The sequence below is a fragment of the Pararge aegeria genome, chromosome 3 (genome assembly GCF_905163445.1).
Source record: "Pararge aegeria chromosome 3, ilParAegt1.1, whole genome shotgun sequence".
Taxonomy (NCBI): domain Eukaryota; kingdom Metazoa; phylum Arthropoda; class Insecta; order Lepidoptera; family Nymphalidae; genus Pararge; species Pararge aegeria.
In genome coordinates this window covers 1323468-1432971 of record NC_053182.1, presented here as the reverse complement: position 1 = coordinate 1432971, position 109504 = coordinate 1323468, and the positions used below count along the sequence as shown (strand labels likewise).

The 109504-nt window shown below is 35.1% G+C and overlaps 1 protein-coding gene across 2 annotated transcripts; it reads right to left on the bottom strand.

The window, feature by feature from the left end:
* Positions 1-7190: 7190 nt before the first annotated feature.
* On the bottom strand, positions 7191-109279 carry LOC120637266. Of its 2 annotated transcripts, XM_039909019.1 has the most exons (5): positions 109082-109279; positions 64607-64756; positions 16821-17077; positions 10906-11083; positions 7191-9118 (listed from the first exon to the last, which is right to left on the bottom strand). In XM_039909019.1, exons 2-5 carry the CDS (start codon positions 64739-64741, stop codon positions 8792-8794), a joined length of 897 nt encoding a protein of 298 aa, XP_039764953.1. In that variant the 5' UTR covers positions 64742-64756; positions 109082-109279; the 3' UTR covers positions 7191-8791. The 2 variants fall into 2 exon arrangements, with proteins under 2 accessions (XP_039764953.1, XP_039764954.1); XM_039909020.1 differs by lacking the exons at positions 64607-64756; positions 109082-109279 and adding an exon at positions 21072-21162.
* Between the last annotated feature and the right edge of the window lie 225 nt (positions 109280-109504).

The following is a 109504-nucleotide window of genomic DNA, read 5'->3' as shown; positions in this document are numbered from 1 at the left end:
GAAAATAATTATTGTTGTTTATGTGTACGCTACATACGTTTTCGGACACACTGTCGAGCATTTCTATTAGCTTTTAGTATTTATTTTCTGTCAGATATTAAGATCTGTTTGCCTGCTCTTGAAAGCGATTCGTATGTTCAAAATCTATCGGATGTATTTATTTGGACGAATACTTATTTGGTTAAGAACATTTTACAACAGGCGTGACTATGTTTGTAGAAACTGTGTCTTTAAAATATGGTCAACCAATCACTGTTGATTTAAAAAATTTCCAACGACATCGGTTGTAGCATGGTCAGCTTAGTTGAAATCAGACTGAGAATTCAACAATATACAATCGGGTCTTTATATAATAATAGCCCAACTATCGGCCTATTGCATTTCCGGGCCTATCACTTGTGATTGGGGTAAGATATTAAAGCCATAAATTACATGGAATCGCTTTCAAGAAGTTTGGTGATACGAATTAAATACTTGTACGTAAACCATGTAAAATGCACATTGTACATACGATGTGGATATGCGGTCGTATATCGGTGGGATACAGTGCGGACAGCTACGCACTTGGTGCTTCAGTGACGGATTGTTTTGCGTTTTTTCGTGTATCTTAAACTCAGACTACACATAAAGCGGTAATGTTCCGGCCCGGATTCGAAAATGTTATATTTATTTTATGTTGTATTTCATGTTCACACTACAGCCAATTCATCATTTTCATCATCGTCATCAAATCCCATACAGAGGCCTTTAGTCCAGCATTATATTGATGAAATTGCAGTTCATCGGGAATCATTACAGTCATTGTATTTAATACAAAGCGAAGTGAAAGTGTGGAAGCGAGTGGGTTCACTGTCGGGGGCGAGTTCGAAACCCAGAGACCCGTGCCCTGTAGTGGGCTGGTAATGGGTTGATGTGATGATGATGATGATGATAATATGACTACAAATACTTCTCATATCTAATAATGACAAGATGAAATAAAACTAATAAAATCCAGCACCAACTCGAAGTGACTTGACTGACAACATGCTTCAGTAGACACGAACATTGCAATGCAAATAAATGATTGATAAGAATGTTAAACGGACCGGAGCGCAACCGGCGCGTGTAGACTGAGGATTATCGGTTGCGAGCGACGCGACATGATCGCGGATGCTGGTTCGATTTGCTGAGCTTTAGTGGCACGCTTGCGCGGAAGAGCAGTATCCTTACTACAAGATTTTCTCGCACTTAATCGAGGAGTTAGGAGAAATATCTGAACTACAGGAGTTGCGACTGTACGAGTGACATAAGGCGCATTTTTATTTAGTTTGATATGCGAAAACGAATCCTCGATTGCGAGCGAGCGAATCGTGAACTAAGGCTGCAGTGTATAAACTATTGTATATGATGGTCTGCTTGTGTTTCCTTTATATTAGGATAGTAAAAATTAATAAATGTCTCTATTCCGATCGATCTGTTGATGTTTACCCGCTGTACTACTCCAACACGTTTATGGAACTTTGTTGGGAAAATAATCTAATCTTTTAGAACCACTTTTATTGCACACTAAACACGAGTGTGTCGAAAAATGTATTTAAGTAATGCAATACATTCTGGTATTATAAATTAAGAGGTTATTACAGAATGTTAATGGAAAGGGAGGTTAAGATTAAGAATTCTAAATCTTGAACTTCTTTTTGTGAATGGACACACCACACAGGAGAAAAAACTAGTATTTTTATTTTAAACTTTGTAATAACATACCTACTTAGTTTAAGGGTCGTTAACTCAGTCGGAATGATAATCCATTTTTCTAAAAGCACCATAGTCTATAGAGAATTTCACTTTCCGCTTTTGCCTCAATCACGTATATCGTTCGAAATAAAACTCCACTGTGGTGTATCCATGCCTTTATGGGGATTCTGTCGAAAGATCCAAACAAACGTGTTTTGACATTTTCCGAAAACGGAGTTCTATATCGAATTCTTCTTTACATATAATTCAGCGCCCCTAGCGAAAATATTTTGTATTAAAAATTGGTAGTAGGCACCAGAGTGTTAACAGATTAACAGCTCACGATAATAACGAGATATTTAAATTGTACTAGAAATGGTCATGAACTAACTTAAATTTGCCATAATCTATGGCGGACCAAACGTCAACATTTGACAACTCGATACAGATTTATCAGGTTAACGGTACTAGACTGTTAAGTTTGTTAACATAACGTGTTGGCAAACTTAACTGAGGATTAAACTAGTTACACACTAGTAAGACACAAGGCGCTCTGAGTGCCAAGTGTGAGATTTTATACTTATATAGTGGTGTCGAAGGAGTGGCGCTATTTCGATTGTATATAAATCATAGTTAACTTTCACGCGAACGAATATATTCGTTCGATCGATCAACTATAATATAGCGCTATAGCGCTATATTATAGTTGATCGATCGAGCGCGTAGAGAATCTCACGATCCATCCACTCTGATGATATGAACTTGGCAGTACCTTTATGAAGAGCTGTATTAAGAAACGCCACAAAATACATTTTTGTTCATGCATAGAGATTCAGGGCGCAGATACCAAAATAAGAAAGTATTTTTACTATATTAATGCCTTACTCTGTGTGATTTTTAATTTTATTCGCAACTTTCCACTACATTCGAAAAAGACGTTTTTTATTTACCTACTTGTTACTTGTTAGTTAATGGAGGGTTATAAACATGAGGCGTCATGCAATATTGCTTTTGACGTTTTCGCATCATGATTTGCGATTGTGTGTGCTGTCAAGTATCTTGAGTATTATGAACCACCTTCGCTACACCCGGTCAATAAAGTCAAAAGTCAAAAATATCTTTATTCAATATAGGGTTTACTGTGTTGGATTTCTTTTTATCCATTTTCTTTTCATTAAGAGATATAGTTTAGTTATGCGTTGACAACCCTGACATCTGTGTTTACTTTTAAGCTCAAATGGGGTCAACAGAAAAACAGGGACCTACCCTTCTTTTGCTTAAATAAATAATATTTTAATATTGTTTATATTCTGATTTAAAATTGTAGTCCTTACAGTTGAGACGTGAAGTCATGCCAAATAAGCTGGCATATCGAGATGATACTGTTTTAAACGATGGTAGTAGGTAATGCCCGTAGTCCTAGATAATATTGAAACAATAAAACACTCAATTCTTCACACGAAAGGACATAACAGTATGAATGTGAATGTCATTACAATAGTATAGGGTTGTCAACTATTTCATTTTATTATTTTATGAAAACTGAAATATATGTTACTTTATATTGACATTTCTCTAAATTGAGTATAATAGGTATCTTGGTACCCTCTTTCCGAATGACCTTGATACACTGAGGGTCCTAATACAATCGTGTAAGGTTGATCATGGCTTGACAAGTTTAGTGAGGTGATCTTGAACTCTACAGCTGGGCTGGGAGTATAAAGCCTTTATTTAGTTTTCATATCTTTATATAGGTGGTGGATGAAACGTGGTACGTGTGATGCAATCGATCCCCGAAATGTGACTTAGTAATCGAAACTCGTTTACTTGTTTACGTTTAATTTTATAGCAAACTATGAAGAATCGATTTAGATTGTAATTCTAATTGTAAACATTGCGTGATGCATGCTAGGGTCAGTTTAAGAGTTTTTTTTTAATTCCACTACAAGTCAGCCCTTGACTACAATCTCAACTGGTGATAAGTGATGATGCAGTCCAAGATGGAAACGTTCTAACTTGTTAGGGGTACGGCAGTTATGTTAAGCCGACACCTCTCATAGATTTCTACGCGACATCGTATATGAACGCGAAATCGCTTGGCGGCACGTTTTTGTCGGCAGGGTGCCCTTACCAGTCCAGAGCCATTCCTAAATTTTCCCCGTCAGGGATCGAACATCTGCTTATAAATCTACCTCGCTCACCGCTGCTCCACGGAGGTACTCGGTCTATATTATAGATATATTCCCATTTAACAGTGTCTGGCATTTTTTGCATTGCCTTATTTGTAAGAAATCATTGCAGGCATGAATAAAACAATAGCTGGTTTTTGTTCAGTATACCTGAAAGCCAAAATTTATAGAGACAGTTTATTATACGGGACAAAGGATCTACCTACATTTTTCTTTTCTGTGAGCATGAAATTACTTCCCGAGTTTTCTGGGTAGCGGAGGTTTGGTTGATGCTTATTCATCGAGAAGCTTCAGCACCCCCAAAAAAGCCAGAATTGAGCTCTTTGAACCGCCCTTCTGTTTTCTTCATCATTTTTATCATGATAATATAAAAGTTACCTATATTAAAAAATATTGTTGAACCAATTGAATTATGAGATATTATGAAAATTAAGCTTAATCTTCATAATATATCATAGATTTCCGCAAAGTAACGCCAGCTTCTATCCAATATTTGAATCATGAGAAATTTCCCAAATACCTTCTCTCAGTAATAAGTCTATTACAAATATACTTAGTATTATTAACAGACTGAGATCATTAGAAAAAAAATTGCACGTTTTGACAAACGAAACAAAAGCGATATGCGTGAGGTATGCGACTCTTATACAAGGTTTCTGTTGTTCTTATTGAAGGTTTGCATGAAATGTGAACGCAAACTCTAGTGAATGCGTTTGGTTCACGAAAAAAGTTCACGCTAGGGGTATAGATAGCTCGTCACACGATGTGTAAGCTCGCGAGGAAAATGTATAATTTAATTTAATAATATTGTAATTTAAACGCCGTTAGATATTATGATCAGTTCCCCATTCTTCGGAATTACATACTCTTGTAATTATAATGCATCGTCTGTACTACTTCATTGTTGCAATCATTTGTAAATAATAAAAAAAAATACTTTATATATCTACTCAACAGTTTTATTTATATCCAAAGCTCATATACCTTTCTATATTTAGACATACGATTGGCGCAGTGGGCAGCGACCCTGCTTTCTGAGTCCATTGCTGTGGGTTGGATTCCCACAACTGGAAAATGTTTGTGTGATGAACATGAATGTTTGTCAATGTCTGGTTTTTTATCTATTTTTATGTATATTATTCAAAAAATATTCATCAGCCATCTAAGAACCCATAACACAACTTACTTTGGGGCTAGATGGCGATGTGTGTATTGTTGTAGTATATTTATTTATTTATATAAAAAAAGCAGTTTCTACACAATTCAGGAATCTTCACTCACACCATCTCAAAGAATTGAAACTTGGTTAAGTATTTCTTTTATTAATTACCTATTTACCTAAATTAAAAAAGAACATTATTATTAAAATGTTTTTTTTTATATTTTTTATTTACACCATTGTGTAATGCTAAATTCTTAAGAAATTTATCACATACCACAGTACTTTTGAGAACAGGCACTAAGGCTGTAACCACTAAAGAAATATTATCTAATAATAGTTGAATAAAAGCGGTGATAGCGTATAAGGTAAAAGCCCTACTTCACATTCGGGGGGCCGAGTTCGAATCCCAGCACCCACCTCTTACTTTTCTAAGTTATGTGCGTTTTAAGTAATTAAAATATCACTTGCTTCAACGGTGAAGGAAAACATCATGAGGAAACTTGCATGCCTGAGAGTTCTACATAATGTTCTCAAAGGTTTGCGGAGTCCACCAATACACACTGGGCCAGCGTGGTGGACTATGGCCTTAACCCCTTCTCACTGTGGGAGGAGACCCGTGTTCTGTAATGGGTTAACGATGATGAATTTTTTTAACCTTTTACTGGGCATAGTTACCTTACGGGCTTGTTTTACCACCTGACAAGTGTCGGATAGCCGAAACGTTAATTACATAATTCCGTCCTACAACAGTTTAATTTAACTGTGTCACATCATAAGCGTAATGCATGACCGTTATAGGTTAATTCACGCAGTTAAGCGCAACTTAACTGATTCACGTGTGACGGTTATAATTACATTGCGTTTTTATTTTAATGTTAATGTTTAAAATGGTAATTGAACTTGTTATATAAATGGCTACATATAAAAACCGGCCAAGTGCGAGTCGATCTATTTATTATTATTTATTAGTTTCCCATCTGACGGCCGATTAGTGCAGTGGGCAGCGGGCAACAGATTTATTTTGTTGCACTCTGAGTGAACTGATAAATATAGCGATTTCGATTCAATCTTATACATTATAGTTACATATTTTACTAAATTTACATAACATGCTTCATTGTCGCATTAAGATAACTTTGGCCGACAATGTCAAAAATGTAAGATAAATATAAACATACTACGACGACACACACACCGCTATCTAGCCCCAAAGTAAGCGTAGCTTGTTTTATGGGTACTAAAGATGACTGATGAATATTTTTTTTAATGATTAATATACATAAATATTTATTATATACATATAAACACCCAGACACTGAAAAACATTCATGCTCATAACACAAACATTTTCCGGCTGTTGTGGGAATCGAACCCACGGCCCTAGACCCAGAAAGCAGGGTCGCTACCCACTGAGCCAATAAGCAGGTAATTAGTTGTAAATAGTTCGTCCAAAAAGACTATAATTTTTATTTATTAAGACAGGTTAGTTTACGGGAACGGTGAGGTGCTCTTTTCCGCGTTAAAAAGTATACTATTTCCGCTTCCAGTAGGGCTAACATGTCCGCCACGAGATAATTTTGTCTACGAATTTCCTTATCTTGACTCATAGAAATGGAACGAGAAAATGGTAGGTCTATTTCCCTCGCGGCCTGTATATAGCACTACAGACAGCAATCTATCTCTGTAGCACATCCACAAGATTGAACATCGTTAGTTGGGCTGACCATAATGGATTGATGTGATGATGGTGATTATTTATCAAATGCTAGTAACCGATAGTAACCGAGAACTATGGCTCTAAGTGCTTTGCGAGCCATGTATTTAATGATTTTCCACTTCTTCTGAATCTACGTAACTATATGGTTTCGTTCCTACAAACTAATTACGAAGCATTTGATAAATAACAATGGGGGCGAAATCTCTCCCGGATTCTAAGCCTCTTAAACTCTCCGATGGCTACCGTCAACACATATTGGGAAGCTTCTGGATCTTCTAAGAACACATGGTACTACCCTGAGCGTTGGATGTCTACACTCTCTGTCTTTCTGCCCAATAAGCGAAGAGGCCTGGGTCCAGCGGCGACATATCTACCAATAGGATCTATCCAATTAAAACAACAGTAGTTACAAGGAAACGTCATATATTTCATTACAGGCGTGATAAAGTATCTGAGTCGCACACTGCGCGGGCAATGGGCGACGTCCATAAATAAATAAACATCACATTACATAACAGATAAATAAATCTATAACCCGCTACAATATACCATGTTCTATTTGACAGTTACAAACACAACTATCTATTGATACGTTACTATACCTGCTTATTCACACTTCTCAGTTAAATCGCGCCATTATCAACGCGTCAGTATTAAAATATTCGTATAAGTACAAATTTAACGTGAAAATTTCACTCTACTAATTTGCCGGGTAACTTTCAACAGAACAATGAGCGCGCGAATTGAAAGTCTCTCTTTCTCTGCTCACACAACCAGACTAAGTAAAATCTTTCGAACTATTGTTGTCGACCACAATATAATATGTTTATTGAACTTTACATTTTGGTAGACAAAAAAGTTGTAGACCAGCAATTTTTCGCTAACAATAAAAAATTCTTCGTTCTGCAGTCTGCAGAATTTGTAAAGATTTCCGTACACATAAATTGAAACTCGAATCTGAAACCCGATTGCAAATCATTCTAAAAAATATCACTAGGAAGATAAGTCACACATGACGCCAATCTGTCAAATAGAAAATAGTTTATAGCACTATGTATAATTTCATTATAACTCGCTTGCCTCTTTGGTGTCTACTAGCTAAATTAAAATTAATCTATGTACATTATTTTTGCTGTTCATACCCTCAAAGTACACAAATAACCTTCCTTATAATAATAGCAATACTGTCTAAAATACCGTGCACTTTTTAAGTATGGTTTAGGGCTTCGGATTAAAAAAAAATTACAGGCGCTGGTATTACAAATGACACCTTACCGTAAATATATTATAACGTTTGTAGTGAACACAGACGTAAATCAGTAATCGTTTGAAAATCATATGTAGGTGCAGATTTGAGAAGACTAGATTAAAATAAGAAAAATACAAAAAGGATTATTTAACTTCACAATCATAATAAAAATATATAAGTAATTTCAATAACTTGAAACTATTTAAACTGCTACAATGCATTTGATTTTTATTTTAATATAACGTGTTCGGAATAAAATTCTTTCAAATTATCCGCAAGAAAACATAATCGGTTACTGTACCTACAGTAGATCTAATTTAATAATGCCAGAGTTCGCATATTACAATACAAAATCTAGAGCGGATAAGGTAAATAAATATTTTTATGATATCATTTTCACTAAAAACTTTTTACAAAAAATGTTTCTTACAAAAAAATTAGCGCTTTATTTATAACTTGGTATTCATATATATGATTATGTATTATAATTTCAAAAGCTCTTTGGCTTTATTATTAAATTAGACCAACTTTTATTTACTTACATATTGAAAAAGTTTCACAAAATACCTTCAATTATATCAAGCCCTGAACAAGGCTATATTTCATACTCCTACACATAAACCTCTTTGGTTTGACCGCACCAATCCCTATTTACACTTTACACGAAACTGTACTTTATTTACACATCACAAGAGTATCTTCTTCACTGTTCTTTTCCGATACATAAGACCTTTTATCCTGATCAGATTGATTGCTAGTCAAATGTATAGATAGTCGTTTTTGGTTTCCCTGCAATAGCTTATGCTGGGGAATTTGTATACTGGGCTGTATCTTTTGTCGTCTGCTTCTAAGGATAAGGCTGATAGGGCTCTAGACGGTTCGTCCTCTTCTTGGGAGTCCGTTGGTGAGGGAAGGGGAGGAGGTAGAGAAAGGGGGGGAAGGTTCGTCCTTGGAGGGAGTGGAGGAGCTCTCGGGTTTCGTCTGACGCGGAAATGGCAATCAGTATCTTGGGGCCAGGAGCGCTGCACCAATAATGGCAAGTCATCCGGGTGGAGTTTGCGCTCGTACTCTTGGGATGGGCATACCTGCAATAATACAACGCAATCTTTAAAAAAATCGCAATGTTGAATGAATGAATGAATACACTTTTATTGTACACCACATAAACATATAGAAAAATTTTAAATTAAAAATTAAAAAAAAGTATACAATTTAGCAGCCTTATCGATACATAGCGATCTCTTCTAGGCAACCAAAGGCGTACAACACAGCTCAAGAAGAGAGGCATATAAATAAACATATATATTCTTGGAAGGTCACTTCTGTGGGATGCAACTTGTGTTGATACCCTAGCTGCATCACACATCCAGGCCACTTCGTCAATGGTAGGTGCGGCTGCTTCCAGTGCCGAGCAGGCCAAGAGGCGTAAATATGAAAACCTGGATAGCAGCTTCATTTTTGTGCCTTTTGGAGTAGAGACTTTGGGACCGTGGGGTCCGGAGGCAAGAGCCCTTTTCAAAGAATTATCGAAAAGGGTTATCGAGTCTACCGGTGATCCTAGAGCGGGCAGTTACCTTGGCCAACGAATTAGTTTGGCCATCCAAAGGGGCAATGCTGCCAGCATCTTAGGAACTGTGCCTCGCTGCGGTAGTTTCGAGGACGTTTTAGATTTTATTTAGTTTTTAAATAGTTTATTTTAGGTTATAGTTATGTATTAATAAAAATTATATTTTATGCAATTAAATAAAAAAATAAAAAAACATATATATACATAATACATATATAATATATACATATAATAAACTTACAATAATAATGTTTTACGCATACCGCCTACCCCAAACACAAAATGCATTTTATGCAATGCATTTTGTGTTTGGGGTAGGGAAGTCAATATTTTGAAAACTATGCCAAGAGTAGTTATGGTCGAGTGAAATTCGAACTCTCTTCATAGTACTTCTCCAAAATGATAATAAAGAAAGAGTTTTATAATGAAGGCAATCAATTCAATTTCAATGCAGCTTTTTTTCTCCGAAACTGTGACACGATTATCCATACCACTAAAATAAAAAATAAGATAATCTCACAGAGTTAAGAACTTACAGAAACCGCGTACACGACTACTTCACTATACTCCAAATTATTTTACCTCTAATGTTCTAAACGTTTACCATAAAATGGGCACAATGGAAAAAGTTTTTGAGCTAGTAACATTACGCAGTGTGAAGTCAGATGTGATGTCAGTGCGCGGGACGTTTTCACTGTTATTGAACGCAATGCACTGCATGCAATAATGGCTGAATTATGTATGTTCTCAAGTCTGTGTATAATCTATAGATGAAAAGTAACACGATTTTTTATCGAACGAAAACCGAAATTATAATTTTTTTTGTATTGCTTGAATACTTTGTGGTACAACTGGCTTTGCGGTCATTTTTAAAGCGTTCTATTATTTGTCTCCGAAACTTTTCACTTTTGTTTATTTATTGTATGGAAAAGTGGCGTTTGACAGCAGTGATTGCAAGATTTACGCCTGTCGCATTGCTGTCGCGAGATACGTAATCACCCTGCCGGAGTGATACCCGGTGATGAAGCGGTATAGCGCATTGGGTAAGAGCTCTACTTCGCTTTCGGGGGGCCGAGTTCGAATTGCTTGCACCTCTAACGATTCTAAATTTCATTCAACAGTAAAGGAAAACATCGTGAGGAAATCTGTATGTCTGAGAGTTCTACATAATGTTCTCAAAGGTGTGTGGATTCCACCAATCCGCACTGAGCCAGCGTGGTAGACTTCTGACTGTAGGAGGAGACCCCTGTAGTGGGCCGGTAATGCGTCTTACAATTTACAGGGCAAAATGAATATCTTCATTACCTCATACAGCGAGAACCGCTCGACGCCCTCCGTGGAGTCATAGCAGTGGAGCAATATCGCCAGCAGCTCGTCAGCAGTGGTCCGTTCACTGGTCAGCAGGCACTTGTACTGGGACGAGGACATGAGAGCGGAGTCGTAGATTTTGACGAGGCCGCCTGGGCGCATTTGTAGGGAGAACCTGGAATTAAAGAAATCTATCGTCACACGAAATACTTGACAATGCAATACCGTCGTTAATGTTCGTCGTTAGTGAAAACGGGCATAAGTCTACAAAACTAGTCTAAAAAACTTTTTATTTTGATAAAATTTAACACTTATATAGGTAGGTTGAACAAAAGCACAAATTTGGAAACAGGATAACTTTTATCTCGGAGAAGCGATCGATTCCCGCAAAAAACCGAAACGAACGCGGACAAAAAAGCTACGAAAATATGAACAAAGATTATTATTATTATTTAACTCTTTATTTGTACATCACTATGAAGTTAGGAAAATAAAAGAACAATAGAAATACAAAGACAGAAGTAGAATACAAAACACGGCCTTATCGATTAGTAGCGATCTCTGCCAGGCAACCTTTGGATTAGGACAAGATGAGCGAGAGCGGATAGGTGGTGTAAAATTATTATAAACCTACATTCAAATAGCTAAATACAAATACATAAACAAAATTGCACAAATAAGAAAATTATAATAAATAATAAGATTAAACAGTACATGAAAAGTTATTTATGGTGAACAAATATTTTGAAGCCCTAATACCTAATGATGTATTTCAAAAGCTTGTTATGATAAAATAAGTATTTGTTCGCAACTTGTTTTGACTCGTAAATCCGTAATGGATTACACCAGATTGCCGATTAGAACTCGGAGCTTACTTTTATAGATGTTTTGTGGTTTTACATCACCTTTTATAATTATATGGTGACAATTTGAAACTCTTTTCAAATTATACAAGGTTTTTAAACCTTGTATAATTTGAAAAGAGTTTTGCCTGCCCCTTGTCTGACTTAGTGTAGTATTTTAAAATGTTTTCAGTTTTATTTCAAAAGAAATATTTCAGTTTATACAACGTTATTCACTTACCTACTTATATATATTTTTCATAATGGTAAACATAATATTATTAGTTAGTAAATGGAAACACGAAGAGAACAATTTAAAATTTAACAATGTTTGCAAATACTAAATCTGCATAATATTCTTTGACTTATCTTAACTACTACGTATTTTATTTATTAGGTGCTATAAATGTTAGCTTTTATGACGCGAAACGTTCAAAGGCATTATATAAGTCTAATTAAATCATTATAAAATATTATTTACTTATACGATAAATGATGGGAAACATTTCAATCATTTTTTTTATCTGACATTCCGTTCTACGAATAACAATACCTTCCGACGCCAATATAAAGTCATAACTTCATTTAATGCTAATTAGATACGTCACAAAAAATTGACGCGTCAAAATGTAGTCCTGTTACATGTTAAGGTTTTTTTGAGCTTAGATTAATCGCTTCGTTTTAATTAAATCCGAATATTAATACCCAGAGACCATCAGTTCAGGAAGTTGACTTCCACAAAAACCCGTTTGCCGTTTGGGAATGCAAAAAATAACTGTAAAGAGACCAAAATATTTTGTTAAGTGGTGAATATAAATATCATATCGATTTTAATGTAGGTGTAATAATTTTATTTGTTTTTCTATTTTTTTAAAGAATCTCGGACCGTTTAAAGTAATATAAATGAAATAGGTATGTCTAGTTTTTAAGTGTCTGATGTAATATCTTAGAGGTGTTCTGCGAATGAGTTGAAACAAATCGCCTAAGCTACTGTAGTTTATACATACTTTTCCTGCATGTACTTATGTATGTATAAATCTACGTGTGTAGAAAAATTATGATTTAAATTAAAATAAGGCAAAAATACTTTTAGCGTTAGTCTATCTAAATATGAGAACTAAAAATTATTCAGTTGACACATTTTAATGATTGCTTTAGTTATTGTTCAAATAAATGTGTGTAAATTTTTTTATTTATTTTTTTTATACACTTTATTTGTACACCACAAATAGTAAAAAAAACAATGGACACAACAAAAACAAACTTAAAAAGTAGGATACAAAGGGCGGCCTTATCGCTTAGTAGCGATCTCTTCCAGGCAACCTTAGGATTAGGAAAACCAAGGGAAACCGATTGGTGGGGTGTATTATTATTATATACATACTTACGAACAATTAAACTCTAATACTTATCAAGATTACACACATAAAATACTAATAATAATAAATATAAAAAATAATAAACTAATATATACTAAAACGTACTTAAATATGAGTAAGAGTTAATCATGTTTTGCAGGTCATAGATTTTGACAAAACATGTATAGATAGGTACCTACAATGTTTGATGCAAATTGAAAAATTGAATTTAATTGAAAATTAGACAACGGGTTAGCGCAGTAAGCAGAGACCCTGCTTTCTAAGACCAAAACCGTGGGTTCGATTCCCTCAACTGGATAATGTTTGTATGATGAACATGTTTATCTCATGGTGGATTGTGGGTTGTGGATGATGGTGTTTTTCTGTATGAGATACCGTACCCAAGAAACAAGCTACGCTTACTTTGGGGCCAAATGGCGATGTGTGTATTGAGGTTTAAACGAAGTTACATCTTTCATTGATACCTATGTTTGAACCTGCGAGCTTCACTCTTCAAACCGTTAATTTAGTTTAGTATATTATTATTGAGAACAAATATTATAATATTAGTTAAACCTTCTGCTTCTAGCGTATTATTTAGATTTAGTGCATCCTCACCTATGTGATTTAGAAAATTTGCTATCTTCTTCCCCTCAGCAGCTTCCGATAAACCAAATATTTATTTATTTAAGAAAACCAACCGCTAATACATTTTTTCTTGTCCAAGTTTTTACGTTGTGAGCTAAGTGTTAAATATATTCCATACATATTCCAATGTCTAGAGAAATATTTTTTTTTAAAGTTTTCACTTTACAAGCTACGCTTACTTTGGGGCTAGGTTGCGATGTGTTTATTGTCGTAGTATATTTATTTATCTTAATATATATAAATCTCCTGTCACGATGTTTGTCCGCGATGGACTCCTAAACTACTTAACCGATTTTAAATTAAATTGGCACACCGTGAGCAGTCTGGTCCAACTTAAGAGATAGGATAGCTTAGGTCTTTAATTATAGTCGCAATTTTATTTTATTGCAAATTATTTGTCTTTAATTAATTGACAGTCACATGTTATACATATATATACTACTATACTCATTTAAGGCTTAACGATACTGAATACTTTAAAAACAAAATCAAACGCAGACGAAGTCGCGGGCCACAGCTAGTTTATTATAAAAATGTTAGAGGAGCTCGGCTCCTTCGAAAGAGAAGCCGAAGTTTTAACCACTAGGCTATCACCGCCGTACAAAATGTAACTTAGAAGAACGTAAACAAGCCTAAGTCGTATCGCAGTACGTCATTTGGTCGTAACGTGATCCATTTGGTCAATAAAGAGCCCCGGAGTTTTAGAAGAGTTTTTTTATGACTCGTAGGCGCGTGTTGCTCGAACTGGGAGACGAGAATAGACGCCGGAAAGGGGACGGAAAAAGGGACAAAAGCGCGTCTTTTTTCAGAACACCGGCCGGTGGTCCCGTTGGCACTGAGTTAACGGGTTTCGGACGCTTTGTTGTTGTCTTGTGATATATGCGTTTTGTTTTGATAAATCGTGTGTGGATGGAGCCTGATCATCTGCAATCTACGAATGAATGACGGTCGTTGACCCATCTATTATGTTTGACCTACTGAAACGGGGATAGCACATTGGCTAGGAGCTCGACTTCACTTACGGGGGCCCGAGTTTGAATCCCACGCACGCACCTCTAACTTTTCAAAGATATGCGTTTTTAAGTCATCAAAATATCACTTGCTTTAACAGTGACGGAAAAAATGAATGAATTTGAGATCTAGATAATGTTCTAAATGGTGTGTGGTGACCAACAATCCGCACTGGGCCAGCGTGGTGGACCGGACCGGCCTTAACCCCTTCTCATTGTGGGAGATGACGCTAGCGATAACTGTAGCGTGTAAAAGGTTTTAGATCAGGGTGGGCATAACGCAGGACGACGGGATAAAATGTAAAACGGGATAAAATTTTAGGTTAAGGGATGCTTTTGAGCATCTATGGAGTGCAAGCTGCTGACTTACTATCGTAACTTTTATGGACTAGACTTATTTGCTTAAATGCCAAGCAATATCAACGTGGCGTTTTGCTCAAGTCAAATAAACCACTAACTCGGAAAAGCTTTGGGGGTGTAATCTCTCAATCTACTAGGGTTACAGTTCATATAAGATGAATAAATCGTATTGGAACCTGCATATGTGTGTGTATGTAACCTCGTGATTCCCATAAGCAACTAATAGGGGCACTATAATATAACAGCAAGTCGCTAGAAGCCGCTGGAAACAAGCGATCCAGTACCGTGGATTTTGGAACTGTTTACAAAATGTCCAGCAGTGGACGTCCATCGGTTGAAGTGGTAATGATGACATGATATAATAAAAACTGCCAGCGAATCTTGTATTATGATGAAGCACAATAATATGAGTAGTTCAATCAACTTGGAACACGCCAACTACATCAAGGTCGCAAGTCAGAACCTCCAATAAACATGATTCAATTGTTCATTAATTAGGACACCGATAATGTATAGGTAGTTAATAACGATTAGAGCACAGCTATTCGATAGTCGATAGTATTAAAATTCAATATTCAACTAGTTTCAAACTCAGTTTGCTGTTTTTTATTACCTATCATTACGTATTTGCTATTATGATTTGTTCTTGTAGGTACAACACAGGCGTGCCACCTCAAAAGCGACAACAAAATAAAGTCTGTCTGCGTCAGTCGACTGTAACTATCTGCGATTAGTGTCAACGTAAGTTATCGTATAATTTTACTTCACAAAATGCATTTCACTCTGAATCAAGCTTTAATATGTCCATAAAAATATAACAAAATTAAAAAAGAAAATGGCCTGTAACAATATGATTATAAGAAATAAAAAAAACTCGTTGTGCAGTTTACTAGGCTACATAAAATTGCTAATTCATTAGAGGGCATTTGTGTATTATTTTATAACAAAATACCGAATGAAATCTTTGAGATGCCTCTCAATAAGTTTATGTAAAAAGTAAGCTTACAGAAAAATCCTATTATAATGTAAAGGATTACTTAAAAGATAAAAAAAGATTGCCTAGATTAGCTTAATATTAATTGCCTGTGAGATGTTTATACCAACAAAAAATACCCGGCTAAGTTTGATGTGGGCTCTTCTTAGACCAGGGCGCGTTCAAAACCCACATAGCTTTAGGTTTAAGTTGGCGAACAAAGTTATCACCATCCCCTTACAATTATATAAACATATATGTATGAACGCTTCATAAGTGCCTGTGATAGGCCTACATGAATTAAGAATTTTAGAATTTGAATTCCAATAATAATAGCTCTATTAAAAATCGGATAACTTAAGAAGCCATCAAGTGTTCTGGGTTGGGTTGTTAATCCCGTAAATAACCTCCAAGCCTAACACGATGAATAAACGTAAAGAAGAGACCGTGTGAGTCAGGAATTGTTAATTTGTATAAATTAAATTAATATTCAATTAATTAGATATTAGCGGTGGAAAAACAAGCGCACTTATATAGGCCACTCAACTGCATCTATTACCAAAATTGGCATACAACGTGTTGGCGCAGACAGACAGATCAACAGAGTAAAACTTATTGCACTTTGTAATTATTATTTGTATTTGTTTAATTTCTCTGTAACTTCTATAAATGGTTGACACTCGCTGACAGTAGGTCAAAGAGAAATGCATCTGATACTTACTTAGAGTATCCCTTTGGGTGGCACGCCTGCAACGCTGCTGGTCTGGCATCATCATCAAGGACAAGAGCTGTCCGTAAACCTGCAGCTCGAACCCTCACTTCCATGCTCAGGTAGAACAGCCGAGGATCTCGATGTCTCATGCGGAACTTCCCCAGGAGTGTAGCCACCACTTCCTTGGCTCTGGTGCCCCACGTAACTGACAGGGTTTTGTATTCGATGTCAGGTCGGAGACAACGCGCAAACACCTTTATCGTGGTCTGTAAAGAAGGAAAATTGCGAGATAAGAAAAGTGATAAAGTAGATTTGTACAATAATCTTATGGGTCAATATCAATAATCAAATTAAGTATTGATAAGCGTAAAATCTAACAGGTTAAACTCAAACTCAAATTCTAAAATTCTTGATTCATGTAGGCCTATGAAGCATTCATGCATATATGTTTACGTAATTGTAAAGGGATGGTGATAACTGCGCTCGCTAACTTAAATTTAAAGCTACGAGGTTTCCAAACGCGCGCTGGTCAAAGAAAAGCTCACAACCAACTTAGGATTTTTTTGTGATCACCATCTCACAGGACATTAAGCTATGAAGCTTAATTATTTAGCATACTGTAATTTAATGAAATGGATAAGAACTAAAAAAACTAATTATGTTGTAACTAATGCAAGCTACCGTAATAATATGGCGTAATATTTTCTCTGCGCACGAAATGCATCTCGAGACGTTAATTTTGAAGTGTAGAAGCAACGTAGTGTCAGTTTTTATTGAAGAACTGTGTTTTCACTTAAAAGCATTAACAACTAGAATGAACTGTAAGAGTTTAACTGAAAGATATGCTTAAATTTTGAACAAAACTTTGACAACTCTTCATCAAATACATTGAGGTAAAAAATGTAAGTTTCAAGTATTAAGGTTTTATAAAATTTATTATTATAAATTAAATAACAAAAAACCAGAATTAGCTTATTATAAATGTTTTCTTAAAAGTTCTTGAAATTGTAGATTAAACTGAAAGATATGCTTAAGTTTTGGACGAAACTTTGACCACTCTTCATTAAATACTTTAACATTGAGTAATAAATATAAGTTTCAAGTATTAAGGTTTTATAAAATTAATTATTATAAATTAAAACACAAAAAAAAGAATTTGCTTATTATAAAAATGGTTTCGTAAAGCTCCTTGAAGATACAACCAAAAAATAAAACAAAAATACTAAAAAAGGTTTTAAAGGAAACAGGATTCAATTTATAAGCATACAATGGAAAGAAAGACAACAGCTGTGTGCCACAAGAATTCTGATGCTCCTATAGAGTGAAAGCACAAAATAATTAAAGAGAAAAAGAAGATTTAACAGTAAACGTAACGCGAATAAATCCGGTTTCCCGTGGATTCATATGGAACAAAGGTAAAAGGCAAATACTTATTATTTACATTTGTCCGCCAAGTTGTAAGTAAGCCATCTGCTGCGGAAAACGCGTAATCGATTAACGAGCTATAACAATGATTACGGTGATAGCTATACCGTTTCAAATAAGCATGAATAATATAATGGAAAATGAATATACAACTCATGGTAAACACAAAGACATTCCAAGAATGAAAATGTAGAGAACACTAGTTTACACTTTGTGCATGTGTAATTTTAGTTTTGCTGAATTCAAACATTCATTCAAGTTAAATTTATTCATTTTCCTAATCCACGTCATATCGAAACAACTTCACACACTTTAGGTTTTTAATATAAGTTTGTTAAGATTTTCTTTACTTGTAAGAATTTTTAACATACATAACTGTGGACAACAATACCATTTAATTTATAAATAATGAAGATATCTAACGTAGACATCGAGAAACTATCTGTATAAATAATAATAAATTAAAAAAAAATATTTTTTTTGACTTTTAATAAATAAATTTGAATTTGAATTCACACATGGTTCATTAAGTTAACTGATGAATATTTTTAAAAATATAAATAAAATTATGTTTCTATAATAACATACAAATAAGCAGTCAGACACCGAAAATCATTCATGTTCAACATAATAACATTTTCCAGTCGTGGGAATCGAACCCACTCGAAGCAGGGCGCTGCGCACTGCGCTAATCGGCTGTCAAACAGTGGTGTTTTTTGGGAATTTCTCATAATGTGAAGAAGCCCTGAATTCAGTCAAGCTGCAAAATAATATCTACTCTGAGTTTGAAACACACAACAGGTAACCTATTGTTCTGCAAATGAAAATGATCCTGATGAAATTATAGATTACTTTGTTATAACTCAGAGTCACTTCAAAGTTCAAGAGTTTTGACTTCAGAATTAATTATTTTCTAATCACTAATTCGTAAATTACTAAGGGCAATTAAAAGGCGCTTTCGCATACCCAAGATTTTAATTTTCTATTAGTTATACGCACAGATATACCTATTTACTTAGTTTAGGGACTTGGTACTCCATGGAATAATTTGTAATGTCGTTTCACTTTTATTATTTCACTACACGCTATTCACTTACATCCGATCTCAAAACACTTTCGACAAAACATTTTACGCAAAAGTTGAAGACTTGGATTGCAAGGTAAAATTTTCTACTCCTTAGCTGTTTTTTTCCAATGGCAAAAAACACTCGAATTTTTAATTTAATATTTCTATTTTTTTTTTTTATAATTTTTTACTCTAATTATTACTAAGGTTATTGCATTGTATTGAAATTGCATGTTTTTAATTTATTCTTTGTGTTAATTGCAATCAATGGTTTATGCTAGCCAGCTAATTGCAATACACTGTGGCTTCGTAATTGATATATAAATGACATCGTGGACATCTATGTAAACGTGTGTATTATGCAAGTAAAGATCTATCTATCTTTCTATCTATCTATCAATTGTATCTCAATATCTAAAGCTAGTTCAATTTAAATTGTGTAAGTACTATTGGTGTAAGTTCGTCCTCACCTGTGAGTGTAAGCGTAAGGCTTCATTGATAGAGTCATGTTCAATGACTCACAACTACTATAAGTAAACGACTATTCAGCAAATAAGAGTTTAGGTTATTTAACCGGAAAATCATAAAGAATTTCCCTATGCTGATGTTTGTATTAAAGGTAATTCGGATTCTCTTATCGATAATTTTATTAAAATCAGTATCCAATGGGCATAAGTTACTCAAGTACCTATCCGGTTGCAGACGGCTTCCTGTGCAAGCAGGATTGACCAACCGCAAACTAACCAACATAGCACTTCACCCCAGGAAATCAATATCGAGAAACCAGATTCAAAACAAAGGCCTTTAACAACTTGCAGTACAAGAACCGTCTTCAAACTCTAGATACATATTCTTAGTGATGTTTTTACGGGAGAAATTAAAAAAAAGAAAATAAACGATGAGTGACAAAACCCGTAAAGATAAACAACCCTTAGTGCGTCTAGTGTCATATACAAATATAGCTAGGAACTCCCTTTAAGATAATACCTATCTAATACGCAAAAATGCATTTAAATTGATCAACCCATCAAAAACGTTAAGAAAATCATGACGTTTCACAGGTCTATCGCTTTAAAACAGGTCTCTTAGACGAAAATAAAAATTATAATTTTGACGAATTTAACAGAATTTATAACCCGTTTGTTTTATTCACTAACCAAAATCAGTTACCAGTTAGTTAGTGATTTAGTTAACGCTAATCAAGCAGCGCAACCAACTGTTTTGGGCTTTATCAATTGTCAAATGTCAGTGTATCGAGAGTAAAAGGTAGGTTCTAATCATTTAAGTGAGAATATTTTTAATTTTTGTTTATAAAATGGTAAGTTAATTTAATATGGTACATAGGTTAAGAAGAACCTTTCTGAAGCAATATATTTGGATAATGAATGAATATCATTGCAATAATTATAGCAGACCACAAAACGTACATAAACAAATATAAAGGTAACATAGGCGCAACAAAAATTCTTAACCCTTAATTAACTGTAAATTCCAGCCGGAAACTCATTCAAAATTCCGCAACACAGATTCAAAATCACCACTCCGCCATAGCCATTTCATTTATAAAGCCATTATTACTCAACGTATCAGAATGCAATGCAGAAAATCAGGTTCCCACGCGCCGCGTTTGCGAACTTGAAAAAACTTACCTTTTCTTAATGCAAAGAATTAAAATACCCATACAGGAGGTTATAAATTGAACTAAATTTATCACGCAGGTTAGATAGAGTGTTGAAAATAGTTAGTTTTAGTGATAAACACGAACTTACGTGGATGTTATGAGGATGGAAAGCTAAACGCATCCGCGGAGCCGGTACCGGCGCAGCCATGACACGTGCGGTTCAAACGCGCGATCAACACTGACTACGGCTTTACGTGTTGATGCAAACATTCTATGGGTTGCATGGGAACTACGGGTGCTGGGCACGGAAGTAAGCCCTATTCAGGGGTAAGGGCCCACCTGTTGTCTTTCACAGGAAACATGCGATTGTTATTCAATCGAAGAACGATCGATGGCAAAAAGTGATTTTCTGTGCAACTTGGCACGAGATTTAGATGATAGCAAAAAGACACACACATTCCAGGATATCCCGGACATGTGCAGAATAAAATGATTTCTCATCAATCCGATTTTATAAAGCTTCTTCTTGAAAAAGTAAAAAAGGAAGTTAAAGTAATAATTATTTTTAAAGTAATAAGGTATTTCTCATACTTATTTATGATAATGGAGGTAACGCGATTTATTTTAAATGGAATTAATAAGCCTAAGCTAGGTTAAATTTACAATTCGCTATAACCTATAACCCTTACATAAGAATTATCGAATACAACAATAATCAATCTTAGAATTAGACATACCACATAAAAATCGGGATTTTCTATAACAATTTATATGAATTTACACCTTTGCAAATTTTATTACTACCTAACGACTTTAAAACAATCGGATGTAATACCACATAAAAATCGGGATTTTCTATAACAATTTATATGAATTTACACCTTTGCAAATTTTATTACTACCTAACGACTTTAAAACAATCGGATGTATTCATATCCATGTTACAATATAGTAATAGAATTTTTAAATTGACCAAGTAGGTAGTAATTTTTTTTAAACTTAGTTTTAGCAATTTTAACTACTTTTTCGCAGTGAAGGCTGACTGCCTTACCGTGAGAAAGACTCATATTGATATTTCTGTTTTTTAAATGTTTATGATAAACTGCTATTTATATTAGGCCAAGCTGATTTCAAGAAAACTTTTCATAAAAGAAAGGCTTATATCTCAAATATACGAGTATATCTTAGGTCTGTTGATTTCTGAGTTGAGCAAAACGGCACTGCAGACTGATAGTCATAGAGCAAAGTTATTGCCATTTTGTTCATAAAAGAACAAAGTCTGTAAATTATTAGTTGCACGCATCTTTTGGTTAAGAATGTTTTTCAAACACGTTGTTTCGAATGCAACAAAGAATGAGCTGTCCAATTCAGAAGCTTTGCTATACTTTGCCAACAGGTTGTATTTTGCTTTCTTGGATTATTGACTTTTTTCATGCGCACACGTCTTAGTACCATTTACTTCATCAATGTCACTTAACTGATCATTTTCATTTCATTTTATCTTTTTTTTTCGTGTGATGCATTTCAATGAAGACCTTAACAGTGACAGTTACATTATTATTATAATCATCACATAAACCCATTGCCGGCCCACTACAGAGCACGGGTCTCCCAAACGAGAACGGCGCTGGCCCAGTGCGGATTGGTGAAGTCCACACACCTTTGAGAATATTATGCAGAAATGTTATTTCGGGCATGCAGGTTAAATTTTAAGTACTTAAAACGCACATAACTTAGAAATGTTATAGGTGCGTGCTGGGAATTATAACTTCAACCCAGAAAGAGAAGACGAGCTTGTAACCAATGCGCTATCACCGCTTCATATTATCACATATACTCACTGCAAATATGGTATAAATATGACAGGTAGCCTGAAGTTTGAAACTTTCAGAAAAGTTACTGAATAAGAGACAAGGAAGCATGCCTTGGTGTTAACATTCAACTGTTTAATTTTCATCGGTTTTTTTTAATAACTAACCAATCAGAGACATTACAATACCCTGCATAGAAAAACCTACAGAACTTAGATTGAAACCCATTTTAAGGCAAAGGAATATTTAACCACAGTTGAAGTTAAACGAAAGAAAGTGCCGGTAAAAGTGCCCACCGGTTGCCCCAGTGAAGGTTGCAGACTCGTCTTGGAGGAAGTAGAAAAAGTTCTAGCGGATGACAACGGTAGGTATGCATCTCTTATCGTGCAACTGGTTTACATCTTGCTTACGAATTTATGTAAATTGTTGAGGTAAATAATATTTATAATAAATTAACTATTGGGGATGGAGCAGAAAAATGAGCCGCTATGGAAAAACCAATCTTACAGAACCAAGCTTTTTTGTGTGTTGTAGGGATAGTACTAACTACAGTCTACGAACGTCTACTTTTCAAATACTAAGATGATAAAACTCCCTATATTTTTGAAACTTCCTTTCGGACTTTCCCTTCCTTCCTTTAGGGCTGATATCACGAAGTATAAAGTGTTGATTTGGCACACCTCAAAGCCAAAAAGCAACAGAAAAAAAAAAGAAATAAATAAATTTTATAATTTTAAGTTTAAGTGAAAAATATAAACCTTAATTTTAAAATGTCTACTAAACTACTATCTTATTGTAAGTTGTCTACTGCCCTTCATGTAGAAAATCTACCTCCTATCTGGAAATAGTTTAATGGGAATAAATACATACCGATAAGCCCTAAGTATAATTATAAATAATCGGAAGCAGTTGAAATCGCAGAGATCACAATATTATACCGTCAAAAATCATTAATAATTCATAACCATCTTAATTTTAAAATCTCGTACAGTCAGTGAAGACATGAAAGCTTAAAAATCTTGTAACAAAAAATCTAAGACCGTTAACATACGGTATTAAGATGATTTCAGTAATTGCAAAAAATGTTATACTTGGGTGACTTCGGTGTATACCTAGTTTTCAACCGACTTACAAAAACGGTAGTATCTCAATTTGACTGTAGGTTTTTTTTTTCATTCGTTTATTTTCGCGATATAACACAGCAAATTATAAAACTTAGACATGGTTCCATTTTAATTTGGGAATGATCCATAGGAGTGATCCTGGAAAAATCGTGAGAACTCTTTAAATATAACAGGCATGGCACACCTATAACGATTTGAGATTTTTTTTATTTAACTAAAGGTCAGGTGAATATCTGATGAGAAACTCACTGCATGTGCAATGCAATAAATACTTAAAAAACCTCATTATTTAAAAAAAAACAAAATTCAAAATTCGTTTATTTTAAGTAGGCCTAATATTAGCACTTTTGAAACGTCAAGTAGGTATGTCTGTCTGTAGTGACTTTATCGGCGGTTCGGAAGATACTCAGCAGTTGCTCTTTTTACAATTTAACAATCTTTGTTCTATCTTATGTGAGATGAAAGTGGAGCGGCTTGATTCCAGGCAACCTTGTCATTAAGAAATTCATCAATAGTATAGTAACCTCGATGTATAAGTGTCTTTTATACATTCTTTAAGCTTATGTAATGGTAAATCTAATATTATCTTCGGTATCATTTTGTAAAAGCATATACTCAACCCTCAACTTAAAGTTAAAGACTCTACACCACTTCTTCTCCTGATAAGTAGATAATTACATCATAATCTGCATAATCACTTACCATTAACTAATCGGTTAAAAGTAGATCAAGTGCAGACAGTTAAAATAACAAAGCCTTAAACGAATTATTGTTAATAAATGCTCTAACTGGACCAAAGCCCTTAATACCTCATGCTAATTGCCTTTGTGAGCGCTCCGTGACCGCATGATGCACTCGTGCGCACACACCTTTGACCTTTTCTCGAGCTAGTTCACCGTGTATGGCATAGATGGCGCTACCATGCATTACTCTGTCGATTAATATGTATGAATATTCTAATCAATCCTAACGAGAATCGTAAAGTTTATAAAGCGATAATAAGTAGTTAGTAATATTAATAAGCAAATAAATACTGGAACAAGGCTTGCCTGCGTGAAAATCTAAAAAAAGCGACGAAACAGCAAAGATATATTTTCTTATCAAAATAAATGCAATGCAATGATGCAATGTTATTTATTGATTAAGTAAATAGATAGATACCCACGTAGTCAACTTTGGATAGTGAAGCTATCTTAAACTGATCTTTAACCGTCCTCGACCTATTTGAACTAAATACGATAGCCTGCTCTTAAATATAGACTTAATGTTCCAAAATATCATAACTCAGGCATGGATCAGACTCTAATCTGACCCATAAACTTTGGCCATGCTAGATCAATTAGCGCTAATCGAATCCAATAAATTACATGCGCCAGCGCATCTACACGAACTCTATTTCGAATTCTTAATTCAACGTAATAGAAACTGTTATAGTGTTGATTGGTAATTTAATTTTGCTTAAATATTTTGATTTAAAGGGTTTAATTGCAGTTAAATACTACAATTTATAGACGATAATATATTGGATAGTGGGCCAGTAACAATGTATTAATTATTCAGTAAATTGAATCGATAAAATTGGGAAGTTGTATGGATCTAATTTGTAAATTATAATTAAAAGTTTTTTAAGTAGTTTTAATACCCGTTTCATACAATTAGCGTTGGTTTTATTTATAAAAATCTAAAACTCAACAGGACAGGACGCCCTAAATTGGGCGAATGAGGTGTGACGGCAAACGGCTATAGGAAATTAGGAAATGGGAAGTAAAAATAACAACAATTCCGAACCTTACGCCTATATTTATAAGGGCTGTAATTCGATAAAGATTGTTTTTTTAATAGAACGCAGCCGAAAGAGTTTTGACTTAATTTGTACATCCGGACACGATCTGTGTACAATCATTTGTGATTAGTAGCAAAAGAAAAACCAAGAAATCGGATTTCCTATAGAATCCTTTTCATCTACGCTTTAAAGGAAATAATCTATGGAAATAATATTATAAATATTAACTGCGCTTGATACGAATTTTCGAGAACTTTTTGTTTCATAACTACATAATAAAAGAAAATACAGAAACATTATATTATCAGTACGTTTTTATATTAGCAGAAAGCAGAACTCATATAGACATAAAAGCATGTATCAGGCACATGACGCTAATTAATAATCTTTGGTGGGAACAAAACGAACGATATTTTGACAACTACACAAATACAGAGTCCTTTGTTATGTTCTTAATTTCTATGATTATAGTTCATAACTGGACAATTTTAATATATAAATGAAAGCAAGCAAATATAGAAGCAAAATAAATGACGATACAAATGGATTATCTTAAGTAAAGTACAATATACCATACCATACTTTCAGCAATTCCTTCGCAGGCATTATTTTGTAGCATCAGTATTTTCCAATAAATATGTTTGATAGCCTAGTGCGTGAGGCATCGGCTTTCCTTTCGTAGAGACCGTGTTCGAGCCCCGGCACGCACGAATGAGTTCAATAATTGAATGTGCGGAAACCTGTCTGCTAAAGGACTACAAAAACAAAACTATTTATATCCATTCGGATATAAACATCGTCATCATCATCATCAACTTATCTCCAGGGCACGGGTCTTCTCTCAGAATGAGAAGGATTTAGGCCGTAGTCTACCACGCTGGCAAAGTGCTGATTGGTAGACTTCACACGCCGTTGAGAACATTATGGAGAACTCTCAGGCATGCTGGTTTCCTCACGAATTTTTCCATCATAATAAAAGAAAGTGAATTTTTCATTGCATAAAAAGCACATAACTTAGTAAAGTTATTCTGGTGCGTGCTAGGATTCGAATTCGCCCCCCCAGAAGTGAGGCCGAAGTCCTAACTATCTATCTATCACTGCTTCAAGATTGCTTTTTCCGTCACTAAAAAGGTACAATATAATACTATAAAAAGACAGTAACTTTCATCGCAATGAGTAACAATTATATAAGTTAGAATTGGTGCAAATAAGGAAACCGGAAAACTGAGGCCGGCGCGGATACACGCATCGCGGTCGACTAATTTAGTAATTAATTTCGTATCAACATATATTTACTACTCAGTATACTTAACATATATATTAATAAATTAAAAATACGAAAGTGAATATGTTGGGTCACGTTATCGTTGTTATTTGATGATCGCCGATTGGCGCAGTGACCCTGCTTTCTGAGTCCACAACGAGAAAATGTTTGTGTGTTGAACATTAATGTTTTTCAGTGTCTGGGTACTTATCTGTCTATATTATAAGTATTTACGAATATTATCCATAAAAATGATCATCAGTTATCTTAGTACCCATAACACAAACTACGCTTACTTTGTGGCTAGATGGCGATCTGTGTTGTCGTAAAATATTCATTTATTGACTTCAAACAATGTGTTAAAACGCAATCATTATTACAGCGATGTATTTGTATCTTTTTTTTATGTTTATAGACGAGCGCTTGACTGCAATCACACCTGATGGTAAGCGATGATTGCAGCCTAAGGTAGAGCGCGCTTGCCTAGAAGATGCCTATTCACTCTTGATTTGAAGGTAGGCATATTGTAGGCACTGGGTAAAATGGTAGCTGGAAGGGCATTCCAGATCCTAGCGGTGCGGATCAGAAACGAAGATGCGAAGCGCTTCGTACGCGTCCGCGTTATATGACCACGTAGGGATGCAGATCCTTACGGTGCCTCGCGGTTCGATGGTAAAAAGGCGAGGGGGGAACTAGATCAAATAGTTCTTGAGCCCACTCTCTATCTCATCTAGTTACAAATAGTGAAATTCTTATTGATAAGGTATCTTGGATGCAGCCAGCTTTGATCTTATGTCCCGCAAGATAGAAAAATTATTGTAATGTTGATGTTGGAATAAACAACTGCTGAGTTTCTTGCCGGCTCTTCTCTGTAGAACCTGCTTTCCGAACCACTACAAACACTCATACTTGACGTTTCAAAGTACAGTTTATAAAGTAGACCTACTTGAAATAAATTAATAATAAGTTTTTGAATTTTTTTTTTTACCTATGATAGCGTAACAGCTAAACCGATTTTGATAAGATTTGGCTCATTCTGCATCTTACATCTTGAAGATGGACAGAAGATACTTTGATCCCTCTAAAGCACCAGTGTAATATTCCCGGAGATTCACATCATAGCCTTAGTTATATGAACACGGAATCTCAGTTAACTAAGATTTGCGAAATTTTGCATAAAGATGAGTTTATGAAAAATCGAAAAATAATATAGAAGTAGTCGTATTTCCTTTCTAATTTCCCTTCCCCTACGAAAATTCCCTACCTACCTCAATCCCTCCCCTCCTTAAAACAGTTAATCTATTATAGTTCCGAATATAAGGCTACTAACCCCTATTTAACGATGACCACCAACGTTTGGTAGTACCATCTGATATTTAACCAGTTGTAGCCAGTTGTAACGGTAATAAAACATTTTAAAAATACTCATAAGTCCTTCTAAAGTTAGTTAATTGCTCAGTTTTATGGTTTTCTAAGTATTCTATTCCCAAAGATTGTAATCCTGGTACAGAGGACTCTCAGGCATGCAGGTTTCCTCACGATGTTTTCCTTCACCGTTTAAATTTGAGTACACTAGGTCTAGGTAATTTTTAACTAGGCCACCTGAATACATGCTGCATAGAGTTTTTTCACAAATAGAGTTTTTATTAAGACTATGAATAGTGCTTACAATTAGTGTAGTTAGAACAAATAAACCTTAATTATTCAGCTGTCACTAACACCTGGTAAAACTCGGGTAAAGCAGTAAGTTGCATGTACGCGTATGTAGACAGGGGTTCTAAACAGTTCAGTTGTTAAGTAAATATCAAAAACCTTTCCATACGCACTCAAAGTTTTGTAATTTTGTGAAATAGGTACCCGAGAAATACAAACACGCTCTTGTCATTTTCGTAAATGCTAAAAATGCAATGCATGTTTGTTTGTATTTCAAGGAAAAATGTTGTTTTTACGCCTAGAGATAGTTTATGAGCCGGAGAATGTCATAGTCGAAAATTATAATGCAAATTCATTAATTTGCATTATAATTGTTATTATCTTTAGTTACGTACATAACCCGCAAATAACACACATATACTTACACACCCGCAATAGTTAAATGTTAGTTTTATTTTCATAAGAATATAGTATGTTTAGAAACATTAATTGTTGAGCACTGAGCTAATTTATGGTTAAATTCCTGGAAGGGACTACCCTCTGCAACACGGGACTAACTACGGCAGAAATCTGTGTTACCAACACTTCCAAATAACTATCATTATTAATATAGTTAAGAGCATAAGCCACTACCACTCAATGCTAAAAATGTCTAAAGGATTTTAATTATAAAAGATTAACTAATATTATACATGCGAAAGTTAGTTTGTTAGTATTGTACTTGTATCACGTAGTCACTATAAAGCATTCGTAAGGAAAAAGAAATACAGGGCATGCGAATAGTACCCGCTGCTGAAGAATATACCTTGCATATTGTATTTTGGCCAATTTATTTATTTCCTCCTTAAAATGCCTTACACGTTACGTTATATAAATAACAAATAAACTATAAACACGCTTGATCTGAATTCCGAATATTTATAAATAAAGTTAATTCTGTCAGTCCCAAATTTATTGATTTTCCCTAATCATTTAAATTTGTTCTGATACTAGCCTTCACTATTTTCTGTCGGCGTCTATATATTTTGTCAATTACGCCTAAATCACTCCACCGCATTTTAGAGTTGATGTGTATATAATATATCTCTTTGTGGTTTCATATGTCCTCATTAGTAAGCGTAATGTATAATCGCATTTATATGTAAATATAATATTATCCTGAAATAATATATGAAGTACTTAAGTATGTAAAACTATGCTAATAATTTTGTCAAAACTTTATACGTAGCTTTTTTACTTCCATTGTTTTCACATCGCCTTCGAGGAGAAAAATTTTGAAAGCTATAATTTAAACAAAACAAAATCCTTATAAAAGAAAAGTTAATAAAAATTGAAATTTTGAACCTAATGTTGCGAACCCCTGCGAGAGCTAGGAGCAGCACATGCTCCACAAATACCACGCACTCGACACTCCAGCAAAAAACTTTTAACCACAGGGTCGAAGCACGTGCTCCCGGCCGCCAGGTGCCAGGAAGCTGGGTTCATTTAGAAGATCCTTTAAGTGTTTTATGTAATTATATACGGTTTAAACCTGTTTGTGTCTAGTTGTTGTGGAGATAAGTAATAATGCTTTTTTTATTCCAGTACAAGTTAGCCCTCGACTGAAATTGCACCTGGTTATACCTAATCGAGCGAGCTAATCTATTAGGCGTAAGGTAGTTATACTCCTTATTGGTTTCCCGGTATCGTACAGTCGCTTAGCGGCACGTTTTATAGTAGGGTTGCTAGCCACGGCCGAAGCCTGCCAGCAGACCGGCAGGGTGATTACGTATCTCGCGACAGCAATGCGACAGGCGTAAATCTTGTAATCACTGCTGTCAAACGTCACTTTTGTTTAATTATTGTATGGAAAAGTGGCGTTACACCCTGCGGACCAGACAAAATTCTAATCGCTCGCTTTATCGCTAAAAAGCGATCTCTGCCAGGCAACAAAGCAAAGGAAAAGAAACAAATCCTCTAGGATTATATCAAACAAAAACTCTTTTTTACTAACTTTCGCTTGTCTAAGCAATCCGGACTTACTATCATCTTTTAAAGCAGAACTATTTTAATATTGACACGTTCTTGTTTCAGAAATTAAAATCCTTATTTTAAGTACGTCAAGCCTGAAGCTATTTCATATAAAACTGTAAAGTTTAAATTTAAATAAGTATGTGATGTGATGTAACTTCTTAAAACGCTGTCATTTTGACGACCGATTGGCGCAGTGGGCAGCGACCCTTTTTGAGACCAAGGCTGTGGGTTCGATTCCCACAACTGGAAAAATGTTCGTGTGATGAAAATGAATGTAGGTATATTATAATTATTTGTGTTTACATATAAATTATTCATTATTTATCCTAATATCCTAGTAATACAAGCTACGCTTACTTTGGGGCTAGATGGCGATTTAAGCAATAAAAATATAAAAAAAACTGCTGTACTTATCTACTCTGTGGCTCAGTACCTGGAATACTATGCGGTAATTAATGGTCGAATGGTTATTACGCAAAGGTGTAAACATGATGCTGTTCAGTGAAACTGAATAGGCTTTGTAACCGGAGATAACTCGAAGAATACGTAATTACGTTCAATTAAATTAATCGGTGCGCAAGCGGCGATAACCCGGTAGGGACATCGACTTAACTTTTGGGGGGCGAGTTCGCATCCCAGAGAGGAAACCTGCATGCCTGAGATTTCTCCATAATGTTCTCAAAGGTGTGTGGATTCCACCAATACTCGGCCAGCGTGGTAGACTACGGTTTTATTTTAATCTAATTCTTCATGTAGGTTCCTCATGATGTTTTCTTGCACCGATCAATTGCCTGCAGTTCTTAGGGCCGATTGGCGCAGTGGGCAGCGACTCTGCTTTCGGAGTCCAAAGCTGTGGGTTCAATTCCAGGTACAATTTAAGCTTCTATTGTCAAAGACTATAATCTTTAATCACAGATTTCGCCAAGGCTACAATGTCAATATCTCTAATTTTTTCAAAACTACAACACAAATTATATTCCAAAAATATACGTGTAATGTGTTTTTATTAATTTAATTAAAGTTTTATGCATAACTTTCAAAGATATGAGCATTCTGCACACCTTCTTTAAATAAACCGTAAGTGTGGGAAATTTCATACTCCTGCGTAAACGAAATTTTCGTAAAAAGGGGTACAAAGTTTTTATTAGAAGATATATTTATATAATCTTGCAATTTGGGGAATATAAAAGTAAACCCAATGATTTATGACATAGAAATAATATCCATTTCACTGGCCCAATGAACATTTAGTGGTCACAGTCAAGTGGGAGCCGCGGAGGTAATTTATTGACTTTTAACCGGATTTATGGGTCGGTCGATCCGTTACGCTTTGTTACGAAACATTGTGCGGGCTCGCACCGTGCAACGATGATATATATTATATTTATGTTAATAAAAATACCTACGCACTTCCATGCTTAATTATGCATTTTTATGCTTTCATCAATATAACTATCAAAATCATGTAACACTCCACTGCTGGACTAAAGGCCTTTCACAATGGGAGGGTTTGCCCATCCTTCTTCTAAGTTTTATTGAATTTGCATGTCGTAGGTTAAATGCTAAACATAAACCTCCCTTTGCGTGGGCTAGATAGTATTCGGCAAATAACTTTTTATCTCGTGCGTGCAATGCTTTCAACAGCAAATACAGTGAGACGGACATTTTTCGCGTCAAAATTGGCACTCTTAGGAAGATAAGCTTTTTAAAGTTATTGTTTTTTTTTTAATTTAATTAAATTTTGTTGTATTATTTTCACTTGTTACTTAATGCCGAAGCGATGATAGCCCATTGGTAGGAGCTCGACTTCACTTTCGGGGGCCGAGTTCGAATCTTTTATAAGTTTTTTTAAGTTATGTGCGTTTTAAGGAATTAAAATATCACATGTTCATGAAGGAAATCATCGTGAGGAACCCTGCATGCCTGAGAGTTCTACATAATGTTCTCAAAGGTGTGTGGAGTCCACCAATCTGCACTGGGCCAGCGTGGTGGTCTATGACCTAAACATTTTTCTCATTGTGGGAGGAGACCCGTGCCCTGTAGTGTGCCGGTAATGGGTTGATACGATGATGATGACTTAATGCCTAAGCAATTTATGGTTAATGTTATCGTTTATGTATGTAAGTTGTATAAACTTCATTGGTTTAAGTAATATAGAAATACGGCATTACTCTTATGTGTAATAGTACTGTTTGTTTCCCTTGAAAAGCTACTTAATAAAGTAAAATAATCTCCGCGCTGGGCGGGCGGGTTGGTGATCGCAGTAGATAATAGTAGCAGCACTGACAACGGTGCTACTTGTTCTCTGTTATATTCCCTTAGTCGCCTCGTACGACAACCGCGGGTAGAGAAGAGTTGGTAACAACTTTAGTCTGATCTGCCATCGCCACACGGCATCCATCATATCAAACGATAGACGTCCGCTGCTGGACATAGCTCTGTTGTAGGGAGTTCCAAATTCCACGGTTTTGTACCGCTTGTGTCCAGCGGCTCACTGCGACTTGCTTGATGTCTACTGCCCACCTCGTTGGGCGTCAACGCTGTGCTTACCAGTGCGCGGCTGGCATTCCCCCTTGGGACCCCAACGTCCATCTGTTCTCCGAGCTATATGCCACGCCCATACATACACAAATTTGTCTTTGCTTCCAACGAGTCCCACACATTTCTTTCCGAACTGCTCGCCTTCACAGCTGGATTTGATGATTGTCTCTATTTGTCATTATAATTTTGTTGTTCGTATATGTGTACTTATGTATCTATAGTAAATATATATAAATATTTGTTATTGTATATATATATATATATATATATATATATATATATATATTTATTTGTATATATACAATAAATATACAAATAAATATATATATATATATATATTTATTTGTATCTTATTTTATTTATCTCTTTTAATAATTTATTATATTAGTTATTAGTAGTATGTACTTAAGTGTGTAAATTTATGTATTGTTTATTTTAATTGCGATTTCCCGTCTCTCATGTTTTATTGTGTACTATCGTTAAGGTTACCTGGCAGAGATCACTTTTAGTGATAAGGTCACCTTTTGCTTTTAATTTTTTGTTTAACTATATTTGTAATTTCTCCTTTATTACACAATAAAGATGTTTAAATAAATAAATTTACGTTACTGCAGCTTAGCGACTCTTTGAGCAATATTGGTAACTCTGGACTCTGCCACACGGCATTATATTGTATTTATTATCAATCCATTACTGTCCTACTACAGGGGACAAGTGAAGTCTTAACTTAGAATGAGAACGGTTTAAGCGGTAACCTGGTGGACTGTCTGTCTGACTCAGGAGTCTCGCTGGCCTTCATTGGATTGGTAGACTTCACAACCCTTAGAGAAGATTCACAAAGTAGGTTTCCTTACGATATTATTCTCCGACGTAATAGCAAGTTATATTTAATTGTGAACGTGGCTCCGAGAAACTTTAGAAAGCGAAACCAAAGTCCTTCCTACTGCTACGCATAGAAAGGGGAGAATTAAAATGAGAAAATAAAAGCAAGTGAATTATTCTCCTTGCCATCCAATCCGCTACGTAGATTGATTGAAACTGTAAATCTCTCTTATTAACGCAGGCTCCTGCTCAGAAGTGGGATAGTTAAAGGCTATGGATGACGTTGTGTGACAAATTACGCTGATGAAAACTATTATCGCGAATTAATGGAGGTAGTTAATCGAAAAGAATCTAACCTAAAAATTGTTATGAGGATCAAAAGAAAGGTTTTGACACATTGACCTTTCAAATTTCAGAGCGTGACGAAATACTGCGTAACTATTGCACATTTGTTCGTAAGGCCCTAAACTACCTCAATGCTTGGATACATGTCATTTAACTACGTCCAATCATATGTCATTACCATCTACTCGAATATACATAGCTATACCTAATATGATAAACTCGGGTTGATCCCGTTTCCTGTCCTAATACAGCAAATATTATAAAAAGTGACATCAGTGTTTTATATCGAGCTTCCGTTTGGCAACGTTATCACGACGGATGGACTATCAGTGTCCTTAACATTGGCATAAACTGTCACTGTTTATTTATCTTGATGTGTTGAAAAGGCGATATGGATAAAAAAAGTATAAACTGTTAAAAAAGTATAAACGGTATACTGTCATTAAAAGGCACGTAATTTACCGTTGATAACGATTTTCTTTGAATTGAAATGGATAGTCACAACCCAAGTTATAAATAAATAATAATATATATCTACTTATAAGATATTATAATGAAGTGTTATATAGATGTACCTACTAAAAATAACTTACAATTAAAAATACTAAACAAAATTTATGATAACGACAAAGACAGCTGGAGGTATCTTTGCATCGTTTGAGTTTCATACAAAACCTGAAGTGGCTCGATCGATTATTTTTAGTATACTTATTACTTATATTATACCCGTAGAGACAGGGGATATAATTAACGTTATAAATTAGCTAAAGCGCGGGAATATCGATTAGAAGAAGTTTACCCCCCTTATTAATACAGATAATTATATTATTTCCCCTTGTGTGCCAATGCTCTGAGTGTTGATAAAGCTGTGGGAGAAGATAATTTTTTAACCTTTTACCGGGGAGAAAATTATCTCCTGCCCATGCTAGCCGTGCAGTAAATGTTCAAACTGATATAAGAAAGTACTGCGGAATCCAAAAACTGGGCCTTTGCTCAAATAACGCTCTATCCTATGAAGCAGGAGGGCCGTGCCCAACAGTGGGATGTTAATAGGTATCAAATAAATCACGAGTAGTACGAACAGTTGGCTCATTTTGCAGTAAGTCAACAGAGTCAAGGCGGCTTGCAAAAAGGTCTGGTGCAATCTGACACTAAGATGTTATTAATATTTGAATTTCGAAGCTCAAAGGTCGAGATGGCGGGAAACCCGAGAGCTGTCTTTTACAACACCAGAGACAAGATCATTGAGTTTTTAATAAGTAGGGTTGGCAAAGTTTATGAATTTAACAAAACTAACTGTTTAGGAATCAGAATTCTTTTGGCTATCATGTTAAAACAATAATATTCTAAATTATATTTTTTTTTTTCAAGTAGTTTTTTATAGATATCACACCGAAGCAACATAAACTCAAACGTTCCTTTTTATATTGTCTTATTTAAGTACTATTACTATGTATTTCATAAAAATACTTCCTAAATCCGTCTATAAAAATAAATGCGAATTCTTCCTACAAATGGTTTTAAAACTCGGATATAAAAATTGCGGTCTACCATATCAATTTGTTCTTTTGATGTTTTACTCTAATTGAGCAATTCAGAACCACTTTAGTAACTCAAAACCACGAGCATTAACTTTTTTTAATAAATGCATTTTTATTTATAACTAATATGTTTTTTTGTCCAAACAATATACCTCATTCTTGTTATCGAAAGTGCCAACCCTAGCAACACAAAGACGCCGCAGAGTAGGTATACCCAGAACAAGAGATACAAACCGCGTGGACACTCGATTTACTCTTCCGAGAACCCATCAGAAGTTATTATGAGTTTAACTTCTACCTTTTTTTATTTATTTTAGTGGACTGCCAAATGTCTACTTTATATATTTTTTTACAGCTACACATATTCTTACTTATCTCGTCAGTTATGAACTTTACAGAGTTCTACTTTGTAGTGTAGAGCTGACGATAACCTTCCAATGATTCCAGTCGTTGGTGACCAGGGTTTCATGATGCAGCAGAAATGTGGTCTCATTAAACGTAAACTCTCTGAGTAATGAGTATATGTATTTACAAATAATTATCTTGATATATCTTAAATTCAGCATTGAAACCTGCTGCTCAAACTCGTACCTTCAGTTTCTTTGCACTCGTGTCAAAGAGTAAAGACCTTTTGTGCAATAAACGGGTTATAGTTTAAGGGCAAGTAGAAGGTGCTAAAATACGCGAATAATCAGAGAGCCACGACGCCTAGGTTAAGACCACGACAAGACTGATAATATTTTAAAGACTTAGAACAGACACTCGGTAATCGTAGGCTACTTTTAACATGGAAAAGTTTATTCCGCACAAAATCAGAGCCTAATGATAACTAGTGGTCGTCGACTAGTCGAAATTAATCCACAGTTAATTTAATTTTAATTATAAGTTTGAACATTGTTAACATGCTATTGAATCACAAATTTCGCCATAGCTACACTGTCAATTTACCTACTTTTTCCAAACAAACTATAAACGAAAAACGACGTATTCATATATAGAAGACTAGCTGTGTTGCCCGCGACTTTGTCTGCGTTTGATTTTGTTTTTAAAGTATTCAGTATCGCTAAGCCTTAAATGTGAGGTTTGCTGCTGTCCGATGATGAGTTCTGTCCTTTATCTCCAAACACATTTATCAGATCTAAACAAAGTTTGGGCAAAATTAAACACATATTATAACCTCTATAGTTCAAAATTTGTCAGAGTTATGGTGTAAATCGTCAAACGCTTTTATCCCCTCTCCCAAAGGAACCGAGCTTAATGTTGGAATAGAAAGTATTCTATATTACTTCTAACACTTCCAAGACTTTTGTACAAAGTTTCATGAGGATCGGTTAAGTAGTTTTTGCGTGAAAGCGTAACAAACAAACTTACATTGACATTTATAATATTAGTAGGGATAATAAACCCGTATAGCCAAACTCTTTTGCTAGTAAGTACAAGTTCCGTTAACTAAATAATAACAACTCCATGATAAAGTAATATGGTAAATGGCCGCAATACCTTATACTCGGCATCAGCAACAAAACTCAGCGCTGATTTTCAGTTCACTCTAGAATCGATCTAAGCAAACAACGTAAGCTTAGTTGCGAAAATTAGCTAGCCCTAATCTCAAATTATTTATCTATGTTAACTACCAAGGATTACAGCTATTTATATAAAATGCCTCTATAATCTTTGGCAATGCGTTTAAGATAAACTCTAAGGTATAAACTGTAAGCACGTTCAGACAGTTAAGATCTTACGTCGGCGTGGTGGTGGGCGGGGCGGTAGCGACCTACTCGTATTTCAAGTAAACGTAACGTGTAATATGTATACTCTTGCAGGTGAGACTAGATTTATGAAATGCTTATCCGATGTTGAGGTAGGTTTTACGTCTATGAGAATTATAGCTATGTCTATAAGACTAAATCATTGAGTATTATCTATTAAGCAGTAATAGCGAAATAGGTAGGAGCTCGACTTCACTTCCGGGGGGCCGAGTTCGAATCTCAGCATCATCATTATATATATATATATATATATTGATATAAGTATTTATGTTATATATTTTTATATATATATATTATAGTTATATATTTTATTTATATATTTCTATAATTTTTAAATCTTATTTATTGCACCATCTACCTCTTTTCTGTCTTTTCCTTTTACGCCTTTGGTTGCCTGGAAGAAATCGCTTTGTAGCGATAAGGCCACCAAATTGTACTCTCTTGCTCTGTATTTATATCTCTGTAACTACTTTTTTCTTTCGTGTACAATAATAAAAGTTTATTCATTCATTGATCCTTCATTCATCGCTCAAACTTTTCTAAGTTATGTGCGTTTTAGGTAATTAAAATATAAGGTTAGGAAATGTGTATGCCTGAGAGTTATACATAATGTTCTCAAAGGTGTGTGGAGTCCACCAATCCGCACTGGGCCAGCGTGGTGGACTACGGCCTTAACCCCTTATCGATGAGGGAGGAGACACGTGCTCTGTTGTGGGCTGGGTAATGGGTCGATGATGATTGTGTATTAAAAGGCGATTACTGTTTTTTATCCTTAGGACTGTATATAAGCATCCTAAACCGTAATATTTCATCACGCTAGTCCTAATGCGCATGCATTTATGTACGTTCAATATTTACAGTTTGAGTGTGTGTGTGTGTGTGAGAGAGTGTGTGTGTGTGTGGGTGTAAAAAATAGACCTAGGTAGTAGGATGGTACTGTAAATTAATATTTACATAATTGATGCCGTATTTTGGTACTCCTATTAAAACTTACTGGAACACAATTAATGAACATAAAGAATTTGAACTCTTACAGACGTTCAAATTCTTCGATACTGTATACTAAGTATAGACACTAAGGCGTTGTCTGTCACGGTCGACCGACTCGGCATTCCGGGGATCTCCCCGAGCGTGACTGTTCCTTGTAATTTGTAACCAAACCCGAATACGATACGTCTTGAGGCAAAAACTGGGATATAATCGTTCTAAAAAGTCCATTCTTGGTCCTTATATAAAGGGATCACAACAGTGACACCTGTAACAATTTCTTCAAATAACTTACAATTCTTAAAGGTCATCAAGACAGTTTTTTTTATAGTAAGCCATTCACTGCATTCCCATCTGATGGTAATTAATGATGCAGTATAAGATTGTAATGGGTTAACCTGTGTATGGCAGTTATATTAAAGCCATACTCCTAATCGGTTACGCAACACTGTACCGGAACGCTAAATCGCTTATCGGCACGTCTTTGTCGGTAGGGTGGTAATTAGCCAGGGCCGAAGCGTCCCAGACCAAACCAGAAAAATTCTTAAATTATAAATTCCCAAACTGTCCAGGCCGGGGATCGAAGCTGGTGCTTCCCAGTTAAACTAAATCGCTTACAGCTGCGCCAAGGAGCTCGTCAGTTAAAAAAAACTACTTCGTCGTAGGTTTGATAACATTGGTGTACGGAAAGTTTTCGAACATGTAGGTATAAAGCTTAGGATAGTATAAAATAAACAAATCCACCTTCTATAATAGTTATAAAAAAAAACTAGAGAAGGCAGTGCATTTATCACGTATGAAGTGCATGCTGCTTTTAACTATTTCAGAACATCCTCTTCTGGCTCAATGGTGTAGAGTTCTGAACCTGCAACTATTTCGGAATATTTAATAATCAATAATAATATAATATTTCACTACTACTATGTATTCGTCACGGTTTTAACCCTAGAGACGGGCCATTCTGGCAATCCCGCCAACCGTGACACTTTCACATTCAACTGCATATAACCTCTGAGATGTTTTTTAATAGTCACGATCGACCAAGACCAAAATATGGCCTACCTGGATACTTCAAAAACCTTGGCTATAAACAGAGCATCATTTCGCAGGGCATGCAAGAAACGCGTCCTGTAAAAAGTCGCCCTGTGTCCAATAACGTAAAATAGGTGTTAAGCCTCACAAACACAACCTTCAATAAAAAGCAATAAAAAAATAAATAAATAAATATACTACGACAATACACACATCGCCATCTAGCCCCAACGTAAGCGTATTGGGTACTTCGATGACTGATGAATATTTTTATGAATAACTAGCGTACCCAGCCCGCTTCGCCGGTCTAGATTTTGCTTCATTTTATTTAAACAATAAACTTACATCATTAAATTTTTAATTTATGTCTCATAATATATTTTAAATCATTTATTTCTCTCCGTATTTATTCTCTTCTCGAGCGGGTAAAGATCAATATCTACGCCCATGTACACCCAACAATAGATTATCATCACAGTAAATAAAAGCTGTATTTGACAGTTTGACAGTTCAAAAATAGGAGTGCTCTGATCGTCACCAAACTTCACAGGATTACTCGCCAGTTCAATCCGGAGATTCTCTGAAAGTTTCATTGTAATCGGTCCAGCCGTTTCGGAGCCCACACACTTTCTCTTTTATATACATAAAATAATTATAATATACAGATAAACACACAGACCAGCAATACTGCTTGGCGGCAGAAATAAGCATGTCGGTTGTCATTCCCCGGACGAGCTCTGTCTCAAAAAGCTGTACTAAATAATAAAATCTCTAAAATCCCTGAAATTCCTACGTAGCGATAATTCCACAAAACTGTACCCACCTTCTAACTGCTATATCTTTTTCTGTGGTGTACATGTTCTTTTAATAGAATATATTTACTTTTATTTTAGTATTTATTGTATGTTATATTATTGAAATATATATTTGTTTATTTTTATATTTATATTAATCATATTATGTATGATGTTTTTGTGTAAATAACCTTATGTTTTAGTTTGTAGTTATTATCATGTACCCAAATATGTATTATAAAACTTTTCTACAAACTGCAGTCTATTCTCCTCTTTTTTCCCCGTTCTTTGAGTGCCTAGTATCGCTTTACAGCTTAACCTAACTTTTTCTTGTATACGTTCTTGATGTGGATTACAAATAAAGCGTTATAATAATATCTCACCATGCCATTCGACTCGTTATCCTAGTGTTTGTGTGAGCGCCGTGTGATCATGGCACACACTCACACACACACACACACACGCACACACGCACACACACACACACACACACATCTCTCTCCTCATGAAGAGATTCAATTGAGAAGAGCCAGTAAGAAACTCAGCAGATTGCTCTTTTCCAACATCATTTTAAAGTTTAACAATCTGTAGAACTTAACAAACTTAGAAGAGAAATTAAGTGCAACATTTTGATGCAGTAGTGGCTTGGATAGATCACAAAAAACACCAATGGCATTCTGCAAACTTTCCCACGTTGTGCGACATGTTTTATAAGTTTAGCACCCGTTTAGTCCAATAGTGGACTATTACAGGCGTTTAGTGACGATCCTGTATATAAGATCGATTTTTTCCCAATATTTTCGCAGTCATAGGTAGAAGTCTACATCCGCATTGCGATCGACTTTGCAATATTCCAAGAAGTGAACGTGTCGCAAAGCTTTCAACTTTGATTCACGGTGAATGGTTTCTTAATAACTGTATCGGGAAAAATGTTCAATTATTTTACTCTTAGCTTTAGCCATGGCCTTTAGAAACGAATCATAGAGAATAAAAAAAAAACGAAATTCAAAGGCACTTAAAAAAAATTAAAATTAATATTTTGAAATTTGAAAATCCTTGATTAATGATTTTCTGAGTTTGTTTTTGCCCTGAATCGGAGGTAGAAGAACCAAGAACCGAACAAAATAAAAAAATATTCCACTACAAGTTAGCCCTTGAGTGCAATCTCATCTGTTGTTAAATGGCGGGCTAGCGTCTTGGTGGTATGGCAGTTATATAATTAGGTTTCTAAGCGAAATCGTATCGAATCGTTAAATCGTGTAGCGGCACGTCTTTGACTGTAGAGTGGTACCTAACCGCAGCAGAAGCCTCCCACCAGACCAGACAAAATTCAGAAATTATAAATTCTCATATTTCCTCACCCGGGATCGTACCTGGGACCTCCCGATTAAATCCACAGCGCTCACCAGGGGAATCGTCAAACTATAATTTAATATTGTCATATGGGCCAAAAAATAACTAAATTAAAAGGCAACTAAGTAACTTTATTATATAGGATTTTTTTATAAATTTGTTAGATAGCTATGCTATAACTTCAAACATAACACCTTCTAAACAAGCGAAATTCCCCGCAATGTCGCAGCTAAACCCACAAATTGTGCAATATGCCCGGACTGGATATTTCCCAGAACGCCGAGGTTACCGCGGACACGTGCCACGGCTGCCACTGTGCAGGCATAAAGGTCCCCATTCACGTGAAATCCGCCGAAGCGATCGATTGAGATATCAAAGCTATCGCTCGCTTCAAACCGCCTTTAAAACACGTGCAATCGGTTTCTGCGATCAATCACTGTTTCATTTGCCAATGCAATGCAATACAATGCCCTAGTAACTTGTGCTAATAAGTGCAGTAAATAAGTGCTTGTCGCTCCAGTACTGTCAAAAAAATTTAACGGTTGATATTATTATCTAAACGGTATAAGTGCTACTTTATAAGTAGGCCTTTTTGAAATAGATGAATTGGGATTTTTTTACAGCAAAAACGGTATTAGTAGATCCATATGTGACAGAACTCGTCCGTTGAAGCACTACCATGTTTATTTCTGCCATCAAGCAGTATTGTTGTATTCTTTCTATTTGACGGCCGATTGGCGCAGTACGCAGCGTTCATACATTTATGTTTACATAATTGTTAGGGGATGGTGATAACTTCGTATGCCAGCTTAAACCTAAAGCTACGAGGGTCTAAGAAGAGCCCACAACAAACTTAGCCGGGTAATTTTTTTTTTCGTTATCACCATCTCACCACAGTTTATTTATATTAAGCTATGAAGCTAGAGTAATATTTATGTATATTATTCATAAATAAATATAGGAACAACGCCATATTAAGCGTAGCTTGTGTTATGGGTACTAAGATGACTGATGAATATTTTTATGAATAATTTACGAAATTACTTATAATATACAGATAAACACCCAGACGCTGAAAAACATTAAAAATTAAATTAAATTATTACTATATAAAACTCGTTTAAGATTTGCGTGAGTGTGATTGCACGTTCAACACCCTAGATTGCAAGCAATTCCCTAAGCGGTGTAGGTTTATGAACTCACACGTGCAATCACTCTTGTTTTATAACTTACGACGGATTGCTTCGTGTATGCATACCTTTATTCCGCATTACGTTGGTTGAATAATAAACAGGTACTAACTGTCCTTAGGCTAGTGGTTAGGACTTCGGCCTCACTTTCGGGCAGCCTTTTTCGAATCCCAGCACCTCTAACTTTCTAAGTTATGTGCGTTTTAAGCTATTAAAATATTACTTTCTTCAACATCGTTAGGAAACCTGCATGTCTGAGAGTTCTCTATAATGTTCTCAAAAGCGTGTGGAGTCCACCAACACGCCCAGTGCGTGTTGGTGGACTACCGCCTACACCCTTCTCATTGTGGGAAGAGACTCGTGCCCTATAGTTGTCCGGTATTAGGTTGGTATGATGATGATGATGATGAATAAAATATGGCCAAGTTAATTGGTTAACTAAATATGGCTAATTATCAATATTAGACCGGATCTCGACCGGACCGACTTGCAGTAAGTTCTCCGCTATGACAGTAACTTGATGTGGAATAAAATATAATAAAAAACGCTTAACAGTCCTAAATGAACGAATAAATTTACGTTTAAACACACATCCTCCTCCTAGATCATAGCTTCTTCATTACCATCGCAGAGAAAGGGAAATATTCGGTAATCTACTCAGTCTTTGAGTCGATATCACACAGCCAGCAAAAGAGGTTTGCGGTACTTAAGTTTATGCTATCAAGGAAATATGTAGTTTATTATTTAAATGGAATGGAATTTGACCCTTTTGCCAAAATGTTAAACGTAAAAAAGCCCCCTTTGTACATTAAAAGGTAACGAAAAAAAAATTATAATGTCGAAAAAGTATGCCTACTTTATTAAATAACTTTGAGAGGTAACTCTATCTACGACCGGCTTGGAAGCCTGATTCTGCCGAGAAAAAGTTGAAACTCAGCAATTAGCAAAGACAAAGCACTCTTACGTTTCCTCTTTATCGTGAGGGGGGGTATTATAAAACCTTTGGTAGACCTAGAGTACCGTCTGACAGTACAATGAAAGTGCAGTAAGCGTAACCGAAGCAAGGTCAATCGTACGATACAATCTTGACATCTCATTCGAAATACCTACGCATACGTACGTACTGTTTTGCGAACAATGTCTTGTTTATATTATATCCGGATTATTTTTACGTTGTTACTACCTATAATGGAATGGAAATCTAATATTAACATGTATGCGTATATTTAACTGTCTCGTTACGAACATGATGTCCTGGGTTCATGAATCAGGGGTTGGAAATTAGGTTATAAATAAATAATAAATAAATATACTACGACAATACACACATCGCCATCTAGCCCCAAAGAAAGCGTAGCTTGTGTTATGGGTACTAAGATGACTGATCAATATTTTTATGAATAATATACATAAAATACTTATAATATACAGGTTAGGTAATGTTTAAATGACTGAAGACTTTATTCTCCGAAGAACAAATTGTTCTTTGTTCTATATAATCTTATTATTTTTAAGAGAACTTAAAAATAATAAGATATTTTTTTATCATGTATATTTGTCGGTGAATTGAATACGACCAAAATAAAGACAAATATACCATAAACAGTTATACATCTTGACGATGCTTTTGTTTATGTTTAGAAGTTAATAGGCGCTCTTCGGTCTTAAAAGTTATAGTATATATACGTATAAGTATTTAACTTATAATATACAGATATAAAACCCAGACACTGAAAAACATTCATATTCATCACACAACCACACACACACACACACACACACACACTGGCAGAAATCGCTTCTAAGCGATAAGGCCGGCTTTTTAATTTTGTTCCAGTCTTTGTGTTTCTATTCGAGTAAGAGTTTAAATAAATTATAACAAACCATTTTCAAGTTATGGAAGTCGAACCCACGGGTTTAGACTCAGAAAGCAGGGTCGCTGCCCACTGGTCGCTGGAATTTGTAAAACAGACGAAGCTGTTCTGCATTTGTTGGGTTAGGTTAGGTTAGGTTAGACCAATGAGAGAACAATAAAAAATACTAAAGTTTTTAAACTTTATTATGTGGGGATTTGGCCAAATATCCTGGCTGCACCTCAGAGGTAGCCAGAATGCTATTCAATTATAATTTGAGATAATAGAAGAAGGAATTATTAATTTTCGTATAAGGAACAATAGGACTGACATTCTTATTGTTAAGAAGAGTCCCGAATAAATATGGAATTAAAAAATAAAAAATAATTATTGTATGTGACGCACCGATTATACTTTACACTATGCAATTATATTTTAATGTCCTAAAATGGTCGCAGCCATATTAGGAGATAATATGCATCTGAATATCCGGGCGGTAAGTAAACAATGGGGACTTCCGGCGCGGGCGCAGGGCGGCCCGTGCTCATTCTGATTGACCGCCAATATAAAGGGCCCGACGCCCTTTACTACACGTCCGGGTTAGTGATGGGAATAAATGCGGGTGAACATATCGATATTGCATTAGTTGTTAAAGTTGTTTTTGGTCTAATATATACCATAATCACCGCACTGGGCGGACGGTTTGATGTTCGCAGTAGATGGTAGTTGTAGCACAGTACTACTACATACTGCACCCGGAATTGTGAGATAGCCTTTAACAGTCCAATGCTGGACTAAAGGCCCCTTCCAAAAAGAGTTTTGGTCCATAATCACGCCCTGGCGGACGGTTTGGTGATCGCAGTATACGGTAGTAGTAGCACATTTCTTCGTTATATACCCTTAGTCACCAAGTACGACACCTGCGGGAATAGGAGGGGTGGTGGCAACTGTATTCTGATCTGTCACGGCATGCCATTGTGAGATGGCAGCACAAATTGAAATTCAAAATATCTTTATTCATGAAGGCCTATCACAGGCACTTATGAAGCGTTCATATAAATATGTTTATATAATTGTGAGGGTATGGTGTGCAAACGCACTCTGGTCTAAAAAGAGCCCACAACAAACTTAGCCGGGTATTTTTTTTTTTATCCACAACCTCACAGGTGATTTTTATTAAGCTATGACGTTAGAGCAATTCACACTCAAGCTTTTTTATCGTTTAAGTAATCCTTAACATTATAATAGGATTTTTCTGAATAAATGTCAATATTTTTATGATTAATATATATGTGTTCTAGAGATACATATTATTTTTGGTTTTTAGTATATAATATACAACGTGCAATTTTAAAGTTAATTATAGTTAATACCCTAAAATAAAACTATTTTCCTGATATCGATTACTTCTTGAGATATCGCCATCTCTTTCTTAACATTAACTAATTTACTATAAAGCTAAACATGTTTAATTAGCATTCCAAGCTGTGATCTTATTAAGCATTGTTTTATAGTGTACAATCGAAAGCGATCTGCGTAAATTCGCGAGCATTTCCTGCGGTGAAAGTAAACATTCTGGACTCAATGTGTAACAGGATGCCTTACACGGTAACGGAACTTTCGATAATTACTTTGAGACAAATAAACTTTTAACACATTCAATACGGGATGCTTAAGTAGTTTCTTAGAATTTTTTGCATTTTAATTTACTTCATTTGGTGTTTTTATCTACCTATAAATGTATCGTTTTACAAATGAAACATTATTTATTATTATCTAGTACCTACTGCTATAAATAATTTATGTATTATGCATTAGTACTTTAATTTCTGTTTTGTCTCTTATGACAAAAATGGCATTACTTAATTTTACTCCCAAAGTAATATACTTACGATTTACTTAAAGGATATTTGTTTGAACTTTTTACTTTTTTTATTCCTAAAAGGATTTTTGCATACTAAAATAATGAAAACTTAACTTCAGTAACTATTTCAAAACTTTAACTTAACTTTAGCAAATATTTTAAATAATAAAAATAAGAAGAAACAGACAAGCAAGCAGTAGAGAAAAAACAAGCGCTCACTGTGAAGAAATCTTTTATCGACACCAAATTATCGACATCGCGCGCATCTCTGTTCATAGTTTAGTTAAATAATAGACTTCCGATAGCGTAACTAGTAAGCGAAGTGCGTGCGCAAACGCCGCGCGCCGCCGCAAACAAAGGTTATCTTGCAAAGGTCTCGTAATATAATAATTACTTCATAATAAAGTAATTGTTATAAATAAGTTATTATTTAATAAAAATTATATAATTACTGAGTTCATACTTATGGCGCATTATGATAACTAGCTGACCCGTGCAACTTCGTCTGCACCAAATCGGTTATTACCGGAAAACACGAGTAAAATTACATTTTATAAAAATGAATCCTAGCTAGATCGGTTTATCGCCCCCGAAACCCCCTGTATACTAAATTTCATGAAAATCGTTGGAGCCGATTCCGAGATTCCAATTATATATATATACAAGAATTGCTCATTTCAAGATATAAGATAAGATGAGACTGAATTTTACCATTGTTGAGTGGCAGAGAGACGGACACTAGGCGAAGGCTTAGTAATAGGGTTCAAATCCAGTTGAAACGCTTCGGGTACGGAACCCTAAAAAGGAGTGTCTTCATCATCACCATATCAACCTATTACCGGCCCATTACAGGGCACGGACCACCTCCCACAATGAGAAGAGTTTATGCCGTAGTCCAACACGCTAGCCCAGTGCGGTTTGGTGGACTCCACACGCCTTTACATTGTGGCGAACTCTCAGGCATGCAGGTTTCCTCACAGAGTTTTCCTTCACCGTTAAAGCAAGTGATTTTGTAAACGCTTTAAACGCAAGCACTTAGATAAGTTAGAGGTGCGTTCTCGGTTCGAACTCTACCCCCAGAAAAGAAAGAAAGATAAAAACATTGCGCCACACATTACAATATTAACAACACCACATATGTTATGTGTGGTCCAACCTAGAAAAAAGGTGCCAGCTCAGCATTGTGCTTCATGCGCCAGTGGGAGCATACAGCGCTGATTTTCAGTTGGCACTTTGTACCAGGTGACACCACAGCATTGCGTAGCCATCTACTGACCACATTTTTATATTTGCGACATTGAAGCCGAAGTCCTAACCTGCTAAGTACTTTCACCGTTTATTTTTCATCACGGGGGCTTCTCTCAGAATGAAAAGCTTTTAATTTATGCGGATTTGTGGTGTTCACACACTTCAGGACATTATGGAAAACTCTCAGGCAAGCTCACGATGTTTTTCTGCACCTTTAAAGCGAGTGATATTTTAATTACTTCATTTAAAAACGCAGCGAACTCCGAAAATTCAAATTCAAATTCAAATCGTTTATTTGCAGATTGGTTTTACATTGTTGGTACAAAAAATCCGCCTTAGGTGACATGCAAAAAATATATATGTTCGTACACTAATTCCTACTTACTATAATAATACTATCCTAAAAAAGTAAAAGTTAGAGTTACTACGTCATATCATTTTTTTCATCTCCATTTTTTATTATAGTTGTTATCGAAAAATTTAAATCAGTGGTGCAGTATTCTTTGGCAGGTACTTACTGCCATGGTACTGAGCTGAGTAGGTGACCCGCAACATAGGTACTCCAAAATTATTGTTGTTGTTTTCTCTTTTCTCTTGGTTGTAGTATGTTGAAATTTATTCTGGTTAGTAAAAATATTTATTATTATCATTATTATTTATTAACATCCCACCTTCATCGGAGCTAAATTAAATATCATATAATGTATAATATGGTGCGGTCAGCTAACTCTATGCGACAACTCGCATGCGTCGTGGTCGTTTGTATAGTTCTTAGAACAACAAATGCGCACGCGCAGGCGCCAGATAACTTATCTCGGTTACGAAATCCTGTCGGTACGTTATTAATGAACTTTAATTGGATCGAGCGCGTTGCTACTTATACACGGCCCGGTAATATTTGTCCGGTACGACGCAATTAAGTTTTTTTTTTTTCTGAACTTGAATGAATGAATACACTTTTGCACCGAAAGACACCGAAGAAATAAAGTAGTTATAGAGATATAAAAATAGAGCAATAAAGTACAATTAGGTGGTCGCTACATAGCGATTTCTTCCAGGCAACCAAAGGCGTAAAAAGAAAAAAATATAGAAAAGATGCAGGTGGTGCATTAAATAAGTTTTAAACATTAAACAAATACATAAATATTTATAAATATATTATAAATTATATACATATATATTTAAATAAGATATAAACATACGTGAAATAACATTACCCATAATTAATCTACTAAAAATCATATACAAAATATATAAACTTATACAACATATATTAACTTGTAATGGTATTCAGTTAAAATGTATTAATAAATGATACTAAAAGTAATTTTATCTCCGCACCGACACGACGCAATGTATGACGGATGCCTTTGTTTACATATTGTAACATGACATATAGTAACATATTAAATCAATGCATTACGTCACGTATCTGGGGGCTAGTGACGTAACAACGAGCGCTGACTGACGACACTAGAGGCGTCTTATATTTACATTTTGCGTTATAACTTATGACCCATACTTGATATCCTTCGAGAATTTATGAGAATTGCGAATCAAGTTGTGTTTTTGGAATCAAACTACAAGTCTAAGAGTATAAGTCACAGAACATGCAAAAAGTGCGTATATGCTCTAATACCGTCAATCCTATGGGAGGGGAGACCTGTGCCCAGCACTTCATCATATCGACCCATTACCGGCCCAGTAGTCCACCACACCAGCCCAATGCGGATTGGTGGACTCCACATACCTTTAAGACAATTACGTAGAAATCACAGGCATGCAGGTTTGCACACGATGTTTTCCTTCCCCGTCAAAGCAGGAGATATTTTTAATTATTTAAAACGCACATAAAAGAAAAGTTGGAGGTGCTTGCTGGGATTCGAACTCGGCCCCCCCTAAAAGGAAGTCGAGCTCCTACCCAATGCGCTATCACCGCTTCTTTCGCACTTTTGATTTATAATTCAAACATATAAGTGAGTACATACACATACACCACCTACCTATTTTCTGTATTTGTTATCTTCGCCATTGGTTGCCTGGAAGAAATCGCTATGAAGCGATTAGGCCGCCAAATTGTATACTTAGTTTTGTTATACTTTTCTTTTTTTATGTAAAATTATATTCATTCTTTCAAATAATACCATATGGATTCTCCTGCTTGTCGCGGAGTAAAGCAAATGATAAACGACTAAGACACCGGGACGTATCTTGGCATCGTTCGAGTCCATGTAGGACTGAAGTGTATCGAAAATGCACCAGTATTAATATCAAAATACCCACCAACTCAACTCATTATCAAAAGTTTAATGAAATTCAAAAATTCAAAATTCAAAATTCATTTATTTCAAGTAGGCCTAATATAAGCACTTTTAAAACGTCAAGTCTGTCTGTTTGTAGTGACTCTACCACCGGTTCGGAAGGCAGATTCTACCGAGAAGAAGCCGGCAAGAAACTCAGCAGTTGCTCTTTTCCAATATCAACAATTTACATTTTACATTTTGAAATTCATTTTTCTATCTTGTGAGAGATTAAAGCGGAGCCGGATGCTTCCAAGCAACCTAGTCATTAAGAAACTCATCAATTGTATAATAACCTCGATGTAATAAAATAAATGCGTTTTTAAACACATTCTTTAAACTTATGGATTGGTAGGTCCAAAATTACCTTAGCTTAAATACCCACGTTATATATTTACTGTAACACAAATTAAGCTTAATTTTCATCCAATTCGATGATGAGATACTCAAGAACTGTTCTCTCAATCGCCATCGAGTAACTCCGAGCCTTTTTATGAGGCCCGTAGTAAGCGTCCGACATAGAACTTTGGTTGGTAATCATTATTTCAACTTTATATCTCTGAAGGTGCTAGGATATTAAATATTCAACGTGAGACTCGTATGTCAATAAACTAATAAGGTAGCACCTGCCACATCCGTGTGATACAATGATGTATTCCCCGCGTGTCCGGGATACGCCGCGACATTGAAGGCTGCAGGAGGAATGGAGAATATCAAAGGCTAATATTCAACCTAAAGAATATTATGTCATCATATCATCCCACCAGCGGGATAGCGAGTTCGAATCCCAGCACGCACCTCTAACTTTTCTAAGTTATGTGCGTTTTAAACAATTAAAATATCACTTGCTTCAACGAACGTGAAGGAAAATGTCGTTAGGAAACCTGCCTGAGATTTCTCCATAATGTTCCACCAATCCGCACTGGGCCAGCGTGGTGGACTACGGCCTTGAACCTCTCATTGTGGGAGGAGACCCGTACCCTCAAGTGGGCCGGTAAATAACAGGAGATTATAAAATCTACTATAGCGAGCTATAAAATATTTAGGTTCACAAAGAAAGGGTTTTACTTTATTACTCTTACTGTTACTTTACAGCTGAAACTTATAAAAAGATGGCGGTCTTTTATGCAGTCGAGTACGGAAGCATATGCGCTTTTGTGTATTTAAATTAGACGAGTACGAGACGACACCGGCACGATATAGACTCCCGATCATTCTTAATTAAGATTGTTTTTAGTATAGTATGAAACTCTTTACACCCGAAGTTAATTATTAATCTAAACCTTAGCAACAGTGAAGACTAGAAGGGAAGAAAATACACTGTGTCGTGCACTGTAGTTAGAGTAATTACAAACATAACTGAAATAATAAAGGTATAATGGGTGGCCTTATCGCTTAAAAGCTCAATCACAATCTCTACCTGATAACCTTTAAAAGGATATAACAAGGGTGTTATCCACGATCATCCGTCTAGGCGAACATACCCGACATCTTAAGGTATTCTTGTCACACGAGCCTCGCAGGAAGCGCTCTTAGCTTATGCATCTGTGCTCCAATGTCGTCAATCTTTCCCATCAAAAGTAAAGATAGCTTGGGAAGAAGACATTTTTCTTCAAGTAGAAACAATACAGTTTTATCTTCTCCCACATCTTTTCTCTCCGAAAATTAGCGCACCAGTGGAAATAATACCCAAATACTCTTAATATTAACGTTTGCGTCAACCAACGACTTTTGCACACCATCAAGATCAAAAAAGTTACTAATCTGCGGCACGTGCGAAGGCACGAGAGTTATGAGCTCTTTCAACATACTATGATGGGAAAAGTTGCAGGAAAAAGAGGCATTGGTGGACCGGAATCGCGAGTGCAGCAGAACTATTTCGCCTCGCGAAATAAAGACCAGAATTTACGAAGCTGACTGCCAACCTTCGCTAGTCGGAGAAGCACCGCAAGAAGAACAATATTAACGGGGGTAAACTTTTCCTATTTCCTGCTGCAGTACTTTGACATGATAATTTTATCCCTCGTCGGGGGTCATAACCGGGGATATTACTTTTGTCTCTGTCTGGTTAGCTTCGTGAGTGTCGTTGATGATCAGTCGTAGCGTCGTCGTGCCGATAGGTCGCACAGTGTAAATCTAGCGAAGCAAGCGTTTCCCACGCCCGCGTTGACATGTGCACCCGAGATATTGCATTGTTCTAGCTATTACAGTAATGAGCGCCATTTGTCTCGAGTACGGCAGAGCAAACCCATTGATACAAAATCAAAGACATCAAAGACGCACACCATCATGCTTTCTACCGTTAGGCGCCCAGGGTAGCATGGTATAAAGCCCTAATTATAAGAACGTACCCTTAGTATAAGATTTGCATTTGCATATATGATCATAGGAAAATATATTGATATATTATATCCATTTATTACACCCTACCTCGATGAATATATCTACTTGTATCTGGGTCCATATATAAATATTTCGATCATAAAAGGAAATTTCCTAGTTCTTTGTTAAACAAGAAGAAGTCATTCATGGTCTCCACGATACAGGCTACCTAGAGTGGAGACCACTAGCAATTGATTGTTGTAATCTTTTCGAAAATAAAGTATTTTTTTTTAAATGATTTTGATCTACACCACAAACTCTATAGAATTGTGTCATAATAAATTAAAATTGTATAAGTGTAAAGAAAAATCTATAAATTCTTGACTTTCAAATATATGTTTGATGTTTTGAAAACAAAAAAACATAAAGGTAATCCAACTAGTGAGCTAACAAATAAGTTTTAAGTAACGCTACATAATCTTACTGTTAATATAAAATTATTGTACGCAATACCGTATAAAAAAATATTGGTATACCCTTTCGACTGTAGCACTTACTGCGCATAATATAAGATACAAAATATACTTACCTATGCAGTGTGTATCTTAGGCTTGCAGGTATATCAACAACCACATCGTTAGACTTCATTACATATCGAACTTTATTACGATAGCAGTATGATCCTTTTTCGCATTATAAGCAGTATATAATATTTATTCCATAGCACTGCTACTGTATGTATGTAATTCTGTACCGTGCTTTCTTGGAAGTAATTATTTCTTTACTAGCTCTGCAGACGGCACGAGATTCACATACAGTGCGTACTGACTATAGACTTGAATCACTAATAAATACACATTGTACCCGTGTTAAGTCGTTGGAAGAATATTTAACTTGCAACTTGCAATTTTAATTGCAAAATAATCTCTGTTGTATAGCTTCGATTTAGAACTACATAACCATTTAACTCAGTCGAATACCTACGGTCGGACGGTACGGACCATAATATGCATTCAGTGGAAAGATAACTATAACGGACAAATCTTTAAATTTTTGGGTATGCAGTGCTTTTACGCATGTATGAAGTGTCTGTTTACGCCTATTATAGCATTATTATTTAAAATTACTTCGTGACATACCTTGAAGTCCTTGAAAGAAAGATGAATGAATGAATGAATATGAATGAATATACTTTTATTGCACACCACAAAAAGTACATTAAAAAGAAAAGTATGACAAAACAACGTGTACAATTGGGCGGCCTTATCGCTTCATAGCGATTTCTTCCAGGCAACCAATAGCGAAGATAGCAAATACAGAAAATAGTTTGGTCGTGCACATATACATATACCCATAAAATCAAGTGCAATATCATTACTTAAATAAATATATATAAAACAATATTTTATCTAAAAACAAATAAGTCTCTAATCTACCAATAAAAAACATAATATTTAAAAATTATATTACTTAAAAATAATATAATAAATTAAATAAAGATTAAAATATTCTGGCAATTTTTTCAAAACAATACTGTTTGAAGTGATGGTAGTAAGCCCTCTAGACATTTAAGTAATCTGATAACTAAAACCGCATTGAACTAGACATTAAGCGTGAAATATATTGATAAGTATGTATTATTTCTAGCTCAAGCTGTGTTATTAATACAGTGGCAGAATAGGATGGCTCGTATTTTCTCTGGTACATCACGTAGCTACTCCGGAAGCTGACGTCACTTCCGTGCATTATTACAATATGTCGCTTTCACGCGTCAATATGACTCTAACTACGATGGCAATTACGCCCATAATCGCACTAATTGTCCATGTGCATTCGTGGAGAAAAGTGGGTGAAACTATTACGGGTTACTGGTAACATGATGTTCCGGGGAAACCCTGGATATTTGTAATTTTCACACGTTAATGAAGATTAGTTTAGAAGTACAAGACCATATTGCCGTGTTAATAAGCCAGCAGTTTCATTAATTTCAAGGGTTTAATATATCACTTACTATAATGGTGAATGAAAGTAGCGTTAGGACACCGCACGTCGAGAGTTCTCCAAACGAGCGAGACATATCAAATATGTGTGTGTACTAATCCAAACTTTTCTAGCATGGTGGACTACGACCTAAATCATGCTGGGAAGAAACCCATGCCCTGTAATTGGTCATTAATGGGTGGACTAATGGGTGGATGATGAAGACGATGTTCATAGTTTTTTTTCCATTACAGGTTAGCCCTTGTTAGCACTCTCATCTGGTGGCTGTCCCGAGTGATTATGCAGTGTAAGATGGTAGCGGGCTAGCCTGTTAGGGAGTATGGTAGTACCTAAGCGGTTGGACGCGACATCGCACCGGAACGCTTAATTACTTGGCAGCACGTCCTTGTCGGTAGGATGGTAACTAGCTACGACCAGACCGAAGAAATTTCGGAAATTACAAAATCATAAATTGTCCCTGTTAAGAATCAAACCTCCAAGGAGTTCATCAAACTCTGATGCTCAAATTCAAATTCAAATTCAAAATTTCTTTACTCATATAGGCCTATCCCAGGCCCTTATAAAGCGTTCATACATATATGTTTACATAATTGTAAGGGGATGGTGATAACTTCGTTCGTCAACTTAAACCTTAAGCTACGAGGGTTCCAAACGCGCCCTGGTCTAAGAAGAGCCAACAACAAACTTAGCCAGGTATTTTTTTTTTGTTATCACCATCTCACAGTTTATTTATATTAAGCTATGAAGCTAGAGCAATTCACATCCAAGCTTTTTTATCGTTTTTTATCGTATTCGTATTTAAGTATTCCGTACTCGAAAACGACCCCTCGATTGCGAGCGGGCAAATCTTATAGGCTATGAAAGGCTGATGAAAGGCGTCAAAGCTCAACATGCACGCAGTGGGAACAGTGCTGACAATGAGACAGTTTCGGCATTGTTCAACACAACGCCGGCATATCAACCAAGCTTATTAAGAAGATGGCCGACATGATAGCGGATGGTTTCGCGATTGTGAACACATGGGAACCGTACCGGCTGGCACAGTGTTGTGGGTGTGAAAGCAGATAAATACCGCTTTTTAAGCCATTAAAGAGTCAGAATTTCAGCTGTTTACGTTTAAGTACACGTTTTGGTAAAGAACTAACACAATGCGACTCAGTGGGTGGCCTTTTGTGTTTATGGAAGACCCAGATTAAAGGACAAAATATTAAAAAATCTTGATGTCATTTTTTATGTCATTGCTAAAGTGCTGTTCTTATTAAGCTTATTTCTGATTTAATATTATGAACTCCGATTCAATTCAATTTTTGTTTGTAGCTTTTGTCTGTGCCAACTGGGAACAAGGTACTTCACCAATGTCTTGTAGAACTTTCCCGAACCTAATGAAACATAGTAAACTCATTCCTCTATTTAAATCTGGTAATAAAAATGATATAAACAATTACAGACCTATCTCAATCTTACCAGCTCTTAGTAAGATATTTGAAAAAATTATATTAAATCAACTCTTATATCATTTTAATGTAAATAACTTACTACACCCTGAGCAGTATGGCTTCACTAAAGGTCGTAGCACAACGGACGCAGGCGCTAAACTTATAAAACATGTTTATGATGCCTGGGAATGTTCACAGAACGCCATGGCTGTTTTTTGTGATCTATCTAAAGCTTTCGATTGTGTTGATCATAAAACCTTGCTTCTTAAGCTAAGCCACTATGGTATCCAAAACGTTGCACTAAATTTGGTTGCCTCTTATCTCAGCAATAGAACCCAAAGAGTTTGCATAAATGATGCAAAGTCTCAGGGTTCAAATACCTCAATGGGTGTCCCACAAGGCTCGATTTTGGGTCCTTTTCTATTTTTAGTGTATATAAATGATCTACCGTACCATGTCAGTGGAACATGCGACATTGTATTGTTTGCAGATGATACATCTCTAATTTTTAAGACTGATAGGAGTAAAGATAACTCTGACGAAGTAAACCGTGTTATGTCGCATGTGTCGCACTGGTTTACAGTTAACAACTTACTTTTAAATGCAAAAAAAACAAAGTGTGTCGAATTTATCTTACCAAATGTAAAGAAAATTGATAAAAATATAATGATAAATGGTGAATCACTAAAAATAGAGACTTCCACAGTTTTTCTGGGCGTGACCTTGGATAATAAGCTACAGTGGGGTGCCCATATAGATTCACTAGCGGGTAAACTAAGCTCGGCTGCCTAAGCAGTCAGAAAAATTAGACAGATTACTGACGTTGAAATAGCTAGGCTAGTTTATTTTGCGTACTTTCATAGTGTTATGTCCTATGGAATCTTGTTATGGGGTAAAGCAGCTGATATCGAAACTATATTTATATTGCAGAAAAGAGCTGTACGGTCAATATATAAACTTAAATCACGCGAATCCCTCCGTGAGAAGTTTAAAGAAATAGGCATACTTACTGTAGCTTCACAATATATTTATAACAATATAGTATTTGTAAGACAACATATTAGTCTTTATACACAAAAAGTGGACATAAACAGTCGACTTACAAGAAATGGTCATAAATTAGTGTCATCTGCATATCGTCTGCGTAAGGTACAGGGATCATTTGTGGGATTGAGTATACGCTTTTATAATATGATTCCTAAGGTGATTTTGGACCTGCCAATGCACAAGTTTAAAGAATTTGTTAAAACACATTTATTAGAGCGAGGTTACTATACAATTGATGAATTTTTTAATGACAAGGTTGCTTGGAAGCATCCGGCTCCGCTTTCAGCTCTCACAAGATAGAAAAATGAATGTTAAAATACAAAATGTAAATTGTTGATGTTGGAAAAGAGCAACTGCTGAGTTTCTTGCCGGCTTCTTCTCGGTAGAATCTGCCTTCCGAACCGGTGGTAGAATCACTACAAACAGACAGACTTGACGTTTCAAAAGTGCTTATATTAGGCCTACTTGAAATAAATGAATTTTGAATTTGAATTTTGAATTTGAATTTTGAATTTGAATTTGATGCAGAAGGCACGAAGGAGATTATTCGTTGAAAATAGTAAAAAGTTAATTTTGTATACGTACCTAAACGAAATAGTCGTAATTAGATTGTTAATTACCAAACACAGCACAGAAACACAAATATTATAGGAAATTTATTTTTGTTATTTATTTTATATTAAACTTTAATTGTGTTAGTTTCTAACACACACATTTAACACTTTTCACAGTTAAAAAGAATGTGAGATGCAATGCCCAGATAATTGCCTGGCAAACATTGTTATAGATATGTAGGTACGTAATAAATAGATTTATTTTAAGACAAAGAGGAATCTTTTAAACTAGCTTTAATTATGTAACATATAAAATGAATGAATGAATGAATACACTTTTATTGTACACCACAGAGAAAATTTACAGAGATACAAATACAACAGCACAATAAGGTACCTATAACGTACAATTTGGCGGCCTTATCGCTAAATAGTGATCTCTTCCAGGCAACCAAAGGCATACAAGAAAATGTTATAAGAAATAAGTAGGTGATACAACAAACAAAATTAAATATTAGGATTTAAAACTAAATTAACATAAAAAAAAACATAAAACATAGTATATACTAAACATTATATATTAAAGATATGTACAAAAATATAAAATATATTCCATACATATATACAAAAATATAAACATACAAATACGCTACTATAAATACTTAATTAAAAAAAAAATTAAAAATAAATAAAAAATTAATAAAATAAAAGAACCCTCAAAAATATGTAGAAAAAGAAATAAACAAAAAAGAATACAGTGATCATTCCCATCAATGCCCGGCCGATACAGACAAGTAGTGATCCTTCACTTGTTTCTTAAAAATAAAACACTGTGTTTGTAACATAACTCCTCCGAAACGACCGACCTATTCTTAATTAATTTTGCGGTTATATTCAGTACGTTAAGGAATAAAATTTTGGCCAAAAAACTTTTGTTGTTTGGCCAAAATTTTGCATGTTTGGTTCGTTTGTTTATTTATTTAACATCCCAATGATTATAAAAACCAGAAATAAGCGCGGACTAAGTCGCGGACAACAGCTAGTTTGTATATAATCGTATATTATATTGCAATGATGCTTCATAACTACCTACACTTAACTGCGAGAAACGTGTAAAGCGTTGGTTTTAATACCTCACACGTCTAGAAAACGGAAATGAATAATAGCACGGAATCCGTATGAGTGTCTCGCCAATTGCTGACATCCTTCAGATTATTGGTCCGACTTCCAAAGCGTTTAAAACATCGCCCTAAGTCTTACTGCAAGCATGCTGCATGACATTTCCTTGTTATTTGCTCTACCTCCTAGCGGGTTGATGTTTCGGCGAAGGGTGATCTATATCTGACTTATATACGACGTGTAACCAAATTACGAAACAATGTTGAAGGATGCGTAAGTATATTTCATAAGGAATCACCCTGTAAAAATATTAAATACAAAGAAGCATATTTATTTTTCCATACAAATGCATTAAAAACATCAACACACACAAGTGCTTAATTATGAAAACCCTATTGAAGATAAAATACCGACACGCGCATAGTACCTATGCTCCAGCGTACCTAATAAAGTGACAGTCATATCATTTAAATTTTGCATGTGATGGTCGGGATGTATCTGATTTCTTTCAGCAAAACTATGGCAGTTGTTTACATTAAAAATATCAGGTTTTCGGTTTCATGGATGATTCTGAGAATCAGTACATAATGTTCCTTGAAAGCCTGTGAAGTATTATTTCGGTTTTTATTTACACGTCGCGTCGTATAAAGCGGAAGTGTTTGTTATTCACTTGAACGCGATGAACTCAGGAACTTCTGGTACGATTTGAATAATTCTTTCAGTGTTGGATAGCCTATTTATCGACAAAGACTATAGGCTATATATAATCACGTTAAGACTAATGAAACATAGTACCAATGAAGAATGTTTCAAAATATCTGCTGTGTGCGCTTCGGTTAATAAAATCATGTAGGTATGACAAAGTTGTTCTCCTTTAAAAGTACGTAACAGTTATGCGTTGACTTATGACTTGACTTGACTTATGCGGTTGGTCCGCCTTAAGTTCGTTTCATCCTTAAAGGTTACCCCTAGTCTAATACGATACATATATTATTACTAGGGACTCTTATCGGATCCAAATGTGTTTTCAAACCATTTAGGAACCCATTGAAATATACTCACGAAATGACCACTTGCTTTAACAGTGAAGGAAAAGATCGTCAGGAAACCTGCATGCCTGAGAGTTCTCCATAACGTTCTCAAAGGCGTGTGAAGTCAATCCGCACTTGGCCAGTGTTACGGCTTAACCCATTCTGAGAAGTGACCCGTGCCCCGTAGTGGGCCGGTAATGGGTGAATAATATTGATGAAGCTGATTACTAAAGTTTTTTTACCCGACATAAAAAAGCAGGAGGTTCAATGTTTGAACGTATCTACGTACATTGTAGATGTAACGTACGCATCAAAAGTGCCATCTTTGTGCCTTTTTGAATAAAGAAATATTTGACTTTTTCAGATTTCTCCGTTTCTTGTGAACTTGCATGGAAGTCACTTGCACAATGCAACATGGCTTAGCAGCATGAATCAAGACTACTCACCCGGATAGCGACATCGTTATGTGACACTGTCTATATGAAGGCATCGGGTTATAGCGATCCGATAACACATGTTGGCAATAAACTGGCGCAGTCTCAGACTGAAAAATGCTAGAGACAATATGCCCAACGGGCTTCAAGGACTTTTGAACTTCTTTGGCCGCGTTGAGCGATTTTCGGTAGGGGAAAAAATTATGGATTCGTGTCACCGATAACCTCGACATGATCGTGAATCTGCAAACGGAGCTCTACCTAAGTATATTAATTGATGTTTCTGTGTGAGATGCGTACTCGTGGAGATTTTTGTTACAGAACTCGTCATGACAGTACTGCTGCCATGCTTGTTTCTGCCTTGCATGCCTAGCTTTTTATATGATTTTCCACAAATTTACCATCAGGTAACCCATACTTTGGTTGTTTTATTATATTATAAATTATTAATTATTGTGTGTTTATTTTGTCTGTCCTCTCTTGATGCCCTAGCTAAACATCCAATTGACTTGATTTTTGCCACAAAGTTAGTTGAAAGGACGGAAAGTAACATAGAAAAACAAACGGTTCCCATGGGATTTTAAAAAAACCATAATAACGAAGGGCAACAGCTAGTTATTACAATTAGTAAACGGGTTACTTAGTAAACAAGTAACCTACGTTATCTACGTAGCGAGTGATTACCAGCTCCATTTTCTGCAGATGCAGGAAAAGTCTGAAACTAACGTTCATGTTCAAACAAAATGTCTTATAGTCGGCATAGCAGAATAGCGTCATTATGCAAAAATATGATAACCACAAATTCTACACTTTGCTTAGGTATGCCGTAAACATAAACTCTGTAAATATCAAATGATGTACACGAGTTCCGAGAACCCTAAATTTTCGTATCGAACTGATAAATAAAGTAAATAGCTAATATCAATTGGTACGGTTTATCAAAACGTAAATAGATGCTTCCTGTCACTATCCGCGGGTATTTTTCTCATCATTATACCCGAGCATTCTTAATTTTATTGGGACAATGTCAAAGGCAAATATGACTATAGGAAATAAGTGTGGAAGAATTAAACGACTTGTTGGCTTGATAACTTGATACGAACTGATGGCGTATGAATTAATGAATGAACACACTTCTATTGTTCACCAAAGAAAAAAGTAGTTAGAGAGAATTCTTTCAGGCAACCAAAGGCGTAAAACACAGCTCAAGAAGAGAGGTAGGTGGTGCAAATAAATAATCATATATATTTATATATTTGTGTAATGTTTATTTCTCATTTTTTGCACCTCTTTTCTTGAGCTGTGTTTTACGCCTTTGGTTGCCTGAAAGAAATCTCTCTAACTACTTTTTTCTTTGGTGAACAATAGAAGTGTGTTCATTGGTTGCCTGGAAGAGATCGCTATGCGATAAGGCCGCCAAATTGTACACTTTTTGTTAAATTTTATTTACAATTTTTCCATATGTTTATGTGGTGTACAATAAAGGTGTATTCATTCATTCATTCATATATATAATATATAACTAAAATATAGGTATATAACAGACAATGTAAATTATTGTACGAGGCAATGAGTGTCCTACAACAGTTTGAATAGCAAGAGATGGCGCTGTTCTGTTCCTTTGAAATAATAACCCTTCCCACTGTAGGATATCGTGCCCTGTAGTGAGCCGGTAATGGGTTGTTAAGATGAAGATGATGATGATAACCCATAATTGGTTAAACGCCCACGACGGTTTAACGTGCTCTGCATCACAAAGAGGAAAAGTGAAGACCTAATTTACACTGCTTATGACTGACTCAGCGGGCTACTGAAATTACTTTACTAGTGCAAAATTCATTCATTTCAAGTAGGCATAATGTAAGCACTTTTGAAACGTCAAGTATGTATGTTTGCAGTGACTCTACCACTGGTTCGCAAGGCAGATTTTACGGAGAAGATCCCGGCAAGAAACTCAGCAGTTTCTCTTTTCGAACGTCATTTTAAAATGTTACTATCATTTTCCTATCATGTGTGAGATGAGAGCGAAGCCACTAAGCCACTGGTATCAAAATTTTCACACTATTAATTAAATTTTCAAGTTGTTTTTTTTTACATTAGCTTATATAGCTATTATTATTGTTATCATTGTACTCTAATCACAAATCTATTTTATGGGACTATTGTCTGAAAATAAAGAATTATTAATATTAGTACAATGTGATGCCCTCTTAACTGAATGTATTGTTAACTAACATCTCAAAATTGTACAAATATTCTCGCAAACAAATGATTATTATTATTATTATAGTAGAAGCTCTAAAGCCCTCACTCTTATGAGAGAAGAGGCATGAGCCAAATATTAAGACTTAGGTGACTTTGACGTGCACAAACCTGCATATAGATAACGCTTCTGGTACTAAAAGTAAGACTGTATCACACCAGATAATATTTTCTCACGAATATAATTACCACAGGCAAAGAATGGAGAAAATTCTGTCATTAGCAATGCGAAAGCTAAACTTTAAATTGAACTTTCGCTCTCAGAGAAAGGTAATGTCCACATTTGATTGTAAGGTCTAGACTCTTGTTTATGTAAGTCTAGGTCGTAGTGATGCAATGACTAATGAATCGGATTAAGTACCTGTTTACATTCACATTATTATGAAAACTAACCACCTTATAAAGGCAAAAGGTCATTGTTAAAATATTTCTGTGGGGCATTTATTCATGCACTAAAAAAATATAGAACTTCAGTTAAACCAGTTAATTTTTTTTTACAAATTACAAAAATAATACTTATATCCTACAATTACTTAAAATTTAAAAAACACAGAACGCGTTCAACCTGAAACCTCCCAGAATTTATACGCAAGCAAAATTAAAAGTGCAATAAAAGAGAGAGTTTTTCAGAAAAATAGTAAATAAATACATAACAAATAAACACACACAACTTCGCTAAATGCATATGTCATATCCGTTAACAACCGTGGGAGGACAAGAGTTCCGGATATTCATAACCAGCTGTCAAATCATGGAGATTTAAAAGAACTTGATGTAAAGAACATTAAAAAAGAACTATGTATTTATAAATGTGTCTAAGCTTTTAAGTTAATTAAAAAGTTGGCACTACTGCAATAGTGCTGCAACAAAATAAGTATATACTTTTAAGACCGAGATTGTATCATAAAAAGTAGATCAGTTTTATAATTTCCGCCATAACACGCACATGACGCACGTATAAAATGAAGTACACGAACCTAGGTGTGGAGAACAAAGTAATAATCATTAGAGGACGGACGCGAAAGAAAAAGGGAAGTTCCTTGAAATAGGGAAGAGAGATTGCAATAAAACCACACGCTTATTAAATATAAAAAAAATTGCTTGTGTAACAGCATTCGCGAATATTAAAACTTTACTGTTTTTCGATACATCGTCAAGGAGTTATATAGGAATAGATCAATTAGGTTACAATAATCTAATTGGGCCGTTCTTGTACGTCTAACTTCGCTAATGTGAAATGGCACCAAAAACAGCTTTTCATAGTCATCCTAACCTATGTACCCCTAGTCTCAAAGCATTTTTGGGCGTGGTGGAAAACCTTTTACGGCTACCACCGTCCGGCTCCGGCTTGTGTGTGTTTATTTGTTATGCAGGACTCATTTATCCGAACTAAAATCCACCACGGCATGTCCTTCTCGTTGCATTTTTAATGCCCGCGGAAGGCCAAATAATTGGTCCCTACACCAGAGCTAAGCACAACTCTTTTCTCTCTAAACAAAAGATATAAGGCTTTGAACGCATTAATTCCTTGCTTTATTTCCTCGATGCAAATGCTTGGAATTCTATAAATGAAACCATTAAACTTAATAATGCCCGAATGTAGCAAGTGTATTTTGAAACCCACATAGCGGCGATTTCCTAAGAGCGTGGGTTAACAGTCAACTACTCGAACAAACGGGCCCTCACACAATTACAGAAATACTAAAACCGAATCTAAACCGTTGAATACTGACCACTTAGCCAATCCATTGTTAACTGTATGAAAATGCTATTGTTTTGTTGAAATTTAGCTCATTAAATCATGTTTCATTTGGAAACTATGTATAAAGGAAATATATCATACAATTATCTTATTTCTGCGATAGTCATTGTCTTGTCTTCTGATAAATGAATGGAGTGATATTGTGTAACTTTTTCGTCAGTTTCCACTATTTGAAAACTGAAATCTGAAACTCAGAATTTGAATTTGAGTTTCACATTTCAGTGAATTGTGATAATTGAATTATGATAGACACGAAGGTTGTGCTTGATCATTCACCAAGTGGCTGATGACACGTTCCAGGCTGTCAGCACGGGAAGTGGGGCTGATTGGTGTCCATTTACGTATAGCTAGTAACCACTTGGATAGAGGTTAGCTCTTATAGGTATTTCCAAAGGTCTGTAAGATCCTAGATCTAAGTGTGTACTCACCGTGCGATGTGAAAGGTCAGTGACAGAGTCGTGTCGGTTCTCGAGGCTACCAAGGCTACAGCAAGAGGCGGAGGAGGACAGGCTGACAGAGTCGGCTCGCGCGCGGTGCGGCGACACCGCCACGTGCTTCAGCATTCCTACTGGCTCTACCTGCAGACAATGGAAAATGAAATCAGTACTAAACATGTGATGGTCTCCATATTACTAGATGATGCCACAAGCTACTGGCATCGCGTATATTTTTCAAAGATGAATGATTTGACCTCGGTCTCTGAGCAAACAACACCAGCTCGGAGTAAGATCTTCCTATTGTTACGGTCGAACGCATAACCATAGTTCCCATTAAGAATGTAATGTTTTATGCATCATGGCATGGATACCCTTTCACTACCAGTGAAGCATGCCAGTAGTGTCAGAGGTACAAAACGGACTTTGCTAGGGCATGGCATAGAGCTGAGAGAAGACTGTGTCCTGTAGTAATGGATTGATGTTGATAATGATGTTGTTTTAAGCAAAATTGATGTTCGCTTTATGTGTTCCTAGTCTTATAAAGGGAAGGTAATGTTCTAAGGTCTGAGAAGTAGTTTAAATTAACTCCTTTACTTTCTTTGATCGCACGATACGGCTCGCTTCCTAGATGGCTAGAAATCTTCCAGCAACCGTTATAAGACATTACTTCTACGGACGTAGTGTTCGTAGTGTGTGAGAAAAGCTCATTTGTTTGATATCCTCACAATGCTTTAATATAGATTTAGAAAAGCAATATAATAACCGATATGCTAAGAAAAAATTAGGAGATATTCCAATCTATCGTGAAATAATTAGTTTAAAAGAAAACAAATATGACTAAATTAATGCCATAAATTAAGTTGAAAGAAAGAATATGAATAATAAACTAGAAATTGCAGCTCAAACTCAATAGATATCTAAATTTAACAAGTAATTGTTTGGAGGTTTATTTTATAACAATAACAATCACAAAATATTTTAAACCAACAGTTATAATACGAAGATAATAAAGTTAAACTGAGCACGTGCGGTCCATTATTTAACAACCATGCCCCACACTTCGCAATTGTTTGGTTAGGCCACTCGCCAGACGACAGAGCTGCCTTCTAAGAAATAACTACCTGATAGCACTGAGTACCACCGATCACCCGGTACACTAAACTTTAGCCGAACGAAAAGTCGATAAAAATCTCTGAATTTTTTATGTTAATTTCCTATACATGTTACCGTAGGTTTATATAGTTAGACAGGTTTTGAAAAGATTCTAATCACAGAGAGTCACTCAAGTAAATATCGCAATCATCCAAGGCAATTCATATATTGTCATTAACCAAATTGATGTCCCACTATTGGGCTCAGACCTCACAACTTAGGCATATTCCACTTCTTGGTAAAAGTTTTTAAGCCTATGAAATCAACCTGTATAATAAGTTGAATAAAGGTAAATATAAAAATTCGGATGTAACTATGCCAAATTAATTAAGACATTTCCTCAATGTGCCATTAAAAGAATATATTTAGAAAATCATATACTCACCAGAGACCAAAGTAACCTTAAATTTGTCATAAATATAATCTCGTAAGCTTATAGAAAAGTCCTATTATAGTATAAAGGACTACCATAAAAAAGACTATAGAAAGCTTGAGTGTAATTATTGATCTAACCAGGTTGCTCTTCTAATAATTTTAAATGACAATGTGAGATGGTAATTACATTAAAAACACCCGGCTAAGTTTGTTGTGGGCTTCTTCTTAGACCAGGACGCATTTGGAACTCTCGTAGGTATAGTTTTAAGTTTACTATATTCGTAAACTTTTATCGCCATCATCTCATTAACGTGTAATTCTTATGTAGTGTACGCACCAAAAGCGCCACCTATGGGCCTACGAGAATAAAGATATTTTTGACTAAATCCAAAACATAATTGTCAACGTGGTTTGTTAATGCTTTTCTGTTTTATGTACTTCTAGTGGTTTACCATAAAACTATATTTATTCATTCATTCATTCATTCATTCATAATTGTTGCTTACGATCATAATATTAATAACTCCAAGATGTTGTATGGCGTGTAAAAATTATTGATTATAGAGGAAAAAAAGGCAATTAATTACAAAGTAACGGAAATAATAGTAGTATTTACGTAGCAGTAGAAAAATTACTATATAATTATGAACAACTAACAGCAATAAATCACTGCAATAGTGTACTGGTAAAGGTCACACAGTCGATTGGATTGAATTACGAACATCCGCAAAATCAGCTTGTGATTTGACAGAGTTAGTGAAACTCACAAAGAAAAAGTACTTGACAATGACATGCCTGATTATAATCTCTTTCTTAGTGATACAGTATAGATTGATACTGAAGATTTAGACCGATGCAATATCTATCATGTGTTAGTACCTATATTTTACAGTAATAAGAATGTCATATAATTCAAGGAATCGGCTGTAAATGTTGCATCGATTTAAAATTTTTGCTAGCTTAATGGGATAGAATTTTCAGTAGTGCATATTAAAAATTTATAGTTAGTAGTGCATACTAAAAATCCTATCCCATTAATCTAACAAAAATATCAATCGATGCAACAATTTAAGCCGATTCCTTTAATTGCATAACATTGTTTGCCCCCTTTGTTACACAAATTTAATTGTACCTTTGTTGTTTTTGTCTCTTTTATTTATTTTTTTCTTGTGTGCAATAAAGTATTTTTGATTAATTGATTCTTTTTAATTCCATTTGTATCGCTTCCTTAAAACCTTACTGCTAAATAAGCTCTGCATACATCTTTTAAATCTCTCTTTGAATAATTGAACATAGAAATTTTTAATTTACGCCACTGAAAAAAAGAAATATGTATGACAGAAAAAAAAAAAAACATACCACAATATGGTGTACAATTGGATCACCTTATCGCTACATAGATGTAGATAGATGCAAAGTAAGTGGTGCGAAATGACTACGTTACATAATAAATAATTAAAACATAGAAGAGAAAATCTTTGAATTTTGATTGCAATGTACAACCTAATGCAGTTATTTTATCTACTTGCGACTAAACTGACAGGTTATTTATACAGGTATTTTACAGAAATATCTTTATATAAACTCTGCTACATAAAACCGTTAATCAATTCGGTCAACCTATTAATTCTAATTGAGTTACTGGTGTTGGACAATATCCTACTAATATTAAGTAATACTGAAGCTCAAAGAATACTTGCAACAAAAATGTGTCCCACTATTTACTAATACGTAGATTACAGACACCGGATCAATAAACGGCTTCCGTGGTTCACACGCTTGCAATCCGTAGGTTTTAATACATTTACCATTAATAACACTTTCGTTTGTCATTGGCTACCGGGATCTTTCGTCATGATCTCTTGTTTATTTCCCGAGTTTTGACGTGTGTCTGATTTTTCGATATCTTAGGAGATAACAAAAGACAGTAAATAAATTAATATTTATTTGATGTGGAATTTTTAATGAAGCACTGTATCTAATTAGTAATACTTTTAGTAACAAAGAATTGCAATACGATAATCAATGTATTTATAAATTTAGTCAATATTTTAATATTTTTGAGATTTTGTGATTGCTTCTACAGTAATTATGCTCTTCTTTTATTTGAAGTAAAATAAAACTTAGATATTAATTGACAAGTAGTTTTGGTCTACCCTATTTCTCTATTTTTAATTTAAATTTTGCAAAATTTACTTTAAATATGAAAAACTTCAAGTAGAATTTATTTACAATATCCATATATATAAGGAATGATATTTAAATTGTTATAAAAATGGTTTGCTAAGCTGATCAGACTAAATACAACTAACATATTTTAATAAACATTAAAGGCTCTAACGATACGAAATATAAATGTTAATGAGATCAAATAATGGACGACTGAATAAAAGTTATAAGTCCTAATTAAACGTTTTATAATAAAAGCATGTCTTTGTGTTTATGCAAAAAAGTTATGAGCGATCAATCAATAGATCAAAGCAAGAACCTATACACGATCGCAACATCTATCAACAAGTCGTTAACATTTACAGTTGTATATTCGGCAGTTGCAAAACTCTGAACAATGGGGCACGCCCACTGGTTTAGACACATCGTACTGATACGATGAAATACGGTTGCAACGTGTTAGCTAATAACGTTAAGCTTACGAAGTGCGTTCGATAGAAAATTGCATCGTACACAACTTTATAAAAATGTGATATGTCTTGGTAATCGATGCACCGATTATTGCACAGAGGTGTGTTGCGTTACTTTTTAAACTGGGAAAACTAACTGCTAATTTTTAATGTAAATTTATATATAACCTTTATATTATTTGTTCATTTCAGATCACCATTTGCTTCCACCGCTTATAACGACAATTTTAAGAAATTAATTTTAATCTTTTTATCAAAACCAGAGTAGTTTTTATCAATCAATCAATCTAACAGTAAATTATTATTATAAGCTTCTCAGAACAGGTATAAAATGAGTTGGTAAACTTTTTATTTTCATATGCCTGCCAGTAGCTATCAACATTGATTTCGTTTTATAAATGAAACTTTATTTCAGTTTCTTTCACACATTTTTATGTAAATGGATAAAATAATGTACATGCTTTATAAGTAATGGTTCTTCTTTATTTTGCACACTTATTCAAATTGGGAGTAACTATTGTTAATTTGACTGCAGTCATAGCAACTGTTGAGACCGCTTGAATTAACGGCGGTTATACTTGTATCTCTGATTGGTCTTGGTCCTGTTGGCTGTTGGTTTTATCACCAGAGACATTCAAGCTCTTCATCACTCGTTGAGTGACTTTCAACCTTCTTATGATACCGATTGTTGGCAACACGCCCTGTTCGAAGACTTTGGTCATCAGAAATTGGGGAATTTCAGAGGAGAAGAGTCAATGAGTTGCGAACCTACAGTGTTAATGGACGGTGCACAGCAGAGAACCGATTGACGTTGGGGTTCCAAAGTGCTGTGGCGTGTGACGACCCCGCATTGGAAAGCGCAGTGTTGGTAGACGTCAGCGGATACGAGCGGCACAAAAAATGCATGTGGACCCTGTAAAATCTACAAAGACCTAACTATAACTAGCAGTGTATGATGACAAAAATCTGCAAAAAAATTAAGATTATCTTTGGCCAAAACTGACAAACCATTAAAGTGTAAAGGACACTTAAATTTATGGAAAAATCTAGACATTAAAATTACCAGTTAAAAATTATTCACACCAAAAGATCTCTGTACAAATTTCATATCATTAATCAAATGTTATAATCTAAAATTACCCAAGTTTAACGGTTCAATAAATGGTGTAACATACTATTGTTTTATTCAATCTAATCAGTAATCAACTCTTTTCAACTGTAGCCTTATTTGTGTGGGACTAAAAGCACACAGCTGGTCAAAACCAAATTAATTCGTGAACAACTATTAATTTTATTGACTGTCAAACCAATTCAGAATAAACATTCATTGTTTCTTTAATAGTGTCTGTTATTTATTTTCAACAGACTTAAAGAAAACGAGAAGGTGCTAAATTCGACTGTAGGTTTTTTTATGTGTTCTCTGATTAAATGTATTTTCTTTTGAAAAGTTTACCAATTTGATTTACGAATATCTTTGGATTGATGTGTTTTTAGAAGAACAAGTTTACACCCTTGCGTTATCTTTCAGTTCAATTTATTAGTAGAATTTTGTAGATATCATCGTCCTCGGTATTTTAATGTCCCAGTACTGGTCTCCCAGGCCACCTCTAAGATGGGTTTACAGATCCTAGCTTCAATACTGGTTTGTGGGTTTTAGTGATTATTATCATTCGCATGATATCAAAGACAATCTGGTCTTCGCGTCAACTAGGGGTGTTATATTTGCCACGCTTAGTAGTGTTTCTCGAAAAGACCATTTAGCACTTGACCATAAAATGTGGAAAATGTGAAAAGTTTGTGAGCTAGCAACATTACGCGGGTGTGAAGTGAGACGTGTTCGGCACTCCGTGATCGGTTACTTCAGTTAAAACATAGTTTAAAGAATACAGCTCGAAGTAATGGTATTCTCTGTACGCCAGTAGCTAAACGCATCAACAATCTCGTCGATACGTAACAAATGAAACGCCGCTTCCCTGGGAACGGCGGCGGTGCGTGCGTTGCGTGTCTGCTTACATCACCGCATCACAAGAGGAAGTCCGCGTGTACCATCCTTCCTCCTGATTGGAACAACGCTAATTATATGGTACGTACAATTTGTTGTTTACGTACGCCCGTACGTAACCCTTGTTCTACTATTTTACGGATCATTTGCCGTATGCAATTAATACATTTTAATGTTTATATATATCAGTAGCTCGTCTACGGAACAAATAATGAAACTCAGTACTTTAAATGGTGCCAGCAGCGTCTTTTATGAGCCATCCGTAGGTAGTCTGGTGAGAGGTGAATATTAAGTGTCCTATATCATTTATACTTATTATTAGTCGTAATTTGTTCCTTGTTTTGTTGCCATATTTTGACGTCGATTTCCGATCCCGAGTCTTTATTAGTTGTTTACACTGGGCTCCGTAAAGCATGAAGCATTCTACATCATGCAAAGCTTTCTGCTTTGTTTGTGTTTAGAAATACGTCACTGAAACGAATTAATGCGAATTTATTTGCCTGGAAGCCATGTTCCATTGGATTTACTAAAGTGAAGTATGCTAATGCGTTTCTTGTTTTGGCGTGGTTATGGGGGTAATGGAGAATGGTTTATAGCTATTTGGCTATTTGGGTCTGTACCTATGCAGCTGAGATAACCTGACAGAATGGGTAAACAGACAGCCTTCCATTCAGAGGGACAAATTCGATTCCCAGCTCTAACTTTACAGAGTTATGTGCGTTTTTATTATATTTAAGCATATATCAGGAAATATATGTATATCTCATATATATTTCTTGTGTGCGTGTGTATGTCACTGAACTCCTCCTAGACGGCTGGACCGATTTTAATGTTTTTTTTGGTATAGTTATAGGGAGTTTTACCCACAGGGGCAGCAAGGCTGAGGAATCGATATCCATCTAAGATGAGATTAGATCAAACTATCTGCAATGCCAATGTTTAATCCCCGACTCTTCACACACAGTTCAGTTCAGTTCTTCATGACGTACGTAGGTCGGTACTTTTGTGGGGAGGTATTTTCATAAAATAGACGCTCTTACATGGTGTTGTTCTGTAACTGAAGTACGAAGTAGTTTTTTTTTTATTCCACTACAGCTTAGCCTTTGACTGCAGTCTTACCTGGTGTTAGGTTGCAGTCTTAGTTGGTAGCAGGCTAACCTGTTAGGGAGTATGGCAGTTATATCAAACCCATATCCCCAATCTATATATGTATATGTTTTACTATATATATGTAGTATTAGTATGTAATGTTTATAATTAGCACAATTTTATTATTGCACTATCCCGTTTTCTCTAATATGTTTCTTCAACCAAAGGTTGTCTGGAGGAGATCGCTTCAAGCGATAAGACCGCCTTTGTGCATATGTATATTATAGTTATTTTTTTTATTTTTTTTATTAACCTGATTTCATATTTGTATGTGCAATAAAGACTTTTTCTTCTTCTTCTTTCTTCTATTTATACACGACATCTTACGGGAACGCTAAATCGGTTAGCGGCACGTCTTTGTCGGTAAGGTAACAAGCCACGGCCGAAGCCTCCCATCAGACCAGACCGGCATAATTCAGACATTAAAATTCCCAAATTGCCACTGGCGGGAATCAAACCTGGGAGTGCTAACTTAAAACCACAGCGCTCACCGCTACACCAGGCAGGTCGTCGAAAATTCGTATTCGTAGTCCGCGGTAGTTCACTAACAAGCAATAAACTTACCATAGTAAAAGAACTCTACATTTCCGACGTCTAAAACTTAACGCAACGCATTAACAAGTCAACTAAAAGTATATTAAAATATTATTTAGTCCAAACACGTAGTTAATTAATGGAATTTGTTGAGGAAACCATAAACGGAGACGGGATGTGGTGTGTGTTTACGAAATCATAAACAGTATTCGATTGGGCTTTTTGGACTCACGGCTGAATCCATTAGCTACTTCAGTTACGCGGACAAAATTATCTAGCAAATGAATTCATTGGGCATGCTTATCACGCGACATGACTCCAAGCTTAACTATCGTGTTGAGTCTAATCAAATCGTAGAAGTTTAAGAGTCCGCTTTGACCTTACGTGGAAGCTACGAGTATTTGTAGTTACTAATTGGTTGTTAGATCAACATACGTATACAGAAGGCAGTAATTCTTGAAACGAAACGTATTGTGAGGAGGCTCCTCACTCTGGAGCCCTGACCCCCGGCTGCTTGGGTACTTAAAAGCCCCGCAGGCGGAAGAGGGTTTTTTTTCTTTCTTTTATAATTCACACTGTTGAAAATGTAACAACAAAAATGTATAAAAGTTAATTACACGGGTCAACATGAAATTTGACTTTGATTGCAAAGCATTAAATTTCAGTAGTTTAGGTCGTAATAAGACGGAAAAAAAATATATGGCATGAAAAACTTTGCTTTTGTGCTTAGAAGACTGTTATAATTGACCACATGTAAAACAAAATGCATCAGCATCGTATTTGCACTTTCGTGACGACATTTTATTGGTTAAGTTATTCTGGGCTTGTAAATAACACCTGATGTTTATCACTCGGGTGCCATCTAGCGGCACAGTGTAAACGTTAATACCCCACTCTCACCGCGCGGTCTTTTTAAAAATATTAAAATCAATTAAAATTAATGATAAAATTGAAAAATGAGTATTATTATTATAACTATCACAAAAGCAAACTTTATACCGAAAAAAGGTATTTTCGTTTCGTTTTTGTGCATAACTAACTGGAAAATAATAGTATAAACTTTAGGACAAAGAACGAAAATTTTTTTGTAGAGTCGTGTTATAGTAAAAATAATGTAATAACGTTAATTGAAGCGGTTATAGCTCATTGGTTAGAACTTCGGATTCGCTTTCGGTGGGCCGAGTACGAGTCGCAGCACGCACCCCTTACTTTTCTAAGTTACGTTCGTTTTAAGCAATTAAATAGAACTCAATGATTCTCGATGTCATACAAACATTGTAAATTTAACCGTCATAAAGTATACTACCTTCGCTTAAAACAGTAATACTCTTTTAAGAGAAGGTAGTAAGTAGTCTTTAAATAACAGTTTATTTGACAAAGCCTGATGTCCCAAAATATAGTTACATAATCCGTAATAAGACGTAGCCCTTGTAATACTTCTGTGTGACCTGTGGACGTCGCGCCTAAATCGGTGGCCGAAACCAAAGAAACAGACAGACAAAAATTAAAAATCTGTGTTCTAGTTTTATTTTAGTATATACTTTCATATGCATTTAGTAATAAGATTTTATACTTTATAATGCAAAGATTAAAAAAATTAAGAGATTTAAAAAATAAAATATAAATGAGTGCAAGTAGTAAGATAGGTATGTTTCTTAAAGTGGCTTGTTCCTCTGATTAGTGCATCCAGGTCACCACGTACCTGCCGCGGCAATTGATAAATACTAAAATTACCCACTGCAAGACCTAGGCATTAATCATCGCGGACCTAGAGTACCCTAGGTAGCAACGTGAAGAGCAAATAATGAAATAATGATAAGGTACATATTAACCTAACCTCTTGCATCGTGAACGCATCACAAAATAGGTAGGTACATATTATGTTGCTCAAATCAAGAATTACCTGTAATAAGGTTTCCCAGTTAGCTTAAATATACTTGTGATTATACTTGGATTTTTTATTTTTATTTTATACTTATTTAATATTATAATTACGCTCGGCTGTGGGTATACTGTATTGAATACTTGTCTATGCCTTGTCAACTGCCTTTCTATGTGTAAACAGTGAACAATAAAATTCTATTCTATGGTTATTTTTAACAGTTTTTTCCTCTGTCAACTATGTTAAAAATAATATGCAAATTACTGTTTTTTAGGAAGTTTTGTGTAATGAACCTTTTCAAAAATTATTAGCTAGAAATCGAATTGCTGTTATTTTAAAGTAAACACAATTATTATACACAACTAAAAAAGATGTATGCGGACTTAAAAAATACGCATTTAATTGAAAAATCGTATATTATGAAAATTAAGTTTAATTTGCTATACCTATTCCGCGAAAAGCTGCATTTTCTTCTATCTTTATTCACTTCCCCCAAACAGATTCTTCAACATCTCCGGAGAATGCTCCAGTGTCGGAGCGAAACGTGCGTAGAGATTATAGATTAAAGAAATTATAAATTACACCGTTACATTCACATTCGCGGAGAATAGCATATTTTAAGCTTAATTTTCATAATATATCATGGAATTCCGCAAAGTAACGCCTGCTTCTATCAAATATTGAAAAATCCAAATTAGAATTCTTAGGAATTTGACCATATCAAGTGTTACGCGAGTAAGTAATACATTAACTCGTAGTTATTTCAGAAGATTTCACCGTGTCATCGCCCCCGCGTTAAGCCGGGTACACACGTAACGCGACGCGGTCATGCTGTAAAAACATGTATATCGTATGAGGCGATCAGGTTACCACCTGCCGCTATTTGATCGATGCCGTGGGAGAAAGGCTTCGTGATTTCTCAGTTATCACAGTTCATGCGCGTACCTATAGTTTGTTATTCCCAAATATTACATTGTGGGTTTGCAGTAAGAACTTCATAAGTAAACACGCTTTTGGGTGAAAACCTGCGACTTAACAATTGTTTTATTCTTAAGTTTATTTTATTTATAGTAGCTATTTATACCCGAAAATATAGTATTCTAGACCCACGTTTGATTACCTCATCTGTTCACTGATGAGGCTGGCTCATTTTTGCGCAAAGGATAAGCCTGGCTGTTCAGCGTGCCGCCACACGTACAACGGGCGGTTCAGGCCAACCAAGTACGGAGACATGCCCAGGAACAGAAGAAGAAGGTACCAATAAGTATATTATATTATGGCCCACCATGAATTGAATCACAAATACATTATTGGTTCTATTATATGTCATGCAGCACGGGACCAGCCGTGATTGGCCGACAGTTAAACTGTCAGCATTGCGACTCGAGGATTGAAACCAAGATCTGATGGCCCTGGTCCTAGACCAAAGAGGCTATTCGGAAGCCACAGATAATATAACAGCTCACTGGATAGGTGGAGGTTTTACAACAGTTTGCTGACTCACTGCCATTTTTAATCACTTGTTTATTATTCGGGTCCCGTTCCGCGTAATTTGTATGGAGCGCGGCGGTTTAGGAGTTTTTTGCGAACAAACATTCGGATAGACGGCGTTTCCGCCCGCTGCGGCTTGAATTATCATTAGCCTTAATAATCTCGTGTATTGTATTACATTACTTGTGACAAAAAATATTTTTTACACTCTTATAATCAATCAATTTGAGATACTTATTACTTAGATAGTATTCAGTAGATTAATGCTAGAACTTTATCCAATTTAATCCAAAATCTCCAGATTACATTGAATTTAGTAGTGCTATCCTTTTTCTACTCTTTCCTATAGATAAGGAAGCCACTAAATGCAATCTGTCATCTGAAAGTTTGGATAAGATTGGTTAGGTAATCTGCCGATTTCTTGCTTCGCTTCTGTTTTTTCCCTTTGTTATTTATAGTCTGTAACCTGTATGTTTTGTACTGTTTTGTGATGTGTATATTTGTTTTGTGTTCGCTTTTCTCATCGTGCACATAAAAACCTCTCTGTTCTGGCTCATTTTAATAACCGGTCAATATACTGTGCTATTTTCAGGAGTCATTGGCAGTAATGGTCGCTATCCTAAAACTGACCCGGTTGCCATAAACAAAAGTTGATTGATTAACTTCGGGCGAAAGTCAATTGCTGGCCAAAACGGAATAAGGTTACCGCGTAAACATAAGCAATTTAGGGTAAAGCAGACCGCTGCTTTACCCCTAAAATGTTTATGTTTATGTAAACAGTTGTAATGTAATTAAATATCACTTGTTTTAACGGTGAAGGAAACATCGAAACCTAAGAGCACGCCTGGGAGTTCATAGCGTTCTCAAGATTCAAGACCCACCTGAAAGTCATCAGGTGAGCAATCTGCTCAGTACGTACGTCAAATATATAACATAAAAAATTAAAAAAAAACAGGACTTAGATATATAATTAATTTTTTCTACCTTGTATTTTTGAAGTTATACTTCTTTTGCAGCGTTAGGGAAAATGGTGAGTGTAAATTTTTACGATGCGCGTGCAAACCGTCACAAGAAAACCGACACCATGAAGTTAAGCATAGTCAACATTTTAGTTATTCTAAAAAAGGTTTGATAGTTGCCTTTTAATAATTCAAACAATACCTTTTTTCTATTGTTAGTGTCGTTTTTTCTACAAACGTAGATACAATTTTTGAAAAGATTTTTAACTTGTTACGCCAAAGAAGTATAACTTCTAACGCGTGTACATAAGTACACACACCTTTTTTTTTAATGTGGAAACCATCCTTTTTCTATTTTCCTTGTAAAGTGTTGAAATAGACAAAAAGATATAAAATAAAATAAGATATTCCATTCGAATGCATGCTTTAGTTATTTTATTATATTTTAAAAACGATTTTTACACTAAAAAGTTATTGGAAGATTGTGTACCTAATAAGACGTGTAAGAAAAATGGAGGGTAAGGCTACAGCATATTTCGCGGCGCTAAAACTATAAATGGCACGTTATTAATTACTAGTCACAAGCCAAGTAGCTGAGACAGACGCGACTCGCACGACGGAATGGAAATCTCCAAAGACGCGATTAAAATTCGTATCGCGTGCGAATATATCTTGAAAATGTAAAGGTAGGTGCAGACAAGAAATTAGTATATTTATTTTTACCGAAGGATGTGCGTTTGGCGAAAGGGGTTGTGGGTGCACGTACTTTTGTTCACGTTTCACTGAACTCTTGACGGACAATTTTATTGGGATTTTATGGGTAAATAAGTAAAGTTACTACTCCAAAAGGAAACAGGGTTGGCAAGTTTGTATGAAAGTCCTTCAAGTTATTCTTCAATTGATATCCACGAAAATTGGTATTTCTGTGTGTTACGTAGTTTTTAAAAATGACAGGGCTGGCAGACCAAAGCAAATGAGGCAAAAAGCCATCCTTTTTGGGAGAACGAACAGTAAAAGACCCGTTAAAGTGTTTGTTTTTATTTTATCAAATAACTGGAGTCTACTAAGTCAATGTTAAAATCGGCGATGAACGTTTTCGGAATTTAAATAATTTTTTTTTTGCTATGTGCATCAGGCCACCCTAGATGAAGTTTGTAGAAAATTATTAGGATAACTTTATTAAGTAAAATACATTGTATTTTAACTTTTACGACGAAGTTACTGGCTACAGTATATATGTAACATTCTGAATGTTTGTTCTCTGGTGTAAAACAACCTTAATGCTGGGAATGTACGAAGCCACATGGGAATTTAAGCCATGCGACCTTCACCTTGAGGCGTGTTATCCTTTGTATCCACCTACCCGTGGTTTATGCGAAGGGCGAGATCCATTGTGTGGGATGTCACGTAGTGGGTATACGGGGGCGCGGGATCGAATATCGAATACCTATATCTGGTTTCTGCAGTTTGGCTGCGTTTGATTCTTGGAAGGAGACGCTTAAATACTAAACACGGATGAATTCTTCTTCTCGGTAGAATCTGCCTTCCGAACCGGTGGTAGAGTCACTACACACGGACAGAATTGACGTTTCAAAAGTGCTTGTATTAGGCCTACTTGAAATAAATGAATTTTGAATTTGAATTTTGAATTTTGAATTTACTAATCTTATAAATCTGAAAGTGTGCCTGTTTGTTTGTTACCTTTTGCGTCTCAACCTAACTACAACGGATCTTGATGACACGCATACATACAAACACGATTTTATACACGACACACTTAATGCATGTTCCTTTATTAGAAGTTTGGTTTAGTTTCTTAGTTTTAAATTAGTTATTTCATTAAATATTCTAAACTAAGATTTTCGTGGTGAATAAACATTTCTTTAATACGGATGATATCTAAAAAAAAGTCATCGGCATCATATACAGCCTATTAACGCCAGAGAGAGCTACTGGGAGCTTAGACCTTCCAAGATGCTCCAATGTGGGTCAGTGACCTCAACGCATGTTGTTAATACAATAATTATTAGGACCGAAGGCTTAACGTGCTCTCAAAAGCAGCACGCAGCTTAAAGCAGTATTGTATCCCAAGGTTTTAAACCAAGACAATCCAAAGTTGCTTAAGCATGCGAGAGTTCGATTTCAATTTCAATTTATTCAGCACAATACATAATGTTACATTCAGAGTCACTACAAACAGACTGACTTGACGTTTCAAAAGTGCTTATTAATCAGGCCTACTTGAAATAAATGAATTTTGAATTTGAATTTGAATTATACAATATATAAAATAAATCTAATTATATAACGTAACGTATGTACACCCAACTCTTCTTTTTCTTCTCAACTTTTTTTTTTCATTAAATAATTGTACGAATTTTAAAACATAAATAAGACGTCGTATGATATGGAAACCGATTTAATTGGGGGATGCTCAAATTAAAAAAGATTATTTACAGAATAAAAGCATCATCATCTATGAGATATTTTTATAACATTTGGTAGAGTTCATTGTCATTTTCAACGTTCCTAATTAAATCTGGCATATGGTTGAACACTTTTATAGACATTGCGTATGGACTTTGCTTGAGTTAGTGAAGGCTTGCGGTTTCCACCATCACGTCGTGAAGTGCTTTCGAAGTTAATCGTATAATAACGCTGCGCTCAATCTGTCGAACAATGCGAACTGTCGCTAAGCCACAACGCTCCCACGCCAACCACTTTTAATCGCTACACATATAAAAATGAAAGACTGCAGTATGCACCTATATATGGATGGCAAAGAATAAATAATCCACTCAGATATAACTTCAGCTTATACGTGGTTGTGTACGACCTAGAGCGCAGTGGCGAGCGTTGTGTTGTATTTAAGTGGGAGAGATTTCGATCTCCGGCAGAGGAACCAAGGAATTTTTTTTAATTCTGAATCTTCGCAATCCTGGTACCCGTCGGTCAAAGACCTCCCAGGTCTTTGACCGACGGGTACCAGGATTGCGGTCGAAACCATAGAGTATATAAGAATGGGTTTTAAAAATTAAATCAAAGAACGAAAAATATTAGCTCTATTTCATATCCTGTTAATGGCCTCACTTAGCACAGACCTCTCTCATAGAAGTGCAGGGTTTTACAATAGAACCGACACGCCACTTTTACACAAAAGTTTTTATGGTTATGTATAATTTTATATTGAATCGTTAAATTTATTTAATTTGCGGCAAACTAATTATTTTTATAGTGACATAGAAAATCTTCTGAAATTTTATATATGAACTCTATATTATGAGGGTAGCGGTAGAAACAAACACAAGGCATGAGAAAGGCTTTCTTAGTTTCCAATTATCAACTGATTTTCAATCGTCTAAAGTATTTCGCAGACTTGATTTGTCCAAATATATTGTACCGTACACACTCGGGACGCTAGAATCTATGAAAATATACACAATAAGAGAGACGTTACAGTGGAACACCTCTACGGACACACATAATAAGCTGATAAATACATTAGCCTTTATTTTCTTCCTCATGATCAGCCAAAATACTATACCACCCTCATTCTGCCAAACAATGAACTGCCGCAAAACCACAACGTTTATTATTCTGTGCCGTGGCACAGAATAATCGCTATATAAATATGTAAAGACTAGCTGTTCGTCACAAACCATGCTATAACCTATAGCTGTATATGGATAACAAAGAATCCAATAAATGTATAAATTATTCAGACAAGAAACAATGAAAAATTGTTCTTGTTTTCTTTTTCATGATATTATAAAACCTGACTGTGAGTAATGCTGTATAAAATGTAGGTAGAAGAGGTCGGTCCCCTAAATCTGTCTATGAAGCATTATATCGGATCGTTATTACGCTTGTCTTTGGTGAAGTATGTTCAGTTTTTTGCTCTAAAACAAATAACTATGTCAACCCATAATCGGCCCTCTACAGGGCATGGGTATAATTTATAATCTGTATAGTGAAAAATTAGCCAGAATAATCACTTCACTTCACTCATTCATTGTAAAGTTAACATCTCCTGAGGATGCGTAGAGGGAACATTGCCGAGGATCAGTTTGGTGTGGAGTATACGGATTAAAGATATTATATATTACGCCATACAGATTCTCCTGCTGTTCGCAGAGTATAGCAAATTAAGCTTAATTTTCATTAAAATTCGAAACATGAACAACTTTTTTTTTTCGCTGGAGAGCTACATACTTTTTTTATAGTTTAAGTTCTTCCGACCTAATTTAGCAGCCCTCAACACTTCAATCAAAATCTGACGCATCTGATGACGTTAATCTTTGAAAGATATTGTTAGTTCTTCCAGCGAACAGCATTCCTGCTTGGTCCGCTTTGGGGCTCATCTCGGCATCTAGAGATGATTATAGGGCCTGATTAAGATAATCGCTTTATAACGAGTGTTTTATGGGCTCTATTACAGTTACCCGTGAAGTTTACCCACTCTTATTAGCTTCACCTGTATGTTTGTTTGGATGTTGGTAATCGACTCCTTTGGACTTGATTTTGACCCTCTTTCGTCGGTCTGATTTCGTTCAAACCTTTTAGATATATCGAGGACCGATGGCAACACACAAATTTTTTTAATTTTTTTAATAAGTTTTTGTTAATTTATATAATTTTCATCTACAGTTTCATCGATAAAGCAGGAATGAAGTTAATTTTAATTTCCAACCATTATCTTAACACATTCTCTTATATATATCTTATCTTATCGTCATTATTATGGGTTTTAAAAATTAAATCAAATAACGAATAATATTAGCTCTATTTCATGTCCAAACTATTAATGTACTTATTCTTCTTTCATAGAAGTAGGGTTTATCAACTTATATCCACCGCGCCACTTCAATGCAGATTACTGAGTTTTAACAACATGTCATCTGGGCCAATGGTTTAAAGTTCTCCACGGACACGACTCCCTAACTCCGGATTGTTACAAACTACACAAAATAAAACAGATTTGAGATTACCTCAACGATATCACAATATATATAAATTAATTAATTAATTAATAAATAAATATATTACGACAATTCACACATCGCCATCTAGCCCCAAAGTAAGCGTAGCTTGTGTTATGGGTACTAAGATGACTGATGAATATTTTAATGAATAATATACATAAATACTTAGAATATACATATAACCAACCAGAACCACTGAAAAACATTCATGCTCATCACACAAACATTTTCCAGTTGTGGGAATCGAACCCAGGGCCTTAGACCCAGAAAGCGGGTCGCTGCCCACTGCGCCAATCGGCCGTCAAGTGCCATATGTTATTTTCAATGTTGTTTGCTAGGAGACTAGGTTTATGTGTTGAGTTTTTTGAGTACATAGTTATTAAAGTAACGAGTATTTTGTCTTAAACTTTAACAGCCTAGGCCCACTTAAAACAATGACTATCTTTATCAAACAAGGCAACGTAATTAAACAAAACTCAGCCCGATTAGCATCGCGTGCCGATGATTCGCCTAAACTTAGCTGAGCGGTACAATTTTGCGGATTAGGTAACTTTCTACACGGGAATATTGTCATTATAATACATCGGGGTACAGTCACGAAATGTATAAATAACTCGGATTCAGCTTTAATGAACCCGGCATACTTTAACGACACGTGATGCGTGTTGAGTGAAATTTAAGCAGCATTCCCGACTGACTTCCATAATATAATTTTAAATTCGCTACACAATAATTTTTGACTTTGTTTTATAGTTATAATTGACGGATCAAGCAGATGGCCAGCCTGATGATAAGTAAAAACCAAGCCTATAAACAGAGCCACCAGAGCATGCTAAGAACACTTTCTGCACCGTGCCGCCTACACCCTTTGGACCCAAACACAGCATAGCAACAATGCTGCTAAGAACCAGGAATTTTTATAGATTAAGAAATAAGTATGTTTGCATCTCAATATTTTTTGTAGTCCACACAAGTTGTAGGAAATCGCACTACAAATTAGTAAATAAAATTTATTTCTATTAAATAAACGTACGATGTTGAAAAGACAGTAAAATGTGTAATAAAATATACCTATACAAATACCTAAGCTAATATCTTAATAAACTAAATTGACTTACCATAGCTACAACAACAAAAAAAGACAGTAAAAGGTGCAATAAAATATACAAATATCTAAACAAAAAAAGACAGTAAAAGGTGCAATAAAATATACAAATATCTAAGCTAATATCTGACGCAAAATCGATGCACTCGAGATGTTGCTATTGTTGCGGATCCCTTGGACAGCTTTTCAGACTAACGTGTCGATCCTGGAGGAACTAAAATTCAAAGAGAGATTATAGTCGACAATGCAGATACGAATCCATAAGTTCTTTGGAAATATTGATAGGAATAAACACTCCATGGAACGACTCTTTGTCCAGGGGAAAGTGGAAGGCAAACAGTCAAGCGGTTGGACAGACATAATAAAAGCTGCATAGTCCAATGTTCCCGAAACGCTGAAGACCGTAACAAGCGAAGGCGCATCGCGGGGACTGCTGTAGCCAAAAAAATGGATTATTGTCAACCACGACCACTCTTTCTGTCTCAAGGGAACGACTAAGGAGGAGAAAACTAATGTCTTTATAAACTAAACCAATAAACTTTACCACTATAAGTATCTAATAAATTACGAAGTGTTATATACAGTCATGCAAAACACACTTTTGCTTTAGTCAAAAGAATACATATTATTTCCTGGTTATTTCTGGTAAAAAAAACTTCTAACAAAACTTTTATGTTTGCATGCTTTGTTTTCATGCTTTCCTCTATTGAATTATATCTAAAAATAGTAGACAGACGTAATGTTTGATACGCTTTAGTAACTTGATTTTGGGACAGAGCAACTGCTGAGATTCATGTACTTTTTAGTATACATTTAAGAAGAATTTATGTAAAGTAGGTACATTTTTACTTTGTTGTCTAATAAAGTGAATTAAGTGGGTATGTTGAAAGATTGTATGACAAAGCCAGTTCGAGACAAGCTACCTAGCTAATACATATTGTTATTACGAACTCTCTAGTTTAATTTATGTTCTTAAACATATTAGAAGTAAACATATACTTTTCGAATATTGGCCAGAGATACTTTCCATGGGATTAATGAAATGGGCTGCAGATTTAAGGCTATAAAAATGTCATCAAGTTTTCAAGCGTGAACATAAAATATAATGAACATTTTGATTGTAATGCACCTAATAACTAATTGCCCTAACATCCACGCGTAGCGGAACGGGATCGTAAGTGGTAACGGTGATTGCTTGCGCACAATAAATCTAGATTGAATGCGCGTTTGTTTAATAATGGGTACCTTCTCAAACTACATTATGAAGTTTGGTACTTGATTATCATGCTAAAATTTCAGCTCGATCGGTGCAGAACTTTTTGAGTTTTTGAAGCGTACACAAAACAACATAACATTTTTGTATATATATAGATTTTATACATACGTACTATGAAATTTACTCATCTCAACAAACGGAACTTTTAGAGTTCTCTGAATAAATGGGTGGTAAGAAAACCATATAATTGAATTATATTTAATGCTTTAAATAAGTAGGTCGTTATAACCTGACATTGTGAAGAAACTTTGTTTCAATTCTTAGTTTACTAATTAGCCTTTTATTATTTTCAATATAAAGCCGGGCTTGCATTATGTATGGACCGTAGCATAAAGTTGTGCAGTCTGTAACGTTACTTAATAAATAGATTTCTTAATTAATCTATATATATATAACAGATAAAGTGTGTGTGGGTATGTTCCGTATAAGCTCCGAAACGGCTGGACCGATTTCAATGAAACTTTCAGGGAATCTCCGGATTGACCTGGCGAGTAATCCTCTATTTTTAAACTGAAACTGTCAAATACAGATTTTATTTACTATGATGATATTCTATTGTTGGGTGTACATGGGTGTAGATAATGATCTTCACCCGCTCGAGAAGAGAATAGAAGAGAATGAAGACGGAGAGAAATAAATGATTTAATATATTATGAGACTTAAATTAAAAATTTAATGATGTAAGTTTATTGTTTAAATAAAATAAAGCAAAATCTAGGCCGGAAATGTGAAGATCTGAAAACCCAATATTCACAATTCAGCCAAAACAATTTTTAAATTCAAATTCAAAAATTCTATTCATATTCTTTATCATTATTTAAATGTTTTATTCATGTAGGTAGACCTTTTCACAGGCACTTATGAAGCGTTCATACATTTAATATGTTCCACTAATGTTAGTGATGGTGATAACTGTATTCGTTAACTTAAAACTAAAGCTAGGAGGGTTCCAAACGCGCCCTGGTCTAAGAAGAGCCCACAACAAACTTACCTAGGTTTTATTTTTTTGTTATCACCATCTCACAGCTGAGTTAATGTTAGAGCAATTCATACCGAAGCTTTTTATCATACATGTAATCCTCAATATTATAATAGGATTTTTCTATAAGCTTATGTTTTATATAAACTTTGAACTTATTGAGAGATATCTCATTTCATCTGGTAATTTGTTATAAAATGATATACAATTTTATAACAAATTACCTTTAAATGAATTACTAATTTTATGCAGCGTAGTAAACTGTACTACAAGTTTATTTTTACTTCTAATATTAATATTGTTCAAGTCCACTTTCTTTTAAATTTTTTTTCATAGCTGAACAGGCAATGGAAGGGGCATGGAATCGATTTTTTTTTTATTTGCTGACGATAATTTTAAGAACGGAATCGTAGCAATAAACTCAATATGGAATGCCAGCATACTACTTGTGGTTGATGAATGAGAGATCAAAAATCAATATGTTTGCTCGTAATCTTTGATGTTGCTTCGATGACTGCGGTCGGATTAGTTACATGCAGATCTAGTTCATGATGTCAAGTCATATTATCGTCTGTGAGGATTACGGGTGCAACTTGTCGTTGATTGGGACAAGCGTCAATGCGGCTTTCTCGAGCATCGATGTGAACACCCGCCTTGAATGGCACAACATGACACTGATGTGTATCCAGACGCATCAATCATGTTGTGTCTTGACATGGATCGTGACACTGATCGGAGATGACAGGCTATGAAATCTAGCCCTCTGATAGTCTTGTACTACGACGAGACATGACTTACGAATCTGAAACGTGGTTTCTTACCGTGGATCTCCTAAGAAGGTTCGGAGTCAGCGGGTGATTGAAAGGGCTACGCTAGGAGTATCTCTACGCGATCCAGTCAGAAATTAGAACACCAGTAGAAGAACTAGAGTTCGAGAGAACCATCGCCCACTGAGCAGTGGCGTGCATAGAGGGTATTTACAGGGTATAAAAATGATATAAAATGAAGTCTCCAGAAGAGTTATACAAAACTTATGAATAGGCATTGTAAAAATTATAAAAATCTTAAGTAAGTATTTATAGCTCGTACTGGAGATTTTCTTCATTTTATATCATCTGCATACCCACTATACACGCCACTGCCGCTAATTGACTCTGAGCCTTCTTATTAGGCCCATAGTTAGGGACCATGACATTATTTCCAGCAACATCTATAATTATAATTATAATTTAACAATAATATTTCTTTCTTGGGCATAAAAGCTAGGCGACCTGCTTCCAAGCAACTTTTTCTTTACTCAACATCATCATATTCTACTGCTCAGTTTATTTCGGAGCATTGTTTATTACCTGTGTTCACCTGTCAGATCCCTCACTATTCATTTTACGAACATCTTACGCATTTTACTTACATATACATGGATAAACGAGAGCTCTGAACGTTGAACGATAAAATAGAATGACTCAGATAACCGCAACAGTACCGCATCGTCGGCAAAAATATTTTATTCCATCTAGATAATTCCTAAATGTTGCATTTAAGATTTATACGAGAGCAAAACGACGCCATGTTAACTCCATTTAAAGCCATTTCTTAGTTCAAACAAGATATCAGCGAGGCTATCTTGCCATGTTGGTTAATTCCATTCAATTAAAGAACAATTAACACTCCTCGCCTGCTTCCCGCTGCCCGTCCGTCGGTCCGTTACGAATTACTCCCAAACTGAGATAATTGATGCAATTTGATGGCCTCGCGACACTACTGCGTGGGTTGCAGCTAAAGATTCCGGGTTATAACTTCTATATTGTTATTATAGATCGTTAAAAGTTATTGCCTATGTTATTAAAAAATCTTTATTACTGTGTCAAATGTCTTTATCATTGTTTCCATTGCTTAAAATTGTATTATATATATAATAGGTACATGTAAGATGTTGTAGCTGTGATAGCTCTGTGGTTACGACTTCGGTTTCACTTTCAGTAGACCAAGTTAGAATCTCAGCACGCAACACTTTTCTGAGTTATGTGCGTTTTAAGTGATTAAAAGTGCACTTGCTTCAACCGTGAAGGTTAACATTGTGAGGAAACCTGCCTGAGCCTGAGAGTTCTTCATAATATTCTCAAAGGCGTGTGGAGTCCACCAATCCGCACCGGGTCTGCGTGGTGGACTATTGCTTAAACCCTTCTGATTGTGAAAGGAGACCCGTGCCCTTTAGAGAACCGTTTATGGGTTTATATGATGATGATGATGATGATGATGATAAAGATTACGTTTCATAACAAAAGAAGAAAGCACATGTAAAATTAAAGCCAGAGAAGCCTTTTTCTTAGGTACTTCAAATAGTTCAAAATAGTCGCAAGATTCTAAAGATTGTTAAATTATACAATGATGTTCGAAAAGAGCAATCTGCTGAGTTTCTTGCCGGCTCTACTCAGGGGAATCTGCCTTCAAAACCGGTGATAGAGTCACTACACACTGACTGACTTGACGTTTCAAAATTGCTTATAAAATACTTGAATTTTGAATTTAAACTTTTGTAATTTTGATTTTTGTATGAGGATCTATCATAACCAAGGCATTTTGTACAGCAAGTAGATAACGATACCAAAAAATGTATATTAAGTCGAAAACGAAATTGCTGTAACCGCTTTAATTACTCGGTTCAATAAACAAGAACAGATCAATAACGTGAACTCGAAATAACTGAATCCAGCTAACTTACAGATCTCATTAATGCTTATTCGCGTTACGCTCCAAATAAGTAACGCTCGCCAGAACAGGGCTTAGATAAACTGCCCATTGTGTTTGTACAGAGCGGCTCGTAATCGAAACCAGACCGCCGATACCAGATAAGATAGGCATAAACTGGGCCTACAGTACCGTCAGTATACAGCTGTGAACCATAAAGAGTACGTCTTTGACTAAGCTCAGACTTAAGAAAAAATTAAAACGAGACAAAGTTACCTGTTGAGCATTTACCTACTTTGGTTTTGCTCAGACTTAAAGTTCATTTAAAACGAGTCAAAGTCATTTGTTTTACATAAATCTATTTAGTTTTTACACGAAGAGTAAAATCTTTATAGTCTACTTTGGCTTTTCCTAGACTTAAAGAACATTTAAAGCGAGACCAAGTTATTTGCGACAAAAATCTATCACGTTTTATGGCTGAGGCAAGGATCTAGTTTAATTTGGCTTTCAGAATTAAAGAACAGGTAAAATGAGACATAGTTATGTGTTTGTCATAATTTGTCTTATTTTACCACTTTACCTCTTAATGGAGCGTTCCTTGAGTTTGCTCAGACTTAACAAACAAGTCAACGAGAAAAAGTTATACACGGAATCGTCATAGGCTGTTACTAAATTTCTTTTACCAGAGAAAACAAAATACCTAAAAACTCTTGTCAAGACCTGAACGCAGGGTCCAGGAACCTATCTGAAGAGCGTAGTTGCTGGTGAAATTACATAAGGCTTAACACTAATGGCACTTTGTAGGACATCTTCCCTGCATGCCTAGCAAAGTGTTCATCTGTTTATAGGAGTTGTTTTCCACTAACCATCAGGTGAGCCACCTGTTCGTCAATTTCCTTTTCGTCAATGAATACTCCGAAATAGAGAAGTTTTAGTGATCTGACGAGCAGTGCTTATAGCTTTTAATCACGCACCTAAGAGGACAAAAGCCAAAGCATTCGCAAGCTGGGTGACAGGCGGATGAGTATCCAGTTATAATAATTCATCAATATTCAAGGCGTGCGTGATGCAGCCAACGCGCAACTATGCTCGACCGAACCTTACCATAGCTGCCCTTAGTACGAGATTAGAACGCTCGTTTTTGACGTGACAACGTCTTATAATTCGATGGGCCGGCTGGCTGCACGCACGAAAAAATATGACGCATGCGGCGTTACCTCGCTATGAGGCGTTCCATTCAAGGCTTGAAGTGCAAGCGAGAGCGCGGAACGAGCGACAAAGAGGCACAGTCGGCCTCCGCGTTCGACATCTGTCTCTCTCCTACTTGAGTGAGCGATGCGTCCGCGTGGACAGCTTCTAATAATACATTTACATGTTTTCGGAAGTGAAGAAGTGCAGTGAAAAGTGAATGTGGTGTCAATTGTTTATAGCAACGATAATATCTATCAAACAAATAAAATTAAAATTTTCTTTTGAAAAATGCAACCATTCCATCAGTATTTTCTTACGACGTTGTCACGTTCAACTATCGTCAGTAAACCGACTTTACAGACAACCAATTTTTTAAGTAGTTATAGAGCTTTTGGTTTCAGAGCGTGTCAGGAGTTTTTCGACTTTTTTCTGCTGCTAAGCAGCATTGTTGCCATGCTGTGTTGCTGTCTGAAGAGAGTGGTTACCGGTGTAGTTACAGACACGTGAGGGTCAACACCTACGCCTCAGGTTAATGGACACAGGGCGGAAAGTTGAAAAGTGTTGCTCTGTTTACAGGCGACAGTTTTCGATTTACTATCAGTTGGGTCATCTGCTTAGTCCATTCAAAGTCAAAGTCAAAGTCAAATATTTCTTTATTCAAACAGGCACATAGATGGCACTTTTGATGCGTACATTACATGTAAAATATGACATAGGAGTGAGTTGATGGATAAATTCGTCAACTTAAAACTAAAGCTACGAGGGTTCCAAACGCGCTAAGAAGAAGCCCACAAAAAACTTAGCCTGTTGTTATTTGTTTTTCGTTATCACCATCTCACATTGTCATTTAAAAACTATTAAAGAAGCAACCCGGTTAGAGCAATAATTTACACCCAAGCATTTCTATCGTTAACGTAGTCCTTAATACTATAATAGGAAAATTAGTACTATATCAAATCGTCGATCAAAGTCGTTTTTGAGTATAAAAACGAAGCTTATTTTTATTGCTTTAAAGCTCAAACTTCACTGCTACTCTACAGTTAGTCGTTTTAACAACGTTTGTAAAATAAAAAAAATTGGTACAGAACTTATAACTTTAAAATAACTGACATAAGGTACATTATGCTATGACGGTTTAATGTTTCGATGCGCGAAAGCGACTACACGTTTGCGAGCATTCATATCGTATATTAAGGGTACTGATAAAAGTAACTATTTGTTTGTCCGACACCAGCGATAAACTATAGATAGGAGACCATAAACTTTTTTCATAACGGTTTGCTGCGTGACTTTGGAGGAAAGTTCATAAAACGCGATATAAACATCTGGGGAGATAAAAGTTTTTGTTTACGCTAGTATGGCGTTATTGCCGTATCTATTAATATTCCTATAATTATTTTATCGGTAAGTAACGCATGTATTCGATTTCTTCCTTGCTTCTTCTTATATTTATTTATAGGATGGCCAAAATCGAGGCATCCACAGAAGAAAAAGTTGTCAGTCAAGGCCTTGGCGATAGTTAATATAATTTTTTGAAATTTATACATAAAGAAAATAAAGATAACAAAATAAGTTAGTACCTGAGTAGTTGTACGGGAGCTACGATGATACGCTAGACCGTAACAATAGGAAAATCACCCTTTCCATCTTTTGAAGTAGTATGTATGGTAAATTATTGTGACACTTCGTTAGCGCGATGCAGAATTTTTGTGGCGCCATCTAGTTTGGTGATGTGGAGACCGCTACAGTAAGTTTATTGCAAATCTTTACATACTATAAAACAAAGCAAAAGCAATAAGCAATACGGTGTTTAAATTATGAATCAATGAATACACTTTTACTGTGTCACCACAAAAATAAAAAAAGACAACAGAAAAGAAGAACACATAGAGCCAGTAAGAAAGAGGGTTCAAGTTAAATAAAAGTTTTTAGCCACAGAATTAACAAGATATTTCACTTCACTTACCACCCGAGTAATGTTGCTAGCTCACAAACTTTTCCCATTTACCTCATTTTATGGTAACCGTTGAAAAACTTACAGTTAAAATAAATACTGTCAACTGCTAAATATAGTATGTTTTATATATAATTATGTTCTTATAGTAGATAAAAGCAAATGAGTTCAAAGATGTGTATAATGCGATGTCATAAGAAACATATTTTTGTCCGATTTAATTGCAAAAGTTTCCTAAAAATCACGAGATAGATTAAATTAACTTACTGCGGAATGGTATTATTGATCACAAGTAACTACCAGTGCAAAATCGGGGCTATTCTCTAGTTTTCAATAAATAACAATATTGCATATGTCTACAGATAACAAAATAAGTAAAAGCTCATTACTAAATACTCATTTCTCACATATTTATTATTTTCATAACTATTTTCTGTACCTGTTTTTTATCTTCGCCATTGGTTGCCTGGAAGAAATCGCTATGAAGCGATAAGGCCGCCCAGTATACCTTGTTTTGTTATACTTTTCTCATTTTTCTATGTACTTTTTGTGGTGTGCAATAAAAGTAAATTCATTCATTCATTCATTCATTCATTCATTCATATTTCGTTTGCCTTAGGAAGTACATTACTGCAGTGGTTATAGGCATGGCGCCGACTTCATTTGCTCAATTGCAGCCAGCTGGCGACCCCCTAGGTCTTACTCACCGACACACGCCTCGACTAATCTGCTGTATTATAAATACTATTAACAGTTAAAAATAAAAATAGTTATATCTTGAGATATGTCGATATTTCGACGTATCGCAACATCGCAGTCCCGACGTGACCACGAGTCGTGGTAAGTAAACATTTCATTTTTTATAAACGTTGATTAACCACTAAAATCTTTCATTATCATGTTTAAAAAACTATGATATTAAACTGTGTTTGAATTTTTGGTACAAACGTTTTTGACAATTTGTAGCAAAGTTTTATACATCAGCAAGGATCTGCGCAGTTAAAGAAAAACCCTGACACAAAATAATCAAAATAGTATGAAAGTATAAATTTCTTTCGGAAAAAAGCGTCCTAATTTTGTGGTAGCGGCTTTCGCCTTGTCTTAAAGAAACTCAGAAATTGTATAATAACTACAAATACGCTTTACCTAATATTTTTTTCAACTCATTGTTTTGAACTTATGCATTGGTACGTCAGAATTCGATTCCCACAACTGGAAAATGTTTGTGTGATGAGCATTAAGTGTTTTTCAGTGTCTGGGTGTTTATATGTATTTTCTAAGTATTTATGTATATATAATTCATAAAAATATTCATCAGTCATCTTAGTACCCATAACACAAGCTACGCTTACTTTGGGGCTAGGTGGCGATGTGTGTATTGTCGTAGTATATTTATTTATTATTTATTATTAGAATTACCTTCAGAATCATGTTACAAGAGCGTATAGTCAAACCCATTAAGGACTTCTGCACCTTTCGTAGCCGATATGCATAGCCATATAGGCTATATTTTATTTAAGACATAAGAATTCCTAAAAATTGTATGATAGAATAGCTCTCAATAAATTCATCATTTGTGTTTATAATATTTGTTTAGAAGTTAAGATTTCGAACTGGGAAGGTTTCCTGCTAACTTTGTGGCATTGACAGAAACATTCGGTTCGTATTTACGCAGCGATCGCGGGCAGCATCCGTCCGGCAAGGCTGCGAAGGCGCACTGATAAGCATCTCTTTATTAGCTAGCAACAGGCGGTGGGTAGCACCCTTTCAGAATGTTGGATGTTTGTGCTGATAACGACCATGTATTTATATCGCGGCTTATCCATTTCACAGTAATTTTAGGCGGGTTTTTAGTTAATATTGTTATTCCGCTCCACAAATCATTATCAGGCCTAATAGAGCGCACGGTTCTCCGAATGAAAAGGGTATATATCATGGCGTGGCGTACATAGAGGGTATGCACAGGGTATGCAGATGATATAAAATGAAGAAAATCCCCAGTACGAGTTATAAAAACCTTAAGGATAGGCATTGCAAGAGTTATAAAAAGCCTACCCTTAAACATTCATAACTCGTATTGGAGATTCTGCAGAGGATCAAACTGGCTCAAAAAAATCATAAAAATTTATAAACAAATAAATTCGAAGTTTGACATTTTAATACATATAAACAATTCTAGAATACCGATGAATTTATAGGGTACGCGGTCCAGCTAAGCTAGGCCTTTGCAAAGAGTAAAGTTGCAAAGAGTTTGTACTACTTCGATATCCAGCGCCAATATATATATATAAGTACAATCACCAAACCAACAACTGATATAAAAATTTCACCATACAATGGCGACATGAAATGAATAATAGATTTTTTTCATATTATATTATGATTTCAGTAATCAATGCGGCCGGTAAGGGCAATGTCCACGGCTGGAATGCCACTCGAGAGGGAACAATGGTCAAGTGCTTGCGCCTGCGCATGGCCGCAAGAAAACAGTCTAATCATGATGCGATTTATACAACACGACTAAACGACATATTTTTTACTAAGCAATGAAAAAAAAACAATTTCTATTCCGATAATTACTAATTTGAAATTGTTGATGTTTTATTGACGATTTTTTTATCATATAGCCGTCAAACTAATTAACAATCTTCAACAAACTTAAACGATAAAAAAGCTTGGGTGTGAACTGCTCTGGCTTCATAGCTAAATAAACTGTGAGATGGTGATAACAAAAAAAATATTTACCCGGCTAAGTTTGTTGTGGACTCTCCTTAGACCAGGACGCGTTTGGAACCCTCGTAGCTTAAGATTTAAGTTGGCGAACGAAGTTATCACCATCCCCTTACAATTATGTAAACATATTTGTATGAACGCTTCATAAGTGCCTATGATAGGCCTACATGAACAAAGAAATTGAGAATTTGAATTTGAACAATCCAAATTATTTAAGTTTTTATGAAAAAAAAAATAATGGACTTTCATAACAAACAACGGCAAATCACTTGCAATTAAGACTAAATAAAAAAAAAAAACAATATAGCTTAATTCCAGTAGTAACAAATTGGAATTCATATCATATGCTTATTTTCATTATGAACTTACTACGGCACATTCAATATTCTACTTTAATAAATATGTGCTTCTATTTTTTGTAGCAATATTTTTCAGACATTGGTTTTTTAAAACTTCTGACTAGTTTTTGGTATCAAATAAAATAGAAATACCAGTATTTTATACCAAAACACAGCTAAAGCAGCATTGCAAAATATTGGATATTTAAAAGCACTTGTATGCCATAATACACTCTTGCATTTACAAACCTAAGTCGTGTCGGTCTCTTCAAGTAGTCGTAAACAGAACCCGCCACCGGATTCGGTTGTACTTAAGTAACAAATAAATCTCGCCTAACACGTTGGAATGTTCAATTTCATGTTATTAATCAGGTCTCTAACTGATCCACTTAAGTTTTATAAATACTTTTTTTTTCAAAGTTCAAGCATAAAAACAGACTTCTTTTTAGTCTTCGTTTATGAAATTACTGGCATAGTTTTGGGGACCAAATAAAGTATATCATCAACTATTATTCCGGTCCAATTCTTGCAATACCTAAACCAAACCAGTATGTTTTTTTTGACGGCCGAGTGGCGCAGTGGACAGCGACCCTGCTTTCTGAGTCCAAGGTCGTGGGTTAGATTCCCACAACTGGAAAATGTTTGTGTGATGAACATGAATGTTTTTCAGTGCCTGGGTGTTTATCTGTATATTATAAGTGTATTATATTCATAAAAAAATATTCATCAGCTATCTCAGTACCCATAACACAAGCTACGCTTACTTTGGGGCTAGATGGCGATGTGTGTATTGTCGTAGTATATTTATTTATTTTGTTATTAATCTTTTTCGTTTGTAGTAGTATTCACCAGTAGTTCAATTGATGTTGTAGTGATCTCGAAATTAAAAATCAATAAGCAATCATAATAATACTTAGTTGTTCATTCAACAGTTTTTTTTTCTTTAGGTCTGTCTGTTTATAGTGACTCTTGCACCGATTCAGAGGGCAGACTCTACCGAAAGGCTACAAGAACTTCAGCAGTTGCTCTTTTCACAATTACAGTGCAATAGTATTTATTATAAAGAGTTGAACTTTAAATACATCTAAATCTATTTAAAATATCTATATTTAGACTTTACAATGGAAACATTTTTGTAAAAACTATGACATTGTGTACAAAAAGTTAAACCTTAACACTGCTAGTCCATTATACAAAAAGATAATTTAAATTTTAATTTAACTTAGCGATGTAAAGGACAAAAAAGAGCTGTTTACGTATCAGGAATGACGTAAATATAAAGGTATTTTTAAACATCAACAAAAAACTTTTGTAAGCCATCACATACATGTCATTATTTTAAAATAAGATAATTATAATGCAACTTTACATATTAAGCATCAAGATTCATAATTTAGCTGTAAACTAAATAGCTTGCTTCAAAGTAATATTCATTAAACAATTAACCAAAATTAAAAGGAACATATATTTTCATTCTAGGCAAAACAGTCAATATTTTTTAAACGTTACGTGCGCTCTAGCGTTTTTTCAACATTAGTTTGCATCATTACTATAGAAAATTGTGAAATGACCCAAATAAAAAAAAATTAAACTAAAGTAAAAAGTAAAGAATATTGTGATGCTGGTATATGCCACGATAAACCTCAGAATTAGAAAATAACTAAGTTAGTGTGCAGAAAAATTTAAAAATATAAAATTTCCCCGAACGCTCTTAAATTGTCCAAAGAATTGCAGACAAAGTGTTAAATTCCAGAATATTAACCAGGCAGTCAACACGCGACACTTCATGAAGCGTGAATAATGCGATCTCTGCTGTCCAATAAATGCTTTCTCCCAAACAAGTGATACATCTACTGTAACATGACTACATTTAAGAGTGCTATACGCTTGACTGAAGCTGCTTTTAGTTTTTATGCATAAATTATCGACTCTGAATATTCTTAACTAATAAGAAACCATTCGAGGTTCAAAATAAGACGGAGAAATCTTAATTTTTTGATAGTACAGACTGTCGCAATTACAAAAACCTGAGTGTCTAGAAGAAGCATATTTATTCTTGAATTGAAAGTTCTACATTAGTATTGCTGATTTAATTACATAAGGAATAGCTTTTCTTATTTGAAGCAATATTCAGAATTAAATTTACTTTTAAGACTAAATTTTAAGTATCTGTATGTCGTCCAGTAGAATTTCGCAAGCAAGGTGGAGACCCGTGTCCGGACTTGGGTTAATAACATTGATACACTGATATATAATTTCTGGTCTTTCCATATTTTTGGACATCATTTCTGATACGATCCGTAAAGGTGCGGAACGCTTCCGGTGTTTCCAACCTCGTTCAAATTGAATACCATCAAGCATATTCAGCCTTGTTTGACTATCTTCTAACTTATCAATACTTTCAACCGAGCTTAAAAAAATATCTTTCCTAAAAAATTACTGTAATAAATTGTAGTGGTAAATTACTATAGCGTGAAATACTTGTTACGCTTCAACGGCTTCCTACCTAGTAATAATATAATCGGTACCACAAGGTCCATGTCGTGAAAAACAAAAAATGTCGTTTCTCAGTTTAGACTAACCTCGAATGTAAGCCCAGTTTAGTAGCAGAATAAAAAATCCAAAAAAAGGCAACTAACATAAATAAACTATTTCAAGACCAAGAAAAAATCATAGACAAACATAGACAAAGGAAAAGAAAAATAGCTCTTCATCATTGTGAAGTGGCATAGACTGAAAACTAGCATTAAAACTTTTTGTGAGGCTTAAATGGAAAATTGGATTGCTATTGCTAGATAGTAGCGTTAATTAATAAGCAAGCGAAGCCACGGGCAGTTGCTATTAACAAAATCATCTTCAAAACCAATCCATAAGGGCTTAAAATTTAAGACAGACTACGCTGCTGTGCAAAGATCGCGAAAATGAATCACAGATGATTGGCGATCATGAGTCACCAATCATCAGTGATGGTAGAGTTGCAAGTTCTTAGAATCAATAACATTTGATGACGCTAATAAACTCATTTGAACTGTGTGGTACATTTCCAATATTGCTGGTAAAAATCTTCTAAAACAACTCAATAGCTTCTTTTAGTCTATCATTTTCAAAAGATCATAAAATAACACATAATTTGGCTTTTTATACCAACCACCCCACTTCTAAATTCAATTAAACACGACAAATAATTAATTATTTTTCTTTTTCAAAAATAAGAATTTCAAAGCAAAATAACTCTATCAAGACTTTGAAGAATAGAGATAATTAACATAATTAATTACCATAAAAACATGTAATTCCAGAGGCGTAAAATAAAGAGCAAAGATTCACAACAACTAAAAAATTTAAAATATTTTCATGAACATAAGAAGAACTACAAAATCCTTGTATAAACAAAATGTATTGTTTGTTTGGAGTTGCACATTAACACTTATTGAAGGCGTCATTGATTCGACATGTAAGAGTAAAATTAAAATAAATCTAACCATTAAAGACTCGCAGGCAGTCTTCGATGTGATTAATATCAATAAGGCAATAGATTCAATGATCTATTGGCTATTTAGTTTCGTCTCGCCTGTCATCTTATTAGATAACGTTACTGATACTTTAGTGTTGTAAGTTTTTATGCAAGAATATTAAAAAAATGGTCTCCCTAACCAGTTTTATCTCGGCTTCCAATCGTTTTTTCTTTCCACCCTTCAAGTTTACGTGGTTTTGTTTATATTGACTTTTAATATTTTTTTAGGTTGGTAGATTGGCTCTCACTAAATAAACGACAGTTCAGCTTAAGCTGATTCTTTTATTTGTCAAGAATTATTTTTAAATAGGGATAGCTGTGGTTTATTTATATATTTATTAATTATGTACCATAAATTGTGACTTCCAGCTAACCCAGGATGTGAGTAAGATGATTTAATTGTGGTATAGGTCAAAGAAACGTACAATATACTACATAATAACTACTAAGGATATTCAATATATCTAAAAAAAAACAAAATTCTACATACTAATACAATAAAATTTGAAAATACTACCAAATAAATATAAATCTATAATAAGTAAACAGTGATAAATATACTATTACAACGATAGATAATGCTCCTTAAATTGTGTTTATAAGAGTGCACCGATCGGCAGTTCCAAAGAGAGAAAGATTTCTGGTAGAAAATAGTATTATATAAAGGGACATTAAGAGGATTTTAGTTGAGTTTAGTGTTATAGAAACATAGATGAAAGTATATAATTGAAGTTAAAATTAACGGTCAATTTACATTTTTTATCTTGTTTTCATTTTTTTACTCTAATACGATAATGATTCTACATTTGAACTTTTGAATGATAACTTATTCAAATATAAGAGCCATTATCGAATCAGCCGGTGAACGTCCACTGATGGACGTAGGTGTTTTGTAAGGTTGCTTCCAGTCACTTACCGCGATTCGTTTAAAGTCGCTTGTTCACTTGGAACTACCAAGATTATTATAGATTCTACCAACGCTGTATTTGACGTTGTGGATCGCTATTTGAACACCTTTCGACTCCAGAATCCATCAGTTCCCCGAGATATGTGCCCCGACCATTGGAACTTCAGCTTCGCGACTCGTTGGACTTTGTCGGTAGCTCTGGTTTTTCTAAAGATCTTCTAATTCCTTATTTTATCACTTAGAGCATAACTCTCTCTTATCATAAGTTTTGAGTCGTAGCCTCAGCTGATAAGATTGTTTATTACTATTAACAAATTTAAGCGTTAACATCACTAATATATATTACAGAACATACAAAAACCGTGTACGCGACTCATAATATAAGCATCTAAAACCACTCCACTTTAGTAGTGTTTCTCGGACAGACGGTTAGTAACTCCACTCCATTTAGCAGTTGACAGTAATTATTTTACCTCTAATGTTTTTATTGTTACTAACATAGATAAGTACTAACATAGTTATAGGATTTCATTGTTACTAACCCAAATGGACTTATTGTTGTCTTTTAATAAATAAATTTGAATTTGAATCTAAACGTTTAATATAAAATGGAGCAAATGGGCAAAGTTTGTGAGCTAGCAGCATGACGCGGGTGTGAAGTGCGACGTGCGCAGGGCGTTTTCACTGTTTTTAGATATACATGCAATAATGGCTGATTGAGGGTTCTGTATGTTCTTAAGTCTGTGTTAATATGTATCTAAAACCCAAAATGCGGTCGAAAGACATAAGAGAAACATTATACCCTCAGGGCTTCAAACCACAAGCACAAAGGCAAGCGGCACGCCGGCAGCCCAAGCAACTGTCGCAAGAACCGCCCAAGAGAGCGTGAGAGCTTTCGAAGCCCATTGTCAAGACAATTCTCACACAAAAATGTGCAACGCATCTGTAATAGTGGAGCAGAATGCAGAAACCGCGAGAATTGCTGCCGCTTGCTCAAGAACAAACGATTTTTTTTTTCGAGAAACAAGATTGCAGACTCGCTGGTCAATGAACAACGTAGTACTAGTTTTTGTGGGAGGTTGTAAGAGGCTTGACAGCTTTATGTAATAAACAACATTGATGTCGCATGGGAACATAAATTAATGGAGTGAACAAAGTCAAAATCGGAATAAACAGCAAAACCATATCTTCAATGAATTCGATTTTAAATATTCTTTCATCAATGAATTAAGAGCGAGATATTGTATAGTTGCGGTAAGAGCACAGTAAGGATCAAATATAACTTTTGATAAGTAAATTCTTGGAGTTTTCAAGGCGTGAAATGGAATTCCACCATAAAAAGTGTTAATATTTAACCACCACTAAACAAACAGGGGCGAAAAAACAACTTCGCTGCGCCCGACTTTAAAAAAGGACTTTGGTATACATCCTAACTAAACAATAAGCCACTGCAAGAAAAGTACCTACGTTGAAGAGTCTTAATAGTATATTACTTTCGTTCAAATAAATTTACATTTCAACATTTGAAAACGTCAAATAGTATCTGCAACTATCGATGTTGTCAACGACATTTTGCGTGCGACAAGGATAGTTTGCGTGTGCGATACGATAATGATTCTACATTTGAACTTTTGAATGATAACTTATCCAAATATAAGAGCCATTATCGAATCAGCCGGTGAACGTCCACTGATGGACGTAGGTGTTTTGTAAGGTTGCTTCCAGTCACTTACCGCGCGACACTTATTTTGCGTGCGACAAGGATAGTTTGCGTGTGCTAAGTACAATTTGCGTGCGCCAAGTAAACTTGTCGCACTCAAATAACAGTTTAATTTACGAAAAAACTCACGCGTCATTTTTAAATGGGCAAACAGCTCTTTTTCAACCGCAACAGCGAGTACTAAGATACTACTTATCCCGCATGAGAATATATAAGAATATTTTTTATTTAATGCCAAGATATATTTATTGGATGCATGCGTTACTTTGCGGAATTTCATGTCATGCGTTTCACGACCCTCAACGGTGGACAGACGATTTCAAGCGCGTCGCAGATAGCCGCTGGATCGAAGCGGTACGAAACCGTGGAATTTGCACCTCCCTACACAAGACCTTTGTACATTTATGACACAAATTCTCTTCTTTTATTTTTGCACGATTCAGTAATTATTGTCGCTGGCCCACCTGATGCCAAGTCCATCACGGTACCTTAGGTATAGTAATTCCAAAGCATGCATTTTTCATCACGATGATTTCCTTCACCTAGATTAGAAAATTTAGAGGAAGCTTGGATTCGAGCTCGGCTCCACAATAGGGAAGTCAAAGTCCTACCTACTGGGCTATCACCGCTTCAAGCATATTAGTGCGAGCATATAATTCTTAACATACTGTACTACCTGTAGGTGGCTGTAACTTGTCACTATGTTATCGATTACAAAACCGTCAAGCAGTCACACGTCTAATGATTAAGTGAAACAGTAATAATTGCTTTTCTTATCTCGGTTTCTTCGCTCTCGGTCCCATAGAAAATGGAGCACGGCACCGCTTTACAATCACTGTTCACTATTCAATCGACACTAGCTGAACACGTTATCTCGGTGACAAATAAACGCAATTTCATCATCGATAGCGTATAACATTCCACTGCAGCATGGTATGGCTAGCATGGGCATGAGACATTTTTCACCCCGAAAAAAGGTAAAGAAAATTTAGTGCTAAAGCCTTCATTAATAAATTGTTTTTTTTTTTATAAGCCCTTATATTATTATTGTTATATCACCACTATAGCATTTATTAATAAATTAATGTTTAGGTGAATTTATTAACAATGCACATTTACTCCGCCATCATTCATATTCATAATAACATCAGCTATAAATGTCGTGCCCCAATTTTGAGAATGAATATGGAGGGAAATAAATGATTTAATATATTATGAGACTTAAATTAAAAATTTAATGATGTAAGTTTATTTTTTAAATAAAATAAAGCAAAATTTAGCCCGGCGAAGCGGGCTGGGTACGCTAGTAAATTATAAAAATAAAATGAATGCAGCTTTTCTAGCTTTCTGTGAACCCCAAAAATTGTTAACAGTATTTAACAATGTTCTATTATTATAATGATCATAAAACATCATATATAAATCAAGTTTATAAATAAACAATGTTTTTGGAATAACAATAAATAATAGCGATTAATTCAATTAAACACGCCATTAACCGTGAAATAGAAATTTGCACGCACGTACCACATACCTACAGACCGATATAAAAACAACACTTGGTGCACGATGCAAAATAATGTTAAGTTACTGACAATATTGAAGGTAAACTTGTTATAACTGGTAGACAGATAAAAATGCGGTCAACTGCACTACCTATATACACGTAAAGTATATAAGCTGTAATGATAAGGTGTTCAACAACGATTACCTTAAATGATTTACTGAATCTTATTCGGTTGTATAGGAATTCTAAATGAAACTAAGCTAAAATGATAGCAAATTACAGAGAAACAAATTTTAATCCTTTTAATATTTCTAAGAAATAACACTACAAAATGTCACATGAAATGGCCCTAACACAAGTATAATTATTTTATTAAACCTTTTTATTTGCATCCATACCTTAACATGGTTATGGGGTCCTATCAGGGCGTAGCAATAAAAAAAGTTTGACCCTTGTAATTGTAACAAAGACACACAGATAATAATAGAGTAAAAATAAATATTCATGTCTCGTACAATTTCGGTTTCATGCATGTCACAATAATTAGTCACTATTATTTTTTTTTAAAAGGCAAATAATTTTTAGGTTCTTATTGTGTTTTTTCTGTTATAACAATTTTCATTACCGGCCCGGAAAACTTCGGGGTGTTGGAAAATTGGCGGTTAGCTCATAAAGCCGTCGGTCCCAGTCATTGTCAGTTATTTGTGACGATATTCGTTAAAGCCCACCAACCCGGATCGGAACAGGCTAACAGCGTGGTGGGTCTAGGAAGCCTGTGGCCAGGGATTAATTTACCAAATACCCCAAACGATTGCTTAATTTTAACCACAAGTGTTGGAGGTTGGCGCGTGACCAGTGAAGCTAAAATGATTGCTTAGCCACATTGAACATTGTTGCAATGCGAATTTTAATTTGTGTGATTACATAGTAAATGTATTCAAACGAATCGAATAATTTAATATGATTACAAACATTGAAAGAGAAACTTTTATTGGAAGTATTGGAAAATGTTGAAATATTGATTTAGTGTTACGGTGCGATGTCGCGTGGAAACCGATTAGGGGAATGACTACCATACTCCCTAACAGGTTAGCCCGCTATGATGTTAGACTGCACTATCACATACCACCAGGTGAGATTACAGTCAAAGGCTAACTTGTAGAGGAATATATACATATATATAGTGATAAGGTCGACTTTTGCCTGTAATATTTTATGAGTACTCTTAGTTTTGTTTCTGTATTACGCAATAAATAAATGAAATAAAATTAAAAATGTTTGTATTGTTGCAACATTTAGTAATACACAAACAAACAGTATGGACGGTCTCTGCTGCCTAATTTAGGTAACCCCGTGCTATAGGTATCAGCGACCTACCCTCCTTTATATTTTATTTATTTATTTATTTCATTAGATATTCCAACGATACACTGTATTATCATTGATCATTCTACATTATAGTTTAATGTCCGAGTACAGTTATCACTTACTTGGTATACACAACATTGAAGTAAGTCCGGTTAAAAATAATTAAATTAAGTCAAAAACAAAATAGTAAGATTAAACAAATGAAAATAATGATTAAATTTAAAATAAAAAAATAATTTAAAACAATTAAGAAAAAGAATTTGAAAAATATTACTCTAAGTATAATTTCGCCTTAAAGCTAAATAAAGTGTCGTGAAAAATGTCAATGTCAGGGTTATTTAAGTTGTTAAAAAAATTATATTGATAAAGTACTAAAATAACATAATCAGTGCATTCTCGATTAACTAATTTTTTTAATGTGATAACTTATTCGTAAGTTGACAATGACAAAATGGACTTTTAATTTTATTGAGAGCAAGGTATTTTTCAATCGATAATAATTACCGTCGAGGTAATTTCTTCTGTCTCATTAAAATAAAGGTTGTCCTGACTCGCACAGAAATAACTGTTTTATCGTGTTGGTATTTTAATCGCTCAGTTCATTAGTCGCTAAAACCTGATGTATAGATTTTTCTTTTTTCATGCCGTATTTAAATTCTCACTACTGAATCGCATTTGCTCACGACAATATGGTTGCCGGACCGCAGACGCGAGACAACAGCGCTGCAAACTAGAACCATAAACCTAATGTTGCAAGTTTCAATAAGCTGGCTGCACACAGTCAATATTATTGATAGGTATATTTTTTATCAATACTTAAATACTTCAATACCAAACACAATACATAGGCAATATTTGTGTCAATATTTTGTAATATTGACTTGTGTACGTCTTTTGCCAAGCATACGTTTAACTCATACTTACTTTTTAACTCATACGCTTAAACTGCGCGTGTAAATCCCACCGTGTGCAAAAGCTTGTATTGTCTTTTACATCGACATTTATTCTATTGTACCGGACAGTACTTTAAGAGACCACCTACTTCGAAGATCTTATTTCAATTATCCTGATTTCTATTACATCCTCAAGTTGCATGTCCTATTAGGAGTAAGTAAATTGAAACAAGTAGATACAAGTTGCATCCACTTGTCATTTAACATCCAGACATTAACTTCTCTTAAACACTTTTAGTAGAATTCCAAGGGTAAGTGCCATTGAAATTAGATTAAAAGCATCTACAGACATGCCAATTTCAAGTCCGACCGACGTATAGCTGACTTTTTATCACGAGTTCGATAGAACCCATGGGTTGACAGGACTTATTTAAATTTATAATATATTTATAATATATTTTTACTACAATGCCTCTTTGCATTACCAGGAAGAACCAATTTTTTGGTACATTTCATATGCAATAAAGATTTTGAACTTTTTCATTCTTAGTGAACTTAAATCACAAGCTTTGGCATGTTACCTAGCACTGTGCTTATCACCACTTCACTGCTCTAATAATTAGATATGAATTCTTTGTTCGTAACATTTGTAAGCCTATTTTATGATATTAACTGTGTAAAGTATATTCAACGAAACCCATTTTTAAACTTTTTTTTGAAAGAATATTCATTAATTTAAATATGTTCTACAAACTTCAGTTACAACAGGATATAATAGGGTTAAAAGTCACAGAAAATTAGAGGCCACGTTTGATCGAGTTGGCAATTGCCATCCGACTTGTCGGCACATCTGTAGATACTTTTAAAGTAACTGTGGAGATGAAAAGATCGAACATCGTTCATCATATCAATTCTACGGAACGGGGCGCTTCCGTTTCCAACAAAGCATCCACCGCAGACATAAACAATCGACTCAAAGTGGAATTGTAGTTGTTGGATCTTCGTGATGTGCACCAAAGAAACAAGTATGAGTGTAAAATAATACTCATAACGCGTGACCCGGCCCGATCAAATGCGAGCATTCCTATTCCTTTGGAAGTAAATACTTATTTACACATATTATAAAAAAGCAAAAAATTTTAAAACCCATGACAAAATATTTATAGTATTATAATTATTTATAGTATTCTACCAGTCAAGTCCTTTCATTTGATATTCATACTGAGAAAGTTTTAAAAAATTACATAATTCGCCATTTTGTGCTGACTGCCGATAGTGTGGCCCGATTTTTATCAAACATAGCTCCCGAATCAAAATCGGTTCATGAGTTCGGGAGCTACGATGCCACAGACAGACACAGAATCAATCAATCGGTAATAATTATGATTTTTTTATTATTTTATTATCAACTAGTAAGTTGCGTTCTTAGACTCCGTTTATTACTTTATACAAATCCCATGGGACAGTTTGCTTTCCTGGAATAAAAATAATCATATGTTATTCTCAGTCCATTTAACTAACTCTAGGCCAAAAATAAAGTTAATTGGAAGCTTAGTAAGGGTATGAAGGAAGGACAAACAAACACTTTCCTATTTATAATATCAGTAAGTACCTATTGCGTGACTCTGGCGACACTTGTGTAAAAAGGCAACATACAATAGCGCCATATTGTGTGCTCGAAATGTTTTTTTTCACATTGAATTTTGGGAATCTCTGCCATCTGGCGCCTAGAGCAACACTATCCCATCAAAACTTGGGTGTGATTTTAGTCACACAAAACACTTTCATGCGATTGAGGTGCGTTGCACTTGTTCGGACTTCGTTGCGTGTCTAAAGTTATGTCTCCACCGTGGAATGTATTCCCTCCTTTCAGCAATTATAATGCCGACAAAGGTACTTTAACATTTAGAAAGTGTAGTTTTATTGTTTTCACGAGGGTTCATATTATAATCGACCCTTCGGACACTGTTGGAATAATGATATAAAATGACAATAGAGATGCAATGTACTTTTCCGAGTATTTCATATATTATTACGTGAGATTTTATCTATTAGACCTTTACAATAATACTTGATAGGTGTGGTTTCTCCTATTGTTAGTATCTGTAGAAATAATTAAATTTTAATAATTAGTTGAATAAATAATTCTATTGTTTTTTTTTTGTTCTAAAGCTTTGTATTTGGTTTAATATAAAGTGTTTATTGATTTGATTTGATTTAGGTTAAATGAGGATGCCGCAGTCAGTTCAACCTACAGCTATATAGTATTAAAGAGCGTTTTATTGCGACTTCCTCCGCGTTAAAAAGTAAAATGTTACCATACATACTTACCATCCGGAATTCTGGTGTACAAAACCTTTTAATAATTATAATAGATTGTAATTGTTTTGAAGACCGGTTCTTATCCTAATGTAAAGTTCTGAATCTTTCAAACAGGTACGGTTATATATTTACAATCTTGTTCATTATAGTAGTTAGCACCTACCAGCGAACGAGGCATTTTCGTTCGTTACGCAGAATTTCGTTACCTATGTTGGTGATAAACATACATTCATAGAAATATGTAGCATGTTAAACTTTACAAATAGTTCTACTTTGTGTAAATTATTGAATACTTGGATCATATAATAAATCAGGAAGTTATCTATTAAAACTTTTAATAAAACTGTAACTGGTCGAATACTGTACATGAAGGCCCCCTTTGCACCCTAATACTATGTATTTTTGTCTTTGTGTTTTGTTGCAATATAGCTATTTTATCTATCTATTTAAATATTTAATAAAAAATTCGAGTGCACTCTATAGTCGATACTGAAGCCAAAACTGTAATTTTTTTCATTTTTGTCTCTCTGTCTATATCATGGCCGCGCGCATCAAGCTGACTGTTGAATTCTGAATTAATTCAAATGAAACTGCACGGTTTAAATTCAATCTACGAGGTAAGACATAGGATACTTTTTATCCCAAATTTCAGCTAGGTTACTTTGGGAAAGGGGATCAAAGTGTTTGACTATTTTACACCATAACTCCGCCAAATGGTAACCGATTTAAATATATTTTTATTTGACTTAATATTTGACACTTCCGTGTTTTGTATTGAAAAAACTTTACGTTTGGTATTTGATTTATTGAGGTAGGTTTAGGCTATGAAGCAGTACGCTGCGTCCCGTTATTTTCGCGGGCGAAGCCGCAGGTCACATCTAGTATTATAATAAATTCCGCTAAGAATAGCAAGCTGCTAGAATTTTCATAAAATGTAATACAGAAGTAGCATCATACGGGCGCATTTTTATCTCTGGAAGATGATCGTCAGGCAAAACCCGACATTTCAGTTGTACGAAGTCATTCACCGAGACTAGTTTAATAAAAGATTTAATGGTGTACATACAGACGACTGGTATTTATCTTAAAGTAAGAACTTAAGTTTTTTATGGAGTTTATACATGGTAAATCCACTTGGTGACAATTCGCAAAAAGAAACTAAAAAGTCCAAGAACTGAACGTAAAAAGAGTGAGTCACGCCAACACCTTGTCGTACTAAATTCATGACGGAATCAAAAGATAATGATTCATTTAAAACTTCACAAGTTGTGACGACTTAGATATCGTAATTAATTCAATTTGCGTACAATTAACACGTAATTTTATCCTGCTCTGTGATTTACCACTAATACAAAATGATCAGTCTTAACTTTAAATCCCATTTCCTCGTATACATTTATTCTCCTCTTCTATAAATGATATTTTTAATTCCTGCTATAAACCTTAATTTTATTAAGTACCTACTACATATACTGAACATGTAGTTTTATCCTCTACACTGCGACTTCCTTTTACTTTTTCTTCCGCTACTGGAATCACAGCTATTTAGACTGATGTAAAGGGTGTTTTTGATTTAATATGTATGATTTGTAAATATAGTTTTATCTTTTTTAATAATTTTTGAAAAGTTTAGTTTTTGCGAGTCGACATTGAAGCTGTCGCAGGGTCTACTTGGACGAGGCTAGCCACCAATAGAGTGCAGTGGGGCAAAAGGAGGAGTTTTCTTTTTTTATTCGTTTTTGCTGTTGGAACATCTTCGCGCTATAAAATACCACGTTGTTTATATGTTTTTACGGGAAAAACCTGCGTCATTTAAATGTTATGATCCATTTAAGAAAAATTGACTAGGTAGGTACTTAATAGAATATTTTGTGGTTATGAGATTTTAAAAGGCTGTTAAACGGTCATCTCGGCAATATTTTATCTAAACACCAACTCACTTATCTCTTTCCTGGAACATTGCACATGCATGTACTGTTGCTTAGCAAAATAAGAGAATACCCGTATATTTATCCAGAAGATTAGCAAGCCTTTGGAATAAAACGAAGTACCTATATATGCGTAATATGAAAAATTTTACCAAAACGAAAGAAAAGATAAAGAAGTTACCAAAAATGAGGCAAAGTAATTAATTGATTTACGATTATCATTATGTAAATAGATAAATGTTTCGTGTAAACTAAATAACTAAAACTGCAGGTAGCTTACTTTATACATACTTGATAAATTGGTAATTTTATAACATTTTGTAGAACAAACTCCTAGAAAGCTCTGCTTGCCTAGTACCGACTACACAAATAAGGCTTGATAAATAAAGGTAATATTGAAAAATTAAACCAATAGGATAGGTATACCGTATATAAACAAACTATTTCCACTTCAATTGAAAAATACTTTAAGTGCATAACTCCATACATTTAACTTTATGATTAACTGTAACTAACGAATTTAATGGCTGCACGGTCTGAAACATTTTATGTTACATCTCGAAGGTCAAGACTAAACACAAATACTTGAGGCAATTAAATTTAATAGTTCACTTAAGATTCGAGAAGCTTCATACAAAATTACTGGACGGCAGTTTGACGTTGACAATTATCCTTTTTATAATTTATTAACGCCTTAATATATTATACAAAGAACTCTAAAGTTACTAAGTAAAAGTAAGCGTTAGTGAGAGATATCGCATTTTTAAAACCTCAAGTTTAATTATCAGCAGACCATAATTAAATACAAGGAATGTTGTTAAATAAGATAATTCAAAAGATTTTACTTTAAAAGTTAGAAGAAGATTTTTAAAACTTACCAATTACAATAATTCCAGTGGCAGTCAAATCACACAAAACCAGCCCTTTAGGGCGACCTGAACACACAAACAGATTCCATAGCACAATTCACACAGATATGTCAATAGGAGCACAACAGACGACACGGAAACATCGAAAACGCGCTCAGCACTGCAAGCGACGCGACACATACGTCGCGCGAGGAGGTTCGGCGCGAAATGGCCTAGCTTCGCGCGCTTGTCCCTTCCCCGCGAGAGCCTGCGCGTGCGCCGCTTCTGAAAAGAAACATTACTTATTTAAAGGTCGTTTCACATTTAAAGGGCTCCATGGCACACAATGGCGTAAAAAATCGAATTGGATTATCTGTGGAGCTGAGTGCTCTTATACAAGGTCTTGCAAAAGTTTATGTAGAAAAAATCCTTCTTGAGTTCATGCTCCCGGTT

Excerpts from the sequence above, each read along its gene's own strand:
- LOC120637266 (XM_039909019.1), bottom strand. The coding sequence starts at position 64,741 with ATGCTGAAGCACGTGGCGGTGTCGCCGCACCGCGCGCGAGCCGACTCT. Across the intron at positions 17,078-64,606 it reads CTGACCTTTCACATCGCACG|ACCACGATAAAGGTGTTTGC; the intron begins GTGAGTACACAC and ends CCTTCTTTACAG. Across the intron at positions 11,084-16,820 it reads CACCCAAAGGGATACTCTAA|GTTCTCCCTACAAATGCGCC; the intron begins GTAAGTATCAGA and ends CTTTAATTCCAG.